The 144179-nt window shown below is 43.1% G+C and overlaps 3 protein-coding genes across 7 annotated transcripts; 1 reads left to right on the top strand and 2 right to left on the bottom strand.

Moving 5' to 3' along the window:
- Positions 1 to 28102: 28102 nt before the first annotated feature.
- On the bottom strand, positions 28103 to 67526 carry TGFBRAP1 (transforming growth factor beta receptor associated protein 1). Of its 2 annotated transcripts, XM_075425957.1 has the most exons (12): positions 67377 to 67526; positions 63818 to 64519; positions 55079 to 55273; positions 53960 to 54114; positions 48130 to 48212; positions 41495 to 41836; positions 40093 to 40150; positions 39256 to 39399; positions 38111 to 38254; positions 35714 to 35873; positions 33681 to 34114; positions 28103 to 32785 (listed from the first exon to the last, which is right to left on the bottom strand). In XM_075425957.1, exons 2-12 carry the CDS (start codon positions 64500 to 64502, stop codon positions 32597 to 32599), a joined length of 2589 nt encoding a protein of 862 aa, XP_075282072.1. In that variant the 5' UTR covers positions 64503 to 64519; positions 67377 to 67526; the 3' UTR covers positions 28103 to 32596. The 2 variants fall into 2 exon arrangements, with proteins under 2 accessions (XP_075282072.1, XP_075282079.1); XM_075425964.1 differs by lacking the exon at positions 38111 to 38254.
- A 405-nt stretch (positions 67527 to 67931) lies between these two features.
- Positions 67932 to 82767, top strand: C1H2orf49 (chromosome 1 C2orf49 homolog). Its single transcript, XM_075425945.1, has 4 exons — positions 67932 to 68081; positions 69739 to 69905; positions 75196 to 75568; positions 79562 to 82767. Exons 1-4 carry the CDS (start codon positions 67932 to 67934, stop codon positions 79616 to 79618), a joined length of 747 nt encoding a protein of 248 aa, XP_075282060.1. The 3' UTR covers positions 79619 to 82767.
- Positions 82768 to 82775: 8 nt separating this feature from the next.
- On the bottom strand, positions 82776 to 127557 carry FHL2 (four and a half LIM domains 2). Of its 4 annotated transcripts, none has more exons than XM_009941002.2 (6): positions 127487 to 127557; positions 98622 to 98801; positions 90365 to 90539; positions 87127 to 87296; positions 85145 to 85331; positions 82776 to 83629 (listed from the first exon to the last, which is right to left on the bottom strand). In XM_009941002.2, exons 2-6 carry the CDS (start codon positions 98775 to 98777, stop codon positions 83478 to 83480), a joined length of 840 nt encoding a protein of 279 aa, XP_009939304.1. In that variant the 5' UTR covers positions 98778 to 98801; positions 127487 to 127557; the 3' UTR covers positions 82776 to 83477. The 4 variants fall into 4 exon arrangements, with proteins under 4 accessions (XP_009939304.1, XP_075282049.1, XP_075282038.1 ...); XM_075425934.1 differs by having other exon boundaries at positions 98622 to 98796; positions 127487 to 127510; XM_075425923.1 differs by lacking the exon at positions 127487 to 127557 and adding an exon at positions 110960 to 111173 and having other exon boundaries at positions 98622 to 98796.
- Between the last annotated feature and the right edge of the window lie 16622 nt (positions 127558 to 144179).

Genomic DNA, 144179 nt, shown 5'->3' with positions numbered 1-144179 from the left:
CAGGCTTGGGCTGAGCACCATGTACCCGTCTCTGCAAGTGTGGGGTTATCCAGCCAGATCCCCACTGAGGGCTCTTACGCAGGGGCACCGATGCCCGAGCAGGCTGTGACACGTCTGCTGAGCATACTCTGTGGGGCAAAACATCTGTGCCATTTGCCTTCATTGTGAAAAGGGGAATGCAGGCACACTGTTACACCATATCCTCACAAACAAAATCACAGGGCAGCTGGGTTGTCGGGATCTTCCAGCCTTCTGCTGCATGGGGCCCTTCATGCTCAACCTGTGTTGGGCGTTCCCACCTCCGTAAGTGACTTTGGGGACAGCTGAGGACACTTTAATGTCTTTGTTGGGGACAATGACAGTGGGACTGCGTGCACCCTCAGCAAGTTTGGCGATGACACCGAGCTGTGTGGTGTCTTTGACACGCTGGAGGGAAGGGATGCCATTCAGAGGGACCTTGACAGGCTGGAGAGGTGGGCCTGCATGAGTCGCATGAAGTTCAATGAGGCCAAGTGCAAGGTCCTGCATGTGGGTCGGGGCAATCCCAAACACAAGTACAGGCTGGGCAGAGAGTGGCTCGAGAGCAGCCCTGAGGAGAAGGACTTGGGGGTACTGGTGGATGAGAAGCTCAACATGAGCCGACAATGTGCACTTGCAGCCCAGAAAGCCAAGCGTATCCTGGGCTGTGTCAAGAGAAGCGTGGCCAGCAGGTCTAAGGAAGGGATTCTGCCCCTTTACTCTGCTCTTGTGAGACCCCACCTGGAGTACTGCATCCGGCTCTGGAGCCCCCAACATAGGAAGGACATCGATGTGTTGGAGCGGGTCCAGAGGAGGGCCACAAAGATGATCAGAGGACTGGAGTACCTCTCCTACAAGGACAGGCTGAGGGAGTTGGGGCTGTTCAGCCTGGAGAAGAGAAGGCTCCAGGGAGAACTTAGAGTAGCCTTCCAGTACCTGAAGGGGCCTACAGGAAGGGTGGATAGGGACTTTTCCACCTTTTGTAGTGATAGGACAAGGGGGAATGGCTGTAAACTAAAAGACAGCAGATTTGGATTAGATATTGGGAAGAAATTCTTCACCATGAAGGTAGCCCAGAGAAGCTGTGGCTGCCCCCTCCCTGGCAGTGTTCAAGGCCAAGTTGGATGGAGCTCTGAGCAACCTGGTCTAGTGGAAGATGTCCCTGCCCACGGCAGGGGGGGTGGAACCAGATGGTCTTTGAGGTCCCTTCCAACCCTTACCATTCTATGATTCTAAACCCCTGTGAAATTATTGGTAAAATTAAGGTTTTACCTCTGAAAATTAAGGTTTATATGAAAAATGTAGCAGTGTTCACCCATTGAGGAAAAGCATGAAATCAAAAGGAGCTCTGAGGATGGGACACAGCTGCAGCAGGCATGCGAGGAATCCACTAACACAGCAACTGCCTGCAATGTACCATAGAGGATGGAATGGAGTGGAGACTCCGTGGCCCTGCTCCGTGATGATAAAGCGGGAAGAAATGGTTCTCTAGAACTGATAAGCAGCTCATCTGGCCCCCTGAGCCAACAGGTTTTCGAAACCTTGCCAAAGTGCTATCCTCTCGTGAACTTTGCTCATTTTAATATCATTTTAATACCAAAACACACCTCCATCACAAAGGCTACCCGCCTCCAAGGTGCAACCACCCCTCTTCGAGTCTGCGCTCTCGATTTTTCGTAAACTATACCTTTAAATGTGAAGCAAGAGAATTTTACACCAATCATGATAAAAAGTATGTATGACTACAGTCACTCAAACTCCACCTTAAAGGTAGAAAGGATATAAAAATAGCCAGGGAAATGGGGGATTTTCGGAGAAGAAGATCTTCGGAGGAAAAGAAGATAGCACCGTGAGCAAGTCAAGGGAAACTCCACCTCAGACTCCCTCCGACAACCGGGATTGGCCAACGGGCTGAGCCTTGCTTCTCCCCCCCTTGGGACGCCTTGGGTGAGACTCAAACTAAGCGCTTTTCTCGGGAATAGTTACTCCCTAATGTCTATAGCCAGGCGGTATTATTTATAACCTTTTCACGCGTTTTATATTTGCACGTGCTTTCTGGCAGACACTCACTATCACCGGCAATTCAAAAAACCTCTGTACCTGTTGCACAAATAAACTGCACTGTTTCAGTAGCCAGTTGTCACAGTTTCTCACTGAACGCGACCAAATGCGGCCGTGCCAGTTCATGAGCACGACTGGACTGAAGGTGCAGGCTGCTATTAGTGTATCCAGAATCATGGTAGTTTAATGTACATATTAAACGCGAATGGACTGGTAGTGGCAAACTGGACATCACTCAGAATTTAAACCTAGCCGCATCTAGCCTCTCACTTCGGTGAAGAGCGTTAGAAAGCAAGGGGGTTTATTTTCTGCCAAATTAACGCCACAACCCCCCACAACGGGTGTGCGTTGCAGTGCCCGGCTTGGTGCTGGCACGTCGCTGTCGGTGTTTACTGCAGGGGCGAAGTGGGGCATGGGAAGATCTCGCTGAGGCTGCCAAGTTCAGGTGGGGATGGACCTCAGCATTGCTAAAGCAGGGGCTGCCTCTGCTCAAATAGATGTAATAGACACCTAGGATCTGCTGTTTAGTAAAAGTTCACCTGTGGATTATATCCCCTGCAAGGCAGAGAGCTATTTGTTTTTCTCTGCACCCAGCTGTAATTAAATTCTTAAAAACTTGTTCTTTAGCGAGACCTTGACATGAGCGCTGACATCTCTTGGATGTTTTTGAGCCAAGGCCACAGGCTGCCTCTGTCTTTCAGCAGAGACAGCTCTTTGGAGGCTATTGCTTCTGCTAGGAGAACTGCTGGACATACGGGCTTTAGCGGTCAGTTTCCCTCACAGAGTTTCTTTCCCTGTGAAAAAGTCACTTTGAGGCGTATTCTAAATTCACCCCTCCCCCCCCAACACTGCCTCTGAACTCCATTTAATTTCAAAGGTTAAGCAATGAGGCAGATTATTTTCTCCTCCAAGTGCATGCTTCCAGGGCTGAAGGACTCATTTGTACTCAAGGTGCACTTAATGATTTTATTTGACTAAGGTAGAATGAGAAAGGAAAACGATGTTTAGAGGATTTCATTAGAAAAATATTTGCTTGTTTGTTCCTATAACAGAAAGATTACGGGGTAATCTCTGCCTTAACTCACCGGGGATAGTTGATTGCGTCAGAAATGCTGATAGAGCCAATATCGATGGGCTGAGTGTGCGGAGCACACACATCACCCTAGGAAGACTCCTAAGACAGCAAGGACCAGGCACATGCAAAATGGCTGCCCCATAAGGGTGTCCCAAGGCACAAACCAAAAACTCAGCTCGAGGCAGGAGGGACAGCCCAGAGCAGCAGCAGAGAGTCAAGGGTGACTGAACTTGCTGGAGCACCAAGCCAGCTATGGGGAGATCCCAGAGAGGAGCCAGCCATTCGGGATATCACCCTTCATCTGTGAGGGATGGGGTCCTGGGTCCCCGGCACCGACAGCTCTGCCAGCGGGCGAGCAGGAGGCCGGCCGCTGGGCTGCTCTCGGGTCAGTGGGACAGAGGTGGGGAAGGAGGAACCGCTGGCCAGGGCTCTCGCACCTCACACGGACAGAGGATCACAGAATCACAGAATGGTAGGGGTTGGAAGGGACCTCTGTGGGTCATCTAGTCCAATCCTCCTGCCGAAGCAGGGTCACCTACAGCAGGCTGCACAGGACCTTGTCCAGGCGGGTCTTGAATATCTCCAGAGAAGGAGACTCCACAGCCTCCCTGGGCAGCCTGTTCCAGGGCTCTGTCACCCTCAGAGGGAAGAAGTTCTTCCTCATGTTCAGACAGAACTCCCTCTGCTTCAGTTTGTGCCCATTGCCCCTTGTCCTGTCGCTGGGCACCACTGAAAAGAGTCTGGCCCCATCCTCCTGACACCCACCCTTAAGATATTTATAGGCATTTATAGGAAGTGCCCCTGCCCTGCAGCAACGCGGCCGACTCAAATTGTCATTTGCCAATAAAAAAGGGATGCTGGCTGTGCTTCATAATCCACTGTGAACTTGTTTTTACCCAAAGGAGCTTACAGTTTACAAATATAATGCTTTACTTCAGCATAAAGTTTATCGAACGTTTATCATCAGAAGTCAAGACTTCACCCAATGCCTGAATTTGGCATAAATCTGATTGGTTTCTTTTGTAGAAAGCCAGTTTAGGAATCAATTATATATTTTAATGGGCGTGAAAACAGCTCCTCTTTGGTCATTGTAGTAGATTACAGCTTGTACTCTGACATCACTTAACTGCGTAGCAGATTGTCTGAAAATGATAACTCCTATTAGGACACTTAAAAAATTTCTATTTCAAAATGACTACTTAAGAATCATTAAAGCGTCTTTATAGAAATGTCACTACCCTCGTTACATCTGTACCTTTGGTTAGTTTCTTTCCCCCTTTCCAATTTTCTCCCAGCGTCTTGCAGCTTGCCCATTATTTGGATGTATAATTAGAAATCCATTATTACGTTTCATGGAGATGCAAAGAGTGGGAAGAAAGCTGCGTAACTGCTTTTTACATGCAGCATGCAAATTATCCACCTTGTGTATTTTGGCTCTGAATGTTCCGCAGATGTAGTTTCATTTCCCTTGGATCTCTGTTTACCCATTTTTATTGCTAGTCATCAAGTATAGCAGCAGAAAAATCAAAGTAGGCGGGGGGAGGGACCTTCCCGCAGAAGCAGCTTAGCGTGGTCCCGTCGCAGGGCGGTATCGGCGTCCGTGCGCCTCACCCACGCAGCGCTGCGCACGGCCGTTGTTGATAACGGCCGGTCACGGAGATGGCGATGGGGTGATCAGCATCGCCTGAGGGAACGGTCACTGCCAAAGCTGGAGAGCTGGGAAGCTGCTTTGACGGGTACGATCTAACATGTTCGATGCAGATGCTACGCGTGCTGAAAAAGGATGCAGGATGGGGCTTCGACTGCGTCCCGCAGCTCAGAAGGAGCAAATGCCTCTTTCCTCAGCCCGGCTCTTCCAGCTGGCGTTTGTTCTGGTCTTGCTGAAGGGTAACACCTGGCTGTGCGGCACGCTCAGGACCTGACCCAAAGTCAGAGCAAATCTTAGGGACTTCATGGCCCCCTTTACATCAGGCCCTTTGCCCTCCGTGAAATCCCATCATCGCGTATGGCCCAGTGTGGTTTGGGGGTTGCGCTCCTGCTGTGGCTGCTTCAGATTTGCAAGCCCAGGGGAGAGCACACGGAGTGGAGCTTTGCCCCTGCTCCTGCTCCCTCCCGACGGGTGGAAGCGTCCCAAGCCGAGCGGCTCCTCCGCTCTCTGAGGTTTGTGACCAGGGCGAGGACCACAAACGTGGAAAAGCCTCCGGAGCTGCGCCTGCCCCATCCCGTGTGGCATTAAACACCGAACACACGCCTCGAGCACGTGGCAAGCTTCGCCGTGCCTTTGGAGGTCCCTTGCCACATCCCTGCTGGCGCTTCCCCAGGTGACACGACGCCTCGAAGCATGGAGAGCCCTCAGTGCAACGGCCTTAAGCAAAAATGACATTTAAACTAGCATTGGATGTTGGGTCTGACAAGGAGTGTATGAAAGCGGCTCTTGGAGAGATTATAAAAGCACATGATATTTCTCTTTTGGGGGGATAGGAGGAGGGTGCTGGCATCTGAGGAGGAGCTGGCTTTGCACGAAAGAAGGAGTCTCCTTCTTGGGGGTCTGGCAGAGCTGTGACATGGGAATTATGGTTGCACGTAGTGCATGGTGGTGTTCCATGGTTTAGTGGCTCACTGTAACTTTCTGAATACTGAATTATAAAAAGAAAAAAGGGAAAAGCACACCTAGTAGGTATGCATTAAAAAAATATGTGTTTTTTCCTGAATGCTATTTTATCTAATTCCTTTAGCCACTGACTGGGCAAAACAAGATAGGAATAACTCTACAATACACAGATTTTTCCCCATTCTGAGTTGCTGCTGGTTTTCCTTGGCTTTTAATTGCATATAACTGGGAAGATAATACATTGCCCAAAAGTATTAGTCTCTTTCAGTCATGGCAAAAGTAAGAAACCCATTCTGGTCAACCAGACATTACCACTTAATCATAAAGCAGCATTTGATCAATGTGTTATATGAAAATATATATATATATACACACAAACACACATGTGCATCCAGGCATTATACACAGGTATTTTATGTATTAGAAATAAGGAAGTTAGTTTCTTCTTTCTGATAAAAAAAATAAAAATATTTCTTGAGCTAATTTGATAACTATGCTATAGTTGTCACTTAGGGAAGTCATACAGCTATAAAGACTGGAACAACTCAAAATAATATTGCAGTTAAGAAGAAGTTCTTATGGTGCTGGCTAGGACATGGGAAATAGATCAGCTCCTGCTACTTTGCAGAGCTCGAGCGTGGCTACAGAGAAATTGCTTCCTGCCTGACCATGAGCTGCAGGAATTTGGTAACACTCAGACAGTGGGAATGGCACTGGATGTCTCTTCAGCTCTTGGTCTCTCTGACAGTGCCCAAGCTTTCAGCAAAGAATCCAAATAAGCAAGTGCTAATGCCTGGCACCCTGACCTAGCCTGTCCGTCCTTACTGCGGCTCGTGCTGCTGCCCCATACTGTGTCCTGAGCTGCGTCCTCACGGCCGATAACATGGGAGATGCTGCACTCGGAGAAGTGCAGAACTGTCTCCTTATCTGTTCTGAGTTGGCCACCAGCCCTCCAATGGCTCAGTTCAACAGGCTTTTGGGACATTTTGAACATAATATGGCTACACAAATTGTAGGTGGTGGTCAAAACTGGCCTCTGGCTTTTCGGAATTGTAGAAGAAAGAGAAATATGTTTCTAGGATGAGAGGCTGGACTGGGCTGGGCCATGGAAAGGAGAAAATGTTGGGCAAGACAGTAGGTCACATGTTTAGTTTCTGCTGCCATTAGCAATGCTGGAGAGGTATGGATGAATGAATGCTGCTTTGGAGCGGCAGCAGTCCTTCCTCAAAACTGACTGATGTTCTTTCTCTGCATCTTCACCTCCCCCTTGATGGCAGCAGTGGCAGTCACACTGGCTCTCCAGGAGCCTCGCGTGCCTGACAGAGGCAGCAACGCTGCAGTCAGCTTGGTACGCCCAGGAGTTTGCTCCCGCAGGCGATGCAAGTCCAGCGGAGGCCTACAAGGATGATGAGGGGACTGGAGCATCTCTCCTACAAGGAAAGGCTGAGGGAGCTCAGCTTGTTCAGCCTGAAGAAGAGAAGGCTGAAAGGGGACCTTATAAATGCCTATAAATATCTTAAGGGTGGGTGTCAGGAGGATGGGGCCAGACTCTTTTCAGTGGTGCCCAGCGACAGGACAAGGGGCAATGGGCACAAACTGAGGCACAGGAAGTTCCGTCTGAACATGAGGAAGAACTTCTTCCCTCTGAGGGTGACGGAGCACTGGAACAGGCTGCCCAGGGAGGTGGTGGAGTCTCCTTCTCTGGAGATATTCAAGACTCGCCTGGACAAGGTCCTGTGCAGCCTGCTGTAGGTGACCCTGCTTTGGCAGCGGAGTTGGACTAGATGACCCACAGAGGTCTCTTCCAACACCTAACATTCTGTGATTCTGTGATGCACTCGCAGTGCCCAAGCCAAGGCTGTCCTGCTCACCAGGTGGGAGCGGGAGGCTCTGTCCCAACTGAACATCTGCCATGGTCACACACAGACAGCGAGGTTTTGTCCCAGCTGAATGGTCATCATGGTCACACCCAGGCATGGCCGAAGAGTGACTAGGCTGCCTTTGTGCAAACCTACGTACACGTTTCATTCTAGACAAGGAGGGGTGCCGTAACGTTCTAGCCTTACTTGAGGAAGAGAGAGGGATTTGAAGCTGCCGGGGCTGTTGGTTACGTATCACCACGACTGGCAGCAGCTTTAAGCGAACCCGTGGCCGGGGACTCCGGCCAGCGCAAGGGTGCAGATTGGCCAGGTGTGGGCCAGAAAGACTCCAGCTCAATCCTGTCCCATTTACGGGTTGTGTCTTGCAGGTCCAACAGCTGTAGAAACTTTTTTTAATCACTAGTTTAAGAAGAGGTATCTCTGGATACATCCCAGGAGTAGATCTGTTGAGGAAGCAGGTGCCAGTTTTCCATAGTTACTTTTAAGAGCCAAATTGTGCTTTAGTGCTGATTTTTAGTTTTAAGGCAATATTGAGAATTTAAAAACCCTTCTTTTTATTTTTTTAAATATATTTTTTATTTGATCCAGCTGGAGCTTGCACTTCCTCTTTAACTTTTTCTTTTATTATTTAAAATCCTTAATTATCTGAGACAAAATTGGTAAGGAAATCTGCAGAATCTAGGGATTCCACAGAGCTCTCTCTATAAACACTCAGGCTATTCACTGTTGCCAAATAGACATGTGCCAACTCTGAAACACCCACCCACTCCCTCCTTCTGCTGCAGCAAACTAATAAGCACATTGATTACATTCATTTAAAGAAAAACACTGCTCTTTTAATCTTTACATTCCGCATGCTTTAGATTTCTGATTACGAGAGATATCCTGTTTATCACACATCATGTGGTGAAAAAGCTACTTGACACACCTCAACACATTAGATATTTTAAAAGAATATTTTACAGGGTACTAGCAAGTGGTAGTAGGAGATAATTATCATTTCCTGCAAGCTGTTGTTGTACTATTCGCAAGAGGAACGAGAGGTCTCTTAAATGTGATTTCTGTAAAGGTCCCTTAAATGCCTTCAATCCCCCCAAACAAAAATGTTCAAATGCAGTTTCTCTCTTCCTTCCCTCTCCTTCCACCACCAGCCCCCCCCCGTCTGGAAGAACTTTGCTATAATAATGAGACAAATATGTGATGCCTATTTCACTGCTCTATAGAAATTGGTCATTAAGAATGACAAATGTATGGGTTTATATGTAAGGAGATATATATATAAAAGCAAATACAAAACCATATGCACCTAATGTACGTGACTGATAAAATATGTCATGCGTATTTAAGCCAAACTTGAAACCCAAAGTTGAACAACTTTTTTGATTTGAAGAGTGGCCTGGGTGTCTGAGCCAGGTGCGAAAGCCTTTCCAAATGCCCCATGCAGCTATACGTATGTAAGCACATAGGCAGGCTTGCTTTCCTCCAGCAGGCTGCTGTGGAAGGCACCCACAGAACCCCACGGCCACGCGGCAGGCCAGCGGGGCTCCCCAGGGTCTGACCCCCGCCGGGTGTCCCATGCAGGGAGGGGAGGTGGGCAAGTCCTCACATGGGCAGCTGCTGCTGGACATCACCTCCATGCAGCTCAGAAAGGAGCCACAAACTCATACCGAAGCTGTGGAAAACCTGTCTCAGAATCCTCCTCCTTGGCCGTTTGAGTTTATTGCCGTGAATTCTGGGTGCCGGCATTCAGCACCCCTGACCTGCAGCGACGTGCTGGCCATGGCACTGCCTGTACCCCTAAAGGCAACCGGCAATGCCTGTCTTGATTTCTAAAGCTGCTGAAGCTACCAACCATGCAGAGAGGCTTCTACAACCTCTAGAAAAAGACCTCAAATCTAGTGTCTTGGACCAGTTCTTGAGATATTTGCTATTGAGTGAGTTCAGGTGTCCAAGGGCATGCAGTGATAGGACAGGGGGCAATGGCTTCAAGGTGAAGGAAGGTAGATTTAGATTAGATGTAAGGAAGAAATTCTTTATGATGAGGGTGGTGAGGCACTGGAAGAGGTTGCCCAGAGAAGCTGTGGATGTCCCCTCCCTGGCAGTGTTCAAGGCCAGGTTGGATGGGTCTTTGAGCAGTGTGGTCTAGCGGAAGATGTCCCTGCCCATGGCGGGGGGGTTGGAACTCAATGATCTGTAAGGTCCCTTCCAATCCAAACCATTCTGTGATTCTGTGACCCCTGTTTGGGATATAACATTTCACTTGTCCTTCTTAGGGCCACTCTCCCCCTCACACTCTGTGGGAGCAATGCCCCACGCTCTCAGCAGTCCCATCAGTCCCTGACTGAGACCATGCTGGGGAAAGAGCCACAGGAGCTAAAATTGACTGAAAATGAACACACAGCCGGTACTCTTTGCTTCTGAAGAGACAGGCTGGCGTTGCTCTCCTTGCCCAGCTCTCCTGGTTTCTTTGCAGTGTGCCATTCCCTCACTGCAACTGTGATGCGATTACAGCATCAACATTTAAAGCATCGGTTGATAATAATTGGCATAACCTAAGGCCAGCCTTCAGTTTTTAACAGGAATCTCAGGAGGGAGCCAGGAAGTGCTGGACAGAGAGTCCCAGCGGAAATTCAGCTCAGTGCCCCAACTGGTTCTCAGGAACAGTGCGTAGCGCAGCCCAGGTGAGAGGTACGGTGGGATGGGGAAACAGCACTGGGCTGTGGATCGGGTAACAGCAGACAAAGGGAGGCCTTTCTGCAAGTATTATACGTGAATATGGATTAATAACAGAAATGAATGCTCTGCAAGGTGGTGAGAAAAGTAGCTAACGATGTGGCTGCCAGTGGGCCGTAAGAACTGGATTTTGGAGCCTTGGAGGGAGCCTGGGAGGGAGGGTGCTGTGGGGTATGGCAGGGTCAGAAGGGAAGCACCCCGCAGTTACAGCCTGCTGCTTGCTCTTGCATTAAACCGACAACTGGGGATGGTGGTGGGAAGAGTGTTCATTTAATTAAGTGGGGAAAATACTCAGAATTTAAGTAATGAGCCAGAATCCCGATTAACTCCCCTTGCTTGAAGAAATGTGCTTCTGCAGAGGGCTGAGAGCAGGACGCCAGCAATGTCCCACAGCAGCGTTGGTCGCCATGCTTTGCTGTGACAGCTCCGCATTTAGCTTCCAAGCCCGAGTATTTCGCACCCCTGACCAGACCCTAACCCTTCGGCCGGCCGTGCCCCCTGAGAGCTCGCCAAGGGGTTAAACCGTTGGTGACGGTGGTGCAGAGGGACCCGGTCTGTAGACTCACTGGCACCAGCTGCTGCGGTGCGCCTGCGTGCAGCCACCATCCTGTGCTGGCTCTGACAGTTCAGCTTCGCTTGTCTTTTCTGCAGAAAGGAGAGGATATCTGCAGGCAGCAGAGAACGCTGTTGGGATCCGAGTTGTCTTCGCTACTGAACTCCAATATCTGGGATGCTGAACTTGATGCCGTGTGCTACAGTCGCAGGGTGCAGAGACTCGCGCACCTGCAAAACCGGTCGCCGTGACCCAAATAACTTCCAGGCACGAGGCAGCGTGAGTTCTGATAACCAGCCCAGCTCATTCCTCGCCTCCAGGTTGCACTCCAGTGCGACCTTTAGGATTCGAATTTGTCTGAGGTCGAAGTGCTGTCTCCACACCATGCAGCTGTACAGCTGCGGGTGAAGTAGGATCGATGTTTCCACAGTTGCTCATTCTGCAGGCTACTGCCTGTTCATGTTTCTCAGTATAAGCACGTACCCTCGGTTACCGATTCATTTTGCCAGTTACCTTTAACATAACCATTTATTATCAGCTAAAACCACAAATACTTCTAAAACATGTATCTTTTTACCCCTTTGCTCTGTTGGCCTACAAATTACCAAGGTAGATATTGAATTTTCCAGTTAAACCCAGCTAAAGACAGATACTAGAATAAAACTGTTTGTGTTTTTTTTTCCTTATTCCATATATGTGCCGTCTCCATAGCTATTCTGGCAGACTTTTAAAGGAGGCATTTACTAAGAATTCTTCCCAATATTTTGACTGCTAAGCAGGTTTTTTTCCCCTAAGAATAGCTTTTCTAATGGAACAATTCAGGAGAAGCACTATCATCTTATCATAATGTACTGTGACAAGGACTGTTCAGCTTTACGTTTTGGCATTTAATGTATTCTCAGCTCTTCACTGTGGCTGGCGAGGGTGACTTTAAGCAGCCAGTACTGTAGAGAAGTAGTTGAAAAAAATTTTTGTAGCACGGATTTCAGGACAGAATATAGCAAATCTTCTCTTGCTGTTTCTGAAATGTTTTTAACGCGGGTGTGTTTCTGTCTGATATCTTCCAGCAGCAGCAGCAGACATCTGCTGAAGGGTCCCGTGATTCACCTCTGCAAAGTTTTCCATAGACTTTCCAAGGTTTAGTAGAGACTGCTGCTGTCATTGCAAAGAAGGGAGCAACTAGCTCACATAGAAACCCAAAATATACACAAAACATGGCTCTCAGTAAAGGGATTTTGTTGGTAAAACCTAGTTTGCTTCTTCCAGAATTTTAATTGTGCTGTTGTCCAAATACGAACTACTTCATTATGGGCTTGGATTATATGTCACAAATAAGGAACCCATAAAGCTAAAGAACACCCTGAATTTGCAAGTGCTGATGAGAAGCCCTCGATAGGGCTCAGCAGGAGTTGTAAAAGTATTCCTCGGAGTCTAAAGGACTTGAAAACAGACATTTATGCTGGAGAAGCTTGTTCCTCTCCACCACATGTTTTCGTTGCTCTTCCTGTTGAGACTTTCTGCTGTAGTGATCCTTACAGGGAGGATACCCAGAAGGCCTGAAGCCTTTCAGATCTTATTGCTTATACGCTTTCTTTTCTTGACAGAGCGATATGAAATAGTTGACCTTGCCCAGGGCAATATTATTAAAGCTAAACAAGATGACACTTGTACTGTGTCTTGGTCTGGAGCTGTCTAAAGCACTTTCTGAATTCTTGTGGAACAAGAAGGAAAATTTCAGGCAGTTGAAATATATGTGATTCTAGCCAAATAATGTTTCTGTTTTAACAGAAATTTGTGGGTATATTAATATGCGTGTTTAAAATGAAGAAATGGAGTGGTTTACAGCTCAGAAGCTCATCTTGAAATATTAATTTATCATGCAGTAAATGAAATTCACACTTAGATTAGATATTTTGAAGAACCTTTATTTGAGGAGGTGCTAATGTGCTCTGGGCTAACATCTGCACTTGTTAGGTGACCGGCAGAGGTCTGTCAGGATGTTTTATCCCTCTTACCAAATGCTGGACTATAAACGGAGCCCCACTGACATTCGCTACTGTCAACTGCACTTCAGTCAATGCGAATGGGAGCCAGGGAGGGCCAACACAGGCCAGTGGGGAAGGTGAGTACACAGCAATTTTCTGGATTGAGCACAAGAAAACAAAAATGACTTTTTGATAGACAATAAATCTCATCTTCCCTTCTTTCCTTTACTCAGGAAGGAATTCAGCACACTTTACATATAAGTCCCAATCATGCAGCCTTTGTGTGCACAAGCTTAATTAAGAAAATGTTTTTAAAAAGTCATCGTTCTCTTCACCTCCTTCTCCCCAGCACCCCTGAGTCAATGCTTCAGGGGCTCATGCCAGCACTGCTTCTGTTACGGTGCTTGTGCCATCAAGTGACCTAGTGAATTGTGACTGGTTTAAGGAGTGAGATGCTGCAATCCATTCATGAAACCATGCACACAGCATGGGTGATACCCTACTTAGGACAGAACTTTCCTTGTCTGCCCACTAGCTAGGTGGAGCTCTTTTACTTTGGTTCTCCTCTGTGCTTGTACAGGTTGGGTAGCACTGAGGAGGGGGAATCACAGAATCATTTAGGTTGGAAAAGACGTTAAAGATCATTGAGTATAAGCGTAAACCTAACACTACCAAGTCTACCACTAAACCATGTCCCTAAGTGCCACATCTACATGTCCAGCTCTGGAGCCCTCAGCACAGGGAAGACACGGACCTGTTGGAGCAGGTCCAGAGGAGGGCCACAAAATGGTCAGAGGTCTGGAGCACCTCTCCTGTGAGGAAAGGCTGAGAGAGTTGGGGCTGTTCAGCCTGGAGAAGAGAAGGCTCCAGGGAGGCCCTATAGCGGCCTTTCAGTACCTGAAGAGAGTCTACAAGAAGGCTGGAAAGGGACTTTTTACAAGGGCATGGAGTGACAGGACAAGGACAAGGGGTAATGGCTTCAAGCTGAAGGAGGCTAGGTTTAGATTAGATATAAGGAAGAAATTCGTTATGATGAGGGTGGTGAGGCACTGGAAGAGGTTGCCCAGAGAAGTTGTGGATGCCCCCTCCCTGACAGCATTCAAGGCCAGGCTGGATGGGGCTTTGAGCAACCTGGTCTAGTGGAAGGTGTCCCTGCCCATGGCAGGGGGTTGGAACTCGATGATCTGCAAGGTCCCTTTCAACCCAAACCATCTGATGATTCTGTGATTTTAAATACCTCCAGGGATGGTGGCTCAACCACTGCCCTGGGCTGCCTGATAACCCTTTCAGTTATTTCTTCATAAACAGGTTTATTCTTCTTTCTGGATCACCTTTCCCCATGATGTACTGGCTGTTGTGTGTTTTTCCACATACACCAGAGCCATACTAGGCTGGAGTGCCATTCACAGCACACTTCCCATCCTGGAGATTGTAGTCAACACAGATGGCTCTTTGCCGCTAAGTGTACAGGAGTGCTAAATTGAATGTCCGCTCTTGTCTAATATTTAACAAAGCACATTGAGTTAATGACTAATATTTCATTACTGCAGGAAGCTTTTAGTACCAAAAGGTTAAGTGGTTCATCTGAATATTGCCCAAGCATCTTTGCCCTGTCAGTTTTGTTTTTTTTTTTTTCTAAAGTTAATTTTCTATTGTTGTGCTCAAGTCTGACAAGTGGTGGGTAAAAGCAAAGGCAGGTTATGGGGGTCTATTTTCATGACACAATTTTACTGGTATTTAGCAAGCTGGATTTTACTCAGCTGAGCATCTAATTTGCATAGACCCTTACTTGGGGATCAAAAGCCCATTCTGAGCATAGACCATCTTCCGCTGGGAATTATTTGCATCAGAGGTAAAGGAACTAGGGCAAAAGTGATTGAAAAGTGGGCAAAGTTAATGGAGCTAGAAGAGGTTACCAGAGCTAACAAAAGAGAATTGCCATGCATTCACACAGGTAGGGGAGTAGGCTTAGGAATTGTTGCTAAATATAAAATTACAGTGGCTGAGTACTAGTAAAGCACCATGGAAACAAGTTTCTGCTACAATGACATTAATGATACGAGCTGCTTGTGACATGTGGTGATAAAAATGAAGAAAAACGATCTGAGAAAAAAGCCTCATTACTACTTTGGTTACGCTGAACTCTCAGTTCTTTGAATGGTGTTTTTCAGTGACTTCAGCAGATTTCTAGCAAACTAGTTCACCGCATCTCTTTCAGTTTAGTCCGCTGAGAAGGGGAACACACATCAAACCCAGACAGTCCTGCTTTTCTGCTTTCCCACATGGAAGCAGTTTGTGAAGTTGGCTTCTGATCCTCGCAGGAAAAACATGGCAATGTTGCACATGGCAATTAATCAGCCTTTTTTTTCCCCATGGTCATTGTAGTGACTTTGCCACCCTGCAGCAGAGCGTAACGCTAAATGCTCACCTGTGGCTTTGCGGCACTGGCATTTTTAGTGTGACTGCTTCTCAGGTCTGTGTGCTCCAGTTGTCTTTTGAGTAGGTTTGGATACTTTTTATTTGGAATCTTCAATTCAAAAATCTTTATTGCTTCTGATTAATGATAACCACCCACAGCTTCACCTCTATGCAAAAGAGATCTAGCTTAGTATGCCAATGCTAACACCAAGAAAAAAGCAAGGGGAGAGGCTTCGCTTTTGAGATAGTGTGCGTGGAGTTTTTTTAATCTAGTTCATTATTACATTTCCTATATCAGGTCTTTAAATTGGGCATTAGATTTTTGTAAATGTGCTCTGATTTATCAAAAGGTATTACTCTCTAAGACTCAGCAAACAAGATCTTATGGGATTGACCTGATTACACTCCTTCAATATAATCTTTTTTTTTTTTTAAACTTTTTTTCTTCCTTACTACATCAGTACATCCCTGCTTCTGGTGGTATCTTGTCACCTCTGACACCGAAAAGCAAAACACGTGATTTAGCAAACCTTCCCAGAACTGGATATTCACAGTGGGTTAGGCTGCCAGGCAAAGCCCATGGACACAAATCGAACTGAGCATCATGGTGAGCGTGCACCTTGAGCCAAGACACTGCAACCTACCTAAATGACCAGGGAACAACCATTCCTTCACACCCTCAGGACTGCTTCAGGAGAGACACCAAGGAAAGGGTGTCCAAACGCTTCACCAACAGTGGAGCACACACCTCCTCTGCTATGGAACAACATCCCCATTCAATCAACACCTCAAATTTCAACAGAGTGCCTCAACAGACAGCTGACCCTGGTGGCCATCGCTCACGGGTGCAGCGATGACCACGCTGGGGCAGCAGCCATTTCTGCACACAGGCAGCGTCCCCGTCCCTCCCAGGGCCATGTGGGGCCAGGCTATGCTGCCCCAAAGCCTGAAGCTGCGATGGAGTCTGTTTGCTCCACGGATCTGAAAACCTTTGCTTCATTGGCACTTTTCAGTAGAAGTTGACAGGGAAGGAGTTGCTAAATTTGTGTCAAAAGCCAACACTTCCATGACTCTGCAGGTCCTTGCAATGCTTGACTCCAGGTACCCCGCAGGAAAAAAGTTTCTGTGTTGTATCTCATCCTCTAAAAAAGGTTTCCTCAGAAGATTAGCATTTTTTTAATCTTTTCCTGTCTTTTAAACTGTGAAAAGCCAAAAAGATTGAAGGAAACCTCAAAGCTGCTAATGCTTTGCTTGTGTGAAAATAGGCTCTCTAAGCCTTGCAATGTGATCCACTTCTTGACCTTAAACTCATTGAAAATAGGCAGCTTTGCAGTGGTGAGTAGCTATGTGCAGTTACTTACTAGAATCTATTTCCATAAGTTTACCTCTCTGGGATCAGAGTCCTTCTGGTTTGAAAGTTCCCTACTTATGGCTTGTTGCAGATGTTGTTTTCTGTCATTCCTGAGAGTATGTGAAGTTCACTAAATCTCTTTCAATTTTGGTTGTTGTCACACCTAGGACGTTGATATACTGAACTCAAATTTTTTGAAAGAAAATTAAAAGGACTAATGTGCCAGTGCAATTAGCTTTTAAAAATGAACTACATGGAGCACTTTGGCTGAATAGTTGTGACAGCAGAGGTTTCTGACAAAGACAGTGAAAAGTGTGAATGTCCAGGACAGACACAGCTTGTTTAATCCAGGCTGGGGACACGTATATCACCCGCTCCAAGACAGACAAAACATGCTCATCAGGAAACCCTTCAGCTTATAAGTAATTACTAAAGAACAGTGGGGAAAGTGCCCTGATTGAGTTATTATACGGGAAAACAATACTGGGAAACATAACAATAACTTCTGTGTGAATCAGAGTAGGCTTCAGTGGTAGCCCGTGAGAGATTTTGGCTTCTCCAGTGCTAAAATTGTGTGACTTCAACACTTCTTCCAGCGAAGTGCTACAGCTCCAGGTCCACTCACATTTTCTTTCTCAGCTATAATTACTGCAGAGATGCAGTAGCCGTTATGTGTGGTGGGTACTCTGCATTTTCAAGATATTAAAACTGTCCTGCTAGGACTGCTGCCCTGGTTTTGTTTTGCTCTGATGTGTGTTGGATTCATAAGGTTTTAACACTGTGAATACAGAAGCCTGGTCCTTACCTGCATAGAAGCTCACAGGAACTGCCGGTGTCCCCACCGCGGTCCCTAGGACAAACACAGCATGGGCAGCATCTCCCACAGCCAAGGGGCTCGCACACGGTGAACCCCCATTGCTCAGAGAGTCAGGATGATACACTGGCTGCATAAACCCACAAGCCCACAGCAGGTCAGGGCTCAGCCACGTTCTGAAGAAGTAAAAGCATTTTGGTCATTAATTGGCTGTACGGATCTAAAAACCAAACTTATCCCAAGCAAGTGCAGCAAGCTGCCTTAAACTGCCAAGCTCAGTGTAAAGGCAACATCCTTCTTTTTCATGCTTCAGGGCCCTGCCAATTATTTTTGCAAGAAGGAAATGGAAGAAGGTTGGTGATGAAGCGAAGCTGCCATGCCAGTGGCGACAAGGCTGGCTAACGCTGCTTTGCCTACAGTTCTCACCATTGCAGCCGTGCTGGATTTTCCACGGGCATATGCCCAGCCCGAACCTGCCGAGTTTCATCTGTTACCACTCGCCTCTCCCCTTTCGGCACAGCACTTCCTACAGGAGCTGTGTCTCGTGCCTATTTCCAGCACTCCGTTTCGGTGGCCTTTCCCGGTAGCAGGCGATGGCCTGGGCGGCTGCGGGCAGAGCTGCTCCCCGGTGCCCACGGGACCGGGGAGGGTGGCTACTGGGAGCCGCCTTCGCCGCTCTGCCGAGCAACCCGCTCGCTCGGTCGCTTCAGCAGATGTGCATGATTAATGGATTATTTACCTTTTGCTGCCTGATTATTATTTTTTCTGCCTCTAACCTTTTTACTTTCACAAATTTATTTTGACTTTGAAATTCTGGGGATTCCACTTATAACCTTTATGTTTATTGGTGAAGTAGCTATTATTAGACTGTTTTTTCCCCCCTCTTTCTAATTCTGGGGTTTAATTATATTTTTCTTTCTGCCTTTTGGTACAGGTGCAGTAATCAAATGGCATTAAGTCTGTTTCACGATCATTAAGTAGGCTCGTTATTGTCCTTTTTGTATATATTTGAAGTTGTAAATAAGTCACCTTTCTAATGAATCTGCCTGGTAAAACTTTGACATATCACTGAGATAGTGCCGCAGTGGTTGTAGGAAGAAATGTCTTGTTAGGCGTAGTCTCTGGCCCTTCCCAGGGATTTCAGCCTTCCAGGGCGCTTTCCAGCCATCCCAGAGAGGTCGGAGTGAAAAGAGACCGGCTGCATTTGTGAGTGCAGCGTAAGACTTACCGGCGGGATGAGCCAAGGGGAGGAGGGGAGGCAAGGAGAAGAGCAGCAGGACAGGGATTTCATTTAACTCTTAGCGGCAACATTCTCAAAGGCTCGGGGCCATGTGTAGGTGTCTCCAGGCAGAAAGGTTGTCTTAAAATCTGAGTGGGTGTTGGGGAATACTTGCATAATCTTGTTTTCCTTCTGCCTTTCTTTTTCTTGCGCCTTGGCATTTGTTCCTTTCCCCATTCAGCCAGCCCCCTTGTCCTGGTTTCTGCTGGGATAGAGTTAATTTTCTTCCCAGTAGCTGCTGTGTTTTGGGTTTAGTATGAGAAGAATGTTGACAATACAATGATGTTTTTAGTTGTTGCCAGGAAATCAAGGACTTTTTTCAGTTTCCAATGTCGGGTGTGTGAGCAGGTGTGCAGGAGCTGGGAGGGAGCATAGCCATGCAGCTAACCCAAGCTGGCCAGCAGAAATCTTCCACTCCATAGTGACAGAAGGGATCTCACGGCATCAGTAGACATCATGCTCAATTTATAAATTTGGTTGGGCCAAGGGGCAGGAATCTGTGAGTTCCACAAGTTCCATGAAGGCTGCTTGGGGACAGGCTGTGCAATGGGTCGTCAGCTTGTGAGAGAACTTGTATTGTGTATCACTTATTTTGCATATTCTTTATTATTATTATTCTTAATAATTATTCCTTCCTTGGTTGTCTTATTAAATTGCCTTTATGTGAACCCATGAGTTTTACCTTTTGTCCATTCTCCTCCCCATCCCACTGCTGTGGGGGGAGGGTGAGCGTGCGGCTGTCTAGTGCTTAGCTGCTAGCTTAAACCACAACACCCCTCCAGCCTCACCTCTGGATATTTTATGCGATTTCTACTATTTATCTGCTAAGGCACATGGTGCTGATTCCTTCCTTAGTTTTCCTTTGGCGTGTTTCCTCCTCTCCCTGCCTTTCTGATTGCTTGTGCACACTGACCAGGCACAGATGCCCCCGGGACTCTCGCTTTGTTGTATCTGGTCTCTTGCACTGACTTTGTAAAAGCAGATCCAAACTGTGCTGCACCTTAAATAACAAATATGAATACCGAAAACACTGAAATTATTCAGGGACGAGTTTGTTTTTAAACTCTGGCTTGTGAGCTCAGGCCGCTTGGATGAGATCCCTGACATTTTCTGTGGGCATGGAGTTTTTTCAGTGTTTCTAAAGTACTATTGACGGAAGAATGCAATGTGACCTTTTTTTAAACATTATTTAAGGGGTAAAACACTAGATATCATATTGATACAGTTCGCATAATTTCAGAAAGTGTGAATTAATCAGCTTTATGTGGTGGCTGTGCAGGAATGGAGCTGCATGAATATAGAACACACACTTCAAAAGACTGTAATGGGGACAGCACACAGAATAGAAATGTCCCAAAGGTGAACTAAGGCAAGGAGCAGGGAGGAAGAAGAGAGGCTTCTTGGCAGCATAACTCCGCAGCGTTAGTGCTCTTTTAAGCACTAGTGAAGGCTGGAAATTTATTCTCCATGTTTACAGTTGAGGAAAAAAACGTGTCCATCTTTTGGAAGGCACATAGACGGGTTTTAAATTTTTCTTGTAAGAATGCATGTAGAGTGACAAGCATGGACCCGAATAAAGGTTGCCTCCATGTGGTACGCACCTCTTCATGCTGCAGAAGATATAGCTGTCAGTCTTCCTCGGGTGGCGTGGATTTGTTCGGTGACCTTCAGCAGTGCCATCAGAACAAGAAGCAGCGTGTTGCTCCTGAGGCTGGGCTGGGCCATCTGACGGAGCAAACAGGCCAAGCATAAGAGCAGTTGTCTGGGGGCATCACTGAGTAGGCTGGATGCTGAGACTCAATCTTTTTTTTTTTTTAATCTACTATTGCTATTGCTCTGCTGTGGGGCGAATGAGACTAAAGTTTGGACTGGTCTCTGGTGCATCTCTTTGTCCGTGTGCTTCAAGAAGAGCAGCGTATTTGCTGTACAGGTCTCCCCTCGGGTGCCCTGCCTCCCACCTGCTGTTGGACTCGGCCGAAAGAAAACATCCGTCGGAAAAGGCCGGGTGACGGACAGCCCTGCACACGGCGCGCTTTGCTGCGCAGCTGAGGACGGAGTACGGCTGCCTCCAGCTCCCGTGCCCACCGCAGTGCCAGAGCTGGTTCTCTCTCTCTCCGCAGCACCGGGCACCTGGCGAGGACTCACACTTGCGCTGGCGCCGCCTGCTTTGGTGACAGTGTGGTTGTGTTACCTGCTGGAAGGTACAGTCAGCAAGGGCACAGTTTTAGTGCCACCACCGTCACTTCACCCGTAGAGCATGCCGATATTCAAGGAGAAATGAGGTCCTCTTCTACCTCAACTGCAGTTTTCTTCCTCTCAAATATTATGAAGAATTAAGAAGGAAAAAAAGCTCTTGGTATGCCAGAGCATTCCCAGCGCTCCAACAGCACAACAGTTCTGCAAAGCAACAGCAGGTAATGATGCATAAAATGAGCATATCAAAGTTGCTGGTTTTTTTATGATTTCTTTTGCTGGGACTACCTGAATGAGACATTTCGTAAGTTGTCTGTGATGGGTCTGACCCCATGCTGCAGGTAGCACACACCACTTCGGTACCACGTTATTCCACAACCAAAGCATCTAGGTAAGACATGATGACATGATGAAAAAACAGGCATGATGCTTCACTTTTCCTCCTCCTCCCTCAGCTTACCTCTGCCAGCGATGGAGGGCAGCCTCAATGGGCCGAGAAACGCAGAGCCCACAAAATTTGCTTCCCAAAACTGGCATGAACTTCAGCCTCAAAATATTAGGCTTGGAGAAAAAAAACAACGGTTTTCTTCTTTAGGAAAACACTGTGAAAGGAAGAGAAACAACCAGGCTGGGTGGCTTCAGCATTTCAGTGTTATGTTGGTGGCATGGAAGAAGTGAGAAAGTTCAGATGTAGTTGTCACCACTGTTACCAACCATTTCCGGCTACTCTGTCAGCCCGCTGCCAGGGTCTCAGGCTACAGCCAGAGGAACTTGGACATGAGAAATGAGGAACAGCCCAGCTCCTTGTGCATTTGCCAAATATCTGTCATGCTTTGGTGGGAAGGAGTCTTTTGTTTGGAGGTTTGGAGACGAAGAATGAAAATGAAGTGGAAGGTATCTCACAAACTATCCCTGTAAAAATAGTTGAACAATTAAGCACTGTCAGTCCTCATCCAGTTCCTCTCAGCCCAAATATTGCCAGTAGAGAGTAAAATGAAACAAAACTTACAGCACGTTCAACTCCATTTCCTTCGGTTCAGAAGACATGGATATCTTCAGGGTTCCCAATTTTCGATTCGGGAGATCTTGTCTGAGACTTTTATTTCACATGAAATCAGCACCTACTATTTATCGTATGATATAAGCCCACATGCAGCAGAGCTGTCCCCTCAGCTTCCTGACTTCTGCAGACAGACGTGGACAGAATTTGGCAGGACTACTTACGAATGCCTTCAGACTCCTTTTGGTATTAAAACAGTAAGTTGACTTAATAGCCGTCATTTCCCTAGTAAAACCATTCAAGATGACATTTCATCATAGATACTTATTAAAATAGCAGGTGTATGAAAACATTCTAACAGAAAAAGTGAAAGATATTGCTGCCAAGTTGAGAGACCTTGAATTCTTGTGTTAGAGCACAGCTTTTCTCTTTAGTTAATGCAGCACGGCTTAATAAAGTCAGGGACCTCTGTTCATTTTTACTTCATTTTTACTACCTAGCAATTTGCTACAGCTTAATATCAATCTGCACAAGATTTTGATACATATCTGGAGAGGAAAGTGGTCAAACCCAAAGCAAGCTCTGTATTTTGCCCTTTTCACTTGCTCCCAGCTGTAAAAGTTTTTGACAAAGTAACTGGTAAAATTGACCCTCTCCCAACAGCAAAAGGGGAAAAATTAACAAAATCATTCACCTTTTGTTAGTTCCTTTCTGCTCTCCCTCAGAGAGTCCATTAAAGCCTGTGCACACACCAATACACCAATGTATTTATTGCCAAAGAGTTGGACAGGTGAGAATTTTTTTTTTTTTTTTTTTTTTTTGAAAAGACCAGCAGAAGAAACAAAAACTCTTCTAATGCCAAGTGAAAAAGGCAAAGACATGAGAGGAAAAACGAACTACTTTTAACAGACCATGCTGGCAAAACGACAATGGGAGCTACCTTTTTTGGCCTTTCCCCACTCCCTGCTCCAGCGCCGCTCCTCCCCAGCCCATGGTCCGTCGCAGAGGGCCCAGCTGCCCAGCCCCAGCTGCAGCCGCCGGGCAAGGCGGTACCTGCGCTGCCCCGAGAGCCCCGCAGCTCTCCGGCCGGGGAAGGTGGCTGGAGAGCAAGGTGCAGCCAAGCAAGGGCAGCAAGCGAGCAAGCCGGAGGGGAACCGATGGGAGCCTGAGGACTCAGCGGAGACCAGCAGCCCCTGACAGCAGGAGCAGCGGGGTTTTTGCCAAGGGAGCAAGATGGGTCTGGGTGGAAGGAAGCCACCGAAGTCTGTTCTGAAGCCTAACAAGAAGTCAAAACCTGACCTTTGACACAAGACACAAGCTGGGGGATTTGCTTGAAAACCTTTAAAACTTTCTCCCTACCCAACTCATGAGCTTTGTCTATTGTAAAACTGTTCTAGCTCTCAATTTCCTGAAGCCTGGCTTTTGCATTCGTAGCCCTCTTGGTGCTTTTGGGGGTATTTGCTTTGAAAAAAGGCCCTGGCAGATCTTCTTCTTGGCTGCCTTCAAATACTGTCACGGCATGGCTTCAATCAAGAAAGCCTTTCCATTTTTGCTTTCACGGGGAGGAAAGTTATTAGCACAAGGCCAGTCATGTCCTGGGCTGCACCAGAAGCAGCGTGGCCAGCAGGGCGAGGAAGGGGATTCTGCCCCTCTGCTCCGCTCTGCTGAGACCCCACCTGAAGTCCTGCATCCAGCTCTGGAGCCCTCAGCACAAGAAGGACATGGACCTGTTGGAGCGGGTCCAGAGGAGGCCACAAAGATGATCCAAGGGCTGGAACCTCTCCTGTGAGGAAAGGCTGAGAGAGTTGGGGCTGTTCAGCCTGGGGAAGAGAAGGCTGTGGGGAGACCTTACTGCAGCCTTTCAGTAACTGAAGGGGGCCTTGTTACAGGTGCTTGTAGTGCTAGGACAAGGGGTAATGGCTTCAAGCTGAAAGAGGGCAAGTTTAGGTTAGACGCAAGGCTGAAATTCTTTCCTATGAGGGTGGTGAAACACTGGCACTGGTTGCCCAGAGAAGCTGTGGCTGCCCCCTCCCTGGAATTGTTCAAGGCCAGGCTGGATGGGGCTTTGAGCAACCTGGTCTAGTGGAAGGTGTCCCTGCCCATGGCAGGGGGGTTGGAACCAGATGATCTTTGAGGTCCCTTCCAACCCAAGCCACTCTCTGATTCCATGATTACTTGTGTACAAAATACCACACACTTGTAAGTGACTTTGTATCAGGCAGATGGGAAAGTCAAAAGCAGCTTAAAAAGAGAATTCCTCCCTCCTCCAGGACTGAGATTTCTTTACGTTGTAGTTTTTAGTTTTGACCACCACGTTTCTATGGCCACTCAGCATTGCCGAATGAGTGACTGCTGTCAGAAATACTCCTGGCGTGATGGCTGGGGTATTGGGGGTGTACTGAGTGGCTTCCATCCACAAGAAGAGCTTTCAGCAAAGTTTTGAAGAAGGAACTCTAAACTTTCTGGGTCACAATAGGCCACAGAGATGCTTTGAAGTAAGATATGACAAGTTAAAACCTAAAGATGGATCAAACAAGTACAGAAATTAAAACCTTTTTTTCCGATTTGCAAATGTAAATCCCCAGTGCATAACATTTTTTAAACTAGCAGATACAAATCCATCCTGTGCTCCTCCCTCCCCATCTTCAACTGCTTATAGTTCACATAGAAACACCCCTATTTCCGTCAAACTGGCAGCTTTCTGGCACGACACTGTGGAGTAACCGTGTGCGTTCCAGGGACTAAAGGGATTGAATCATATTTGCATGCAGTCTGTGACTTTCAAACAGATATAAAAACTATGCATTTTATTTGAATGTACTTCTCCAGGTCAGAGAAGCACCAAGCAGACACTCTTGAAGCTGTCATCAGTAGCTTACTATTTTCTGTAAATTTGCTCTTTATTCAGTCCTTCTGTAATATCTGGAAAAAACCCAAACAACTCCTCCAAGACAGATCCACCTTTTAGCCATTTACTCACCACAGAGTCTTGCAGATGTTTAAGCAATACATTCCTCCGGCAAAGAGCTGACCAGAAGATACCTGGGCCCTTCCCAGTGTGGTTTCAAGCTTGTCAGCACCGGTTTAAAACAACAACAACCAATCTAACACAGGTTAACCCCGCTTCGAGTTGGGCTTGGACAAGACCGTCTCTGGAGAACCCAGCCAGCCTAAATTTTCCTAGGATTTTAACAGACTTTGGTATGGTCAGGTCCCGCTCAATGCAAACACCACACTGACAAGGCAGTATCTGCAGGGGGTTGCTGGCGATTATAGGCAATAGAGTGTTGTTCATGACTGCTATTAGATATTTAGGCACTATTATTATCAGCCCAACTACCCACTGAAAACCACTGTCTGTTCAGCCATCAGCTTTCTGTTGGCAGCCCTGGCCTCTTTGACCCTGTGCTGTCCTGCAGCTATGGTTGTTGCAGTGAACTGGACCTCTGGGGCTCGTTTCTGCCGAAACTCAGCTATGCTCTATTGATTACTTGTCTTGGAAGGAGTTGCCATCTGGATGATTAGTGCGGAGCATTTTCCAACCTCTTTCTAGAGGCAAAACTAGCTGAAATACCACCGTGCCAAAGCCACAACCATTTTTTTTTTTAATGCTTTCTGCGTTGCCCTTCTTCCCCTGACTGGATGGATGATTGGGGAAATTCAAACCAGGACTGTCCTGCTGGCTGAGCTAACAAAGTGATGCTTGCTGCAGTAAAGTTCTTCGTTTCTTTCAGCATCATGCTGCACTCCAACCTTTGCATCCCAAATGTTCTGCGAGAGCATCCTGAACACCCACCAACATGCCCATAGCCTTTGCTTCAGCCAGAGGAACAAATCTGACCTGACAGTGCTGTAGAAACCTTGCCAAGTGAACACACACCTGAACTTCAGAACAAGAGCCCCTCGCTACGGTTCCCGCTCTGCCTGTTGGATTTTCACCCTGCCGGCTCCCCAGCTGCGTGGTGCACAACCTGCCTCCCGCACCCAGCAGATGCCTGCAGCGTTGCCAGCGCCTGCGTTGCCTGGCTGAGGGTTTACCTTGTCCTCTGCTGCCTGAGCACCAAGATGCTTCACAAGGGCTGAGCTGAGCTCAGGCACAACCATCCAGGATTCTCTCCAAAGTGCCCAAATGAGAAAAAGTAATACAACCGATGCTTCCGAGGAGAGCCAGTCAGCCATCTAAGAAGTGGTTTCAGAGAAGTAGCTGAAAATCAGGGAAGAATTAGCCAAATGGCAGAAATTTTGCTTCTGCGTCTTTCTTTCTGACCACCCCATGAGTTTTTAATGCACAAACCAAGCTGGAGAATGAGCACGCTCCCATTTGTTATTTGGTTTTGAGACATCAAATAAAAGCACAACAGCGCAATGCTGTCAAAGCCACACTTGCCACTGAAACCAGATTGACTGAATGGCACGTGGCTACTGCTCAGCAGTCTTTCTGGTATTATTTCTTTATATAAACTTCCTTTTGGCTAAACAATGCAGCAACAAAAAGACAGGTGAAAATATTATTTGCACAAACTTGAAACAAGGAGCAAGTGCTGATGACTAAACAGCATATGCAAAGAACCAAGTGATACTTAGCATAAGAGCAGTAAAATATCCAGGTGACAGAATCATCCATACCAAAGCCAAACCACGGCTTCAGTGAGGTCTGCCCATTTTATAGTTTGCTGGGACAATCACCACATCCACAAACTGCACGGGCGAGGGGCGTAGCAGGCAAAGGACACATCACCCCTTCATGATGCACAGGCCCATACCGATACACAAACCTAGCAGCGACCACCTCTCCCCCTGCCTGGTTACTGCCACATTCTCTTAAACTCCTTCCAGTGATGTCTTTTCAGGGCTGAGAGACACTTTATCCAGTTTTCCCATTCCTCATTACCTAAAGGCCACTGCTTGCCTACACTTTCTAGCCAGCATCCGCAGTGCATTTTGGTCACGTACAGGATTCCCCCTATATTGTGGGCAGGGAAGATGCAGGGAGAAAAGACCCACGCACACGCAGAGCGGGGCTGGAGACCAGCCGAATTAGGTCACACCTGCACGTCCTAAAGACAGTTTCCTCTCTTTCCTGTACTGTACTGTCCTCTGTGTTTCTGCCTCACTGCCTCCCCTTGGAGACATCACTGGTTTCCCTGGTTCACCGCAGCCCCGTTACCAGCCCTTACCACCCTCCCTTTCCGGGGGTTTCCTCATCAGTCGGTCCCGTAGTGCCACTGCAGCAGCCCTGGCCCCTTCTGCGGGAAGTGGGAAGAGGAGGACACCCGGCCCTCCAGCCTCGAAGCCTGCTCTGAGCTAGGGCCATTTCTCCTGAGCAGCAAGGAGGAGGATGAGGAACGCCGGCTCCCTGCTGCAGAGCACTTAAGTGCCAGCCTCATTTGCCCACTGCAGGGATGTAAGAATCCCCTTTTCCTGGGGACGTGGGCTAGGCTCTGGCAGTAACTTTGCTTTTGGCTTCCTAAGCTTGAATTGGGGATCTCTAGTAATAAACACCATCCAACTTTGGTAGCACTTGCATGTTTTGTTTTTACTAAAGAGTGCTCCAGTGGAGAAGCTGCAGATTAAGCTCACTTTCCACCCGCTCCCCAAGCAAACTCTGCAAACAGAATCGCTTTTACTGCTCTCAACTACCGGCCTATGCTCCCGGATCAACACTGGCCCTGTTCCGAGGTCCTCCCCTCAAAACATCTTTGTCCTCCTGTTGGTGTTGATCTGGGATGCCTGACCGTCACTGACCAGACCCCCGTCACTGACCAGACCCCATGTAACTGCTGGCTTTAATCACGGAAGCGATTGCTTCAGCTACATAGGGGCTGACCAAGATCTTCCAAACCTGTCATGGCAGTAACCACTTTCACCTGAACCTGTAAAACCCCACATTCAGTCAAGGAAGCGGTAAATACAAGGCAAAACTTCTTCCCAAAACTAAAATTCACTCCTGTTCAAAAACACCTGTTTACCTCCTTTAACACCCTGCGCTTGCTTAATTCAGCCTTTTCATCTGACCACCTCTGTCAGTCACCCAGACAAATCCGCTATTTACCACTGAAAAATCTTTCTCCTTCTCTTGGCCATTCACATCCCACAGTCTACATACCTAGGAATGAATGACAGAAACATAATTAAAAGATTTTTTTTAATTAAAAATCAACATATTTATACATTTGTACATTCCACATACTGCTGTATATGTTCACCAACATAACCATGAAGTCAGAAAGCACTGACAGTACAGATTTCCATCTGAACAAATTCATTGCAGGGGAACTTCTGTTTTGTAATCAATCAGATATCAAGAACATCATCAAGTTCTTTTCCCTTTAAAAGCAGCAGCACATTTAATTATCAGTGCTCACAAGGCATAAGCCCCAAACTGTTGTACAGCAAGAGAAAAAATAATTAGTAAATATAGGCAATAGGGGGAGTGCTCACAATGAAAATGTGTTGGTTGCTGCCTATTATGAACAGCAGGATGTTAATAAAACACTTAGAGCTACGCTGAAGAAAGACTGCAGCAAATTGGGAAGAGTAATAAAAGTTACTTCTTGATACAACTGCATAAAATATTTTTTTAGTATCATTCAGGATAGCGAGTCCAGGAAGGAATAGACATTGTCATAAAGATTCAGTGGAGTCAGGATAATGCTTCTGTGTTCAAACATGTGCTACAGGTCTTGGAAAACATATGCATACTCCATCCCTACCACCACCTTTCCACAGCTGACATTACTAGGGTTTCATGTGGCTGATGTAATTAAGTGACATGTTCTTGAACAAAGACAGATGTGCTCAGCACTCCACCCAGAACTCCAGATTTACACCCATGGCAATGAAGTGCTGGAAGAGTGACATTACTCAGGTAACAAAGGGCAGAAAGTTTCTGGAGCTTGAGGAGCAGAGCAAGCAGCTCTCAACGTAACCCAGACTCCCGTGCACATCTGAGCCACCACAGAGTGGGCTGCCTGAGGAAGCCAGTTCACAGGCACCTGCGGTGTGCTCTGTGCAACAAAAAACAATCGCTTATTTTCTCCAGATGTAGAGAATACTGTAGATCAGTACTCTTGTCATATTATCAATCTGCTAACTTCTTGCTTTAAAGCATAGAAATGAAGATCTAACTGAATTCTCTCTCATAATTGTACAGTTATTAATCTTATTTCGAGCAGAGTGCCAGATTCTGGGCAGTTTCTTCTCACTAGTGTTTTTCCTCTTTTTGACTTGGGGGATAAATTGCGTGTGATGACAGATACACATCATAGGTTATTTTTATGTGAGGAAGCGTGGAGATACGAAAGAGCAGAAAAGGGTTTAACCAGTGCTTTTTGTATGTATAAGTGACTGCAACAGAAGATGGCTAAAAACAAAGTCAGAGCTGCAGTTTTTCTGTAATTAGACACTACATGTCAAGGAAACATGCCCCAATACCTGCAAAAGCATCTGTGTGAGAGACTCATCTCATTTATTGTGTCCGGAATCACAGACACACTCTCACATTAAAAGTCTGCACTGTTTCGGCTTTCACACATACAAAATTGGAAGAGTCTTATTGCAAACACAAATAATTTAGCAAGAGCTAAATTAAGGAGAAGTATTCTAACAATCTCTTCTCTCCAAGGGCAGGTCTAAGACACCACATTCCCTAACAGGAGAGAAAAAGATTGCATCAAGCTTAAACTCCCAGAACCCATTTAATTTCCAAACCAGGACAGTCAAAGAAATATTCCTCATTCCTGTCTCTCCTTCTTCACGTATCCAGTCACCAACCAACAACCGGATTACCGTTCGTCCCCTCCCTGCTGCTGCAGCCGCACCAGCAGAACTCACCACAGTAGCAATGCTGTCCCAGGACTTCAGGCACACAAAACAAGAACAAGCAAACTGACAGTGCCACAACAAAAGGAGCAATGAACTCAGGATCTCCAACATGAAGTTCTCTGACCCAAGGGGTGTTGCAGTTGTCCTACCAAAGGGAATCTGAATGCAGACCTCTCAAAGTTCCTGGCGATAACATACAGAATACCACGTGCCATTCCGACACAGGCTGTCATCTCCTCTTGTTGGGTATTGTCCCAACTGCTCAAGCGCTGCATGTATACTGGAAGAGCGTCCTCCACCCGCCACCTCTCCACTGAGCTCCTGCTCTACCTCAGCCTCACGTTGTTTTTTTTTTTGCTTTTTCTTTTTGTTACCATGGGGCTTCCACATTAATTCATCCAAATAAGTTCTAGTATAAAATTTAACAAAGAAACAGGTAACAATGTATAAATCCAACGTCAACGTTTTTTCCAGTCCACATTTCTGGGGGGCTAAAAATTAGATTCCCTGATATAAATATTAATCATCCTTCTGGTTCCCTATGATTCCAAATATCCTGCCTTGCATTACTCTGGTTTCTGTGTTTGTTCTGTATGTACAGTTACTGTTACTGCTGCATTTTAGCCAAAGTACAAATCTGAAAAAATATTGAATATTAATAAAGAATTGTTTGATCTTCTACAGCCATACCTTTTCCAGTTAAGAACGTTGTGGTCTGGAATGACATGATCTCTATTGCACTGCAATGCTAATTGACAAGACTAAGTTCATCACTACCAAGTGGCTAGAATCAGCCTTCATCATGGAAAGTGATTATTTGTCCTAGTACCTCATTACACAGGAACAAAGTATACTGAGGATGCTTGCAGCAAAAGAAAGTATTTCTTACAGAGTGCAAGCTACTGTACGCAAAAGACTTACCAGATGTTTGTAAAATCACTTCCTCTCTATCAGCAAGTATTTTGAGGACAGGGGACTACAAATTTGTTTATGTCATCACTGCCAGTTGTGTACACAGTGTCTGAAAACCGTGAACACAAGATACAGAAGAATCTGCTCATACCAGTGCAACACAAAAGAATCGCTCCTGTGAAGCCAAAACTAAGTCAAAAATGCACACATTTGTCTTTTTTGAAGCTGCCTTTACCTAGACATGACTTACATGCCTTTGTAGAAAGCACTACAAAATTCCTTTCTCGGATTTTGTTTTTTAAAAGCCAACAGCTACAATTCTCTAATTTCAAACTCAGGAAAGAGCCAAATGTCTTTTGCTTCAAAGAAATGGCTATTTTTTTCACCTGGATGTAGTCTGGTTGCCCTGTCCTGGAGGCAGCGCTATGCTTACGAGGTTGTTTCACAAGCCGTCCTTTCCTCTACAGGAGGCCTCTGAGAGAAGGAGACCACATCTAGAAGCTACCATGCAGATACCCCAGTTTTGCTGAAAGTCTCCACTCCGATTTGGAACACTGAAACAGCGAGCAGCCATACTAACTCAACTGCATGCTGGTCAGTAGGCTTGGTATTTATTAGAGCTTTACAGAATTAAAATAAATGCTTTGACTTTGAAATACTTAACTTTTATTTAAAGTCATCATTTTTTAACATCTCTTGTAAGAAGCTACTTTTAAATTGATTGCTTTAGGATAGTTAAATATCAATGTGAATACTTAGCAGGGCAGTTAAGTAAAGGGTTCTTCTTGTTATTTGTAAAATCTTAGTTCACAGAATGTTTTGTAGAACGTAACAAATCCAGTACCCCTGCAGCACACCTTTGTAGATTTCTTCCCAGTTGTACCTTCTCTCCATGATTCTGATCACACAAACTCATCCACAAGTACTAAAACCTATTCTTGTGGAGTTTCAGCATCCCTAAGTTATGTTATAGCAAACATTTAGCACATAACCTGTACACTTATGTATCAGCTACATCTTTAGCCTCCAAAGAAACTCTAGAATGATATAAGATCGATTTATTCAGCTGTATGTACAGTATATTTGCATATTAATAAATAAATTAGTATTAAAGTTAAGGTCTCTTCCTCCACATAAAAGTGACTATGGTCTGACCAGATAATCTGACTTCGTATTTTTTTTTTCTTCCAAGCACAGCTGTGTGACTGAGGCTATCAGTTTCCACTTGCTTTATTACAGTAACTGTAGGAGTAGAAACCTAACAGACCAGTGCTTACATTTAAATTCTAAGTAGCAGAGGAGGGGTGGGAGGGGGGAGTACTAAAAAGTGCATTGAAAGCCAACAATTTGTAGAGCAAAAATAAAGTTCATGTGATCCTGGGGAAGAGAATCCATCCCAAAAGAAGACATGCTGCAGCAAACGTTATAACCAATGCACATTTTTGTCTTGATAGTAAGTTGCACGATGCCAGTCTTGTTACATAATGTTCCAAGAATTCCAGCTCCATCAGATGCCATCTCCACCTCTACAAATTTATCAACACTACGTTCAGTGCAAAGTGACATTTCTTAAAATAACTGTTCGCCTTGTTTCCATAACATTCATCCTTACTGTGAAGAAAAGGCTCATTTTCTTTAACTGCTCATTACTATATACAGAAAAGCCTATATTTGCACCTCTCCATTTCTGGTAGTGAGTTTTCTATCTACATTCATTAGAAATCAAAAAGATAAGTGGCAATAATTCATATTTACTGGAAGTCTTCCCATTCACCCAAAGACTAGCTGTTCATCTTGATTTATACCTAAAGTAGCTGCACTTTGTTCTTTTTTCCATCCCACTTTCAATGGAGTGTAAGTCATGGGAACCCGTGGGGCCAGAACATATTTCAAGTCTGATTGCTGGAGCTGGAAGAGTGATGAGTCATGGTTGAATTCAGATGTCTATTTGCAGCACAGTGTGTGTGGACCATACCCCCATTTGGGTATCTTACAAATACAGGCTCGCAGAAAGGATTTTGGCACACCTGACAGACGTTTTTGTCCGAAAGAAGAATTGGGGTTCCTTTTTGTTTAACCTAAAGAGAGGGGAAAAAAATCCAAACATGAATCTAGCAAGAAAGGAAGGGAAATTACAAGGCACATAATTTCAGCTGTACCAAACAGACAAACCCAGGCAATGACAGAGGCAGTAGGAAAAGACAGCTTGAACTCTAACTTGAATTCAATATCCACATTCATACTCACTTCATTTTCATGCTTCCTCTTAAGTATTGCTTATTTTTTTCACTTTCATATTATTTCTTCTTTGTTTGTTTCATAAAGAATAGCACTTACACATTAATGCAACTGAAAACCCGATGCAGCTTCCTAACCAAAGTCACAGGACAGCTACACAGCAAACTGAGCACAGACATGTTTTTATTCCAGATAAGATTCTGCTGGATATACCATTGTTAGAACTAAAAAGGTATAAGAATCTGCTGGGAGCTTTAAGCAACACACCTCTAGCTAGGAATAGAAGAAAGCTTCACAAGTGAATTTACCACTAACAAAAGCTACTAACAAGCTTCAATTAATACTAAGCACTGGGTAAATTTTTTTTGCAAATTCCGATAGGTCTCAACCCAAGTGAAAAAGAAACGCTAACTCACATTTGCTAAAGTTGCTTCAAGAACTCCATTAATCTGAAAATCCCAGATTCACTTTCACTCAGCCCAGAAGTTCACCATAGTTGTTCCTATTTCAAGGCCCCCACCTTCCCTTTTGTTTTATAGAGAAAGCATAAAATTAAGTTTGAATCTAGTAGTCATGACAAAAAAACTAACAAATGTAGTAAGCAAAATTGCCAAGGACACGAAGAAAACTTTGTCCTAATTCTTCAAACTTCCTCCAACTATTATATATCAAAGGACTTAATAGCAAAGCTTTGATGTGCCTCTATTTAAAAAAAAAAAACACCAAACAACCTACCTTCTCGTATTTGTAGATTAAGTTTTCAGCTTGTGCTAACCCAAGGGCAGCCTGAGTCATTCTTTTTGTATGAATGCTCTGCCTCACTGCTCCAGCCAGGAACGGCGAGAGGAGCTGCACTGACCAGCTGTCAGGCACCAGCTGCAAAACTAGAGCCGTGTCAAATTCAGCAGCGTGGTTATTCAAGAGATCCACAGCAGCCATGACTAGTGCACAATCCGAAGCGCCTGGATTTAGATACACTGACAGCAGCATGTGGAAAAGCCTCCGTCTGTACTGCGTGTCTCTGTTCTCAGAGTTCCATACACAGTACTCTTCCGCAGCACGGAAGTCCTTTAACTCGTGGACTAGAATATGCAAAGCCTTCTCATGTTCTTCTAGTTTTCCATACAAAATCGCATTTTCCATATGAAGGTCTGTGCCCTGGATTTTTTCTGTTAAATGAGAAATAAAGCAATATTTGCTCAGTGGAGAAGATGACTACTGCCTCTGCCAGAGTCAATGCAAACAAACCCACAGAACTCAACTCCTGCTATTTTTGCAGGGGTGCTGGCAGCTATAGACAGGACAGATGTTTATAAGTACAGGAACACCCAGATGTATGGAAAAACATCTCTAACAAAAGAGCACCACAAAATATGAGAGAAAGAAACTACTACATAAGAGATGATAAAAACAGTGTCACTGCTATCTTTTAAATTCGAGCAGTCAGTCTTGCCCATTTCTGTGCACGCTGCTACCATGTATGATAAACTAAGATGAAGACACAATATTTTCAACTTCTGCTTCTCCAATATTATAAACAATTACAAATTAAAGTCCATAAAAGACAATAAAGATCGAACAGTACTTCCTTTTAAGAAAAGGACACTACAAACCCTAATTCCCATCTGACAGTTTAAAGTGTTAAGAGACTGGCAGGGGGAATGGCAAGTTCATCTAGCATTTCAAGATAAAGTAGAAAATCTTCTACTTAAAGGTGATAAAGATTTGACATAGGCCTCTGTACAAGGTATGGAAATACAATGTTTTTTCCCCCCAAACAGTTTGGTTATCAAGGAGGAACACACTAGCATTCAGTGATCTCACCTTCATGTAAGATATTAATTGCCATGAAAGAAATCCTGTGTTTTGGAGTACATGGATTTCAAGAGAATAATCCATCTTGTAACTTGTGCCTTTCAAAATTTGGTTAGAAATTAAAGGATGAAGAGCAAGTGTTTCAATGACTGTTATACTCGTACATTATCTGTCATATAATGTTTTGCTAACTGGAAAGGCAAGGGGACATCAAACGTTAGTAAATTACTTTAGTTGCCACTCAGCTATTTTTATGTCCACACTCACTGGATTTTTCCACTGAATTTCAGAAAAACATTTCACATCTTTCAGTACAGTAACTAGTAATTTCCGTTTCATCCACTGGGACAGTGGATGAAACGTTAAAGATCAGCCGTTATAAGCACTAGCCAAGATAAAAATTTAGTGCAACTGTCACATGCCTTATACCAACAAAGACGTATGTTGCACTTTTCACTCAAAGATGCTCAAATTATTGTTTAGCATGAATCTCAGCTTTTGAGGCAAGAATGTGTTACAGACAACAAACAAGTCCTTGGTGATCAGGTTCCTCAAAGCTTCACTTCAGTTCACTGAGAAACAGACTGCTTAATAAACAAACTTGTAAGTCTTCCATTTGCAAAAGACTGTCACAAGTTACACTCTCATCATTAAAAAGAAACTGACTATAAATTAAGACAACAATTCTATGAAGGTATTTTTCTAGCTAGTTACGGTACTCTGATGCAGTGGCAAACATTCCATTATACCTCACAAGCTATGGGAGATCAAGGACAACACTAACAGATTTGCTTTCTAAATTAACTTGTGTCTGTTAAATACAGATGGTAAGCCTATCAACCAAATACACCTAGAAACCTCAGATCTTTTAGTTTTCCACCCTTTCAAGCACTTTATTTTGTTTCCTGCTGGAACCGATATATAGCATTTATAACAGACAATGCGTATCTTACCCAAAATAAAATTAATTCTATAAAGATCAGATTTCTGAAGAAGACTGCGTAGTTTAACCAGCAGTTCAGTTGTTTCTGTACAATTATCTGTGGTTACAGATTTTAGCTGAAGTATTTCCTCCAAGTACAAGACAGCTAGATGAGTATGGTACTTCTCTTTCTACAGATGAAAAGAACAATGTTAGCTCAGTTTACAAAGCCAACCCCTTCTCCCCACCAATAACAGTGATGAATACTTACATAATTACACAGAAACATGTTTTAATTCATTCACTTCTAATTAATCAGAAAGTCTTTTGTTCGTGCAGACAGACAACTTACTCAGACCAGCTTCACCAAATACACTGTATTTATAGTACGGGATTCTCCATTTCATTAACATAGATATTTCCAAAATGTAGATATGAAACATCGTAGTCCTAAACACCTATTCACCTTAAATAACCAAGCTCTATAAATCACTTTTCTTCTGCAAAAATTATTTCCTTTCAAAAGTTCACTTAGTGAAAGTCAATGCAGTAAAGCAGTTCTCTCTCCTTTGAGTAAAAGTATAATCTCCACTGTGTCCTCTCCTTTTGTTTTGGTCATAGAGTGAGTCATTTTGATTTAATTCATTCTTCCTCATATTCAGATGCGTTCTTTGACCTTCTCTCTTTCTGCAGTAAAATGTGAGAAAGCCAGCACAGATAGACAAGCACTCTGAAGGCCCAGTGCTTTTGTTACCCACTACCCAATATTCATCAAAACAAGCTGATGATTTGACTGTTTCAGTCAGCAGTGTTCCCAGGTGGCCAAGAAGGCAAATGGTGTCCTGGCTTGTATCAGCGAGGCCAGCAGGAGCAGGGAGGTGATCGTGCCCCTGTACTCAGCACTGGTGAGGCCGCACCTCGAGTGCTGTGTTCAGTTTTGGGCCCCTCACTACAAGAAGGACATTGAGGGGCTGGAGCCTGTCCAGAGAAGGGCAACGAGGCTGGTGAGGGGTCTGGAGAACAAGTCTTATGAAGAGCGGCTGAGGGAACTGGGGCTGTTTAGTCTGGAGGAGAGGAGGCTGAGGGGGGGCCTTATTGCTCTCTACAGCTACCTGAAAGGAGGTTGTAGTGAGGCAGGTGCTGGTCTCTTCTCCCACGTAACTAGCAATAGGAGAAGAAGTGATGGCCTCAAGTTGTGTCAGGGGAGGTTTAGATGAGATATTAGGAAAAATTTCTTTACTGCAAGAGTGGTCAGGCACTGGAACAGGCTGCCCAGGGAGGTGGTTGAGTCACCATCCCTGGAGGTGTTTAAAAAAATGTATAGATATGGCACTTCAGGATATGGTTTAGTAGGCATAGCAGTGTTGGGTGGATGGTTGGACTTGATGATTTTAGAGGTCTTTTCCAACCTATGATTCTATGATTCTTACTAAGGCATTCACAATAATCGAGTACTTTCAAAAGACCAAATCAATTTATAAATCGAGTACTTTCAAGAGACCAAATCAATTTATAATGCAGCCTTTACTAGCAGGCAGAGTAGATTTAATTATAATTTATTTTTGTTATAAATCTTCTACAATGCACTATGTTTAACTCAAAGTTTGTTTGAAAATATTCATGACACCAGAAACTAGTATATTCATCCATCACGCTGCCACGTACCTTGATGTATTTGCAATAGCGACAGAAGGAAACCATTGATCTAGCATGTGTATCTGACGAATGCAAATTAGTGAACTGGTCATCAGTTCTGCTGTGTTCCTTCATGTTCACTTCCTTGTTTTATTTGCAGGTTAAAGTTACTTCTCCTGTGCTTAAAATGTCTCACATCCAAGTACCATAATGTTTGGCTGCTTCTGCATTGTGCTTAAAAAGCCAAAGGCAGAATACACTGCCACCTCCTGTGAACACATCTTTTGGACATTCACCATCTACAGTGGTTTAGAATTCTACAGTGAGATGTGCCTGGTTTAATTCTATCATTAATTGCTCAAATCTCTCCAGAAGGACAGAATAAGACACATCCACCTGTAAAATACTGAATCAACAATTTTTAGTATATTCCTGCCACGGTGCAATAGGATTAGCAGTTGCTCAACTGTTTTTCTATGATCTTACCAGATGGAGGTTTGAGCCTCACCGGTGAAACAGAAAAGCGTACAATAATCACATGTAAAAACCCCCAAACCTCTGAGGGGAGGCAAGCAACTGTCTTGCCATCATGACAGTTGAAAAATTAAAAATAATGCAGCTCTCTGCTCCTCATCTTCTACTTTAATCTTAAAACCACTCCTTGCCTACTCTGAGCACATCTGAAAGCCTTCAAATTATGCTTATTTCTCTGGACTTCTCTTTTTTCGAAGTTGTTCATCACAGTCTGCATTCTGAATCCTATGCTTATGTTTAGTATTCTTGTAGGACTCACCTCTATTTTCCTTTCCAATACTAGATGTTCTAGATATTTAACACGTGCTTTAGGGTATTTGTTAAGACAACTGATGATATCATCTGGATTAATGTTTTTCTCCTGTTCTTCCAAAGGCCTTTTAGTGAAAATCTGTATGCCAACCTAGAAAAAGTTAATTGCATTTAGGAACTCAAAGGCAACCCCTTCATTACCTTTTTATCTTAAATACCTATTTCATAGCACTATCAGATTAGTTAGTACATTGTTCAGCAAGATAAACAACACAAAACCCTGCTCAACACCACCAAGATTACACTACTGGGTGCTTACTCACTCCTACCTCCACTACATCAATTCGTAGTCTATACATTGTCCAGCCTGTAAACCAGGCGTTGGGCACAACCTCCACCAGCCACCAAAAGTACTGAACAGGTCCGCGTAACAGCCTGTGCAGCAAGGAAGTGTTAAGTCAGACCAGAATGTTTGCATCCTTATCAAATGTGATGATAAACACAGAGCAAGAGACTTCTGTAATGACCAAAACAAAACTTCAGAAATCTGTCATTGCATGTAATAACTGAGCTTCAAACCAATACAAGTTAGACAGTGACAAGTTCCAACAGCACAGACTGATACAGCATCAAGCATGCCATTTAGCAGCACACCACACTAATGGATGGTACAATTTTTTTTTTTTTATTTTGGTGGATTAAGTTAATCCTTGTAGCAATGAGATTGTGTCTTAAATTACGGCTATTTATTCCACTTCCTAGTGTACGCAGGTATCACCCGTCCCTGGAATCCTGTCAAAAAAGAAATAGCAGCAACGGTTAACCTGTTAGGTGATTTTTTTATGTATTTATTTTTTTAAGATCTGAAAATCACCTTGCTTCATATGATAAAAAGACATACTGTATGTTTCATTATACAGAATGACCTAAACTTTGCTCTCAGAAGAAAAAGAGGTAATTATCACTAGCACTTATTAACAGAGGGACTTAGAAGAACTGAGAAACCTGGAGCTTTTCTTCTGTTGATCACTAATCACTGATCTGCAAAAATGGTCCAATTAGCTATCAAGATGGAACAACGTTAATAAACACCCAAACAACACTGCAGGGAAATACTTTAGACGTTCTGTGAAAAGTACACCAATCACAAACCTCTTCATTTTTTTGTAAAACCCATTCAGAGTATTTCCACACTAGATCTTGGTCTGAGCAGAATGTAAGGAAGTCTACTATGTATTCATAGAGATCTGAACGTGTAGAATCTTCAATGTGTCCATCAACTATTTTCACCCATAACTGCAACAAAAACACACAGATTAAAGTGCTTAAAACATATATTAGCTCTTCCAACTCAAAATTTATGTCACCTAGAGCGATTGCCTGAATACTTCAGGAGGAGGTACACTAATCACAAAGCAAGCTTTTGATAAAAGTCCTTATCTCCAATGCATGGTATACTTTTCATGTGTTCTGCGTGTGCAAGATAAAAAGCAAACGATACAGACAAATTAGAATGAAAACTGATTTTTTGCTCCTCTTTCATGTTGACTGAAGAACTTTAAGTACTATGTGTGATTATTTTTATATACATAATTGTATCTAAAAGGTGCCATATCTAGCAGACCAGTTTAGCAATAAACTTTGTTAGCATAAGATATGTTCCTGAAGTCCCTCAAACAACTTTTTAAGCAATCCCTTGATTATTTTAGCGCTTCTGCCCACTTTTAAGAACACAAACATTTTTTCTTGTATGCACAGTTTTGCTTAAAAAATAGCATACAAGCATCTTAATAGCTGTCATCTTCAGTAAGCTCTTGAAGTTTTTCACATCCAGCATACTAATTTATTCAAGAAAGTCTTAGCATAAGTTTCTCCTATATACACATCACTACTTCTCAAACAGATAAATCAGCACCTCAGATTTTTACCTAAGAGGTAAACTGGTATTTTGGCATGGTTTACAGACGACACTAAAAGCTTTGTTCTAACCTGAAGCGCTGCAGCATCCTGACCATTGTAGTGATACAGGAGACCAAGGGCAAAATACCTGTATAGAAAGACAAAATATTTTAAAATCGCTAGATCTTTCCTACCAATTTCATTATGGGTTGATTAGCGCAGAATCTAACAAATAATTACTTAGTGACATGTACATGGCTATGCCTACACTTGAACAAGTGTCTCTAGGCTCTTTTCCAGAATCCAAGGAGAGAAGTTACTTCCTAGAAATATGTTTGTCTCTCTCCTGTCTCTAAGGCAGTTTCTAGTTACTAGCTCAAACTTAAAGTATGTGTCAGGTTAGAGATGGTTCCTATATCATTCTCCTAATTTTATATACAGACTTAACATACAGCTCCAAATAACAAATATTGCTCCAATAGTTAATCAGGTATCATTAAATCCGATTTTTAAGACGCTTTTACTTAAAATTCTGTTTTACTAGCAGAAACATTTTTTCTTTACTGCAGCATGAAATCAAGTCAGGCAAGGAAGAGTTTTGTACAGTGCCATTAGAGAGTTTTTTGGTGTACTGTAACAAAAATACAGCTAAAGTTCTGTAACAGCTGTTCTCATGGAACAATGTTCTACCATGCACATTTGTGAAAGTTTGCCATGCAAACTATGCTTACCCAAGAGGATTTAACAAACCACCTGAAATACATGAAACTACCCTAAATCTAACCTCAATTAAAGACTCCTCCTCACCATTGTAGTTGCTACTACTGCACCACACATTTTAAGATTAAAGAAATTAAATCCAAGAAATAGACACTACCTATGAATGGAGTTTGCATTTTACACGTTTACTATCTAGTGTTTCCTGCTTAATGACAGTCATTTCTCCACCTGCTGGCATGTCCAATTAGAAGTCATTTGCAGTCATCTTAAGCAACCTCCTTTTGGTGAAGCAGTGGGAGCACAGAAAGTAGGCAATTGAAAAGGAAGATCTCTTTCCCTGAATAAGCAATTACAATTTTAAAGCTGGTTAACAGCTTCTACCTAAGGTAGCACACGCTTTAAGGCATCTTCTCATTCTCTCCAAGTACCACTACTGCATCCATTCAGTTCTCACATTGTCACAAAGGCAAACAAATCACTTTCGCCCCCTTCCCCCAGATTTGTACCAATCCTTTATTTTTGTGTTGGACATAGAAACTTTCAGGGAGAACTCTGTATTTACCAGCAGAAGACAGAATGCATTTCCTTTACCTCAGACTGTCAATTAATATCTTTTCACCAACAATTCTAAGTGCTGACCAGACCATGTTGTCTTTTGGACCCAAAAGCACAGAAACTACAGCTATTTGAACACATTGCTCTGGAAGCCGACAGCATTTAAGACAATTTTCCCTCTGGTCTCAAAGGTGCGATACTCAAGAATTCCACTCACTTTTTGTGTTTTTCCAGCCAGGCAGCACTATCTGTTAAAAGACAGAAGTTCTCTGAAACTAGCAGATCCAGAAGGCTTTCATGATTTGCCTCTGCATACAGCTTGAGTAAAGCTGTGTCAATATCTTCCTTGTAGCCATTGGCAACCTCAGTGCTGCGGACTTCGTTCAAGTAACTCATGAGGAATCGTTTGCATTTTGTCATCTTCTCCTGGTCCCCTTGGGTCAGCTGGTTTAGGTCCGCGTACTCATGCAGAGGGGGATGAGACCGTATAAATGAAGAAGAAGTAGGCAACAGGAAGGGGTAGAGAGAGATCAGCTCCCGGACATCAAGCTGGCCGCTTCTGCAATTACAGTGTCAAACTAGATGAAGCAAAAAGAAAGAAAAAGTATACATAGGCACAAAAAAATAACATACTGAGAACGTGTGCTCACGTATGCTTAGAGTCAGGACACTAACAGGTTATCAGGTTCTGAATGTTATTGTCTTCTATGCTAAAAGAAAATACATACACAACAAATTTGGAAATTTTTTTTTTTTTCTTCTATTTCTTTCCAAACTTGTTTCTCATTCTTCTTCCTCCTCCAGACATAGAAAGCTCTGAGAATTTGGAGACTGGCCAGCCTTTTGCTTTTGACATCCCAGAGCTGTGCTGGGGCATATACAAATATCAGCTGAATAGCCTTTATGCAGTTCCTAGGCCTGTCCTAGACTTCATCCACACATTGTGGGAGCTAGTCTTCCGACGGCAGCAAAAAAAAAACCCACAAACAAACAAACAAAAAAAAAAAAAGAGAGAGCAAACCCCTTCAGGCAAGCCACATAGCCTGTGCAAGACTGTAGAAAATTGCAACTTTCTGTAGAAAACTAAAGATTTCAGAACACATGTTGTGATGGTGAAAATGTTTTCCCCAACCCTGAAATGCACCAGATTCCTCCTTCGGCTCACTTTTTAAGGAAATTCTGAAAAAGAACTGTGGATACTGATTATGAATCCACCTAACCAATAAGTAGTAGCCTATTGTACAGGCACAGATCTTGGCTGTACTTCTATGTCAGATACTATGGAGTGGCTTCACTTCACATGTGAAGGGCATCTATACTTTATCCAGGAGCAAGTTGTAACATAGATATACTACACAAAACATTTTTCTTTCAGCCTAGATCAAAGAAATTGCTCAAGCATTTGAAGAATTCATGTTGTGACAGAAGAATAATTTTCACACATGCAAACAACTCCCCAATTTTCACAGCTAGAATGACTCCTCCTCCCAGACTTTGCTTTAGAAGAACAGCAAGAAATCAAAATTTGTATTTTATTTCACTGTCAAAGTCATTATTTAGAATCCACCTTTAAAAATGAGCAAAAATGATGATAAACTGAGCTGAAAAAAACTAAAATGAGCTGACAATTCTCTAAAATTAGAGACCCTATAGTCACTACTTTGTTGCAAGTAAAACTTTTAAAAAATTCTTCTTATCTCTCCAGTGATCAGCAACCTCAATAAGACTTCACCACCTTCACTGGAAAGAATTCCAAAACGAAACAAGTTATAACCATGGAAGCAGACGAAGCAGATTTCTGCAGGCAATAAAGCGTGAAAAATGCTCACAAGCAGGCTCATCCCTTCTCTCCTGTTCCAAAGGAACTAAAGCAGTGGGGCACGCCCCAAGTTGTCCACTTCTTGCCAGAGACACAGTCCCAAAACCATCCAGGAAACATGAACCACTAGGAAGCACCACCACAGCAACACAGATTTAGAACTTTTAAAAAAGTAAATACTGTCCTTTGGCTACAAAAATCTATACCAGCAGAATTAAATTCTGGGAGATGGCAGCAAAAGCAAATTCAAAAGCAGCAAGTATCCTGTTCCAGAAGCTAGTGACTGCAAAGCGCAAGAACAGCAACATGAACAACAGAGGACCACAACAGAGAAAGAGCTGAACGTGGGAAGTCTTCCCATGAGAAGAGGTTTGAACGGCAAGTTTTTCTGATTCGTACACAGAGCTCCTACTGCTTGAAAACCACCTCTACACAAAAAAGCCAGCCTCTAATCAAATTAGAGTCAGAACACTTTAACCAGTGGTCATGCCTACTTTGCACATTTCTGCAGCTGAAATTTCTTTTTAATCCCTCTTTTCAGACTTGATATTTGGTTTTGAAATTCTTAGATCTACATTATGATGGAGCTCACAAATAGACGAGGACCTTTTCTTTTTTTTTTTTCTAAGAGGCAGAATAACCATGAATCACAGAATCACAGAATCACAGAATAGTAGGGGTTGGAAGGGACCTCTGTGGGTCATCTAGTCCAACCCCCCTGCCGAAGCAGGGTCACCTACAGCAGGCTGCACAGGACCTTGTCCAGGCGGGTCTTGAATATCTCCAGAGAAGGAGACTAAAGATTTCAGAACACATGAAGCAGTAAGTTCTGTCAGTCGTGTGACCTCATGGTTCAAACAGCATTTAGGCTTCCAGTATGAGCTCATAACAGTAATCTAACTGCAGCTTTGGCTAGTCCAACTACTCATGAAAGTTTAAGACCTGAGGACCACCAGGTAAGATATGCTACATGAGATGTATGACACTAGAAAATTAACCCTATTTAAGCAAAGAAGAGATTTTTTTTTCCCTCCAAGGTTCTTCACTGATTTGTTTTAGAAAAGCTAAGCCATAACTTTAATAACATCAACATGTGACTCAAAATTAGTGCAGAAGCAAGGAGTCTTAAATTCACAGAAATTCAAGTGTAAACATTGGGTCCCTTGCTGGCTACGCTGCCACATATCTGGAGATGGTCTAAGCTTGAGATTAAGACAATGACCTTGGAGATGGATGAAGAAGTTAAAAATGCTGTATTTAACTTGCCCCTTCTGGCCTTAATGACCATCTGTTTCCAAAAGGAGAATCAAAACCAGCTTCCAACTCGGGCTAGTCCAAACCCTGGGCTGTGAATCAGCAGGGGTTCTCTCAGCAGGTCTGACTCAAGCTCATGTTGTGTGGTTTTGCTCTCCTCACAGCAACGGTAATCAGCAATTAAGCAACCTCCTTAAAAGCACATCCAGAACAAACTACTCCAGAAAAATACCAAATACTGAAAAAAGACCCCACCTGCATGAATAGTTAACATTCATCTCAAGGCTTACAGCTCCTGGGATCTGTGGATGTCTTGTGGCTCTTTGCACCACGTTTGGAGGAAACGGTTTAGGAGAAGCTACAAAGGACCTCATCTCTCTTGAAAAACACATTTGATTCTTCAGCTTGCAGCATCTCAGGTTTAGCAAAATATAGCTAGCAACTCACCACAAAGTAGAAAGCAGGCTCTTAAGCTTCAGACAAGTCAAGCTGTCAATGTTAAAACGCAACTTCCCTTTGAGTAATTCTGCATTAGGTCTTCTCGGGCTTCATATATACAAACAATGCAACTGGCAGAACCCACAAGTTTTCAGGAAACTTAGGTCTAAATTCAGACCCTTAAATTTACAGATATCTGAGATGTCAAAGAAGCCTACATGATTTAGCTGTTTTGCCTAGATCCCGCTGGCTGTAATAGAAGCTTATACTCTTGAATCACATTTAAGATGCAAGTCTCACACTGAGTCCTACTTCTTATGTCTCCAGGTATAAGTACCAGCTATTTTTTAACCTTCCCAGTGTAGGAGAGACTATAGCTATAAATCTCTCTCTCTAGCCTTCCTCAGCTGAGACAACACTGTAAAAAAGAGTTAATATTTGATTTAAGAAGAGCAACAAGGTTTAGAAAGTTCCAGTATCTGGTGTGTCAGATTGTAAGCAACATCTAACCAGTGAAAGGACATAACCAAACACACTGGAGAGAAATGGTTTCACTGTGACAGCTACCGATATCTCGGCAAGACATCTAGAATTCAGCAAATGGCCTGCTAAACACAGCTGTTTGGTCTAACAGCATGCCAGCCTCCAATGACAGCAATATGAAATAGCAAAAATATATAAATCACAACTATATAACACAATCACAATGCTGTTATTGCTTCTAACAGAATTTGTCAGATCAAAGAAGCCCCACTGTGACAGTTCACCCAGTTTAAGGTTAATGGATCCAGCTGAAGAAAGTTCTCCTCCCTTTGTTGAACTATTTGAGTTTCAATAAAGCACCCACTTCTTTCCTTTTTGTCAATCTTCTTCAGTACTCAGAAGTATCAGCGTAACCAAAAGGAGCTTAGCAGCAAAGTATTCCTCTTAAAAGTTTCCATATTTAAGAACTATGAAGTTAAGCATATGATATAACCATATCTTGACAAGGTTATGCAAGAAGATTATTGATGCAAGTAAACAAGACCTTTAGTTCAATATAATCATTTCCCCTGCTAGCCTGTAACTGACAGATATTTTCTGAGGAGTGAGACAATCTCACTTCATATTTAGCCAGAAATAGGTCCACATCACACGAAGTTCTTGGAGGTACTGCTGCCACTGTTTCACTGCTACATCCATTTTTTCTCACATAAGTACCAAGTTTCCCTTTGGTATTTTAAGACTGAAGTTACTTTTAACACTAGCTTGAAACACCTGCAGAGCAACACATGGAGATGGGAGGAAGTGTTTGCATAGATTGCCTTTATCTTTCCCGTTTCTACTCTGAGCATCAGCAGGTCTAAAATGAACAAGTTGTTTGAGTGTGTATCAGGGCATAACCAGGTATTACTCAAACTGGGTGTGTTCACCAGGGCTGAAAACAAGGGAACCCAATTCCATCAGAAGTTTTTCAGAGTCACCAAAATAGTCTGCATAGCTCATGTATGGCTGGCCAGAAGAAAAGCACACAAAACTTTGCTTTCTCCCCCGCAGCAGAATTCAGCAATTCATGGACAGTTGTTCTGCTTTGTTGCAGCTTTTAAAGCAAGGGAACACCCTGAGATGCCGACTCAGCACCAAATTCACGCCTGGACAGCATGTTTTCTCATGAGGCATGTTTCTTTCTACGGAGGAGCTCCCCACAATCCTGTTTGTTAAAGCTCATTTGTCAGATGGACTGCCAGCTGGATGGAGGCTGCATAACTGGATCTTGGCTCCTTCCACAGGTGCTGGAGCTCCCTGTAGGAGATGCATTTCCCACTTCTCACTGCCTTTAAAAGATCCCCGGGCCCCTACCAGCAAGGTGGGGCACCCAGATTAAACCCCATTGCGAATTATTGCCAGGCAGGGTGGAATAAAGTAATAGGAAAAAAAAGTTAAAGCGTCAGCCATAGTCAAGGCAGCTGCAGAGCTACACAGCTCTGGCCACCTAATCACACCCAGGCAATGAACACACTTCCACAGACAGTACAACCTCAACAAACTATTTTACCAAAGCTGGCCACACTGACAACAAAAAAAAAAAAAAAAAAAAAAAATCATGAAAAAAGTTCATTGGAAAGCCATATGGAATTGTGGGAACTTTGTAAAGGATTCCTAACTATGTCCAGCTCGTACTTCTACTTCAGATACACAACGCACCAGCGATTCAGTCTACCGTTTGGAACATTACAGGGAGGAAGAAGATTGCAAGTTGCTTGCTAATGCCAAAAATTACAAGGTGATACAGAAAGTGCTTGTGGCCAAAACAAATTGTGATTATATGTTGTGACTATATTATATTTTTGCCTTTCCTGTCATTCCCTAATCTTTACTCAGTGTACACTGCCTGTTCAAGCTCAGTGTCTACCATTATCCTGTTAAGCAACAGGCAAAATGGGATAAGTTCCTCAACAGCAGTAACATTTCCCAAAGCTTTACCTTCCCTGACACCTTTCCAGAAAGCCAAGGACAACTTTCTTCCTGTACTGTACACACCTACAATATACAGCAAATTGTCTAACCTTAATCCTATTCCATAGACTGCAAACTGATTTAAAATGAATTTCAGCAGGTAACAAGGAGAGTTATTTTATGTGGTCAGCATGGATTACACTAACTCTGGACAGCACCCCAGCACAGAATGAGGCATGGCTGGCAGAAATGAAATTATCAGGTAAAATAAAAAGATAACAAGCAGCATTTTTTGAATGAAGGTGGAGTACCAAAGTCAATTTGTAAACAAGTGACTGCTGGAACAGCTAAATTATGAAGGTTAGTACAGACTTCAGGAACAAATGATCTGTTTTCTGGAAAACGACTAGCAAAACAGGTGTTAGAACAAATTCAGTATCAGCATCCTCAAAAAAAATAGTACAGTTGTGTCAATATATAAATTGTAACTAATATTTAAATTGTAACTTTTTGTTAAAAGTTTTTTTCTTAAAAAAGAAAAAAAAAAAAAGAAAAAAGAACCAAGCAATATCCATGCTGTAAATCACAGCACAGGCTCAATAATAAAGCCTTGACCTTCATGGGCACAAAGTAAAAAAATCTCCACAATTACAACACTCAGATTACAGGATTACAGCCTTAACACTACTGTATGATGTTAGCACACCAAAAAAATCAGTTGCATTAACTCTTCAGTTATAAAGTTGTTTCTATGTTACTCTGTTTTTACCCCCAACACAACCATTTTATCACAGTGAACTCACATCTGCATCAAAAAACACTCGAGAGACTAAGTTTTTAAAACCAGGAACATTAACTTCTTATTTAAAGAAGATAAATTAATAAATTTTTTGTCACACAATTACCTGAAGAGTTCTTTTGCTTCAAGGAACTGAAGCTGTGCAAACTGTATAAAACCTGCTTGCTGCAGGATTCGTTTGTACATCACCTATGAAAAAGAAAGGGGGAAAAAAGGTTTATTATATTTGTAAGGAGTTATTTACACAGTGTTAGTCACTACTGCAAGAACTACCTGCCAAAAACACTGAACACATGATCTTCAATCAGACTTGTCAAGTTACATGCAAAGTAAAGCCTTGATCCTCTACATTTTAAATTGTATGCATCTGAATATGCTGAATCTGCTGCCCAGACTCAGTTTCTTGCACAAGTGTGCGAACCCAACACTGTTCACGAGTACTTATTAAAAGCAAAGTCAACAAATAGCAAGTTTAAGTGTTCTTATTCAAATAATGACTTATCTGACATCAGTCTGACTTGCCTCAAGTTTTTGCTCGTGGTATTCGCAAATGTAAAAGCCAATGGTTATACTTGAAGTTTCCTATGATTCAGCAAGCACAAAACCAGATTTAAACTCAAGGGTGGTCCCACTGGACCACACACAGCCAACTTTCCCCCTGTCTCACCTCACTTCTGCAGCAACCTTGCTGGTCATTCTCATGGTCTCATCCCCAGCTGATGACCATATTTCTGACTTTCTGCCAATTTGGGGTTTTGTTGTTTTTGGTGGTTTTATTGGGTTTTTTTTGTAAATAAAAATACTTCCAACACAGTTCATCTTATCCAATATCCAATACATTATGGAATGTACACAAAAATATAATTAAAGAGAGGAGCACAAGTAAACCATACGAAAAGTTGTGTGTTATGAAGTTTCACTGTTAAGGTCATGCCTAGACAGAAGAAGGTTTATAAGGAATTCACTAGAAAAAGAACACTAAACTACTTTAAATGCTAGGACTGATTTAATCTTAATGATCAGTAAGCTACCACCAGATTAAATGAAACCTTCGTGCCCAGCCTATTTGCAACAGCAAAAGAGAATTATTAAAAGGTGGAACCTAAACTGTGGTCCGCAAAGCATCCACCATTCGTGACAACACTGCTGTTTTGCAAATGTACCTAGCTACTTCCACATGCCCTGTCTTTCACCTTAAACTTTCCCATCAATATACAGCTTTGTCATGTTTACCAGCATACACGAATGTGGTTCTTAATAACAGACTCCCATTTTCAACGAAAATAACCAGAGAAACTGCAATACATTCAGCAACGTCTTCCAGGCAGGAACTGCTAGAGAGTGTCAGGCCTCAAGCAGGGTAGACTGATATTCTAATTCGTGATTTTTCACCTTGATTAAAGACTGGACTTACCAAGAGAAAAGCTTGGTTTAAGTCCATTTAGCCTGTGCCTGCTTTACTAATGGATTATCTTCAGGAAACAGTTAATCTTGATCATTAGCAAGCCATTAAAACCTATTGATTTGTAAGGTTGTGGGACTTTCCTTGCCTCCCCAGTGTGGGGTAGAGAAGGGGAAACAGAGGGAAATTTTATCTATCACACTTTTTCAGACAAACGTAACAATATGAAAATAAAAGAACAATACTACTTCACATCTTTATGTTAATTAATGTTACTACGCTTTACGTCCAAATGTACTAACTCAAAATACAGTTAACTAAAGCTTAAAAGGAATTTAATTACAGTAATAAAGTAAAACTATCACCGCTGATTAATTTACAAAAGATGCAAAATATTTTGGATTTATGACTGTGTCATTACATCAATAAACATTAGTCTGTGAACTGATGAATATCCATCTGGTCACACCCTTAAGGATGCTGGTAAAGGATTTCCATCTGCAACTATATGCATCTTGTAGCACCAGAAAAGCCTCAAAGTCTGGCCTCAGACTTTCCAGGGAGAGTTGAAGGAGAAGTATTTCTCACCCTGCTAGAGAAACTAGTATCAAAAGTAGGACTTGGGCTATTTTTTTTTTTTTAAAGTCTCTTTTCAATCTTTGTAATGGAGTGACCATTAATATTTACATACTGAGTGAATCAGGATATTGGAATTAAGTTTTAATTGATCTAGGACACTGAAAATACTGCTTAAATTGTAGAGCTTAGTCTGTCCAGCCACGTTTTCAACAAGAAAGTGAAAACAGCTTGTTGATAATGTAAGCATAGGCCAAAGGAATCAATTTTAAATTTGAACTGATTAAGTGGTATTTTCTTTCATTTAACTGCTGACATATCTTCACTTGTCCCTTAAAGTCATAAACAAAAAAGCTGTAGAATGTCTACAGACAGATACTTTCAAGATGCAGTGATGGCATAGGGAGTATTCAGGTTGATTTTTAGCTGACAAGATAAACACTAGACATTAAGATGTTCCGTGGTAAAGATTACGGAAACAAAAGACCAGACTGACTGTGGAAAATTCAATATTCTCTCTTTCTCACAGGGTTTTAAAAGAAGGCTAGATCTATATGCCAAATAATCATACTGTTAACTTTTGCTTATGATAGAAAAAAACATCTTGATTTCTTCCAGACCTGTTTGCCAGAATACCACAATAGTCTTCTTTTAAAAAGGTACTAAGTTACACTCAGTCAAAATTCAACCCATTGTTTATTCCCTTATCATTTCTGAAGAGCCATCATAGGACTTGTGCTTTAGACAAATTCTATATTGTTGACTGAATTGACATAAAAAACCTAGCTCTAAAAAACACAAAATAAGATTTGTATTAATTCATACCTGAAAAAGTGACAGAAAACAGAATGATGACTGCTGAAGCTGCAATAGCTATAATGAAGCCTTTATTCTCTCAAGTGCTAGAAAAACCCTTTCTAAAATGGTCAGAATTACCAACTAGATTGCCAAAAAGATTTCTTCTAGAAAGTCAATTCAGCTTTTGGTCAGGTTTGGGTGCAGTTAGTATGTTCTTTGAAACTAAAAAGAAATGAGAAGAAAAAAAGAAAAAAGAGAGGTACCTATGCAAGATGTGTGTCAATCTAATCAAGGTCTTCACTACCATCAACCATGATTTCTGCAAACTTCAGCTGTCCTGAAAAATTAATAAGTAGTATTCAGTCATTTCATGGTAGCATGGTAGAAAGGCCTTTGTATTCTTCTACCAAAAATGATATCCAGCAAAGCCATCTCCTAGCAACACTTTTGTTTAGCTTTTATTGCCTAGCAGCAATTCTCATTGCTCAAAGACCAAGGATTTTTCACCTAATATGGCACAGAGACATTTTCAGTCTGCAGGGACCATGAGCTAAATAACAGGTTAGAGCTACTAATGCATGACCTGCTTCTTTCCAGTAACTAAATGCTGGCTGTACAAATAATTCTGAGAGTACAGTACAGTGTTTCAATCTCACTATCCCTCTGCATTAGTAGCATATATATTGAGAGAGATTCATGCTGATACAATACTGCTGATATAGAGAGAGCATGCATCTGTGTATGCATGCAATGACAATGCAGTATTGAACCAGAGGAAAAAAAAACCATGTCCTCAAGAACTGTCCTACAATGCCATGACTGAGTTCAAGTCACAGGTAAGATAGCAACAGCCATTGCAAACTGCAGAAATTAAAGCAGCATGTGGAAAAAGGAGGCACTATGCTACATGTACCAGACAATCACTATCACACTTCTGTATGGATAAATTATAGTGGCTGGATCAAGTGCGTTAATGCCAAACCTCTGTATTCCTGCCTCTGCTCATATAAAATGGTAAAATAAGGCCTTGAAAGTGTCAGCTACTCAGAAATCAGTAAAGCTTGCAAAACAGGTATCCGAAGATATCTATTAGAAGATACCTATTATCTGTCTAATATCTATTATCTAAAGATATCTCTTAGACAGGAGTTAGAAAGGAGTGGCTATGTGACCAGTTGAAGTAAGCCAAAGAAATATCGCAAGGCATGTAAGGCATGTAATTTGGTTGAACTCCATCAGATTTACATTATGTGAGCCTACAGTAAAAGAAAGTCTGATGTGCTTGTAACAAACTTGTAATGACAGCATTAAGTATCAGAGGCACATTAGAAAGCCAGCTCAACATGTTGTATTTCCAACTACAGATAAGCTCTGAAAAATTGGACTGATGTCTCAACAACTAAGCCAGATTGAGTTATTTTAATACGAGTCACTTGGAGACTCCATCAATTTAAGCTGGTTAATATCAGTTTGCAAATACAGCCCAGAACTAGAATAATCTATTTTGCTTACAAGTAATACATTTTCTGTTCTTCAGCTGCAGCATTGCCTCAGAGTAACTGAACACCCTTAAAAGCACGTTAAGTTTGAAAGAACTTAGAATATTCTTGGAAACAGTAATTCAGGAAGACAGACATTGTGCACATAAGATACACGTGAACAGAAAGTAACTTATCCTAAAGACAGAAAAATCCTAAATGCAAGAAAACTTGGGAGGAATGAGATTCTACCTCAGGTATTTTAGATAATGAATTGCAGTTCATACTGTGGCAAAGCACAGACAGACATCTCCCATGCTAAATCCACATTAATTGGAAAGTAATAATTGGAGAACTAGAGGTCATCATACACAGAATACATTGATTAGATCACGCACCCGGTCCTCACAGCAGGATTTTAGTTTGCTGCTTTGAATAGATTGCAAAGGAAAAGTTGGAAATGAAGGTGCAAAGCAAAACATGCTGGGAACCGAACTCCATATTTGCCTAAATACTTATCAGCTTAAGCACTTCCAGATAGTTTTACCTTAGCAAAAGGATGGAAACCTTTTACTTCCAGCAGCCTCCCAGCTGTTCATTCAACTGAGGAGTTACGGATCAAAATGAAAGCTGATACAAATTTCATTTACTTTAATGCCACTTCTCCAGGGCCTTGACCAAAATTTAAATGACAAGGAATTTGAAACTTCTTGAAAACAATAAAAAAAAAATTAGTAAAAACCCTGACAGACTGAGTAATTTTGGACCACTGCAACTCCGTATTTCCACAGTCATGTTCCAAACTTCACATCTTCCTAAACAAATCAGAAGTCATGCAACAGATACTATTTTAATGGCAACAAAATGCTCCAAAGTATATTAAAACAACCAAACCAGCTTTTCTGCAGGTTACAGATCAAATTTTGTTTTTACAAAAGGAAAGAAACCAAATCAAATATCCATTCACCTACTTGGTGAGTAGAGATTTCATGCTACTTTTTCCAAGTTTCAGTCTCTAAATGACAAATAGGAACAAACACAGTAGAATATGTATCGTAATATAAACCAGAGGTAGAAGGATATGAGTACAAATCTCTAATCAACAATCTAATCAAAGAGTTACTAAGACACTTTGCCACACAAAGATCTTAAATATTCAGTTACACACTAGTACAATTACTACTTGTATGAGTTTGGAAGTAGAATGTATTTGCTTTAGATTTCTCATCACTTAACTTTGAATTTGTACTACTATGGAGTTTAGGATACAGTAAGAATCTGCGATAAAACAAGTAAAACCTAAAAATTCTGATTTGAAATAAAGTATACTTTTTTAAACAGCAATAGGAAATAATAACTAGTACTAAGGAAGCATTGCAGTGTATTTTCTATCACTAGTTTTTCGGTTGTGTTTTGGTTTACATTTTTTCAAGTCACACACTTGAAAAAAAAATTCAAAAAAACCAGCAGAACAACAGCATTTGACACTGCCAATGTCATAGCCTTTACAAGCAGAAGCCAATTTGGCAGCATGTCTATTTCCTCAGGATGAAACCATACAAGATATTAAATTTCTCTTCAGTGTAAATTTCTCCCCCCCGCTTCCCTAGTCACTTGACCATTGGTATACACAGACCCACTGTGAAATTTATATTTGCATCAAAATTAAAGGAAGGACAGACCTGAAATTTCTCTTTTGGAATATTCCTTCGAGCTCCTTTTGCAAGAAGAAGGGCTTCTTCCACTCTGTGGCTAGCCAGAAGGTCCTGAATCTGTTTTTCCAAAGGCAGCGGCACCAAGATATACACACCCTTATTGGTAGCAACAATCACCTTTCCTGTACAGAACAAATAAGACATATTCACTTCACATTCTCTACAAAAAAAACACATTTCAGAAATAAGCTTTAAGATTTACTGTTTAAGACACAAGAACCCAAACGGTGTTAAAGTTCTAAAGCTCATCTTTGTTGTTAACATAGTCACTAGATAGGATAGTTTACCTGTAAATTGCACCTCAGATATGCAGAAATAACAGTAAATTTATTTACAGCAATTCTGTTCCACTCTGAGTAAACGAAACTGGCTATAATCTCTCATGATGAACTAAGCTGTAAAGGCCACCACTGAAACTATTGCCCAGTTTCCAGAGAATATGAATTTCTAACTGCCAGATATTTCCACAGGCTTACATTAGAAAACTGAGCTGTACATCAGAGGTAGCAAGTAACATACAGTTCACAGTGCTAGACTTTGTAGCTCTCCTGGGAAACAAACAGCAACGTAATGTATTCCACACTTAGAACTCAAGAATAAATCAAAAGAATTTTTGGGGTTTTTTTTTTGTATTTTTTGTATTTTTTGTTGAATAATTCTTTATGAAATATCCTCTCTTAAACCTCTGACACAATTTTAAGATGCTAGAACTTCATCAGGACAGCCAATGGACAAATACCTGTAGCTCACAATTACCGAGTTGCAGCAATAAATTAACACTGCTGCTACGAGAGAAATAATCAAGTTACAAGAAAAAGCTCTGACCCCACAGGCTCCTACCCAACAATTAACTTGACAATTAGAGCACATTTAATGAGCATACATTTTGTTAGAAGTAGGGAGTTTTGGATGACTAAAGTTCTCCTAGGATAGTCTGCAGGAATCTATTCAGGAAAGCACTTGCAATAGAAGTTTCAACAGTTAATGTGCTTGATAGATATTTTGTTTAAAAAAACACACTGAAGTGACTGTGACCAGTGGCAGTTGTTCCAGAATTACTGATACAAAAAGCATCCTTTCTAATACCTTCAAAGTCCTGTAGAATGTGACCTTCTTTAAAAGGCAGGGTTTGCTTTTGCTGCTGGTCCAGCATGCTGTGCACTGTAATGAACTCATCATCGAGAGCAACCACGTAAGGAAAGCACAAAGCTGCTCCAACCACGTTCTCTGACCAGTGCACAGGGGCATGCTGCGAAATGCCGTCTACAGTTGCAAACATGCCTACAAAAGGGAAAAAACAAAGCCTGAAGGTCGTGCTGGTTGAAGACTGTTTAGTTTTCCCAATATGAAGCATGGGTACCAAGGTACAGAAATAAAGAACAGATGCAGTGTCAGGCAGCATGACAACAGCACATCATACCTCCCCGGACCTTACAGACCTGTTGGTTAATTCAGTTCAAAATTTTTTTCCTTCTCCTTCACCACAGAAACAGACAACACCAAAGACTGAAAAGAGAGGAACGCTGAAAAAAAAACTACAAAGAATTATTCAAGTTTCGTAAGTTTCAGATTTTTTCAGTAAAAATTATGCCATGTTGTTTGAATCCATTTCAAAACACAAATATTTAGTGAGATCCAGCATTCAAGCTGTACTGCCTTAAGGCGAGTTGCAGACCTGCACTGCCCGACCTATCTGGCAATGCAGGCATATTAGTTCCTTGTAGTGTCAAATGTGTGAAGAGCATTTTGGTTGACAGACAGTTACTTCTTCACTTTCGCTAGAGCAAAATTTTTGCAGAATGAGAGTCCGGCTCCTTGGGACAAGTCACTTCCTGTGAGGCATCTGAGTTTTCAATCATGTGAAAAAAATGCAGAGGTTGCATATAAAGCATATTTTCTCAAAAGCCAAGCAGAGTAAAGACTTCTTTAATAACCTGATGCTACCTCCTATGCTATCTTCAAAATAACCATATTAAATCTTCACTTAATTTGTGTCTGTCTTTGCCACTAATTTTCCTCCCATCTATTCCGCCCTCCTTCCGTCTCCCAGCTTAATGGAAGTTTGACTTTCTTTTGGACCACGCACCACTGGTTCTATTTATGCTGCTTGGTATTCTTCAGTTCTTCCCGAGACACAAATTGAAGAAAATCTCCAAAGCTTTCAGACCTAGTTCAGTAACCCTTTGCCAGCTGAGCCATGCTGAAGCACAGTGTAAACTTCTGTTCTAAATATGAATGCATACCCCTTAAAGCCAGTATTCTCATGTTATTAAAAAGATATGCCCATGAAAATTGTTCTTCAGCAAGCATGAGCCACTTGACAGCTGGCAGAGTAAGTCTGAGCTCTACAGGACAGAGGAGACTAAAAGATTATGTCCTTCAATTTACAAAATCTCTTTCAAACAGAGGTAAGGGTAGCTGGGTAGGAGGACTATCTGGGCAGGGAGGGGGGAGGAAAATGTAAGGTTGTAGATTTTTATGGAATCACAGTGCAGTGACTAAGCTTCGGGATCCTTTATAGCAGCTTTGAAATGATCAGCCCTTTCCTTTGACTAAGAGTGCAACACAAAAATAAAATTTCACATCCAACTACTAGCAAGTAATGCTATTTGCTTTTTCACTATAATGATCAGCGCGCCTCACAGAAAATACTTCTTTTTTCCTTAATATATAATTCCCAATTTCCTCTGTAGATCTTGATACTATTACAGATCAGAAGTAGAATTTTATGCCAGGCAAACAGCACTATCCATTTTTAATGCCTTCCAGTCCTTACTCTGTGCTATAATACCATTCCAAAAAGTGGGAGAAAACTCAAGTTACATACATACTAACCAGTAGTTAAACTCAGGGCTAACTATATTTGAACCATTAATTTTTAGAATTTTCTACTTCTCTGACATTCTCGAAAAAATACTCCAAAAACATGATTTTAAAAACTTTTTTCTTTTTTAAACAGAGCTCTTTTTTAGGTAATTTAAAAAAAATCCTTTATGGAAGTGAAAGGGTATGCAGAGCATAGTACTTTTCCAAGCCAATGTCTCTCTACATCCCTTAGCCCTCAATGGCTAAGGCTTCTGTGGTAGAACGATGCATTTTGTGCCTTCATCCAGCTCTCACTCAAGGATAACAACAAACATGACAACTACAGTCAGAAACCACGGCCTTTTTATAGTACAGGAATGCATTTGATGAAACCGAGATGAAGCTACTAATCAATTCCGCATTAAAAATACATACGCTATGTAAACGTTACAAGAGCTACCCAAAACACAGCTACATTGTTTTCAGCACTAAGAGAACCAGAAATTTATAGGATGATAGAATAACTGAAGTCAGAAGGGGTTTCTGAAGGACATCCAGTCCAGCCCCCCACACTCAAAGTGGGACCAACTTAGGCCAGGTTACTCAGGACTTTGTGCAACAGACTGTACATTTTGTTTACTCGTTTGTTTCAAAACAAAAAGCTTCTCAGTGAAAGTATCTGTAAAAACCGAAAGAGAACTTCTTTATTATTATTACTTTTTTAAAAAGGAATATGTAAACTTTCAGTTATCATAAAAGTTGACAGCATCAGGAACACTACAAATGGTTGAAAACAAGAAGGGAACATGCTGGTTACTGTCGATTACCCTGCTTTATGCAGTGTCATCAGCTATGAGAAAAGGCACTGCATAACCTTCTATGAATCATTCTGCTCAGTACCTGCGTGCTTGTTATAAGGCTCAGCTCTCCAACTCCATTTGGAGTCTAACTCAACCACTATACATGCACCACTGAGAACAGCTTATTCTGGAAAAGCAAAAGCAATAAACTAAAATTAGGTATTTAAAATTTGTATTTTTTACTCCTTAAAGTAATGGAATAGTTGAAGCACAAAGGGATCTCTGGACGCTGTCTAGTCCAACCTCCCTGCTCAAATCAGAGTCAATGAGAACAGGATGCTCAAGACCTCGCCCAGTCAGGTTTTGAGTATCTCCCAAGAACAGAGACCCCACATCCTCTCCAAGACCTGTTTCCTGGTTTGACCAGCATCACAATGAGGACACTTTTTCCTTACATTTAGGTAGAACTTCCTGTATTTTAGTTTGTACTGACTGCTTCTCATTCTTTCACTGGATACAATACCACTGAGCAGCCTGGCTCAGCCTTCTTTAATCACCCCTACCTGCCCCCATGTTGATAAGATGTCTGGAAGCCTTTTCTTCGTCAGACCCAGCTTTCTCAGCCTCTCCACATGAGATGCTACAATCACTTAGTCATCTTTCTGGTCCTTCAGTGGATTTACTCCAGTATGCCCATGTCATTTCAGGGAGCCCTGAACTGGACCCAGCGCTCCATACGTGGTCTCACGAGGACTGAGAGGAAGAACTGCCTCTCAACCTGCTGGCAACACTTTTCCTAACGCAGCCCAGTAGGCTGTTGGGCTTCTTTGCCACAAGGGCACATCATTGGCTCATGGTCACTTTCCCCCTCTGCAATGCTGCTTTCCAGCTGACTAGCCCCCAGTCTGTACTGGTGCATGGAACTTTCCCTCCTTAGGTGCAGGACTTCACATTGCCTTTCGCTGAACTTCACGAGGTTCCTGTCAGCCCATTTCTCCAGCCTGTCAAAGTCCCTCTAAATGGCAACACAACCCCCTGGCATATCAGCCACATCTCCTACTTTTGTATCTTCTGCAAACTTGCTGAACGTGTACTCTGACCCACTGTCCCTGTTGTTAATGAAGATGTTAGTACTGATCTCACTATCAGTCCCCTGGGGTACATGACTAGTGACCGGCCTTCAGATGGACTTTGTGCTGCTGACTACAAAACTCTGAGCCAGGCGTTTAATCCACCTCACTGTTTCTCTGGTGTAGTCTTCATCTGTTTGTTACAAAATTGTTATGGGAGATCAAAAGCCTTGCTTAAGTTCACAACATCACTGCTCTCCATCTACCGATCTATGTATCTAATCATACAAGGTTATCAGGCTGGTCAGGCAATTTCCCTTTTGTAAATCACGTTGATTACACCAAATCACTTTCTTGTCCTTTGTATATTTGGAAACAGCTCCAAGAGGATTTTTCTCCATCGTCTTTCTGGGGACTGAGGTAAGGCTGGCCTGTCTGCAGCTCCCTGTGTCCTCTCTCTTGCTCACCTAAGACAGAAGTGAAGACATATGCTTTCTTCCAGTTCTGAGGAACATCCCCCAATCATCGTGACCTTTCAAAGATAATCAAGAATGGCCAACCAATCACCATACTCAAGCATCATGGGTGCATCCCATCAGGTCCCAGGGATTTGCCTGTCCAGTTTATTTGAGTGTGCCATAACCTGATGCTTCTCTACAGAGCACAGGTTTTTGTTTTCCCACTGGTGCTAGAGGCTGAGGATTCTTGAAGGTAGGTCATACCAGCGACAGTCAAAGTAAAGGCATTAAGCACCTCAGGCTTTCCCATGTCCTTTGGCAGTCCCTTGCCCATTCAGCAGTGGGCATCCATTTTCCTTGACCTTCCTTTGCTGCTGATATGCTTGTAGAAGCTCTTTTTGTTGCCCTTCATAGTGCTCACCAGATTCAATACCAGATGGACTTTGGCCTCCCTAACCCCATCCCACATGCTTGCACAGTGTCTCTATATTGCTGGCAGGCCACTCGTCCCTTGTTTCACCTTGTTTGCTTCCTTTTATTTGAGTTTTGTCAAGAGCTGCTTCTTCATTAATGCAGGTCTCCCGCCACCTTTGCTTGTTTTCCTGCTCATTAGGATGGACATTCTTGAACTTGGAGGAAGCAGTCCTTCTCTCCAGGATATCCCATGGGATTCTTTTAAGCAGGTCCCTGAACAAACCAAAGTCTGCTGTCCTGAAGTCCAGGCTTGTAGTCTTTCTGCCTTGTTCCCTTCTCTCAGGATCCTGAGCTTCAACATTTCATGGACGCTGTAGCAAGGCTGCTCCCCTGACCTTCACATGCCTAGCCAAGTTCAACACAGCACATCCCCTCATCAGTTCCTCAGTCACCACCAACGCACTCCAGAAAGCTCCTGGACTGCTTGTGCCCTGCTGTGCTGCCACTCCAGCAGGTACTGGAGTAGTTCAGGTGCCTCCTAAGAACCAGGGCCTACAAATGTAGGTTTCTTCCTGCTATCTGAAGAAGGCCTTACCCACGTCTTCTTCTTGATGAGGTGGTCTGTAGCAGACACTCATCACAGTGTCACCTGTGTTAGTCTGTCCTCCAACCCTAATCCATAAACTCTCAGCTGCCGCCTCCTCCTCTAGTCCCAAGGCACAACACCACAGCTTCCTGCTGCTCTCATGTAACAAGTAACCCCCAACTCAGCTGATTTTGCATAAAAAGTGAGGGAGCTTTCACCATCAGGTTGTTTTGTACACACTGCTTTGTGTGCATATGCCCAAAGCAGGGTTTCTTCTGTCCTGCTTGTTGATGACAAAGTCTCTCATCCACACAATCCCACACTCTTTGTTTGCCAACTCAGCCTACCACCACCACTCCTAGTTTAAATCCAGCCTCCTTACCAGACTGGTCAGCTTGTTGTCAAAAATGCCTTTGCCTCACTTGGCCTAGTGGATCCCATTCTCTTCCTTAAATAGGGATACATGGTCATAAAAGCCAAATCCCTCATGACCACAAGCTGTGCAATCAGCTGGTGACCTGCATGATCCACCCACTCCTCCTCAGGCTGTCCTTCCTCACCAGCAGGACTGATAAGAAAACCTCCATCTCCAACACGAGGGACTCTCCCATTACTATTACTTGCTAATTTCTCCTGGTGGTACTGCATTGTGCAAGCTCAGATGATTTGTTGGACAGAGCTTCCTGCTTCTCATCTGCTACTGCTGAGCACTGAACATAGTGTATAAATGCAGATCTGCAGGCAGAGGAGAGTTCTTCCTTTTAGGAGAAGTCACAAGTTTCCAGCCTTTGCCATCACAGAACAAGCAGAGACTCAGTCTGCCCTTCCCTCAGTACAGCTGGGGTTCAGGCTCCTGTCTGGGTCCTGGAGAAGACTCATATTCTTTTTTGTCATCTCTGATGCCGTACACTCTGCTGACCTCCTCCTGCATTTCCTTTATTTGGCCACAGAAGTCCCCAACCAAATACACATCTCCTGCAGACAAGGACATTTCCCCCTGCCCTGGTCTCGGCAAGATGCACCAGGCTCTCCCTTCAGCTCAAGACCTCAAGAGCTGCACCCTCCCTTGGGAGCTTGGTCTGAGTTGAGGTCTCTGATGTTTGGGGGCAGCTGTTCCAGCTGGCGCTAGAAAGTGTGCCCTGTGCCAATATGCAAGAACTTTTTGCTGAAACTTTTAAAATTTGAAACCTAAAAAAAAAAATTTTTTTAAATGTAATACTTTAAAAACTTAAAGCCTCTGTATGGCAGGAAATCTGATTAGAAACATGCAACCAGAGCTTCACGAAATGAAAAACTGAATTATGGTAAGCACAGTTTTACACATAAACAGAAAGAATTGGTTTTCAGTTCTGAATGAACTAATTACTGGACAGAATGAAGATGCATCAAGAATGAAGTTCCTCCTCCCTTTGAAAAAATGAGCTATACACTAACTGCAAGCAGAGCCAACAACATACCGAATGGCTAAGTCTATGGATCAGCTAAGAACAATTCTAACAATTGGTTTTAAATACAAAGAGTCCAGGTAAGGAAAAAGGTTACGTACCCAAGAAACTCAAAGATATTTTACTTTATGATTACCATTTTAAGCAGTTGCTTTCTGTCATTCTGAATTTCAGTCTTAATTCAAAAGCAAATTAATCTAAATGTGACTTCAAACACTATAAAAACACATATACTAATGCAGAATACATCCACCTCAGTAAAAGAGGTTGAATTTAGCACAGATGCTCTACCAAGAGCCAGATGAATATCTTAACCAGTAAAATGTACAAAAGCAAACCAAAATTAAAACTGAAGATTTACATAAAATCTTTTCAATTCCATTTACTTTACAGTAGAGGTCTACCTCAAATGCCAAGATACACAATGCTGATATATTACAAAGGTGCTCAACCATCTTCACACCTTCAAAAGGACAACTGTTAATGACACTAAGAATTTTACCAAGGGAGAACAGCAAGATGGATGATACTAGTCAAAACAACAGTAAGGAGGAAATAGAGAACAGATGATTAAAAAAAAAACCCCAAGCTGAATTAGGCAAGGAAAAACTACACAGTCCATAGCAAACAGTCTTTGAAAAGTTTCTGAGCTAGTACAAGATAGACTTTGTCTTTATTATGAGGAAAAGGGGAGTTCCTAGTATGTTTAGAGCTGCAGAAGTGCACTTGCTTAAGATACTGCATACCTGATATTCTAACCCCAGGACAATCCACTTACACAAGGATGTTGGATTTTATAAGTAAAGGTCTTACTGTACAGCACTCCTCCAGGACACCAGATAAAAGCAAAAGTCAGACTAAAATTCTGCTTTCTAACTAAGTACAATTATGCTTTTGAAAGTATAACTGTTCTTCTTAAATCAAAAAAGAAATTAACCACTTCAACAGAATGTTGTTTGACATTCCTAAAAACATAAATAAAGATTAAAGTAAGAATGATATCTCCTTAGAAACATGTCAAAAGGGAATATTTTCAGACAGTCAATTCACCAATTTTAACTTTCACAACACTACTAAAATTATTAATGTCCACGAATACATGTCCACTTTAAAGCAATTAACCGTTTTAATAAGAAGCAGGCAACCAAGACGACTTAGGAAAGTCCTACATCTGAAAAAAAAGTTCATCTTGGAACATCTTTAATTTGCATAAACTGATATTCTAATGAGTCTCTACTTCTCTCAAGAAAACAGGAGAGTTGATGTACACCTCACATTCTGGTCACAAGACAAAACTTCAATAAACAACTGTCGCACTCTTGCTTTTCTTTGGAATTTATATAAAAAAGGCAAACCCCATTCAGATCCCTGATTTAGGGCCTAAATAGTTGTGACCTTTGTGTTATGCTATTCCTAATGTGTCAGGGAAGATACATAAACCGCAGCTCCTAACTGGAGAGTCATATGGCAAACAGCATGAAAGCATTCTGCCTGTGGTCTGTCAGCTCTGGGATACTGCAGCTTTTCCAAAAAAAGCTCAAGATTACCGACCTCGCAGCATATTGTTGATTTAGACAGATTACAGCAGCAGCAGTCCTCACTATCATCTGTGTATTAGACAAGAGCATTATCTCACATGATCTAACTTTGGTTCTGCAATGCTCAAGCTATCATTTTCTGCAATATAAAGCTGAAAAATAGTTCACTTTACAAACATTTCTTACTAACACTGTAGTACAACATACCTATTTGTGAATTTGTTACAATCTATAAAACTGACTTTGTGTGAACTCCTCTGCATAGCAATTGAGGAAAAAACGAACTCTTCCACACCAATTTAACAATTTTATAGCAACATGAGGCTCCTCAAACCCCACCCAGCTAGTCACTACAGAAAGGCTATCAGCCTCTGAAGTTTCACTTGGTATTAACCAATTTTTTTTACTCTGGGCTGCAAGATACTAGTACTGTTAGCTGCCTATACAGAAATGAAGCTTTCTATAGACACAATTAAAATACCAAAAATCATACTTCTGTGCATTAAAAAAAAGCAGGAGAGTTCTAATAATACTTTGTACCAAAAATTTGCCATCTACCATTGTATCTCAACATTTCAGTATAGCTGTGAAGAAAATTATCATTACTGTGCACAACACTTAATTAGATAAGCTTTGCTTCCCAAATTGAGAGAAAATAAGAGAGAGAAGTTAAAAAAATTGCAAAAAAAGTTACAATCCTTAGTCTCACCTAGGCCTCCGGGGCCAGCCAACAGAAACTCTTGTCTGCCTATCCTTTTCACAATTGGTCGTTTCTCATCACTGCAATAAGGAAACAGATCCTGGGAGACGCCAGTATTATAATTCAAAATTATATACTGTGTAGTAAGTGCAAGACATAAGTAATAACCATCTACAGCCACAGCACAGGGTTGCTCTGGAGTAAACACTTCCTTCACTATCTGGACTCTGTCTTCAAACACCATGAACATTTGAATGGTCCGCCGCTTCACCGAGATAATGCAGACTTCGACACAGAAAGGATCCCCACTCACAGGGTTTTCATTTAATGCAAACGTCACAGCTCCCTTGATTCTAGCGCCAGTGGGGACAGGTTCCAAGTTCATCATGTTAACTAGTGTTATTGTGTTGTCGCAAAGCACAAGAAGCCTGGTGAGGGCAGAGGCTGCTTTCAACTCATTCACGGGCTTCTTCAAGCCCAGGTACTTATGCAGTTGTTTGGTGGCAGCAAAAGTTATTTTTCCAGCTGTTGATATCTTTTCGTCCAACAGAAAGTGATAGATAAAGCAGTCGTTGGTTCCAATATAGAGGTTCTTTCCGCAGCACTCAATGCATTCGATGTTGATGTAATTTTTGTCTCCCATTAACATCTCCCGCTCAACAGCAGAAACGAGTTTGAAAGCTTTAACACTCATTGTGTCTTCTGGGTGATCTGATTAAAGAGGAAAAAAAAAAAAAGAAATCACTATTTACCTCCACATACATAGTCAAGTATCAGAGGTAGAAATTTAACATTTACCAATACAAAAACTTCATTGTCACATTTTTTAATAACCTATACTCTATTCCAGCCTGATTAAACAAGTCAGAACGAGCACACCAATAACCACAGAAATTAATCGAATTATGTGCTTACAGCTTCAGATCTATTCTGAAGCAGATACACAACAGCACCCAGCTATTTTGAAGTGATGCTTTCTCCACAAGTAACCAGCATATTATTGTCTTGCTCAGACACTTTGACACTACAAGTGGTTCCTGCCAGTACTCAGCCATTTATAAGCCTGTCACGCACAGGCTTCTGTCACCTGCACATGAAAATATACAAGCTTCAGCTCTCAGACTTCCACAGAAGCCACACAGCATTCAGTGCTACAAGTTAACATCTCATGTTGCTTTACACTCAATCTAGGCCTGCTAGTACACAGTCTCTTCATGGCTTATCATAAGTATATTCCATTTTAACACATACTTTACATTCCTTACTCTCCAGCAATCAGAAATATGTACCTTCCAAGCCACTTAGTAATTTAAGCCAGGTATCATCCAAACCATAAAAGTTGTTGTCTTTTTTTTTTTTAGTATCTGTAGAGCATCTGTTTTATTCAGTGCTACTTCACACATTCTCTGTATCTGACTAGATGCACCAACAACTATAAAGCACATTCACACAGCAAATTTGGAATCATGGTCCATAAAGCATTCCTTAAACTCAAGATACAGTATCACAGAAATTAAAACAGCTTCTGTTCTCTACTATCACAACCATTCCAAAAGTCTGTCTTTTAAGTGCTAAGCAGCACTTCTAATATTCATTTTACGAATTATACCCACCCTTTTTCAATCAAGCACTGTCAAGGGACAGATGCAGTTTATGAAGCAATTAATAGTGTTTTAAAAACAGTTTGTGTAATTTTATTATACTCCAGACTTGTGCTATATTTACAAGAAACCAGCAGACAGCTGTGCTCAACACTCCAAAGAAGAGCAGATGAGAAAATGCTGACCTTGTTTAATCACCTTTTAATTTGTTATGACTGGTCTGTAACAACCTCTTAGCCAACACAAGGGAAGTCACAACACTAAACATCTTGAATGGATTTAAGAGCCAACACATACAATTACTTCTAGTCCACGTGTACAATGGAGATACAAAACATCAAATGACATTTCTGTGGACCAACAGAGACATCAACATCAACAAAATGCTCTCATGAACAATCCTGAAACTAAACACAGTCAAAATTAACTTAGTTTCAAATTATTACATCTAAAAAATCCCTTCCTTTTGCAAGGGAACAATGAAAACCATGGTAAAAATTTCCAAAATGGAGTGAGAAAAGGTGAGTTGCAACTCACAAGTAACCACTAAATAAAATCAGATCAAACTAAGAATATAGCCAGAAGCAAACCATGTTACCAAGAGACAGTAGTGATCTTTTATGCTAAGAACTTCCTATTTTCTTTTTAAAGTTAAAAAGATTTTAAGTTTGGGCTTCCACGACATTTTCAAACTGCATCCTCACCTAGGGTGCACATTAGTGTTCTGACCTTCAACAAAGAAAACAAACAAACAAACCCAGGAAGTACTCAGAGAAACAGCCTAGGGTAAAATGATAATGCAAGTCTCTGGCAACACAGCTACAGTTATCCCTCGAATGTTATCAAAAGAAACACATTGTATTTAACTTAAAGGGGACTGCCCAAAGGTTGACTGCCAGAAAACCCCCAACGATTTTTAAGAGCCTGTGTGTAGTCAGAAGTGATAAACTGTTGTCTGGAGGTGTCAAGCAGCTTTTGTACCTGAAGCTGTCAAGAACTTCACACTGCTGTAGCCCGCAATAAAAATGTTAACCTATACCATTGGGAGAACTACAGAATTTTGGTCTTGACCAAGATGTACTAAAACCCTCCAGGAAAACTTAGAGAATGAAAGTAGATGAAAAGTAAAAATATAAAATAAATAAAAATAAACATCCAATCCCTGAGCAGAAAAAAATTAACATAGTACTACATAAGTCTGGTAGCAAAGAAATTAAAACATTCACACGAGACAAAAGCTGTGAAAAAAGCTATTAAGAACAACAAATGTCAGCACACATCATCTCCATGTGTTGTTTTTTTTTTTTATATGTATTTTGCTCTCACTTGTAAGAGCTCAGGGGCCTACGCGTGCTGCAAAGCAGCGGGTTCTGCACAACACATTGTTCCTTTAAAGTGCAAGAGGCCATCCCAGAATCGCAAATGGAAGTCAGCCCGTTACTTTGTGGATGTCCAGAAGTCCGCAAAACAAGATAATGGGGATGTTTGCTGTCAAAAACCAATCACCAGGCAAGCAAATTACCCACTTACTAAATGTTATTTTTTGAGGCACTGACCACCCTGCGCGCCCTGATTCCCGGTGAGCAGGGGAAAGCGGCTCTCCCTCGCTTCTGGGAAGCAACTCGCCTTGCATCTGCGTTTGGCTTGCGACTGCTGCCCCGCAAATCCACAGCCTCCCCCCCACCTCCGCACCGCTCCCTCGCGTAGCCACACTCCCGCACCCCGCACAATTAACCGCGGGCGAGCTCTAATTGAGCCGCGGGTGCGACTCCACGGAGGACGGGGACGCGCTGCGCCCGGGCCGGGCCGCAGGGCGGCAGAAGCGGCCCCATTCACTGCACCCCGTCCCCTCACAGGCCGGCAGCCCGGCCGGGCGGCCCACGCACGGCGTCGCGAACCCGGGCCGCCCGCCTCCGCCCCACCGGGCGACGGAGCCTCTCCTCCCCCTCGCCCTCCTCCCCCAGCACCTGCCAGCTCCAGGCGCCGCCGCACCGGGAGCCAGGCCCGCCGCTTCCGAGGTCTTGCGGTGCGGTGCCGGCGGCCGGGGCCGATCCGGCGCCGCCTCAGGCCGCGCTGTCAGCCCCAAGTAATCGCGGCGCGCGGGGGTCCGCTTCCGGTGTGGCGCAGGCCCCGCCCCGCGCCGGCGTCACCGCTTCCCGGCGGGGAGGGGTGAGCGAGGCAGAGGGGCCGCCTCACCTAGAGGGGCCGGGGCTCTTCCGGTCACGTGGGAGAGAGGCACCCGGCCCTGAGGGCGGGGGGTGGTGCCTCAGCGAGCCCCGCCCATGGGGGCGTGGCCGCGGGCGGGGGAGCGCGTCTTGTCCCACGCGCGCGCGTTGTCGCTGCGTTACTCGCCTGACGTCAGCGGCCGCCCGTGCCTCGAGCGCTGCACGTTACAGTTTTGCGTCGCCGGGAAAGCAGCTCCCCCCCCTCCCCCTTCTCCGCGCCGTCCTGACGTCACGCGGCTCGCGCCGCTCCCCGCGCGGCATTGTGGGAGACCGGAAAGGGCCCGCCGGGGGAGAAAGATGGCGGCGCAGGGCAGGGGCCGGGGAAGGGGCCGGGGCCGGGCGGGAGGCGGCGCGGAGGAGCGGCGCTCGGGGCGGCCGGACTCGGAGGAGCTGCTGCTGCACCCGGAGCTGCTCTCGGAGGAGTTCCTGCAGCTCACCCTGGAGCAGGTGCGCCCGGGCCCCGCCGGGGAGCGGAGCCGGCGCCGACGCCTGGGGCGGGGGGGTCGCGGCGGCTGCCCCGCCCGGCGGGAGGGGAGGCCTCCGGGCCTGCGGCCGTGCCGGCTGCCGTGTCCCCCCTCCGCCCTACCCCCTCCCTGCTGGCGTCTCCGCTGCGCTCCGCAGGGCAGCCCTGCCCGCCATCGCCTGCGCGGGAGGTTTTCTCTCTCCCGGCAGTTTGCAGCCGTTGTGCCGCCCGTAAGGGGCGCGCAGGAAGCGCTCGGGGGAAAAGAACCAAACCAAACCCCCAGTCCGCGCTCTGTAGGCTGGGGCCTTGCGGTGCGAGGGGTGTCTCCGTGTCTGCGGGCTCTGACAGCGCCTGGGCGCTGATGCTGTCGATGCTGAGGAGGAATAGACCCAAGGCAACTTGCCTGTGAGGCAGCGTCTGCAGGCACGGAAATGATCTGTGGGAGGGTGGTCTGTACTCTCTTAAAGCTGCCACGCTCGTACCCAGTGAATTAAGGAGATGGATCCTACGTAACATCAAGCTAACGCTTAAATATGCAGAATTGAAAAAATCTGGGTTTGAAAGTGAACAATTTTTTGTTTGAATCTTCAGATAATGTGATTTGGAACATTGGTTGCTGCTTTGCCTGAAAATTCTATGTGCATGAATAACAGTAATCGAAGTTTTAGGTCTTTGTATGAGCTTGCTGAATTTTTGTGTGCTCTTGTCCACGTAGTTGATGTGGACATAAACGTTTTAGGCCCACATCAGAAGTCGAAGTGTTGCCAAAACCAGTAGTGGCGGAGACTTGACCCGCTTTCATTGACCTCTAGTTTGTAGGAAGTTTGTGGGGTTTTTTTATCTTTTAATAGGTTTGACAGGAGGTACCAGGAAGTTTCTTTTCACAACTCTATACACAATTAGAAAGAGAACTGGTGTTCTGAGTGGCAGCTATTAGAAATCTCATTTCACAACTGATTATTTGGGAACTGGGGAAGGAAGCGTGGCTCTGCGTCTGTAAGTTTGAACTGCGATATGTTCTAGTTGCCCACTTTTCGGAAGCGTGAACAAGAGCTCTGGTATTGTAGTTGGATTCAGGGAAATGTGTTTCAGAGTGCAGGGAAACAACAGTTATTAACAGTATGTCTACCATAACTTTTTTTTCCCCCCCTACTATTTTTATCAGAAAATTTGCAGGGTTTTGGATAGGGAGGGGCTGCAGGGTTCACCTGTGTGGGCAAAGCTGTTGAACTGCCCAGAACAGGTCACAGCTGGATCCAGCTGTCTGTGGCACTGATGAAAACAACTGATCATACACCAAAATTTAAAACGGAGGAGTTCATGATACCTGTGCTCAAATACAGTTAACAAAGAGCTGCTGCCACCTGGGGTAGGAGATGCTGAAGGGGGGGCCTGAGTCCAATCCACATGGAAAAGGAGGGAAGCTGACAGCAGGAAGGCAGGAGACCACGCTGACATTGGCACAGGACGGTTCATGGCCTCTCCAAACTGCTCACCCCTTCAGCCCCCTCAATTCTTAAACCCTTTGTGCCCAATATGCTACCTTAAGGTGGCTTTTGAAGAAAGAAATTATGCCACTAAGATGCTTGTGCTTTGAATTTGTCGTAATAATAACAATTGTTTTTTTTCTGTTCCCCACAGAAGAATATAGTAGTCAAAAATGATGTAAAGATGGACAAAGACGGTCTCACTGATCTTTATATTCAGCATGCCATTCCCCTGCCTCAGCGTGACTTACCGAAAAGTAGATGGGGGAAAATGATGGAAAAGAAAAGGCAGCAAAATGAGTTGAAAAGTGAGAATAAGAGGTAATTTAGCTTTTATTGGGCTAGACTTGGAGAATTTAGGACAATGCATTTAGTTTAATCTTTGTTTGCCTGATTAATGAAACTTGTACGTTGGACATTGCTACAGTTTACAGAGAATGCCCCCCAGGGATGAGGCCTCCACAGCTTCTCTGGGCAACCTGTTCCAGTGTTTCACCACCTTCCTTATATCTAGTCTGAGTCTACCCTTTTTTAGTTTAAAACCATTACCCCTCATCCTATGGCTACAGCCCTACTGAAGACTATGTCCCCATCTTTCTTATAAGCCACCTTCAGGTACTGGAAGGCTGCAATAAGGTCTCCCCACAGCCTTCTCTTCCCCAGGCTGAACAGCCCCAGCTCTCTCAGCCTTTCCTCACAGGAGAGGTGCTCCAGCCCTCGGATCATTTTTGTGGCCTGCTCTGGACCCACTCCAACAGCTCCATGTCCTTCTTGTGCTGAGGGCTCCAGAGCTGAATGCAGGACTCCAGGTGGGGGTCTCACCAGAGCAGAGCAGAGGGGCAGAATCCCCTCTCTTGCCCTGCTGGCCACGCTTGTCTTGATGCAGCCCAGGGTATGGTTGGCCTTCTGGGCTGCGAGCGTACATTGCCAGCTCATGTTTTGCTTCTCATCAACCAATGCCCCCAAGTCCTTCCCAGAGCTGCTCTTGATCTCTTCATCCCCTAGCCTTTTTTGATACCAGATTGTTGGTACATTTTGAAATACTTTATAGTGAAGAAAAATTAGTTATTTTTTGTTTCACCATAGAATTGTTAAATAATAATATTTACAGTGTTTAAGAAAAGTATCAAAAGCACGTTTAATTATGCTTTGCTTCCTGAACAGGGTTGGTCTACTCTAAAGTCAGGGGTGTATGCTGGAGCTGTTTTGCGTGCCCAGTTCGAAACTAACACCTGCTTTTGGGAAGAAACATTCTGCCTTGTTTATAAAACCTTTCTGTTTGTATTTGATCATAAAGCAAAATCTTCCTCAGTAGATAATATTACTGAATCTCTTCTCCTGCTGACCTTCCCCCTGCCTAAGACTTTGATATGTTCTGATTTAGCTTCAGCAGTAAATGCTAAAGGAAAGGTGGATGGAATTTCTCATAATAGTTTTGCAGTGTTACAGCTTGTTGATGTCGTGTGTCTGTATTAGCTTTACTGAAGTTTCTAACTAGGAAGAGGTAAACCAATTCTGTGATTTGTTTTTTTTTTTTTTTTCCTAGTGTAAAAAATATTTGGCAGTGGCTAGGATGCCGAGTTGTCTTGTTAAGTCAAGTTAGGGGTTTTTTTTCCCCCATATGCATAAAAGGTTATAGTACCTTCCTTTGTTTACAACTGGCAACTTGAGGATGAAAGCATGAGGTTAGTGTTTCAATAATAATAAACTGTTGGTGTGCTGAAACAAGTGCAAAATAGTTTTTTTTCAAATAAAGATAGCAGGCTGGATGTTTTTGAGAGAAGGAGGCAATGTTAATTTTTAGATGGTAGCATGGCTTCATGTGGAGTTTATATGTAGGATAAGTTTAGGTGCTCTTGTTTTGGTACACTAAAATTCAATAATGGTTAAACCTGTGTAGTATTTGCTGGGAAATAGTAGGTAAAAGGATATATGTTTAATCTGCCGGTCTGCTTTTCTTTACTAGTTGCTCTTAGCGCTTAACATCTAGCATTCTAGGCGTAGTGTTTTACTCTGTTGTTAGACAGTTCTAAGATTTTCCAGCAGTTACTGGTTTGCTTGTATTACATCTTTCATACTTAACAAATATGCTGGCAAAATACTGTCTAGAAAAGTTAATCTTTTACTGCGAGTATTACTAGCCCCATAGAAATGGGAGAAAGGGACTTTCAACACTTTCAGTAAGTAAAAGTTGCCCAGAGAGAACTTCAGTTTTAGTGCATTGACAGAAAGAATCAAGGAAGTGCAATCATCTTTTTGGATGTTAAAATATTACACTTTCCCTCATAGTTGTGTGCACCACTGAAGCAGACCTGGCACAGTGCCTCTGCACGAGGGGGAAGTAGAACTTGGCATTGTTTTTTTTAAAAACAAATCAAAATTCCTAAGTATTGTGTGTCTGTAAGTTACGTGCAAGTCAGAGATGGGAACTAAGTGTGCTGTTAGTTCAGTTTGGAAGTCGGATAAACTGACTGATTGTGTCAACAGCAGGAGCTTTCTGATGGGTTCCTCTGTGGAAAGCGCAGCTTCATAACGTGTGCTGGAACTAATTGGAGACTTGATCAGCACAGCTCAGTAAGTGTTTGCATGCCTCTAGTAGTTACAGATAGAAGGTAAAAACACATTGAAACTTAAAAGTCAGTGTTGAAGATAGTGTTTAGCTTTACTGCTGGTGATTGATGGCGTGTCCTAAAAGACTTGCTGTATGTCAGCTGAGCTGCAGTGAAGTGTTATACCTAATAATGCAATCAAATATCTGAGGACACAGATGATGGTTTGTGTATCTTATTACTGAAAATTTGAGCTTGCAGATAATCATATCAAATAAAACCAAATACAGTCTATCCAACTTCAAATATTTCAGAAAGTATTTGCGTTCAGGGACAGTTAATTTTGTAGATCTGTAAGACAATCTTGCCTGCTGGAAGAAAGAGGATGGTATGAATCTCAAAATGTATATGTAGTTTCTGAAGTGCCATCGAGTCTGAAGACTCACCTGCAAACTGTCTTGTCTCCAGGAGCACTGTGGCTATGCATGCTCAGAGCTGTGGCCTTGGCAGAGCTCATCATTTCTCCTTAATCACCCAAGAGGCCGCTTTGGCATCCTCTGAGAACTGCTAATGCACCAATAATACTGAGCTCAGTGTAAAAAATGGCGCTTCTGACCAGTTTCAGACAGAGAGGTGATCACCTGCCTGTTTTGGTAACGTGAATGTTTAGGATAATCGGGGTGGGAGCTAAAACCTACGCTTCTGTTTTTAGGGTGCTACCTGAAGTACCAGGCTAAGCTGGACAAGAGTAGGAGCATTTTTCATTAAATTGTCCTCATAAACAAGAGCTGCTCAGAGGACATCCTGACTAAACGGGTAGTCATGTGGAACAGTGGAAACCCAGATTGCTCATGTAGAGAAGCTTTTGCTTCCTGTAGTAAATCTTATATTCTTTGCCTGTAAACAGCAGGATTAGAGCATGCCCTCTGTCCACCCTGGCCCAAAGTGTGGCTAGAATGTTCCTCTAAGATTGTAAGAGATGTGCATTGAATTCTAAGTTTCACAGAGAGTGTCCTGCAGGAGGGGTCATGATCCCAAAATGGTTCTTTTCAGCTGTTAGCTAGCATCAGTGTCCTCACTCAGAAGACTGCTGGCTAACATGAGTCCTGCTCTGAAGCTTTTAAGCTGCCTGTACTTTATATAAGGAAAGTGAATGTCACACCCAAGGTTCTGTGTTCTTCTGTGAGCCATGTATCTAAAAATTAGATGTGACGGTTCTCGGTGGTACAGCATCCAAGTTTCTTTTGGAGCTTTCCGAAAGTGTTTCTCTGGGAAAGTTATCTGTATTATAGGATGTGGTCATTTGTACAAGTGCTATGGTTCTAAAATACAGTTTAGAATAAATAAACTCCTAGAACTGCAGTTATTTCCTGACTTACCAGTCCTCACCAAGCTGAATTAAAAAACAAAAAATCTTCATTGGAAAAGCGGACTCCTTATGTTGAGGAAGGTGACTGAAAAAAGGTATAAATTTTTTTCTTTTGCATAGCTTGTAAACTAGCTTTCTAAAAAGGCTTCTGGGGAATGTGTTCTGTGTCGGGAGTGCTGAATAAAATCTTGGACAAAGCCAAAGTGAGCAAAAAGTACCGTGTTTTATTTTTGAAGCGTGTCAGCTTTTTAGACTTTTCAAGTGAAATTATACTCCTTAATTTAATGGATGTGTTAAGTACTGCCATTATGTCAGTGGTATTTAAGTGAAACAACATGCCTGGCTGAGCACTCGTGGTCTTGGAAGCCAATCTCGTTTTGTAGAAGCTCTGCTAGAAACAGCATCTGCTGTAGATACAAGCAAAAGAGTTGTGTGTGATCTCTTGACAAACAAGTCCCAATTGAATTGAAGGTCTCTCTTTGTCTCTATCGATTCTGAGAACCTGATGAATAGAAAAAGAGGAGGACTATGTGACATAAATTGTTGTGATCAGGTAGTAATGTAGAAGCAGATCTGGATAAGAGCTGAAACCACTGGTCTGGGCAGAAATTGTGTAAACAATGTGTAATTTCTTAATACGTGAGGCTTAGCAGCAGCTACTAATCTAGTGTTATTCCAAGTCAAACAAATGGACTCTCTGCTTGCAGCTATTTTAAAGTCTGTTGAGATACCTAACAGCATTATTGTCAAATTAATTAATTACAAGTTAATGAATATATTTAATTGTTGAAAACACTATAGTTCAACTTTTATTCCTCTGTTTAATATGAGATGATGAAACAGTAAGTGTGTACTGAAAACTGAAGTATCTTAACAGGAATATTATATAACTTACTGGTGGTTTGGTGTTTTTATTTGTTAAATCTGCGCTTTCCAAACATTTTGTCATTCTTGAGCAATGCTTTTTTTAAAACTCTAAATTCATGTAGAGTGAGCTATACTAGCTTTGTGCTTTATTTTTTGGCAGTCAGGATGTTTCCTGATACTAGTGTTTTAATATTAGCTTGATGGTATTCCTTTTTCATGAATCAGTTGTTAGTAAATTGGCCATCTCTGACTACACATAGGCTTAAAGGCACAAAATATTAAAAAAAGTGATAAAATCAGCTTAGGGTTCCTATTCAAAGACAGCTTATTTTGAAAACAGGTATGCTTTTTTTGTTCAACGTTTTCATTCCCTTGTCTAACAGTCCTTTAGACTATCAATAAGAGTGGAAGCAGGGAGATCTAGAAGCATGAGAACATTAGATGCTGTTCTTGTAGGTAAGGTGGCACATGTTTTCTCAAATACACACGTTTTGAAATATTTAACAGGTGTTATCTCTTTAGTTACTCTGGAATAGCTACAGTGGTATAAGGGTCTTTGGTCGTGCAACTGTATTTGTCTGCCTAGAAAGTTCCTCGCATAACCCTCTTCGCTGGGGAATACAACCCTCTGCCCCACTCCCCCTAATATTTTGTAGTCAATTTCTGTTGCCCAAGTTTGGAGCAGCTAAGAGCTTAGAGTTCGTATTTTGGGATATATTTTTACTTTTGGCAAGGTTAAATTCGTTTTCGCTACTCATGTCTTGGATATGCTATTTTTGGACCATCTGGCTTGTGTTTCTGAGAATTTCACGATTTGTATTTTCAGTGTTGCAATGGTGGAAGGTTTAAGGAAACGACCATTAATTGTATTTGATGGCAGTTCAACAAGTACAAGCATAAAGGTGAAGAAGACGGAGAACGGAGCTGCTGATCGCCTAAAACCTCCTCCAGCTGGAAGCACCACCAACACTGTTAGAAGATTATCAGTACCTTCAAATGCCTCAACATACATTTCAGCCTCCAGTTTATCAGAGGACACTAAGCTGGGATTGAGGGATAAGGAGGCTAAGCAGAACAATGTTTCAAAGACTAACAGCAGTGTGTTGGCTGGTCTGAAGACGTACCCTTTGTCTCCAGTAGCAGGAACTACTGTTGTGAAGTTAAAGAGAGCTGTTCCAAAAGAAGAATCTGATTTGCCGGTATGTACATTCAATGTCTTGTTTTGCAGCTTTTTCTTTAATTGAAACTTGTGGGAGCCAAAACTAGACCCTTGTAAGAGTTTTCAGGATTATTTCATTTTGGAGTAATAGTAGAGTCTTTTTTTAGAAACGGGTGAAAGAGTAGCTGGTTTGGGAAAGATGAGAAGGAAAGAAATGAAGTACTTTGTACTTGTCCATAGGAAACCTCTGTGTGAGAGAGGCAGCTTTGTAGAAAACATGCATGTAATTTTGAAGTGAGTAAGTAGGTAATACTTAAGGTAGCAGTCAAATAAAACACAAACAAAATGATCCTACTGGTAGGTCTGAGAGAGAGAACAGGTATTATAGAACAACATGAACAGCCTTAAAGGGAGAACGAGTGGTCTGTTTTCTGTAGTGGGGAAGAAAAAAATGGAATGATAACATTTGTAACAATCACACTTGAATGGTTGAGTAGGACAAGCTTTCATTTGTCAAAGTGAAGGAAGAGATGTTACGGGAACTGAAGTGAGATGCTGAGAGCTGTAGAGTATGTCCTTAGAGGAAGAACACCATCTGTTTTAAATCTCACTTAGGAAATGGCAAGCTGGAGGAACTGGATGTGAAAATCTGGAGAGCTGCCTAGATCATGGGTCTGAATGAGAAGCCGTAACAACAAACCGGGCTAGCTGAAGTGAGAGGCCAAAGTTTGAGTGCTCATTTTGAGCCATGGTAATCTTTATCAGGTACCTGCGCTTCTAAAAGACAATGAGAAAGACATGCTGAGATCTTGAATGGAAGGGTGCTGTTCTCAAGTAGAAGACTGATGGCTGAGCTGTTAACTGTCAAGGGAAATAGTTATCTTCTTTCTGCAAGTTAGATTCAGCTGCAAGCAAATTTTCTGCAGAGAAGCAAACTACACTAGAGATGGGGACAGAAAGAGGGTGATGAGCTGAAGTGAGGAGAGAAGAGCTAAGGCAGGATATGTTGAGTTCAGGAGGGTATATCTGTGAAAGTGTAGGTAATGGTGCTGAACGTGGCTGCCAGTTGCGGAGAAACATAGAACAGTGGGTATTTTTGACAAAGATGTGATTAGTCTTTAAGGGCTTGACAGTAAGCAAGGAGCAACGGGTCATCTCCTCTTTGAAATGCTGCGAGGTAGGGGTAAGTCATATATTTGTGTTGCATTCCTTCATGATACAAATGAAGAAATTTTCACATTTCCACTGGAATACGGGAGTATCTGGAATCAGTCTGGGCTTCAAAGGAAGAAGCAGGAATATCTGTTCTCAGTTGAACTGCAGGGGGAGCTTTAGATGTGCAATGTGCAGTTACATTGATTAAAATTTTCCCAGGACACCAGACCTAACTTCTGTTTTCTCAGTATTTGCCTCATGAAATGCTTTCTATTAATCTCTTTTTTTAAAAATCCTTTCATGAAAGAATGGAGGTGATAACCTGGCTATGTGGATTGGTAGGTTTCGTCAGACTTCTGTTAAACCTGAATACCTAAACACGTGGCTGTTCTGAAAGACAGCTTTAGCAACTTTTTCAAGCATCATGACTGAAGCCCTGAATCAAATTTATGCTGGAAAGATGTGTTTCCTACTACTGGTGTCACCAACTTATTTTAGTATTTAGAACTCTGCCAAGCGTTGGCCAGATCTGAACCTACAGAGCTTTTGACACTTGTTTAGTATGTACCTCACAGCTTCCTCATATTTAATTTAAATGTTTTATAGACACAGTGATGAACAATTTAAGTCACACTGTAGAACTGACACTCAGAAGCTGTGCCCTCTGACACTTGGCTTTCTATCTTAGCCACATTTTATGTTTTTCAGGTTAATACAGGTAAGTTCAGTCGTGTCTTGGTTAATGTCGGTCAGACACATTTGAAGTTATGTGTGTGTGTTGTATGAATGTTGCTTTCCTGTCTGAGATTAGAGAACATGGTATTGAATAATAAGTGATATAGCCAGGAAGAATCAGTATACTTGGCAGATGAGCCCTGTAGAGTGTAAATCCTGGTGTATTTTTAGTATAATGACAGTAATGACAATTGCCTTTTCAAGCAAGTGACGGTTCTTTGACTTTCAAGAAAAACTAAAGTTCTTGTGCTGGATAGCACAGAAGTATCCCTCTGATCCTTGGGTCTAATGCCCTTAAACCTCTCAGTGGTTGCAATCCAGGATTGCTGTAAATAAATTAACACTGAAACTGTCATGAGAGATCTCTAGATTGTGCTCCCCTAACTAGTGTGTTGCAGAATGTTCTTGAAAACTCATATACCTGTCTTTACTCTGCTTGTGTGAACTATTAAACCTCTAATTTTCCAGATTATTTTCCTTATCTTAAATGGTGAAAGGTAGTTATTTCACCACTTCAATCTCCCATTGTTTTACTTTGGGCTTGCTTGATTTTTTTCGGGTTTCTTGGGGCGGGACTTGACAGATGAGTTCATCTGTGGCTTTGGCAATTATTTCACTGTTTTATACGGGTCATGACAAAGGAAAGCCAACTTCTAATTCTTTTTCTAACGTTTTTACTATTTGACAAAAGTAAGTTGGTTTCTTAGTTGTATGTTAGTTTTTTTATAGAATCATAGAATCATAGAAAGTTTTGGATCGGAAGGGATCCCTAGAGGTCATCTAGTCCAGCCCCCCCGCAGCGAGCAGGGACACCGCTAACTAGATCAGGTTGCTCAGAGCCCTGTCCAACCTGGTCTTGAATGTTTCCAGGGATGGGGCCTCCACTACCTCTCTGGGCAACAGGTTCCAGTGTTTCACCACCCTCATTGTAAAGAATTTCTTCCTTATATCCAGCCTAAACCTACCCTGTCGTAGTTTAAAACCATTACCCCTCGTCCTGTCACTGCTGTCTCTACTAAAAAGATTGTCACCATCTTTCCTATAGGCTCCCTTTAAGTACTGAAAGGCTGCAATCAGGTCTCCCCACAGCCTTCTCTTCTCCAGGCTGAACAAGCCCAACTCTCTCAGCCTGTCCTCATGGGAGAGGTGCTCCAGCCCTCGGATCATTTTTGTACCCCTCCTTTGGGCCCACTCCAACAGGTCCATGTCCTTCTTGTGCTGAGGGCTCCAGAGCTTGAATGCAGTACTCCAGGTGAGGTCTCACCAGAGCAGAGTAGAGGGGCAGAATCACCTCTCTCGAGCTGCTGGCCACGCTTCTCTTGATGCAGCCCAGGACACGGCTGGCCCTCTGGGCTGCCAGCGCACATTGCCGGCTCATGTCCAGCCTTTGGTCTATCAGTACCCCCAAGTCCCTCTCAGCAGGGCTGCTCTCGATCCTTTCATCCCCCAGCCTGTATTGATAGCGGGGATTACCCCGACCCAGGTGTAGGACCTTGCACTTGGCCTTGTTGAACCTCATGAGGTTCACACAGGCCCACCTCTCCAGCTTGTCCAGGTCCCTCTGGATGGCATCCCATCCTTCTGGTGTCTCGACCGTACCACTCAGCTTGGTGTCATCTGCAAACTTGCTGAGGGTACACTCGATGTCGCTGTCCATGTCATTGATAAATATATTGAACAGCACCGGTCCCAGTACGGACCCCTGAGGGACTCCACTCGTCACTGGTCTCCATCTGGACATTGAGCCATTGACCACTACCCTTTTCTTGTACAATCCCATTTCAGCAAGTGTTTTAAGAAGGCAATCTGAAATAACTTTAAAAGTATGTTTTGAAATGCCAATATGTACCTGTTTCTAAGCTGCATAATTGAAAGATATTCTTGCATAAGTAGCTGTAGGATGAAGAAAAACTGAAAGACATATGATTTGCAGGTAGTTGAATTCACTGGCTTTGTTTTTGTCTTCTCTAGAGAAGTTCTGTGATATTTAACTTTCTCCACAAGATGGCAATAGAAAGCTGTTGTAGTAGCATATGACTGCGTACAGCAATAGTCAGTACTGTATTTGAATATGGCAGGTTAATTACTAACTTCTACTTGTGCAGTATATTTAAGAATATTTATGTATTTTCTTGTATTGCAGAATGATCTAAAGCCTACGGAAGCAAAGAAGAAAATCCAGCATGTTACCTGGCCATGAAGTAGCTAATGGTGTTTGAAATATAAATGTTACTTCCATATTTTCAAACAGATAAGTCATATTTAAACAGGTTAAGTACAATTCTTTTTAAACCTTACAGGGATTCAGATTGCTGTGAAGTTTTAACAAGGTTAAAAGTTCCCTGTTGTAAAGCTGGAGTCATTATCACCAGTCACCTTAAGAGTGTCTGCTCTCGTACACCAAGTAGTTCATTACTTCTTTAAAAGGTAGCAATGTTACAATATACTAAAGCCCCCACTTTTGGTTTTCAAGATTATTATAGTTCATCTTCTGCATGTCCCTACGATTCACACGTATAAAATACACGTGGTTTTTTGTTTCAGTAAGATTCAATTTTGTTCCACTTCTGCTTAAATAGTTAAAATAGCTATTGAGATTCAGAGTGATCCCAAGAGCCTTCATAGCTTCAAAAAGATAATTCATTTAGATGAGTAAACTGACCATTCTGCTGATAAGATAGTCTGAGACAAAATTTTTGTTCCTTTTTGTTGCACAGGAGTGTAGAATTTACAGTGCAAGTTAGGTTGGTGATAAGAGATGAACTATTTAACAGCATTACTTCAAATTGAAGTTTCTCTTACTGACATATGAAATAAGTACACAGATGGAAGTATGTTATTGGACTGTTTGATATGAATCTTTGAGAGGAAGTAGTGAATGGATTAGTGCTATGTTCTCTTAAATACACGGGCGTGTTTTATACATGCATAAGTGTAAAAATGTGCCGATGTAGCAAATTTGCTTGTTTTCCTGGTTACAATCATACTTATAGAATATGGGGAAAATCTGTGGAATGTGGGGTAGTGCTTTCTCAACTTATTAACAATTGGAGAGGGGCAGGGATAGGAAGACAAAGAAGTACCTTGAGAGCATTAGTGTATGTAGTTGCACTCTTTAAAAACAACAAAACCAAAACCAAACCAACGTGTTTTCTCTTCCTTTCATAATTTAACATGGATGTTGTTTTTTTGTGAAACCTGGTGTTTCGTCTGGGTTATTGGTAGTGCCTTATAAGGCAGAAATCCATTTAGGTTGATGGAAACATTTTTATTAGATCTCGGTGGCTTGAGGTGAAGCCAATTTAGCTCCATTTTAGATATGGATGGTAAATAATAATGCTCGCAGACTTAGTGAAACAAAACCAAAAAAAGAATGAGCTTCTCAACCCACTTAGTTAACTCACTAAAAGAAGCTGTCAGTAGTGATCCAAAAGCTTGTTTACATTTTTAACATTGGTTAATATTGAAACCAAGAACTGTAGCTTCATTTATTGCTGACAGAAGTTCTCCATTCACTGTTAGAACATAAAAGGCACTTCTGGAATGCTGTGAAATGGTAAGAATGTGTGTGTTTTGAAATATCATGTGCTGTTTCCCTTTTACTAAACACTTGTGCAGTTTTTGTACTTGAATATAGCAAACTTTAACGTAATGTACATTTTGTATGTAAAGAGTTGTCTTTTAAGTAGCCTTATCCTATTTAAATAAATTCAATTAAAAGGAAACAAAGTAGTGCTGACTTCTTTTTGTGATGTACTTAAGCTTGTTCATTTTGTATGGTTATATTTCAGTGGACTTGAAATGATTAGAACTTAAGAAAAAGCTTCCAGGGTAAAAGGCTCAGTAGCGATTTTGGAGTTTTAGCAGCAGTTAGTATCATGTGAACTGCTGGTCCTTGCACTAGTGTAACAGTCTGGCACGAGTTCTGTTTTGTGGGTGGCTTCTTGGCAGTGGTTTAGAGTCTAGGCTGTATTTTGTTGTAGATTCAGTTGCTAGGAGGATGTGTGTGTTAAGAGTGATATGTAGAAGTGTACTGGAATAATAGCATGATGCTGCTATTGCACAGTCACAGTCTTGTTTTCAGACTGGTGTGCTTTCCAGCCTTGTCATGTTTCACCTACCTTTCCCCAAAGCTGGGACTATTGTGCCATCTGTTGTAGCATTTGGGGGGCAAGGTGCAAGCCATGCTGTTCTTACAGCCTTCCACTACCCCTTTAGCTAACAGCGATCCTTCTTCTCTCAGCGAAGTATTGCCAGAGCTGCAGTGTACTGGGGGATTGCCAGACCCCAGGAGAGAGTAAGTGAGGTGCTTGCCTGCCTTTGGGAGGCATGTATATAAGGGTGGTTTTTACAGCTATTCTTTACTAGAGCCTTAGTCACAGAACGAAGTCACCAAAGGATAGAATTCAGTCATTCAGTGAGATCAGATTAGCACAGTGTGCACTTCAAAAATGTCAGCCAACCCAGTTCTTCAGATGGTGTACAGTAAACCAAATCTGATCTGTTGCATCTATTTAGCTTGTTGAATTAGTGAGAGGAATGACGTGTGAGCACTTCACACCTGGTACAAAAAGAGACAGATTCAGGAGTGATGTCAGGAACTAGGAGCAAACTTTCCCTACCCAGTTACACAGAGTATGTTCCTAATTCTTATTTCTACATCTGAAGATTCCTGTTGGAAGTCTGACGTGTTACTTTCCTCCATTTGCTGGATACAAATGAATTCCATCTGGAAGGTGTGTCAAGATCATACATTGCATAATATGGCCATATTTCTTGAAGTTTGCTTTGGGAAGAGAGTTATCTTCCTTTGGATTGTTACCTCTTGATTTTATTGTCCTGCCAGCATCGTGTTGCCAACAGTTGCCTTTGCAGCAAACAAGTAGCAGAAATGATGCTAGAGCAAAGGGTATTATGTATTGTAATACAGAACAAAATTAAAGTGTGCCCTGGTATAGAAGTTAAACTTCTGACTTGCACAAAGATTAAGTGTCTTCTGAGTTGTCTTGACCTGCTTGCTTGCTGAGAACAACAATATTTTGGCTTTGAGTTTAGAGCCTATGAATACATTTTTACCAGCTGCGGTCAATTCGGTGTTTTCATACAGTTTTTCAGTTTTGCTGATAATTTTCTTGGTGATTTCAGTTAGTCGAAGACTATGTTGTAGCAGCAGGGCCCGTATGAGGATTGTTTAAACTCCAGTTTCATCATGACTGGGTGCAAAAAGGTTTGTGTTTGTATGGCTCCTATGTTATGTTTCTTCAGGCTGTGAAAACTTTTTTTTTTTTTAATATCTAATATGTAAATACAATTAAAGCACAATCATAATTTTGTTTTAAATGCTTTTATTTTGAAAAATACAATGTGCAGTGTAATGTCGACTAACTGTAATACTGACACTGTCAATCAGAACTTGTACTTCACACAATGATCAGCTAGTCATGCAATAAAATATGTACCTGTTATGAAGCACTCCACTCCAACTGTTTTATCATTATCTCTTTATGGCATGGCACAAATCCTTGTACATTGAAACACCCTCTACGTGTGCAGTCTTGCTGCACACTGGACAGCACACACTGGTCACATAGCTTGAGAACACTGAGGCGAGACCACAGGCTTATTGAAACCGAGTGGTGTTTGCCATTGATTTCAGTGGGCTGAGAGTTTCAGCCTGAATATCATCTATGAATGTATTGTGCGTGGCCATCGTAATCCTTAACTATATCAGTTGCTTGTAACTGGAATATTTGGTGGAAGGCAGAAAAAAAAAACCAAACCCAAAGGAGTATGCTATGTCAGTAACACCCAAATAGTTTTACATCTCAGGTTTTGCATTAGTTTTGGTTAGCTGTAGAAATCTTAAACACCAACACTGCTACTAGAGACTTTGAAGTTGTTTTCCCTCCAGATTTGGAGAGTTTGAACAAAAAGGTTAAGTGATGTTAATAGTACAGCAAAACACAGAGTGGCAAAGCTAGTTCCGAACATCCATGTATTTCAGACTATATGTTGCAAGCACGGCTTTCCTCCCCTCTCCCCACCTCTTATTCTGAGCTTCAAATATCCTTCCCACATTCAGGGCAAAGGATGTCATCCCTTTCCGTGAGGAAGCCGCGACCCACTAATGAGAGAGAGCACTTCTTACAGTTAAAGCAATCATTATGCCACTGCCGTTCTTCAAAGGAGATGTACTTGGTTCCTCCGAGCCCTGTTTGAAAACCAAAAGCATTCTGTTACAAGAAAAGAATAGCACGTCAGCCAGCAAATGATGCTGTTTCAGACTCCCCTCGTGGATTGCTGTGGAGATCTGACGTACAGTAGTGAAAAAAGGCCATTGTGACAAATTTATTTGTTGCTGTGCTAATTTTGCTACTCGTATTCTGTAGCAAGTAATATTTTCATCCTTGAATATTTCTGTTGCTTTCAGCTAAGTTAGTGAACTAGACTGTTACCACTGGTGATAATGGCAGAAATGAACTTTCAAGGGATGGCACTACGTTGTATAGCAGAAGGAAAGGAAAGCAATTGCCCCTGAACAGAAGTCTTGATAGTTTTTTACAGAATGTTTCATGGCATCCGAGTAAGTTAATTTTGTTTTGTAAAAATGCATTTAGATCATTTAAAAAGAAGTCTGACAGGTTTATGTCATGACTTGATTCATAGATTTGAAGCAGGAGTGCCTCAAGAAAAGCCGGTTAGCAACCTGCAGAAAACATTGAAGGGTTTGAGGCTATGTAGGTTATCATAAGGGGTACTGAACTTGTACAAGAAAAAAGGGAAAAGGGACAAATGGCTTACTAGTAATTATCTCTTGCTTAACCTCAGAAATGACAAGTAATTTGAATATGATGCATTGGCATGACTAGCTGGAAGTCAGTGAAAAGATTTAGTTGGGCATATCTCTTACCTGCTGAGAAGGGGGTTTGTTTTGCCTTTAATAGTATCATTTTGAAAAAACAGCATATGATGGAAAGGACTGCAGTATCCAAAAGAGGAAAGCCTCTTTCACATGAACAGAAAACTGTAGCAGTGGTGTTACGCACAGACTTTTCTAGGAGCTGTGCAATCAAGCACATGTTAGTGAGGCACAGGCACAAAGGCAGAGCAATAAGAGAGAAAATGGTCCGGATATTCAGATTCGTGGTTTTGGGCTGTATGGATCATGCTGTTAAATGCTGATTACTTCATAGCAGAGGTTATATTTTTATGCCAAGTGTTTCATAGTAAAGCTCTAAGCAGTTGCTTCTTTAAGTACTTTTGCACTGGGAAACAGTATCTAAAGGCCTTGTGCTTTCTCAGTTGCTGTCTTGAAAAGGCAGGGAAGAAATGCGCTGTGCTACAGCACGAGGTGTAAGCCAGTCAGACACTGTCTGCTGGTGGAGGGACTGTGGCCGTTGACGTCAGTGATCCCTCTAATGAATGCAAGTGGAATGACATACAGAGCACGCATAGCCCGCTACATGCGTAGCTCTGTTACTCTGTGTCCACTGTGTACCATGAAAATCAGGTGAAAAAGAAGAAACTTCAGTTTAAGGACCTCTTCCATTTCTTTTTGTTAGGCACTGGAAAGGCATCATAAGTATTTAATTTCACACTTCTTGAATTGTATAGTGTCTTGAGTATCTCAAGTTATTCAGAATGAATTACTGAAGCATTTTTAATATTAGAAGCAGTTCATTGAAAAAAACCCGGAATTTAAAGGCACTGGCCATGGGAAACCTACCACTGATTGGGTTTGTGCACCCAGCACACTTTTTGGCGTAGAGGTTGCAGAAGCAGCTCAGGCAATAAGCGAACTCATCCCTGGAGGTAAAGCGTTGTCCAGACAACTGCTTCTTGCATCCGGTACAAACGAAGCACTCCTTATGCCACGGCTGCTCCCGGTAGGTAACGCCTCCTGTGGTGATAGCCTGTTTTATGGAAGGTAAGACAGAAAGGGGTTTCTTTAGGGTGGCAGGTTTGTGTGTTGACTCGGTAGAGAGGAAGGATAATGAGGTTTTTGTGGGTGGGAGTAGGGAAAGAAGGCTTAACAGCAGCAAAATCATTGTTTTGACTGGAGCTGACCTTCAGATAAGTGTGCCAGTGATTTTTTTATAGTTATCTAATCTATACAAAAAAGCCTCATACTAAAAGTACTTTATTCTCCATATATTGTATAATCACTCTCAGTTGTCCTCTTTGTTTGCTAGTCTTTATATGTCACTTTTCATATGCATGTGCTAGGATTCGTCTCATCTTTGTTCCTTCACCTGTCCCATTCTTCATGGTGAAGGAAGTACCATATGTGTTACAACTTCCCTGTTACTTTCCTTGGCAAAGACTTCTATTTAAAATTTTAGCTGAAGTCTTTGCTTTCTGCTGCTCTGGACTTTGGCTGGGGTTTTTCTCTTATAATAGGCTGTTGCCTACAAAAACAGCTCCCCTGATGTTAGACAAACTGAACTTCTTTGCTCCTTTGAGTGTTCCTGAGAAGGCTATAAAATTGGTCACTTTCATTTTTCTTCCTATCTTTGCTAAAGGGAGATTCCCTGGGAATCAGGCTTGTATGTGATCATGCTACCCAATATTTGTATTCATCTGCGTGTTTGCCTCTTTCCCAAGTATTTTGCAGCCTGCTCTTAAATGTGGTTAAAATTGGACACTAGACAGAGTTTTTAAGATACAAAACTCCTAGAAGCTTCAGAAAACTGATGGGTGGGTAGGGTAGTAAAGGTAATTAGGTATACTAAGAAAAACTTAGCCTTTCTTAGAACCGTAGAATACCTCAAGTTGGAAGGGACTCATAAGGGTCATTGAGTCCAACTCCCTGCTGCTTGCAGGCCTACCTGAAACTAAACCGTACGACTAAGAGCATCATCCAGATGCTCCTTGAACTCAGACAGGCTTGGTGCTGTGACTGCTGCCCTGTGACCACTTCACCTGTTTCGTTTTGTCTCTGCAGCAGGAAAGATGCAATCGTTTCTGACCAGCTAATATGTCTGAGCAGACTGTAGCATGCTTGACTGGAAGGAAAGACGAGCAGGTAACACCTTGTGGGAGAAGGTCTGGGTAGTGTGGGCCCAGTTGGTGGCTGGAAGCACGCAGACAGTAAAGGGAGACAAAGAGGAAACAGTGGCAATGGGAAAGAGAATTTACTGCGGATACAGCCATAGTTTTGATTGTCTTTGCCTATGCATATATCCATAGGAAACTAGGATTTCTTAGTTCTGTAAGTGATGAGACAATTCTTTTTAGGAAAGAATTCTAAAGTTCTTATCAGTGTCAGTGTATAGAATTTAGGAAATTCATAAATAAAAGATCCTTAGCCTAGAAAGTCGTACTCCTGAGCATATTGCATTTACTAGTGTTTACTTCAGGAACATCATTTTCTCTGTGCAAAATTTATCTCTCTGGGTTATATTGGAATGAGGTTATTGCAATGCAGAGTTGTTCTTTTGGTTGGTTGGTTTTGTTTTGTTTTTTTCGAAAATGAGTTCTCTGTATACTTTCAATACAAAGGGATTTTTAACCCTGAGTAATAGAATTTTAACTGTAGTAAATGCGGTGCCTGGTGCAGGATGGGAACTGAAATTATATAATCTCTTAACATCGGTTGATTCTGAATCTTTTATCACACAGAAAAAAAACGATACTCTACCTACTTGGACGTAAAATGGGATGGACTACAATCCCTTAGATTTTAGGTAAGTAAAAGAAGAGCACTACCTTCTTGCACTGGACGCACTGCATGGCAAACTGCTTTTCATAGCAGGGTACGCAAAAGTTCTGATTGTCCTTAGGGATGAAACTCTTTGTCCCGATAGGCTGTTGGCAGCGGTAGCAGATAAAGCAGGTCTCGTGCCAGCTGTTGCCCTTGTATTCCATCTTCCGAGTACCTGTAACGAGACCAGAGCATCAAGTGAGCTGCTTCTGGCTGGGATGGATGCAACTTGCAGCTCTTGTGTGCCTGGCAGCTGGCTGTCAGTCAGTAAGTAGTGCAGCTATGAGTTAGAGGCTATTTCATGTTCCCACCAGCTTTGCGTGGTAGTGGGTAGAGTTTTATGTTTTTAGAGAGTGGGTGGTTCTTCTCCTCCTATAAAGAAGAGAAACATTTACTGCTAATAGTGAAGGCTTAGGACACTTTTTTGTGGTATTATTAGAGTTAATAATCAATTCTAAGGAGCGGAAAGATTCTGGGCAATTGGGGAGACACCAGTAAAAGGTGCTGCTAGTGCTGAGTGAAGGTAAGGCTACTCCTCGTTGAAGTTTGACTTTGTTCATTCCAAGTCCGTTTTGCTTCTTTTCTAGACAGCTGTAAGCTACCTGGTTAATTCCTGGCAAGCCTCTTGCCTCCCTTTCCCGATAGAGTATAGTCACTGGCTCAGAAAAAGGTTGATTTTGTATCTGCTCTGTGGCCTTGTTCCTGTCCTCGTTGAAGTCCACTACAGATTTGCAATGGTTTCCAGCTCTGCAACACCTGTCCTAAATGTTTTTCTGTCTCTTGAAACTTTCAGTGGGAGAGAAGCTTTCTCTCTGTCTTCAGTTGTATTTAAACCATGGTTGCAATGTGAAAGGAAGAAAAATATTTCAACAATCCTTTACTGAAAAGCAGAAAGGTGGTAGGGTGTTAGGAGCTAAAGGTACTTCTCCAGAATGATGTTTTAGGGTACGATACTGTACTTTACCGATTCAGTGCACTGCGTGACAGGTGGACTCTGAGCCCTTCCAGGAGATTGGAGGTGCCCTATTATATGGACGAAATTCTTTGCACACTGTATAATTTCCAATGTACCGGTTTGAGTCAGAATATTTGATACTGGCCAGAGGGGAAAACAAACAAATGATGCTCCTACAGTTCTGCATTACTCTTGAAGCCTGTAGCAACAAACACGATGTCAAGTGCTTGGCAGACTGACAGGTCGATCATGTGTTGGCTAATGAAGGAGAACCACTCTAACTCCTTTGATGCCAACTCTCCCCACCCTCATTACTGCAGGGTGAAGTTTTACCAATTTTTCGCTTCTCAAGTGTTAATTCCTCTTTGTTTACTAGTTGCATATTCTTCTTTTTCGGTCTCATTAAACTCTGCCCAGAGGCATACTTCAGGATTTTGGTTTTTTTTAAAGAATTGACTTGCAGCAGTGTAGTAAATGAACTGTTAATTATCTTTCTGCCTGATTCTTACACGCTTAAATATTTCTGATCCTTTTTTTTTTAATGGACTCTTTTTAAGAATTATGCCCTCTCTGTGCTGGTAACTTTCTATACCATACTAAGGAGCAAATCAATCAGTCCTTGAAGGAATGGTGTTCTGGAAAAAGGAGATGTGAATAACTTCTTTTGAATAGTCTAGAATTTTATTTTTACATTTTTAGCTGTCTTTGGGATTATGTTGTCACTGAAAATCAAGGCGGGGGAGCCCTGTTAGCTGCTGTACTGAAGTCACTGGGAGTTTAGTTTGCTGAAGGACTGAAAGTTCAATCTTGTAATTACTTTAGTATTTAATGGGCATGTCATGATAATGCTTTATTAAATCTAAGTTTTATGTTTAGTGGAGCAAAGCAAAGGGCAAGTGTAGCATTAACAGTCACCATAAAGGGTATCCAACCACTTGCTGGTTCTTTCAAAATGAATTACGCTTCAGTTGGTGATCGTAGTGCTCTGGTGTAGCTCCTGTACTGAAATGGGGTGCTGTGTAAGTAGAAAATACATGCTGGGTGTACTCCTGTCCTGAGTGAGCAGCTAAAGACCAGTTGGTGGCTGTAAAGCTCCGTAACAATTGACTTTGTTTCAGATTCTGAGAAGAAGGGATTCTCTGGGTCGCTGAATCCAGCCTCCATTACTGCTTATCAATCTACAGCTGGTGTAATAGGCAAAAAGAGATCCATTCAGTAAATAAGCTCACTGATCATGGGGGTGAATTTGATGAACAATCTTAAAAATATGTACATGTATGTAGTTCCAGCTTTATAAGTAGCACTGGCTATTCCCAAACATGTCAGTTGTTAGTGCTGTATCGGTAAAAACAGGTGCATGTGGAACAGTAGAAGGAGATACCCAAACACAATCATGAATGGATAGGGCCATCTGCTTTTAAATATCATTGGTGTTTCTATTTATACATCCTATTTCATCATTAAACCCTAATTTTTACAACTTACATGCACAACATTGTGGTTTTCAGCTTTTGTCTAAGATGACCAATGTCAGAACCAGCCAAGGAAAAATTTTACTGGAAAAAGTAACTAGTAGTCATGGAGCATGTATGTGGATTCTTCAAATTGCCTTTGAATATTTTATTTCTGGACCAATATTCCTTCCACTTTAAGCCCTCAAATCATCACAGAATGCTGTAGTATTGTCATGAACAGATGAGGTTTTAGCAATCTATTACTATAAACTCCTGTTTCGTGTTGAAAAAGAAAATAGCTCTTTCTTGTTTCTTCATATCTTTGCCCTCAGGAAAGACCTTAGAGGCACTTTGACCAATTCTTCATTTTTATGGGAGAAGCTAAATTTAGAGTAATTACATAAAAAGCTATATGGTGAATTAAATAAGCTTAAATTTGCAAGCTGCTTCTGATCTTCAAGCAGTGGAAGCCAATCAAGACAGAATACAAAGTTGGACTGGACAGAAAGACCAATTTTAGTTGTCCAGCTGTCAAAATCCTTTTAATGAATACAGCTGTAGAAAATTATAAATCCCATTAATAAAAACGCTGAACAAAATAAATACTAATTTTCAAGAGTAATCCGCTTCATGTGAATAACAGTTCTATCATGGTCCATTATGAAAATTAGGTGTTCTGGTCATGGAAATTATTTAGAATGCACCATCAACTGTGTTTTACAAAGTTCACCATGGCTTAGCAGAGATAGCCTTGGAAAAACATTTGTCATAAATGTTGCTGAGTTTGGGCTTGATATTTAGCCTAATCTTAGTCCAGAAAGTGAGCATCCCAACCTGGCATAATAGTCTTCTTGCACTCATTACATTTGGAAGAGTATTCATTGGAGTAGCAATCAGTACAAAGTAGATGTTCCTCTTTTGCAGCAAAAGGTTTGTCCACCAGTGAATTCTTGCACTGGAAGCAGTGGAAGCAGGTTTCATGCCAGTGGCGGTCCTTGTAAGACAGATCCTGTAGAAATCCAAAACCACAGAGTAAGCAGAATGAATAGTTTGCACAATGGGAAGCTCAGGGAATGCAAACACATCCAAATCTGAACCACAGCCAGGAGCTGAGGCTAATTTGCACATCTCAAGAAAACAAAATGTTCTGATGAAGGTGAACTTATTTTGTTATGATAACCAGGAACAGCTCATGACAGCTACGGACCCTGTGTGTTAATTACAAGCACTGGATTAATCTGGTTAACTGAAGAAAAAGAATGAGTTGTAGAATATCAGATTTTTTTAACTGTGTGAACGGAAGCGTCACAAAGTGTTCAGATATAATCTGGCCCAAACTGCACTGTGTCAGCCAGCGCAGTCACAGGTGACTCCAAATGTGCAGTCTTAGCACAGAGCAAACAAAAGATACTGAGTATTTAGGTTAAGCTAAAATCACCACACATTATGTCTGCAGGAGCCTTGTTCTTCTAAATGGCTAACAGGAAACACTGAAATACTTTTGCCTAACTCAGCTGATATGTGGTAACTTGTTAAACTACGGTAACTTCAGTCAGAATTTGACCCTGCAATAAAGAATTTTTGTTTGGACATCTGCGCTACTCGCCTAAATCTCTTAAATCAGTGTCAGTAACAACTGGTACCCAATGTGCCTTTCATCTTGGAGGCTGCACTCTGCAATAGAGTATCTAAGCTCCCTACTTTACAGCTTTCAGACATGTTTATTCAGCTTGTCGATTCATTTCAGCTGGCGACTTCTGGAACAACCCAAATTTCTGACTGTAAAATTTTAATTTTTTCTAATAGAAAAATGAAAAAAATGTTCTTTCGAAGTTATTTACATTTTATTATCTTTAAATGAAGCTGAACAGCCTAAATCTGATCTCAGAGGGCAATAATATTTTCAACAGAAAAATACAACATACAGCCAACAGAGTTTTCCGAAATGTGAAATTTGCCTGCTGGAAAATAGCATGACAACAGATCTGGTTTTCTTTCTCTTGTAACAGGATGTAATCAATTTTTGTCCCCCACTTGATGCCTTTCTCCTCTTTTTGTGATATTCTGCAAGCTATTTTTTATCTCCAAAATTCATATACTGACACCTGCTTTTGTTTTGCCTTGTTTTATCAATAAAATTATACCCTGGAGAAGGTGTGTGTGTTTTAGAAGAGGAGTAATGAAGACAATGATTAGGTGTCAATGATGAAAGGTTTGATCCTCGAGTCAGTTATGATGGCAGCTTCTATAGACACTCGCTGGGCAGGTGAAAACAGCAGATATTTCATCATGGCAAAGCCATGAAGTGCAACTAAGACCCAAAGTACCCAAGATACAGACTGGCTTGTATAATCTCTGGCTACCTTGGATGATTATAACAGATGTTGACATGGAATGTAGAGGGAGTCTACGATGTCTGGCTTTGACATGCCTGCAGAAGAGTATTAAACTGATGAAATAAATATTGCTTTCTCTCTCTGCATCTATCACATCTGAAGCAAGGCAGTCCAAGGTACTGATGAAACCATTTCTGCACCATGATTGTTCTTATGTCAGTGTAATAAGGTCACTGGAGATCAGATTTGGTCTACTTCAGTGTGTTGTGTATCTAACCAGAGCCTTTGGCTTGTACATAGAATGATAGAATGGATTGGGTTGGAAGGGACCTTAAAGATCATCTGGTTCCAACACCCCTGCCAAGGGCAGGGACACCTTCCACTAGACCGGGTTGCTCAGACCCCTGTCCAGCCTGGCCTGGAACACTTCCAAGGAAGGGGCATCCACAGCTTCTCTGGGCAACTTGTTCCAGGGCCTCACCACCCTCATCGTAACGAATTTCTTTCTTATATCTAATCTGAATCTCCCCTCTTTCAGTCTAAAGTCATTGCCCCTTGTCCTGTCCCTACAAGCACCTGTAACAAGGCCCTCTCCAGCTTTCTTGTAGGCCCCTTCAGGTACTGGAAGGCTGCTCTAAGATCTCCCTGGAGCCTTCTCTTCTGCAGACTGAACAGCCCCAACTCTCTCAGGCTTTCCTTATATCAGAGGTGTTCCAGCCTTTGGATCATTTTTGGCCTCCTCTGGATGCACTCCAACAGGTCCATGTCTCTCCTGTGCTGGGGCCTCCAGAGCTGGACACAGGACTCCAGGTGGAGTCTCACCAGAGCAGAGGGGCAGAATCCCCTTCCCCGACCTGCTGGCCACGCTGCTTTTGATGCAGCCCAGGGTATGGTCGGCCTTCTGGGTTGCGAGTGCACATTGCCGGGTCACACTGAGCTTCTGGTCAACCAACACCCCCAAGTCCTTCTCCTCAGGGCTGCTCTCAATCCATTCTCCGCCCAACCTGTATTTGGGCTTGGGATTGCCCCGATTCATGTGCAGGACCTTGAACCTGGCCTTGTTGAACTTCATGAGGTTCGCATGCATAAGCTGTAGATCTACTGGTCTAGAACAGGTTCTACACTGGAGAAGCTGCATATGCAAAGCTGACTTCAAGCTTGTCTGACTGCTAGCTTGTCCTCAGTTAAGCTGTAAGAGCATTAGGTTTACTCTAGGCACGTAGCTGATTGCAACCCAAATAAATCTGTTCCAGCAGAAGGTACAAGTGATATACATCTAAATCCTGTCTATTCCATGGATTTCCAGGAAGAACTAACAAAGAAAATTACTATTCTGGACTCATAACTGGAGTGTATCCTTAAAATACTGATGAGCATGACTTCTCAGCCAGTTTATGCAGCTCCAGGGAAATGAGTCCCTGGTGCTACAAATTGTAACTGTAGCTTTTAATGCAGCCTCCTCTGTTGCCTAAAAGCAATACAGAGAATGACTTTTTACTATCGATCTGTGTACCTGTCTTTGAAAACTGACAGCCACATGCTCTTGTTAGATAAAGCACACACAGGCACAGATAGGATACTTGTTAGAGAAAGCACAGACAAGAGACTGAAGAGTTACCGTAGACTGCCATTTGAGAAGTGGGACGGTGTTTACGTGTACAGAGGTGCATGCACACAGCTGCTCAGGAACGTGGTCTGTCCTGTAAGCAGCACAGAGAGCTCCAGAGAAATTCCAGATGTGCTACTGGTGAAAAGAAAAGGGGAGGCGGGCAATGCTGGTCTCTGCAGAGCTGCGATAAATTCTGCAGCAGAATTTGCATGGAGGAATATTTAACACTTCATTCAGTTGCATTTCTTCTGAGTGTGGAGAATAATCCTTCCCTTACCTGTTTTCATTTGAAGATAAAAAATAACCAGATCAGCAGTACCTGAAATGACTCAGATTTGAATGGGTGCTTTTCTCAGCCTGATCTGAGAATCAACCTCAGCTGAAAAGTTCTGCTCAGCGTTCTTCGGGACAACCTAGTGAAAGGTGAATCCTGGGATGCTGCTCAAACAGGGGCCAAGGGCAGGTCCTTTGTGCACATGCAGAAAACTGACTGTAAGAATATGGTGCAAGCAAAACTTAGTGCAGGTCCCATTTGTATCCAAAATTTTTTAGAGTCATCCCTTGCAAAATGGTTTTGAAACTTGTGGCTTTGAAAAGCCATTATGTGCTTTTAAGCAATTTTATCTTCACTTATTTTCATTATATCATCCCCAAAGAAAACCTTGTCAAGATAACTCTTTTCAACATTGGCAAAATCACATGTGATAGTTCCTCCATAGTTCTGTGTAGTTTTGATCCAGCACGGTTTGGTGGGCCTCTAGGTTGGGACTGTCGGTGACTTGTTTTTTTAAACTAGAAAAGCCCCAAGACTAGAGTTACCAGGGAACTGGGTTAAGCACAGACTCCTCATATCCTGCAGCTGTATTGTCTTCTACTCTGGCTTTATAAGTTTAAGTAAACTTAAGCCATTTTGTATTACTTTTTCTCCTGAGCTGCCTTTCAACAGGGACCCAACAGGAAGAAGGAGATTAGACACATTATTACCAGAAGAGTAACTGTGTATGTTTTTTCATGAATGAAGACTACATCAGACTATTTTGCTTGCCGCAATGCTCTTTTCAGAAGGTTGAGCAGAGGAAATGATCATAGAATCATAGAATCATTAACGTTGGAAAAGACCTCTAAGATCATCAAGGCCAACCATCACCCCAACACCACCATGCCTGCTAAACCATGTCCTGAGGTGCTATATCTACACGCCTGAACACCTCCAGGGATGGAGATTCCACCACTTCCCTGGGCAGCCTGTTCCAGTGCCTGACCACTCTTTCATGATGTATAACAATAAAATACCGTACAGATTTAGCCACACACACCCTGTAGCAAAACACTTCATGTTAGACTGCTACTTTCCTATCAAAAGTATGTTTAGAAAAGGTAAAAATAAGCGATATCATGCTGAAATCAGCCCCTTAGGGATATGAGAAGAGGTGAAGGTGCCTGTCTCTTTTACCATTCCACTTCACAATAACTAGTCTGGTGTTCAGTAATGCACTGAAAAAGTGTTGCAACTCAGCACAAAGTTTAAACATTAAAAATTCAAAACCCAAATATTTTTTCCCTTTCCTGATCCATGTTACTAGAGGCTTTATTTTTTCGTTTAGATTGAGTGTAATATTGACCTTTTGATTAATTTTTGGCTTGCATGCTGATACAGTAGATTTATCTCACAATCCACTTTTAATTTCATTCTCACGTTCTGCAGAGAGAGTTTTCACCCCCTCCTGCCTGCCAAGGCCAGCTTGTGGACTGCATTAAACACTGGATTACTGTAGGTATTTCCTCTATTTATGATGGGTTTTGTGCCATAGGGCCTGCAAGGAAACTATTAAAAAAGCCAAAATCAACCAAAAGTCACACTTCAGCAGTTAAGCAAACATAACAGATCGATTTCCAGAAAGAAACATGAAACCATGGGCATGGTGAGCATTCTCCAGAGATGCAGGCAACGAAATGCCAACTCTTTTTGAAGGAGTAAATTTCTACTAGAACCTGCTGGCATACGGCTAGTGCATAATAGCTGTGCGAGAAAAGGCATCATGTTTTCCTGCTGCCTGCCAGCACCTCCTACCACTCAGTATATGAAGCTTTCAATCTCTCTCTGAAAGTTTCATAAACATCGGATAGAATTGTTTACAGTTAATGAAATGGCCTCAGTCTAAAGGTGTCATTCAGACATACATTGTGACTCAGGGTTTTTCTCACGAAAAAAAACCACATTTAAAATAAAGAACAAATTAGTTATTACTCTTTTACATTCACAGTTACGCATAGATTACCATAGGAAGATTGAAAGATAGTGAAGCAAATTCTCCCCTGACTTGAATTCAACTAAATCATGTCTTCAGAACAGTTGTTTTATGGGCTCACTGTGCTGTAGCTAAAACACAAGTCAAAAATCTGGCATCAGTTTGACCCTCTCAGAGCCCAGTGCTGCCAAAGCTGGAGTATTACCAGTGTCTGAGCCGGCTTAAGTTCAGCTCCAGCGAGGTGCTGCTACGGTGCTCATACGCTACGGTAGTGACAGAGACGGAGAGCTGGCTGTCCTCTTGTCAATGCCTGGTCTATTTTGGTGTAACCCTTTCTACTAGAGGAAGGTTGCTTTTAATTGGGATGGCTGGTAGGAGGGAAATTAAGAGCATCTGAGCTGCAGCTGGTTTCTCAGTTCGGCTCTTCTCTGTGTAGAGAAACAGCAGTGGCCAAGCAGGGACTTGAAAAAGAGGATCTGAGGTGAGAGCTATATGGAGCTTTTCAGGTTGTAATGTTGATGGGAGGGTGAGTGCCCCTGCCAGATGCGGAGGCCTGGATGTGACCCTGTCTGATAATGCTGTCAGTCTGTTACGTTTCAGTTCCAAATTTCACAGCTGTATAAAGGCTATGTCAGAACGTATAAATAAGTATGGAGCCCACTTTGTACATGCAGTAAACATACTGGTTTTATTTCCAAGCACAGTACACTTTGTCTTCTTCACTCAGGGGAAAATGCAAATGCAATGTGTAAAAATATATATACAGAAATGCCTACGTATATGTGTGTGTATGCGTACATGTGTGTATTTCTTAGGTGTTTATATAACTCTATATATACAGTTTAATGAGGAGCAGAAGCAAGTTTTTTTTCTGACTTTGTGTTTCATGACTGAATTATGCTCAGTCATACAGTGCACAAGCTTTGACTGAAACTTATCTTGTGGCTGAGGCACTTACAAGGGCTCTCTCAAATGTATTCTCTAGCATCTATTACTATCATTCAAAAACTGCTCTAGTTTTCCTCTCAGTGGGAAGATGAATAGGATCACTTTTTCTTCCCAATCACAAGTTTTTTTCAGAAAACTTGTAGGAATTTAAGCTTGTAACTTTTATTCATCTGTCAGAATCTGGTTAATATTGGTCAACAGGTTCAAAAGCTGCAGCGTAAAGCGTGGACAGGCAGAAACAGTGGCCACAGAAACAAAAAAGGACACATTTGTTTCTGGTACACTTTACAGCTCTTTAAGAAATCTTTATTTACTGTCTTATAGTTATGTTTTCCACATACAGTTCTGGTTCTTTACATGTATAATATATTCTTACATTGCAGACAATTAGCGGCTTTTTTTCCTATCCGCTATTAGAGCGTGTCTTGCTTAAAAGTACAGAAGAGCAGTATATCGGGTAACACCCACACTCCCTAAATCCATAAATCTGGGTTGAAAAGTTCAGCCTGATTAATTCCTGAATACTTTGTCCGAGATTTGTTGAAGCCGGTCCAAGTTTTTAAATTCTTGAATATCAACACATGGAAATATCTTCTCAGGGGATTAGAAAGAGACCTTAAAACAAAAGCACATTCTGGAATGGGGCAGAAATGTTTTGCTTTTTCAGGTCAGGCCAGCTGTATCTCTTCTCTAATCTGAATATTTATGAGCTGTAAGAAAGCTGGCAGTTTTATACCCTTGTAAAGATTACTGCCAGTTCCCTGTCATGATGGTGAAACATTCTCACCTTTTTAAGGTTTCTGAAAGGGGCTTTCCTACTGATTTGCCAATAGGGTGCGATAGATCAGTTTGGAAGAGATGAGACATATATTTTTCCCAAACTGAGTGCGCATATATTTTTGTATCTCTGAACTAGTGGTAGAGTGGTAGTATCAGTAGTAGGGACTAAATATTGCTTTTAGAGGTGTGGATCAGCAACGTAGGACATCAAATGCCAGACCTGCTCACACCAGTCAAAAATCCTCTGGCCATGCAATGCAAATTGCTGTTCTAGCACAAACTCACTCTTGGCCAACTTTGGACAGGTTGATTTGGTGCAAGGAGGATGTGTATTGGATAAAGTCTATCCATAGCAGTCCAACAGACACTTCACTGGATGGCTCAGATATCATCTGTCTTCATTCAGTCAGAGTAAAACTGTCATAAACTCAAGTTGTTTTGGTTAGTTTTAAAGAAATGCAGGAGTTTGCACCTTATTTGGATTAGGTGGGTGTTTCCATGTGATGCAGCAGTGCATAGCTCAAACAAGCAAGGCCTCTGCTCTTTCCTTTGCAATCTATAGTCAGACTCCACTTTGCAATCTATAGTCAGATTCCTTTGCAATCTATAGTCAGTCCATCATTCTGATGACTAGAGAATGTCATCATTCTGTATTTAAAGGGTAATTACTCTAACTGTGTTCTAACTGACGTAATGCCTGGGTCAGCATTAGCCAGATTTTTGTGGTCCATGAGTTGGCACCTTTTCTGGAGCGTGTCTTGTCTCCTCATGACAACTGAATTCTGGTCACTGCAAAGCCAGCAGCGGCTTACCTCCCTCTGGTAAAATTATCTTCTGCCACCTTTCCAGATCCCAGCTGGCCCCAAGGATAGTTGGGCTCTCCTAATGAAAGGGAGATACTTTCTAACATCAGGTCATCCCATGCCTTACAGGAAGAGGCAGATGCTCTTCCATTTCTATCCACGTGCTTGGTAAAGAAGGGTTTGCCAAGGGAAGTGGTGAAAAGCAGGTGAAGTTGTCCAGAAAGCATGCTCTCGCACTAAAGGAAGTCCCTAGGTAGCCGTTAAGCTGGACTCATGGATCCTTCCAGGTGATAGCACCATGTCTTAGAGCTATGTATCCAGGCTACCCTGTGAAGATTTCTGTAACAGGACACAAATCTGGCATACCTTGCAGTCAGCGCCAATAGGTTTTTTGCATTCCTCACAGGTGTTGGAATAAAGGTTTTCGTAGCATTTCACGCAGTAGGGGCTGTCCTCCCTCAGGATGTACTTCTTACCAAACAGGGACTCCTTGCAGTAGAAGCAGTCAAAGCGTTCAGTCATGTTGGTGTCTGGAGCCCAGCTATCCTGCCACCAAGACAGAAGCAGACACGTGTCAGACTGAGCTACACCAGATCAAATCCCCCAAGAAGCATTTATTATCAGTTCTGGTTCATCACATTGTACTTTAATTTAAATTCAACTTTCAGTCAGATAAATCAACACAATAGTAAGAAACTGGACCATAAATTTTGCAGTCCTGGGTAAAGACAGTAGCCTATCTATTTTAGCCATCCATTGTCTTGTCTTTGACAAGAGCTAGTGTTAGAGACCAGAGAGAGGAATATGAGCAAATCTTGTGCGTGAAGAATTCACATGGGATGCTTAAGGAATATAAAGTAAGTTTGACCAAAAGGTCCAAAGCAAGAAGCTGTCTCTGTAGGAGATGGAGGGAGCTAAGTACATTAGGAAGATGAGCCAGCTAATCTTCAGAAGGAGGAAGATCTCCTCCATAAGGCAAGACAAAGGTTTTCATTGCTGGTAGACTTTAGTCATGCACAGACTGTTGAACACCACTGTTATGTGCTTCTGCTCCTTGCTTCTCTACATTCTCAGTGAGCCAATGTCCAGCAGTCATCGCCCTGCGGTGAGCCACTAACCCTCTGTCTCTGCTCCTGCATGGAACTATGGGCACTAACAGCAGGAGATGTGGGGTCAGGGATTGTATATCTTACTCTTCTCCGATGCAGCTGAATGAGTTATCCAACAGCTGTGACAGACTGGGACACAAATCGGAGGTAGCTGAGCTGGTTCGGGCAAATGTCAGACAATGATTACGGAAGGGGAAAAGCAAGTAGAAGAAATGGCAAGCGATGTATCAGCTTGTCTGAATTAGGGACAACTGCTCAGATCTTGTTATGTGTCCAGCATTTTCTGTATACACACACAAGTAATGATGACACAAATGCCTTTGATTACTTGCGTGAATGTTCATTATTGCCTGGGACAATTTATTTTTGGGTCATCAGCTTCTTTCTTAACCTGAGCCTTGCAGGGTGTGTCGCACCTGAAATCTGTTTGGACATTACAGCTGGAGCAGGGCGTAGCTGCCTGCTTAGGAAGGAGAATTTCCCAGACGGAAAGCACATTCTACCTGGACTGCCCAGTCTTCACTGGCTACCAGGCCTGATGTCCTCTTTAAGCCACATTTGAGCTATAAAGTCTTAAATGCTTTGGGTACTAATGGCTTAAGTGATTACCTCTGTCTTTCACACACAAGTGACATTTACAGCAGCTGTAGTACTTTTGCCAACTTCAGCTCCCAGTTTTAAACAAAAAATTTTTACTTGCTTAGTGTTCTTGGCACAGGTTGCTCGACTCTGGAGTTTGTCCTCCTGGCATTGGGAGTGACTGTTAGGGCATTCTGAAATCCTGAGTTCTTCTGCAGGATTTCAGTTTTTATCATTACATTGTATCCCACATAGCTTGGGTTTGGTTAAGGTTTTAGGGCAGCCTGAATAAGCAAAGTTTGTTTTGATGGCTAGAGAGCTTTTTTAAAATTTATTTTATTTTTAATGTTCTGCCAGCTGCTGAGTTGTGTGATGACTAGCAGACTAAGGGGTAAATGGCGGCTCAGCTGCTGAGAAGTCTTTCGAATGCCAAGTAACTACTAAAGAAGAAAGAGAGACAAACTACCAAACCCCAAAATGTGCTTGGAAGAAAAATGCTATCATCTGTGCCATGGCCAGCCTAAGAGGAGTAGCGGTCCAGCTGTTTTGACCCTACAGATGATGTAGGGATGAACTAACTAATTTTCTTATCCCAAAGGGGAGCTAGGAGCATGTCAGGTGCTTTTGATCTTTAAGGAGCAGAGAAGATCATAGGGACTGATAACAAGAAGATGGAAAGTAAGAAGAATTATGCTGGAGAGAGAAGTGCAATGACTATCCAAAATTCTCCTCTAGCTTGTTTCCAACAGCAGTGGACAGCCATGAAAGCGTAAAGGAAGAGAGCCAGAAACAGGGCTGGTACAGAGCGACCTTTGCTTAATATCTGCTTCATATCAGCAAGTTGGTCTCCTCTTGAAGCAGAGGTGCAGTCTCCACAGCATTTGAAAGGTGATGGTAGATTTATTTTGCCCTCTGATTTGAGCCCATTTACACCCCCAACCTACATAAAATATTTGTACTTTCCAAGAAAGAACTGCAGAGGACTTAATTTCCTTCAAGAAGTAATTTCAGCAAAAGGAGTGGAGTCAGACCAGTAGAAACTGGTGTACATATGTCTGAGTCTGAGAGGAGTGACAGCTTTGCCCAAATAGTCTGTGTTTAGGACAGAAATCTGTACTTTTTACCACACCTTATTAGATATCTTTTCCAAATTATAGGATTTGGTTGCACAGTTAATTTGCATTATTACTAAGTTAGAGTGTGAGCAGGAACCATTTATGAACTTGCATTTTCCACCTTTCTTCAGAATTAGTTCTTTCTAGCCCTGAATTAGATGTGTGATACTGATGAGTGAAAAATTTCTCTGCAGTCAAGATGTGTAACAGCAAAAAACATAAAGTGTGTTTCCTTTACAGGTTTATACTATTTCTGTCCTTCATCCAGAGCTGCTAAATGTAAAATATAGACGTGGTTTGTGACTGGAAGAAGGGCTGTTCCCTTAGAAGTGAATGTTCCAGTCTCTTAGTCACAGCAGCTTTCTTCTTGAGTGCTATATTATATTCTGGGTGCTTTTCACAGGAGCAGAGGCAAGCAATTTTTTATAAATGTATTTAATAATTTAATTTTTAAAAATAATTTATTTAATAACAATGTATTTAATAATTATTTAATAGTTACTGCCACTATTTTAGAAAATACCCATGCACTTGCCTCCCTATCCTCAAATGGGTCTAGTTTTGTTAAAGGTGTTCTAAGATTGTCACAGTGGGTTGTCCCCCTCACCCCAAGCAGGGAGACGCAGACCTGATTTCTATGTCCCACACAGGTTCAAGGGGGAGCTTCACTCTGTGAAGACACTTAAGGAGCAGCTCTGGATGGGGTGCAAGGCACAACTCCAGAGATCTGGGAAATCAAAAGACAAGAGAGGAAAGTTTCCAAGATCTGCATTTTGCTTTTAGTTGTGTGAATCTTTTATTGGATCTGGGGCCAATTTCAGATCCAGTATCTCTTAAAGTTAAGAATTCAGGTTCATGAAGTTTCATTCAGAAAGCTGGAACTGAGGGTGAAGCATTCCAGATTGTACACTGTTTAGATCTGGGCGTTGGATTGGACCTCATGATATCCTGTGTGATATTTTGAGGATATTTGACGGTTTTTTTCTTCTCTGGAGAGAATTAAATGTAAAGTAATCACGAGGCCTATCTACTGAAATATTAGCAGGAATGTAAACCAAATAATTTTGCTGTTATCTTACAATAAAGAAATGTGAAATCATACAGAGAAATGTTTTTGCCTGTCACTTTGTACATTTGGTCCTCTACATCACCATTCTAGTGGTTCCTGTCATATAAAAAAAATCGTGCTTAGCTTAGTGCAGGCTTTATGAACTGCTTTGGGCTTTAAGAAAAAAACCCAAGACTTTCATCATTGTGGATGGACACAAACTGCAGTTCAACCTCCTTGCCACTGATCTATTTCTCCCTCTTGTGTTTGATAGTTATTGACTGCCAAGTTTTGTGGGCCAGAGGCTCAACTTTATTACACCTTTTTGTGGTACAAGGTCTTTAGATTATATTGCAGTAGTCATTTTATACTTCGGCTTTTTCAGGTTGGTCTCAACATTATCATGAAGGAAAAACCGATTTTTCTGCCATACAGTCTCCCTCCTACAACATTAGACAGAACAAGTACATCTCTAAAAGGAACAGAGCTTTCCATTGCATGCCCAGTAAAGAAGTTACAGCTTATGCCAAATGTTAGCACTACCCACACTGTGTCTTCCAGGAAGTAAGAATTGGCATGAAAATGACAAAAAAGTTAGTAGACCGACTTCAAAACTGTGCTTCTTTCTTCTTCTTCCCCTGTTTGCTCAAACAGTCTCATTTTACTAGCAGTAGTTGTTAAAGTTATCATATTACCTCATAAAAATTAGGGCTCATAATGTCGTGAGGATACAATCCAGGGTGTTCTCCCATCCCATGACACTATTGACTACTGGAAAAGAGGGCTAGCTGCCCCACACCTTGCCTGCTTTTTCAGCTATGTCTGCAAGCCTAACGAGAGGTGTTCTGTGGGTCTCTCGTTTCAGCCCCTCTTAGGGGGTGTTGAACACCGACAGGTACAGACGCCCACGCACAAGAGAGAGAAAGGAACCAAGGGAAACTGTCTAAAAAACATAAGAGTCGTTCAGTTTATTCAGTGAAATGAAGCTCTGCTCTTTTGTTGTAACACCACCTGGAGACACAGAATGAAGCCCCTGTAGATGCCAAAGGGGGACTAGCTGCTGGCCTCGGTTAGGCTCTACCTGTGCCCTTGGAGCAGGATGTTCTGTTTGCCACCTGCGCAGGAAATCAAAGGTCTTCGAAGACACCCGTCTTCCTCCAAGATGTACACACATTTCTCCCACCTGACTTTTTTCCAGAAGAGCTGTGCACATGGAGAATTTTCTATCTGTTTATTTTCCTTCCCCTGAGAAAGGAAGATTTGTGTCTGGCAATGCCAATGACATAAGCCATGCAGGTCTAGAGCATTCAGAAACAATTTGTGTTAATGTTCCAAAGGCTAAAATGCAAAGATTTATGATACCCTTTGCAACTGTGAACTAGTAGTTCAAACTATGCTGGTCTTTCTGCCAAGAGGTGATTATTTTCCTGTAACTTAGCAGCTATTGCCACATTCATTATCTATCATCTTGTTGCAGCAACTGCAAGACATTCTTCTAAGGGCTAATCATTCTTCCAAACCAGGACATCATGCCATGCAAGGGGACATGGAAGAAAGCTAATTTTATTTCTTTTTAATTTACTTTAGGAAAAGAAGAAACGACCATTTGCCAGTAGCACCGACAGGAGGAAAAAAGAAGCAACATACAGTCAGTCAGCTGAACTTCAGAGTTTTGCTGGAGTAGATGCGCACCACAAACACCAAAGCACACACCCTGTGTATTTTAGATTTCCTAAAACATGTCAGGAGGCAGTAGCCCTCTTTCTTTGTTTGGGCCGGTATAGCTTATGCTTTTCCTCATGGGATGAGTGCCTGCAGACACCGTGATGACAAAGGGAGGGAAAGCAAAGGCAACCTGAGTGCTTGGAGGTCTAGCTGGACATAGGGCAGGTGTTGCTTGGACCCCTGACCTTCCAGCAGCAGGCTTCTGGCCATGCTGACACAGAAGAGCCATCTTCCTCCACGGGCCACAGAGGGACGTTTGCTTCCTTGTGCTAAAGATGGCCAATGCAAAAGCTAACCGGGTGCTGAGAGGCAAGTGATGCACAGCTCATCCTGCAGGAACTCCAGCCAGCCACTCTCCTCCTTCCACTGGCCCTCTGTCCTTGCCAGTGGCTACCAGGTTACAGCTGCTTGAAGGTGCATTTCTTGGTTAAAGAGAAGAAAACGAAAATACTTTTGCAAGGTTATTGAGACGCTGAAGCTTGTTGCTACGACTGTGGTTCATACCATCACCTTTGTGAAGGTCCTTAAGAAGAGGAGTCATGATTACTGTAGGGAACAAGCTGTTGAGTATCCCTGTATCCTATGATCTGGGTTTATGCTAAGTTTGTAAATAAGACAAGGATGCTTAGACAGATGTGGCTGCACACTTTAGTTTTTTAAGTTAGGAAGAAAGGAGAAGCCTGTTTCCCTTGCTGCTGCTATGGAAGAACAATCCTGTAGTAAGCCCATCAAAAGAATTTGGCACCCTGTCTTTGAGAAATCAAGGCCTTATAAAGTAATATCACAGAATCACAGAATCACAGAATGGTAGGGGTTGGAAGGGACCTCTATGGGTCATCTAGTCCAACCCTCCTGCCGAAGCAGGGTCACCTACAGTAGGCTGTAGAGGACCTTGTCCAGGCGGGTCTTGAATATCTCCAGAGAAGGAGACTCCACAACCTCCCTGGGCAGCCTGTTCCAGTGCTCCGTCACCCTCAGAGGGAAGAAATTCTTCCTCACGTTCAGATGGAACTTCCTATGCTTCAGTTTGTGTCCGTTGCTCCTTGTCCTGTCGCTGGGCACTACTGAAAAGAGCTTGGCCTCATCCTCCTGACACCCACCCTTCAGATATTTGTAAGTATATAAGAGGTCCCCTCGCAGCCTTCTCTTCTTCACGCTGAACAAGCCCAGCTCCCTCAGCCTCTCCTCGTAGGAGAGATGCTCCAGTCCCCTCATCATCCTTGTAGCCCTCCGCTGGACTTTCTCCAGTAGCTCTTCATCTTTCTTGAAGTGGGGAGCCCAGAACTGGACAGAGTACTCCAGGTGAGGCCTCACCAGGGCAGTGTAGAGGGGAAGGAGAACCTCCCTCATCCTGCTGGCCACCCTCTTGATGCACCCCAGGATCCCATTGGCTTTCTTGGCAGCCAGGGCACACTGCTGGCTCATGGTTAACCTGTCGTCCACCAGGACACCCAGGTCCCTCTCTGCAGAGCTGCTCTGCAGCAGGTCCACCCCAAGCCTGTACTGATGCATGGTGTTCATCAATCTCTCAGAACAGCCCTGTTAACAAGCCCAGATTGCTTTACAAGTGTCCACATCCAGGTTAGGATATTGGAAGGATTTAACTACAGATGTGTTCATTGCTGCTGCTGAAGATTTTAAACTCAAAGTAGATATTCACAGATCTCCTAGAAGCTCCCTGGCAAAAGCCAGGAAAACTTGTTTTGATATTTGAACATAATAGTAATAATAAAAAACAACAAAAATCAAACCCAAGTAAAGAAACTTCTTCCTAAATATCCCTATACATGCTAAATATTAAAAGCTATTTAAAAAAATGTTCAGTTTTTAACAGACTTTTAAAAACTATTGTGAATCATTCTTCATAGTCACAGTTAGGTTATTCTAGCTACTCAGCTTCCTTGTACATGGCTGACTTATTTTGCCTATGGTATGACATTCCCATGTGTCTTTTTAAGTACTTCAGAGCAATTTTCTCAGCAGACAGACTGCATTAACATGTGCAGATAACCAAAGCATACCTGGTTCCTGTCTGGATTGCACAGTCAGCCTATCATAAATTGGAAAATGGATAGTCTGCTGTTTAAGATTTTTTTCCTTAACATAATATTAATAATTAAAAAAAACAACCAGAAAGTGTTTCTGGTGTGGTAAGGTTCCTCATGCGCCTGGCTAAAGTAATCCCAGTTATAGCAGCGGAGAGGGAACACTCCAGTTGTGGTTTCTGTGTGGTTTGTTGTGTTTGGCAGTCATTAAGGGTCTGCTCCAGTTTAGAGCCACTCCAGCAGTGGCAGAGTACCAGTAGTAGTAACTACAGAGGCCGCAGAAGAGCTGTGCACTGATGCTTTGAAAGTGTAGCCCACACAATTTACACTATGATTATCTAAGCCTGATATTGAAATGACTGGAGGATGTATGGTCTTACCGACATTCCTGCATACATTTCAGTTACAAAAGGAGCCTATTGAAATAGCATGGAACATGACTTTTAAATCTACCATAGCAAGGAACAGCACAGCTCAAGCGGAAAGGCTTGCTCTTATTTTTGCTTATAGCCTTTTGAAACTGCTGTCTTCCTTCTTGCTCTTGCAGAATAGGCAAAGGCTTACTCGAAGAGAAGGAGCAAATACTTGATATTACTTAAGCACAGAAATTCATTTTTCTTGTAAGAGCATTTAAGCAGATAATAGAAACTGTCAGAGGAGAAAAACAGCATAAGATTAATAAAACCAATTGTTATCTCTGGCCCTACACTACAGAAATAATGTATAAGCTAAAGGACTGCAGAGGCTAAACTCCAATGGAGCTTTGTTTTTCCAGAAAAGGATTGCTTTCTCTTATTGACAGGAACACTGCTAATCCCAGAGAAATTAGACCCTAATAAAATATCCAGAAAATGCCACGTGCTACCATGCAGTGACATTTCCAAATTCTCTTGTGTTTTGAAATCCTGCATAATACAATCCAGGGCACAAAATGAGAACAGTGTCCCAAATATTCTATTTTTCCTTCTTTCTAGAAAGAATAGAAGCAAAACTGGGAGGACCCTATGGAGGAAGAAGGCTTTGTTATTTGTTCTGGCCTCTAGCAGACGAGCTCTGGGTCTCTCTGTCTGGTTCTGTTTACAGAGGCAAGACCACAAAGCCCCCTTCTGTCTAAGATAACTGGCACGCGTGGCGATTTGGAGGATCAGTTAACGTAAATCTCTCAGCTGCCGTATAAAACTACAGTAGCAGTGCGTGCCTCAGGGCTGTGAGGCATCCGTACGTCTCTGCTCAGCTGCCGTGCTGTCGGCTTTCCAAAGAGCGGCAAAGGAGGCTGCGTAAACCTCGGAGGTACCCGTTCAGCTGGGCACACCTTAGCAAAACAGATTGATTACACCTGGGTGAAACCAGTTTGGTCCAATTTGTTCGCTGTGGTTTAAGGGTGGAGACTGGACACAGAGAGCAAAGAGATCAGCTGTTAACATGGAGTCAAAGTACCTATGGTGCATGAGAGACGCAGGAGTGAGCCCAGAAATACACAGGGAGCCTGGGGACAAGGACGAAGGCAAGCTTTTCATTAGTGAGATCCCTTCTGACTGAAGAAGGAAGATGTCGGGTCCACCGTGGAGAGATGCACTGCTTGGTGTGGCGAGGGGGAATTCATCAGAGATGGGGTCCTGGACTCTGAATATACTTTTGGTCTAAATCTCAAGAGTGCTTGAGAGCAATGACAGAACAGGGCTGGGGAAATGCTTACAGGTATTTTATGGTTTTATGCAACTCACTACTTTTATTACACAAGATGAAGTAAAGATGGGTGGGGTTTGAGCCCTTGTGCCTGTGCTCGCCAAGGGTCTAGAACTACCTCCCGCCACCAAAAGTGCAACCTGAGGGCTTACTCTGCTGTGGTTGATAGATTTGCAACTTTAAAGTTGAAAATTTGCTGTGGAAGGGAGAGATGAATATTGTTATGTCAGTGTTATATTCTCTTACATTCCTTTTACAGTGTATTGCTGTATGTGCAGTAGCCATTTAGAATCCTAGTTAATATTAGCCAATTTAATATAGAAGGATATGTGAAGAAAAATAAAATGAGGACTAACTTTTTCACCTGGCATGAGTGTTATGGTGTTCAGACTTAAAAGAAGCCTCTAGTGGTTTTTAATCCAACACTCTCTCTCTATATATAGCTAATTAGTATTGTTGAAATGTTAATGCTTCAGTGGCTGTCAGTGTATCCCAGATTTATTTCCGTGAAACCTGTCATTATCCTGCCATTTCACACCCTCACTTGGGGTGAATCTGCATCACAAATAACTGTGCATATGTAAATGAAACATTAAACTTACACAATTAGAATTAATCAGTCTAAAAATGCAAATTATGAGATCCTCAATCTCTGAAGCAGTACCCAAGTGAGGGAAGGTGACTGCCTACAACAATACAGCATCCAGAGTTTCTCTGAAGATGCCTGGGACATTTATCCGTAAGAGTTACACGAAGGAGCCTCAGGCCTGTGGGTAACTAGTCCGTGGGGACCTAGAGAGAGTGGCAGCGTGCTGGCCAGGAGCAACAGGCACCACTTCAGTTTTCAGCCTGACTTTCATGGAGAAGAAGCCATTTGCTCTGGCTGATGGTGTTAATATTTATCTCACCCTCCCTTGATTCTGAATGTCCTGACCTCTGGAGGCGAGGCAAGGAGGCAAGGGCAACAGCGGGTACGACTTGGCTCTCTGGCTTAGGGCTCAGTGCCGTGGAGAACAGAGCCAGGAGTCACTCGTGTGAATACAGGTCTTTACAGCCTTTCTCATCCCTTTCTTTTGGGTTGAAAGCTTGATTTTGCAGTGCAATACAGCAGAAAATGTCACCAACCCTACAACTGCAGGAGCTGTACTTTGTCACCAACTTTTCTGGTTTTTTTTGGCTCCTGATGATTAAAGCATTGTGAGATCCTGGAGGACTGTGTTGTGTGTGATTAAAGGAGTTGTCCTGATTTTTTTCTAATGCAAAATGTGCCATCTGGGAGTGCTGGTGTCTGTATGGATGGGAAAAAGTCATTTCAAGGAAAGAGCTTCCCTAGAGTTTCTTAAGAAACTGTATAGTCGTAGGTAGGAAATGGGGCCTTACTGTACCCAAGGACTTTCGTCAGGAATCACGATTACGTGCTCTTCATGGCAGAAGCTTCACATATACAAACAGTATCTGACACAGTATAGCATCTGCTGTGTGATAACAGTGATTTCACAAAAATTAGTAATATTTGGCTTTAAAACTCAACCACCTGGAAGTGACTACTTGGTGGTTGCATGTGTGATACTGCTGATTCCTGCGGGAGAGCATTTGGCAGAACTATGAGAACCAAAAAGAAATATATTCTACCACAGCACTTCTGCCATCTTGGGATCTTCTAAGCTTTCTCAAAAGACATTGAGAACTGGTCCATCCCTCAGCCTCAGTCCTGCTAGTCAGATGGAGTTCTGAGGTGGGAACCCCAGGTAACTTTCATAAATATAATTTCTGAGCAATAGTGGTTTGTGTCCTTTCAGCTGTTCCGCTCACCCCAACCACATGTTGGCTCGGAAGCCAAAGATCATTATCTATGTTATGGCTAGGGTAAAAAATAGTTTTGTCGGTGCTTTGGTCAGATTTTGGATACAGTAGTGCCACTATGGTGGTGTTTGGAACTGAGGTTTCAATAAACGTAGTACCTCACATCCTTTTTTAAAATTTTCTCTGAACGTGGTTAAGAATATACACAGGTTCTATTGACAGAGCAACCTTTAGAGTGCATCCTTTCCCAGTTATATGTACAGGGCCAGAAAGCAAACATGAATTTTTATAAAATTAAAAAAGAGAAATCAAACCAACTGTTTTTCTGCCTTCCAAATACAAATGCCCAAAGAAATAATTTTCAAAGTTTACCATCTGGCTGATAAAAGGCACAGAAGATTTTAGCCAGAAATCAGGGAGTCCCATAAATGTATGAACTGATAAGAACAGGGTTCATAACAGAAACAGAATGGCAACCTTAGTTATAGCATTCCTTCACATTCGGATGTTTGTGAATATCTAAGAACACACCCCGTTCTGTTGATCCCTTCTAGGACAAATCCTATTTAAGACAGCACACAAATATGTGTAGCCAGCAATAAATGTTATAGCTATTGACTGTAGCAATCTCAGTGTCAATCTGCAATCTTAGTTAACATACCTCTTGATAGGAGTCAGGGGAGTAACAAGAACAGGAGGATTGACTGCTGCTGGTATATAGATTTTGTAAGGTTTGCTTTCTTGTGACTATGTGTGTGTCTTTGTACACAGCAAAGCTGAAATATGCAGGTATCTGGTGTACTAGACAAAAGCTGTATCGCTTTAGGGAAGTAGAAAGTTGAGAACAGCCATTGATGCAGACAAAGGCAGTTAGTATTTCCTTTATTATATACACAGAGAAATCCACATTAGATGGCATACATTAAGGACCTGGGTTATTGTGGCTGCACACACACACACGCAGAGAGAAGCATGGAAGGAAGGAAGGAATTCAGTGCTATTAATTGAGATTTGTGTTCTGATTTACACTCTCCACGTAAAGAAAAGAAAGAAAAAGCTGATTGCTCCCTGTTTTTCCTGTACACAATCTGTCCACAGTGTTTGTCTGCAAAGAGGAAAGGCTACTTTTGTTTCGTGTGCATCTGTCCTTGCTACAGTGCAAAAATCCTCCTTTGTTGAGCTCAGCAGCAGGAGTGTGCACAGCAGTGTAAGGAATCCAAGACACCAGCTTCTACTTTTTCTCACCTCCCCGGTGGATTACACACACAGCACAACACAGTCATTAAAAATAGTTACACATGAAGTGACCCAGCACCTCATCAGCTTGCTGATGCGTCACTTTAGGGACAGACATGCAGCAGTAATTGCTCTGATAAGAAGAAATTTGTCTTTGTCTGCTCTTCGCACCCCTCCCTGTGTGCTCAGGAGAAAGGGGAACCGGCAGTCTCTCTGCTCGCATCCTTGCCTAACAGCCCACCGGGGCATGAAACAACCCTCTCCTCCACTCTGCACCCTTTGTTTAAAGCGACGCCTTCAAAGAGATATTTCCGTGGGTAGTGGGGAGGGAGGGGGAAAAAAAGGGATATTTACTTACAGAGCAGTAGCGGGCAGTGAATGTCACCTTCTGGACCAGGGGCAGGGGGTCACGTCCATTAACAAGGGTGTAAAGAGGACACCGGCCTGCTTGCGGAGGAGAGCTGTACAGCTAGCCGGGGCTTTCTACCGCCTGCAAAGAGCGGCTCTTCCGATTTCAGCTCTGCAGTCGGTGCTGTGTGGAAAGAGGCTGCTGCCTTCCCCAGCCCAGTGAAACCCCTTTCTATCATTTTACCATATAAGGAGACAAAAGCATCGGAGACACTCATTCTTTTAGGCGCTCTGCAGCTGGCATTTGACACTTTCTCTGTTCCAAGGGTGTCGATACTTCCCCCTTCTGAACATCTTTGTCTTTCTTGGCCCCCTTCCTAAAATAAGGCTTCACCTGGCCCTCCTCCAGCCTTTGTTTCTCTAAACCCCTGATGCTTATTAGTAATGTAGCTTTGCTCAACCCGAGGGGTCGCGCTTTATGGAAGGAAAGGTTTTACAGCAACTCAAACCCGAACATCTATAAGGCTCTTCACCTGGCTGAGAGAATGAAGTGTTTGGCTAAAATTGGTATGAGGCTTTATTAGCTTTGGTTGTTTTGCCTGCTGTGGCTTAGTGCCTTGCCTAGAGAAGAGTGAAATAAGCTGTCTCCCCTCTCCTTCATCGAGAGGTGCACATTTTTCTGAGGAGCAAGTGTGCAGGCATCTCTTTACGAGTGCTCAGAGCCCATTCTTGTTTCTATCCACCCTTCTTGCTTTCCAAGTTCCCCCATAGTGAGGAGGAAAAAGAAGAAAAACAAGGGAAATTAATGAAACCAAAAAACCCCCTTGCATAAGAGGAAGCCAAAGGAACAGATTGTCTCAGCACATGCTCAGGACCCAGTGGAGAGCCCTGCCAGTGGGCACGTGTTAAAGAGAAGGGGAACCATTAATCCTTCTATAACCAGGAACTAATTTTTCTGCTACAAAATCCAATTTCATCTATCAACTATTCTAGCAGAAACACATTCTGTTAATCAAAACAGTGAGGGTCCTGGGAAACCTCCCAGAGGGAAGCATTTGGATCAGAAGCACGCGGGAGATGTCTGCTCTCTGCCATTTGAGGGGCAGGGTGGGGAGGCGATTCAGGGTCATGCTTCACTAATGTCTGGTGCTTGCCAAAGGGAGGTGCTTTAATTTCAGTGCTTTCAGCCTTAAGAGAAACCTGGAGGATGAAAATGTAAAGCCCATTAGCCCGAGGCAGTGTTGCTGTTGTTTCGCACCCAGATGATGCAAGGTAGTCCAATGTCCTTCTGCGTTGGACACAGGGTCCTGGGACATGTCTGGGTGCTTGTGCAGGTGTCCATATGGGTCGGCTAAGGGTTTCTTCTGCAAAACAAACTCCTCCCAGAACCCTGACCTATACTTACTGCCCTCTCATGCACCCAAACAGCAATCAGATTGGGAATGGGGATGAAATTTGTTAGTCAATCTCAGCACTACTCCAAATCAACAAAAGCACAGACAGAACAAAATGGTGGGGAAGGGCCGTTCCTAGTTCTTCAATCAGAAGCAAGCCTCCTTTACAGATGTGAGTTATTTCGATGGCCAGCAATGCCCATGGGTCAGTCTGTGTGTTGCTGCAGCCTTTGCGGTTGCATTTTCAAAACACAGGCATTGTGCCCTGGAGGACCAACCGTGGACATACGGGATTGAGGAGTTTGATTCTGTGGCAATTAAAGCTTATGTAAATCAAAGCTGCTGCACTCCCCAGCCACATGTCCCTGGCTCCTCCCTTGCATTTGCACTGGCACTTGGAAGATGAGTTAAACCAGACAGTGAGCAATTTTCAGTGAGCCCTTGAGCTACCATGGAGCTGCACCTGTGTCTTGGGAGAGCTGCTGGTTGGGTTTCCAGCCCCACCACTGCCTTGCTGGGTGCCCTTGGACAAGACGTTACATCTTCCTGTTCTTTACTTTCAGTGTCTGTAAATAGAGAGCTCAGGACAGTCAAACTCTTGTGTGAGTTGTCAGCAAATTTACAAAGCACTATTTAGTGCAGAATAATAATAATAATAATGATGATATGATGATGATGGTGATGATGTTTCTTTCTTTTAGAGTGAACAGTTGCACAGTGACAACAATAATCATTAATTTCCATCTTAGTTACAGTTCTTACCTCAGCTGTGATTTAGAAGTGCATATAAAGAAGAAAAATGGGCCCTGAAGGTGATCAGATTTGGGCTATTTGAGTCAGTTTATTTACAAACCTTTCTTAAGCAAATTGAATGTTCCAAACATATTATTTGATTTTTTTCAATTCCCATTATATTTTTGTTTCCCTGTCTGTCCATTGACAGCCACTGCAGCAACTCTGCTAGAGATTTTTTGATGTGGTCTGCAGGAATACAATACAAGTGCTTTCTACAATTACAAGTTAAAATATATACTGTCTCCACCTGAAATGGTTTAGTTTAACTGTTGCAGGTCACGGGTTGATTTTAGGAAGATAAGATAATTTTGTCTGATTTAATCTAACATTTCTGACTCCTTGAAGGCAGAAGAGCCTCTGACAATTTAAAACTAGATGATCTGTGGGCTCACTATGGGATTTATCGCTCTGCAGCCACATCAAGACTGTATGAAGCTACAAAAGGGACGAGGGAGAGTTACCGGGCAGCTCCTTCTCTCATCCCATGATGTGGTGTCTGCATTCCATCAAACACTACTAGGGAAGGCAGAGGGAAGCTCCGGCCGCTTCAGTCGGTCCACCACTGCTCACTTTACATTTATATTGTACAAATAAATATTTATCAGTGATTGGCAAATCCCCCCACACTGTCCCACCAGCATCAAATCGACTTGGGGTGGGTGGATGGAAGAAACCAAATTTCCTTCATTGTCAGGGAGATGGGGAGGAAAGTGCTTTTTTCACTGGCAAATTGAATGTTTAAGTGACCTGCTTTTTTTTCTAACAGGGTGCCTGTTATTAAAGTTGAAAATACAAGTACCATTTGGTGCCATTCTGTGATTTAGAAACATACCCTACGGCTTATATATTTCTCATCTATGTAGCATTTATGTCGCACATATTGCTTGTTCTTCAGTTGCCTGTTTGCTTTAAGAGGCTTAATTCTAATGTGGCAAAGGCCATACCTCAGATATGGGAAACAAGATGGAAAACGTATCATTTTCATAGCAGGACCTCTCAATGATTTTACTAATCCTTCAGAAATCTCACTTCAGCTACTGGGTTGATGCTGGAATAGCTACCGTTTCAGCACTTATCTCTATTTCTGTCTGAAAAGAATGAACAAAGAAAAGTAGTGGAAAGAGGTGGCTGGAAGTGGAATATTTCTATCTCCCCCAGTTTGAGTCACGGAGAAATCTGATGTCTCTGAGAGGCAAGGGAGGTGGAAAGATACACTTTAAGGTTTGAAAATGGGTAAGCTACTGACTGATTCCTTCCACCAGCATTTTATCCTGGAAACTGTTAAGTTACTTTATCAGAATTCAGCAAATCCCTGTCTGATGCTGGAACCTGTATAATACAAACTTCCATTGAATATGAGAGGATGCATTTAGGAGACCTGCTATTTTTGGCACTGCTGCTTAGGAAGTAATATAAACTCATGCATAAGTTGCATTTTAGTTCATTAAACCTAAAATAACAGCCAGTCAATATTATTTTTTTCTGAAATCTCATTCTCATAAGAGATTCTCAGATATGTAGCTTTCCCCAAGCATACAAGGAAAATACAAAGGGTAAACAGATTTTTTTTATGTATGTATTTTCTCTCCCCATTCCATTTCTCAGGCACAAGGCTTTTTGCGACATTCTGATCTTCCTGTCTGCCTCTAGGTGACTCAGTCCTCAAGTAGAAATACTCAGCAAGTAAGGAGTAGAAGTTTCACACACTCTGATGAAGAAGTGCTGGATACCTTCAGACAATCCATTAAACCCACTGCAGCCAAGGCAGATAGGGAACTTTACACGACATGTAAGTCTGTCTGCTTTGGGTTGATGCAAGACTTCTTTTGTTTTGGGGAAGATATTTAGCCTAAGTCAATGTGAAAAGCTCAGTGTTTTAGAAACTCCAATCTAATATGGAAAAAAATGTTTCCATGTTTGTTTTCTTAATGTGTTTGAATAGTTTTCACATACAGTCTTAAACAATTTCCTTCAATGAATTTAGAGAAAGGTTCCATGGCTCAGTAGCACCAAAGAACTTGTGGTTTTGTATAGGAAAAGTTATCCTCAGAAGGATAATGTATTGCTATGTGATAAGAGAGATGATACTGACTCAAATTCAAGGATGTTTCTGTGATACCATGGTCTGGGATGGGGCTGAAAGCAGTTTAGACCATTATGGTCAGTTTGGACAAAGATTTTATTCAGTTTTTAAAGTCAGTCAGGACCTCCTTTTATACCCAGTTAGCTCCTGTTTCATTCAGAGAAATCTATCTCCTGAAAAAGAGGTCTCAAAATGAATGTAGCAGTGACACACTCGTCAACATGTGGCCTGCCACTGCCTATGTAATTGCTCCTATGCCCCTTTCTCCATGGACAATTGAGATGTAGAGATCATTTGCAATGCAAGACGGAGGCAGAAAAACAGCTATGTCCCTGCTGCTGCTGCTGCTGCTGCTTTCCTCTGTCACAGCTGGACATACAAACAGCTCTTGACACTGATGAGTGGTGGAGTATAAATTGAAGGGATCACAGGGGAGAAAAGAAATGGTGTTTGACAAAGGAGCAGACAGCACACTAGGCGAAGCTGCAAGGAGCAAGCCAGGGTTTTAAAGAACTGCTATGGAAAATCCCTCTTGGTGGTAGCTGAGTTTTCAATATCTTGGAAAGCTGAGGCACCAAGTTATAGGACTGACCGATCCTTCACTGGACAAGCAGAGTCCTCAGAAAAGCCATCCCAGGTTCTCATGGATTAAAAGAAGCCATAAAAGCCATTGCAGGATAAAGGCAGCCCATCAAACAACTCCCCAAGCATCAGGTGTCCCGGACATTCTGGAGATATGGAGATCTCCAGATCTCCCCTGGAGAGCCCTCACCAGGCTGGTAACCAAGTGAAGGATAAATCATGAAAAGTTGTAACGAAGCAAGTGGAAAGCAACAATTCTTGTCGAGTATAAATCTTCTCCTTCCTTACTTTCCCTATCATTGTTTCTCCTTCTTTCCCCTCACTAGGGAACAGATGGTGCCTCTACTTTTAAGGAAACCAAAGTGAAACTTTTTGATCTTTTCTGTCCTCAACCTCTTTGGACTCTAAGCATTCCCTAAACTTCTCAGCTCCACAGTTTGTTCATCTGCAACCACGATAGAGAGCTTAGTGGCATGTCTTTGGAAGGGCTTTGGGATCCAGAGACAGCCTGTGACAAGAGGTGAGCGGTCTTTAGAAATGATGAGTCTAAATGACGACAGTGCAGAGACCTATGCAGAGGAGCTGTTGCTCCTTTCCTTTCCTCTGGATTCAGCTTGATTGCTACATGGGGCCCTGAGTATGACAGATGGGACGAGGCTTTTGGGTTTCCTACCTCTGCGGGTGGAACTTGGGGTGTCAAATTACTACAGAGTTTGCAGTAATTGCTGGTCTTCCAAACTAGCAAATACTACCCCTTAATTTAGGATTTATTCCTTTTAGTATAATCATGATTTATGGTTCCCTGTTTCAGACACTTGAAACAAGCACAGTGTGATTGTTCCAAAGAACTAATCGTTCTGCGCTTCTGATAATACAAGAGACATGCAATTCTGTACAAAATAGCTCACATACCTAGTATTTCCCACAGTGTTCCCAGCATGCTCCAGTGTTTTTAAGCAAAGTCCCCTTTCCAGATTCTTCCCCCTCCCGCTGCCCCACTGCTCATGGCTTCTTCTTCAATACCTTACTTCTGTGTGAATAATTCCCTTCTGCTCCCCTTAGTGCTTTTTCTGCCTGAATCCCTGACATCTTTTATGGCCCTCTACAAATAGCCAGCAGCAACGTTTTCAACTGCCATTTCCCCTTATCAGCCAGCCAGAGGCCCAAGGAGCTACTGAAAAAAGAGAGGTTTGTAGAACTGAGCAGTTGGCAGACGCCTCAAGAACTTATCGAATTCATTCCGAAGGCAGGAGTGACAACATCTATCTCATTCCTGGCAGATCTTTGTCTAATTTGCCCTTAAGGATTAATGTTAGGACTCCATAACCTCCAAAGTCAAATAAGAGTAAGTTTTGTCAGTAGAACACAGACAACAAAAAACAGAAAGAAAGAAAAAGACATTCGGACTAGAGTTTTCAGTCCAACATTCATGCCTGTAAAGGATGATTATTGTCAGGCAGAACCTGTAATTTGTAGGTGTTTGGATCTTGCCACAGAAATATGAGAATCATTGAACAGAAGGGTTCCTCCAACTCATTATCCTGTTCCTGGGGCCTAAGAAGTGTCTTGGGAAGAAAGTGAGAGTAGCCTGTAGTGGTATCTCCTCCTCATTGTCTCCCAGCATCCAACAACTATTGGCTCAGGGATTTCTCAGCCTGGAGGGAGCATTCATGTTGAATATCCCTTCCATGAACTTGCACAGTTCCCTCCTGATTCCCTGAAAGGAAATTCACAGTTTCCTGTAACCGGTAGTTCTACTCTATGTTGTTGAAGAACCATCTCCTTGTGTTCATCTTGAACATATTACCCACTAGCTCCATCTGATGCCTTCTAAGTCTTACATTTGGAGAGATAATAAGCAACTGATCTTTATTCACATGCTACAGGCTGTTAATGTCTTTGTCAACCTTTATCATATCTCCCCTCAGCCATCTTTCTCCTAGGCTGGAGACTCTCAGATTAATTAGTCACTCTGTATGAAAGCTATTCTCTGTGTTTCATCACCCTTCCCCAAGCTTTTTCCAATATGACAATTTAATTTTTCATTTGAAGTGGCCAGAACTTTAACATTCAATTTGATTTTTGGCTGATTTTGACCACTGAGCAGTTTTTTTTGTAAACTTCTATAACCCACAAATTTCACACCCAGGTGGTCAGCTCAGAATCATTACTCTATAACTAAAGTTACATTTTTCCCCATGCGCACTGCCTTTTGCTTATCTAGATTCAGTTTAAGATACTGTTCCAATGACCACTTGTCCTGTTGCCTAAGGTGCTTCTGTTTCTCAGTCTTAGTAGAATTTAGGTTAATAAACTCATATTAATCTCCCTTTACTGTAAGAACTGCTTGTTTATCTTACAACCAATTTTATGCAATACATGCAAAGGTCTTCCCTCTTATCCTGTGGCTGCTTATGTGTTTTTAAGGGTGCTTGGTGAGGGTCCTTGTTGAATACGTGGAAAAGTACAAGTAAGCAGATGCTGCCCAACAAAGATCTCCCGTATCTGCATGCTTCTTATCATCTTACAGGAAGCCAATGGGTTTGTAGAGCATGATTTCCCTTTACAAAGCTGTATTGAATTTCTCCCAGTGTATCATATTTATCCATCTTCTCCACCCTGTGTAGTAATTTCTACTAAATTTATCGAATTTACCAGGCTCTAATTCCTCCATTTTCTCTTGTAACCATTTAAACAGTCTGGCACCATATTGGCTACTTTCAGGTGCTCAATTCTAAGCCTGTTTTAAATAAGAGGCCATACACTATTATCATTTCAGCTAATTCTTCCTTGAATCCTTTTAGATCTCTTGGGTGAACACCATCTGGTTCTAACATTTTCTTCCTATTCAATTTGTTTATTTGTTCCATACCTCTTCTGTAGACACTTCAGCTTGAAATAGATCCTCTGACAATCCCCATAAGGAAGAGTTCTGCTGCGGGAAGCTTTCCAAGCTTCTCAGAGTGAACACAGGAGCAAAAAGAATTTCATTTAGCTTTTTGTGTTATAGTCATCTCTTTCCTGAGGACTCTTATTTGCACCCTGGTTATCTATTGGCCCTATCATTCCCCAAACCATTCAACTTGCCTAGTATTCAAGAGAAGCATACAGTTACAAATCACTTCCCAGATTACTTCAGACTCCTCATAGTTTGATGTGAGTAGAAACAGTCGCCTCCTCCAATCTGAACACAGTTGGGGACCTCCTGTTTTGCAGAGAGATCCTTCTGTATGGCAACAGTTATTTTTATGCTCAGCCACTGTTTTTATATACTACAGATAAACTGAGAGGGTCTGAGATGTAGGCTTAGACATATATTATGACTGAAAATATGCGCTTAGATTGTGCACTTTGAAGTAGAGTCCTTGCTGTTGATCCTCTTAGACCTGTGCTTACTTTGAACTGTGTAAGTGCTCAGGCCCTTAAATAATAGGATTAAAGCAATCATTTAGTTGTTGATGTGAATTTCATGTCTAACACTTCACATAGAGCTGAAAAAATATACCATCCATTGTCAGCCTGATAGACGTATGAATTGTGTTTGTCCCTGCCAAGATTATACTCACATGGCTGTCTAGTGGAGTTACTGTCTTAATGTGAATGAAATTCAAATGTTGTGAGTAAAACAAAACAAAGGTTTTTAACAATGGCTTGTCTTGAAGATAATGTGTCTCATGCTGGAAGATCAGTAATTTTTTTTTAATCATTAGAGAGGAGTCAGAAAACACATTATAAAGCAGCACTAGTACTTTAATTTATCCCTAATGGCTAACCATAAAGTCTAGCAAGTTCTTGCTGGGTTGCTACAATACAAATGCCTTACACGACTGAGCACTGTCCGTCTGGCTGGCTGCTCCCAGGAGAGCACCCGGTCTGCAGTGATGCTGGCTCTTCCTTATATCCAGAAGGATTTTCAGGAATCCAGACCCCTCATTTGCAAGGAATAGTTCCTAACATTTGGATGTCCAGAAAAACACTGTGAGGAAGGGGCTGGCTTATCTGGCAGCAGATACAGCATTGACAGACAACAGAAACTTCACTTGCAGGAGAGGGCAGAGGAAGACCTGGGAGGAAGGCAGGCTGCTCTGCTTGGGAGCCCACAGCAGTTCTACAGCCATGCCCATGATCCTTCTCCTGCCAGCTTTCTGTGTGACCATGCCTCGGACCCAGGGCTGTTTGCGCTTCCCTTTGGCAAGCTGCACAGCCACCCGGCATTGCATTTGCACAGACAGGGGGAAAGGCAGAGAGGTGGCATGGCTGTAGGTACTTGGGCAGGAATCCAGGCCGAGGGTCTGGTCGCAAATTGTCTCCCAGCAGCCGGCACAACCACCTGCGTAACCGAACCCTAACCCGTTCCAGGCACGAAGATCTGGATGTGCCCATGCCCTTGGCGTGCTAGATCTCTGCTAACTCAACTGCTCTCATTCAATAAATGAGGAAACCATTACCAAAAGCAGGCAGCTGGGAGGAGTGACAGATTCCAGTAGGAAGCGATGATAACAGGAGTAAGGTATGGCTGGGACAAAGGGAAGACCATGCATGGACCCAGACGATCCCCAGCATGCAAGCTGGGTGCTCCTGCTCATTGTAGTGGGAGAAGATGGCCCAACCACACCACCCCTGTGTGTGTGCTTTGCCAACAGAAGCAAAGTGAGGGCTGCTGAGAAGAAAAGGATGGATGAGCAAACTGCCTTCACATACTGCAACCTCCTTGTGCCAATGACAGGGAGATCTTCTCAGAGTGACCGCATTGCCTATTCCTCTGGCCCCTCTGCCTTCCCTGCCTGCATCTATACCAGTAGCTTGTGGCTGGTGCTGGCCCAAACACAGTAGGGGATGGTCCACGCTGTCGAACTGTAAGTGCAGCCCCTGGCCTGGTTGAGCCCAAAGCCGCCATCACTCTCCCAAGAGATGTCTAGCATGGCCTGAGGCATGGCCTGTTCACAGGATGGCTCCTAACAGGATGGTGGGTGTGCCCATCTCGTTTGGCCTGGGAAGACAACTGTGCTGATGCTAATTGCCCTCAGGGCCAGTATTTTGTTATATAACAAACTGTTTCTAACTGAAGACAAGACTAGCTAACAGAGAAACATGACAGTAAATCAGATCTACCTATTTTCCACAAGGATTTCATTAGAAAACCTGTTTCTGAGATTTCTGTGCTTTGGTTGATGTAATCTGTTCCTCTACCTCATGCATGGTTTGTTCCTCAGGGTCAGGAGAAAGCCGTTTTGGCCCATTCTAGTCCCTCTTTGAATCCTTTTCTGCCTGTTCTGTGGTCCCTTCATCTTCAGACCTGCTGGAGTGTGGATGTAAGATCCTTGAAACCATTTTGCTGCTTGTTTTTCAGGCGTGTGCTGGAGTGCCACCATCTAGAACCACTGTCTTCCTCACTTCTGTCTTCCTAAAGATCTTCTTAAGCAGAACAACATGTCTTTTTACTGTGGACATCATATATTATGTTCATGTAATTAGGTCCATATAATTATACCCTCTGCTTATCCACCAGTACTCCACAGCAACAAATAATGTATCCTAAGACACTAATTGCACAAATAAATTTGGATCCTCTTTAGGTTATGAATCTGCAAGTTATTGAACTGCGAGACTTAAATAAGGTGACATTACAAATAACACCATGGATTTTTTTAAGGCTGTGGTCTACAAAGATATGTGAATATTATTTCCATGAAACTCAGAAATGCTTCTGCAGCCAATCTTGGAGGCCTCAGAGCAAAACTCTTACTGAATTTTGTGAGACGGGGGGTGAAACAGTTTACAAATGCATGACCTTGATATCAGTCCTGGTACGAAGTTCCAATTGTCTTTTACAATAGTTTTTTTATAATAATTGACTATTTTCCCATTGATTGCCTAGCTAACAAACTTACATAGGCACCTTCCATTATTAGAGAAAGTTCTGTTCTTTTTCTTACTTTAAATGGTTAGTCTAAAATGAGAGACACCAGTGTCCTAGCTGGCTGATTTTCATTGTTACCACAGTCACACTGACCTCTTTCAGAAGAAGTCCAGTAAAATTATCGGGAATGCAAGTCTAACTCATAGCATCAAATCAGGAAAGTATGAATCTCATGCAAAACTTCTGCTTTCCATTAAAGACTTCTACAAAAAACTGTTAATGTTTCCATTGCAATCTCCAGTTTTTCAGAGACCTTCAACTTTGCACAAAAAGGTGCACTGCATTGAAACTTTTTCGAGTACTGTTGGCTGAAAGGACTATTGTCATTACAAATTTTCAAATAGGTTTGTGTCATTTTCTCCCTGCAGATGAGAATGGGTGGTCTAGAGAGCCATCATTGTTCGGTCCCTCCTCCAAACTGTCTATGCTTTTTGATAACTTAATTCCTGAACAAACTTTCACATCCTTTTGTTTTGAGACAGAAAGTAATTTCTGCAGATTATTGCTCTCTGTTACAGGCCCACCAAGTGAGGAAAAATTCTGAACAAAATATTTCCACTTTCTACACTCATTCTTGTTTCCACCAGAAGCACTTCCCATTCATATGACGTGCTCCTTCTGTGCTCTGGGTCCCACTTTGCACCTGGAAGCAGACTTTCAAGAGTTCCTACAGCTCCAGGAGAGCCTTGGTTCACCTCTTGAACCTCCAGAGAATGCCCCAGAATACATCAATATACAGGAAAACCAATACAAGAATTAAAAAGGACCGAGAAGTTTGAGAAGTAAGTACAACTCAGTTCTTGTTACAGAGAGTCTATATTACTAAAGCACCCCAGTTCATAAAAGTAGAAAGGAGGGGGGAGTTTGCAGATAGCAGTCAGGAACTTGTGATAACAAAGTCTGTTCTTCGATCAACAAAATGCTTTATGTAATCTTTGCAAATAACCTATAGTAGCATCAATGTCACCTCATTTTAACTGACCATGTTAGCTGACTCAAAGAAGCCATCCATGACCCCACTACAGCGGATGGAGAAAGAGAGGTACCTGCAAGGGGTGATTTGTTAGACACCTACTGAGGATGAAATGAATTGTCCTGTAGATGTGCTTTTCTTCCCATGTTGAATCCAGCTGGCTAGTTCAGACAGACACCTGACCCCAGATAGCTAAAGAGGGGCAAATATGTCCAGGCAGAATTCACACGCCTGAATTCAGCTGCTGTATTCCCCCCTGCTGAATTGAACAGACCTGGACACAATAACGCTCGTGTTGGTTGGAGCATTTTTAAGGCAGATGAAAGGAAGAGAGTGGAAAGTCTCTCTCAAGGATTTTTTTGGAGCCCTGGCTCACTGTAGCCCCGAGCTGGGTCTCACAGCCTGCCAGTCCTCACCAAACTGCAGTACTTGAGTCTGCCCTCAGATCTGGCCCTTACTTCTCCTTCCTGAATTAGAAAAAGTGCTACTTTTCTCCCTTAAAAGGATGTTGAGAGACAAAATACTCGACGATATGAAGTGTCGGCCATACAAGTACGTAGCACACAATGTGTTTAACCTGTGCTCATCCAAATTCCCAAGCCAGGGCTTACATCCAGAAGTCGAAAACTACAGCAAATAGAGTTATTCTGATAGCTTCCTCCCTCTGACTGTTCTGTACCAGGAGTGCCATGCTATACAGCGTTGGCACATCTCTCTCTTTGTATTATAAGCTGTGTCCTAACCCCTTGAGTGTCCTGCTGCCTTCTGCACCCAGTGCCGAAGTATGTGGGGCGTGTTGCCGTCGCTGGACTTCACGCATAGGAAATCACGACACTCAGCATTTAAGAAATGGGATAAATGACAGAATAATGGGCTTCTGTGTGCTGGTATCTGTGGATTGTAGGTATTCCTCTTTTCTTATGGTAATCTCTAGGCATGCCGGGCTTTGTTCCCCTAGCTGCAGACTACCAAAAAGGAGCACCAGTCAATGTCACCTACTTCCCTCCAACAGTAAGAATGCAAATTTCTAGCGAGACTTTAGTGAAAATCTGTTAAGCTTGACAGGGAATATGCTGATCTGAAAGCCCACTGGCTTTGTTTATGAAGTGTGTGAAACAATTTCTGTCCCCATGTCTGTGCCCATTCTACTCCCATGACAACATGGTTTGATAGTGTACTTATTTTCCTTTTTTAAAAGAGAGTTTTCCTCTCATTTGTTGTGATATGGAAGTTTCACAGAGACAGCAGGAAAAAAATATTATAAAAGAGAACCGTGGCTTCACACAAAATGTTACTGAAAATATAAAGTGAAATAGGGGGAAAATATTTTTTCTTCTAGCTCTTCGAGTTTCACTACTTCTTGGTGACATGTGTTAATGGTAGCTGGTAAATCAACCTGCAGCAGAAACATTTTGAGTTTTATGAAGTTGATAGATCCCTTTAAAATGCGTATGGTAGTGCTCCTTCCATGTTTGTGTCAGAGCAAGCTGAGCAAAACCAGGCAGAATTGCCCCAACTACTTTCAAAAAAACTAGGACTCTGTGTAATATGAGCTATGCTTCTCAAAGCTAATCAGTGTTAGATGATGAACATTGTTGAAATAGCCTGAGATTTATCAGCATGAAACTGTACTCACTGTGACATAAAGCCAAAGATAAAATATTGCAGCCAGTAATAATTCATCTCGCTGAAAAACAACTGTGTCAGAGTGCCTGTGCTCTGGTTAGACAATACACAGCTACAAAAAAGGAAAACTCGTAAGGAAAAATGTGAAAACGTGCTTTGGTGGTGCAAATCTACACCAGTTTGATGCTATTAAAATTAGAAGGAAAGGGAGGAAGTCTGAGCTTTGCTAAAATCAGTGGACATTTCTCAGAAAACTCCCATTGATTTCAGTGGGGCCAGGACTTCACCCCCAAGTCAGTCTTCACATCCCCTTCCTTCTCTGGTTTTCTTCCTCGGAAAAAAGGCCTTTTACATTTTCTGTATTAAAGAAGTGTTTGAATGAGTCTGCTCCCTCCCAGCCTCTTGCCAGCTGTAATCAAAGGTCTGCCTTGTTCTGATGGTTTGCTGTTTGGAAGGGAAAAAGTAAAGTTATTCATCCATTAATCATATTTTCAAATGCTAGGTAGAACAAAGTATTATTGTTGGAAAGACTGCCTTTAGAATGGGTTCACTCTGGGAACAGGCATTTGGTCTTTTTGTATTATTTCACTTTTAAATTCAAATCCAGTGAAAAATCACTGCATTAGTATGTATGTTCCTGCATTTTCTCAAGCCAAAGATCTTTAGCCAACATACTTTTTAAAAAAAACCCTAATGTTTTGCTGCATGTGGTTGGAATGCTGCTTCTGCTTCTTGTTTTTAAGAGTGAATATTGTCAATACACCAGTGGCCATACTTTAACACTAAGTACTCAACCAGAATGATTTTGTTATTTTTATTGTTTTAGCCTGAGGCTTGGATGGTAGACAAGGAATTTGAGGACATGAGAAAATTTCTAGTATGGGAGAAGTGAGACTACTCTATAAAAAAATATTAGTTTTGTACATGATTTCTTTATTGCACAGTTTACCACGGAGGCACATCAATTTAGCTTAATAGCAAGATCTTGGAAAAAAAAGACCAAGTGAAGCAGCAGGTCCGACTAAGGCGGCTGCCAGCTTCTGCTAGTGGCCTGCTAACAGTCAACACTGTCCTCTCTGGTGGGACGTGCTACCTTTGGGTTCCAGCCAACTTACAAAACTCATCTCACCAGTGCTGGGGAGCAGGAGATTGGAGCTCTGTGCAGATCTGAACAGAGCAGACCATGGCCTAGCAGCGAGACTGTTACTGCTGGAGAAGAGAGGCATGTCCAGAGGTGCCGGCTGTGGTGTCTGAAGACGTTAAGCCTTCCAAGCCATCCGTGCAGGGACAGTAAGCCTCGAGATAAGATGTGCATGTGTGCGGACAATGTGGTATTTTACATTCCTTTTTTCTTCTGCTTAAGGTCTGTGCTGTTCTTCACATAAAAGGCGGAGCAAGCTTGTTCCTAAGCATGTTGTTTCAATGCTGTCTACACTGACAGTCATGGGCTCATGCTGGCTTAAGTCTGGAGAGCTCAGCAGGATGAGACATGCTAACTGAGGACTTCCACTGTGGGAGTGGGTCACCATCCCAGGTGAGGCTCAACATGTGGGGGCACCTACAGAGGCTGCGTCTGGGCTCGCAAATCGAACAGGACCTCAGGATGCTCCCAGGCATTGAGACTTCGTCAACCATGCTGGTCGGCTGCATAGATGCCAGGTAGGGCTCTCCCACCTGGGCATGGCTTTGGAGCAAGCCCTGTCCCTAGGACATGTTTTGGATGTGGCTGCTTGGTTTCAGAGGCCAGGGGCGTGTAATGGCCCTGGCACGAACGCAGGGCTCTGTCTCCCGTGGGATCATTGCCGGGCATAATACATGCACTGCTGTGGCAGCCTGAGAGACAGCCCAGGAACCGGACCCAGCTGCTCCACGTCCACCAGCCCGATCAGCACCCGATGTAACCACCCACTTCGCAGCTACAACTGGTGGATCTCCAACAGCTTTGGACTGACTAAGGACCTGCCCTTTTGCCTGTGAAATCCCCTCTTAGGAATTGAGCCCAATCCCAAATGCTTTGAAGTGAGCTGACCATTCCTAGAGTTTGAGTCTTGAGGTTGGGTCAGGTCTAAGGAGTCCTGCTCCCCAGAGGGTGCCAGGGACCCATGACCTCATCAAAGCCTGTGGAGCAATGCTCAGCATTTTGAAATAAACCCTTTCATTTAATTTTCTAAATAATGGAATAGTAAATAAACTCTAGTGCCAGATGCGATAGCTTTAGTTGTTGGGCTAAAAGTAAATTAATATTTCTTACCTTCATGTCATAATTCATGATCCTTGGATGAAAGAACCTTTTGTTATAAGAATGTTTATATTAAAAATGCATGTGTACATGCATCCAAACAAATGTACACATATGCACAAACAATCTTATTTTTCCAAAGAGGTCTTCTTTTATTGGCTTCATTTGAAAATTAATGCTCTCATAAGATGAGGTTAAAAGTAATTTAATGCAACAATGGCCTGATAATTGGCATTTGGCAGTTATTGTTAATGCTATTTTACAGGCTGGTTCTGACGAATTCCTGCTTTGACATCCAGTTACGTTTCAGTGCTTCGCTTTCTTTTCCCTTTCCCCACAGCTGCTGTAATCCATAACAAGTAATTGTTTAAACACGAAATCAGCAAGCATCGCCTGTAATTTGCCTTTCTTTCTTTCACGGCCATTAGGAAATGGCCTGAAAGAGGGGGGAAACGTAAAATGTTCCTTTTGTCCCCTTTTCTTTCACTATCTATTCATTTTGCAAATATTCATCATAAAGAAGAAAATGCTGATAGAGGGAAGAAAAAAAAAATCACCTAATCAAAAGCTTTCTGCCTGAAGTCATTCAGTTTGCTATTCAAACCAGAGAAGTGTCTATAGTTAGACATGGTTGTGTTCGTCGAGAACATGAAAACATGACAGCGTATTATTAGTGCAGAAACTAAAGAGCAGCTGTTAGTTAGCACCTGGTTCCCAACAGCAGACTGCAAATACAAAGACAGACGCTCTGTGTGTGCCCTGGCAGCAAGAAGGGAACAAACATCTTAAAATACACTTTTCCCGTAAGAAAGCAGCGCTCCCCTCATGATGTCTACACAGTGCTTAGAAATTGTTGCAAAGGGAAGGTGAAAAGGAGAAAAAGGCCCAAAAGGACAGGGAAAACTAAAATAAGTCACTGTCTTACCTTGCTGCAGCTTGGTGCTGCCTCTGCTTGTGAGTCTGCGAACGAGAGAGGACGGGGACGGGCAAGCTGCTTTATTGGATCGCCCAAACTATGTGTTTAGTAATTAGACTGTTAGGCATTCATGCTTCGGAGGAGCTATAAATATAATATCTCCGAGGTACCAGCCATCCGCAGGAGATAAGGACTGCAGCACCTCTGTGCTGCCAGCCTTTTAAGGCATCAGAGCCAGAGTGGCACGAGGCCCCCGATGGAAAGGGCTGCTGAGCTCCTGAGCAGCCCTGGCCCTCCGCTCTGCTCCTTTGGGGAGAGCCAGCGCTTAAAACATGCTCACCTGCTGTACAAGAGGTCCTGTGAGGGACCCCAAGGGGCCGGTGATCTTTCAGGACCTGATATTTTGGCTGAGCTACGAGCAACTCTAACGTTTCAATCAGATTGTCTGTCGGGGGTCCGAGATTGACAGAAACACCCCAGAAAATGCTGACTGCTCTGTGGGTGTAACAAATTCCAACTCCCCTTTGTCTGTCTGTCTGTCTGCCCATCCCCGGTGTGCAGCCTTGTTGCAGGGGAGTCCGTGCCTCCTGTCCTGCCTAGTTTTACCCCTGCACTGCCTAGTGTGGGGAGCGGTAGTGCCACTGCTACCATTTCACAGCAAAAAAGACAGCAACTTTAGAAACTATCCTGAGGTCACAAATTAAAGCTGCGTGGGCAGCTGGGCTGTAGCTCAGGAGCGAGCTCTCTAACCCTAACCCTTCCCGCTGCAATGCAGGTGTGATGCTGGGTGAAGGGAACACTTGTACATGTAAGGAGCAACAGATTAGGGGTGGAAAAAAGCTCTTCTGGTGGCTCACGTGGGCAGCACCTCTCTTGCTCCGGAGGAAAACCTGTCCAAGCAAGGCTCAGTGCAGAGGTGGGGTTACAACCTGCCTACCTCCTTGCCAATATTGGGTCCATCTCTGCATTTCAATGTACTTCTGCAGAGAAAGTTGCAGCAGAGATACGGTCCTAGATGTGAAATTGAACTATTTTAAGGTGGTTTTTTTTAAGAGGAGGAAAAGGAAAACCTTTCTTGAAGACAGCAAGGTGAAGAAATAGCATCGGGCTGCCTCCACGTGCAGGCAAATGACTCTTCGTTACACAGCAGCATACTTCTCTGAAGAAGTACTGTGCTGTTGAACTGAGATTGCTGTAGTTCCTCCTCCCAGCTGAAAGCGGGAGTATTTGCCAAGGCCTTCGATTTTTTAGCTAGATTTATTACTTCCATAGTCCTGAAGAACCTCTCATTCCCTTCATCTCCCTCTTCTTCTCTTCTCTTCTCTTCTCTTCTCTTCTCTTCTCTTCTCTTCTCTTCTCTTCTCTTCTCTTCTCTTCTCTTCTCTTCTCTTCTCTTCTCTTCTCTTCTCTTCTCTTCTCTTCTCTTCTCTTCTCTTCTCTTCTCTTCTCTTCTCTTCTCTTCTCTTCTCTTCTCTTCTCTTCTCTTCTCTTCTCTTCTCTTCTCTCTTCTCTTCTCTTCTCTTCTCTTCTCTTCTCTTCTCTTCTCTTCTCTTCTCTTCTCTTCTCTTCTCTGAGTGCTGGTTGAGCAATAGTCTGTAGGAGATAGTGTCACCTCCCAGCTTGTCTTTAAGCAGTTTGCATAACAAGCGTGGGTCCAACCGTGGGGACTGGATACTAACATGAACTGTGTGCCAGGCTTTCTGACATGACAAACTGATATATGGCTTGACATGGAGCCCAGTTAGGTTTTATGGTTTTAACTCCAAACCAATGAGAGGTTGGCATTTGAAGGGTTCATCCTAACACAAAAAAGCTCATAACAGCACGTCCTCAGTCCCTGCCAAGCAACATGATTTGACAGCCGGAGTCAAGTCTCTTGAAGCAAATCACTTTCACTCATCTCCTTCTGCCGATGCAGAAATGCCCTGCTTCCAAGCACACTGGACGAGGACCATAGCCTAGAGACTTCGATTAGGGGGATAAGAGAAATGTCCCACAGATTCCTGATGAAAATATTGTTCATCCTAGAGCTAATAGCCTTTTGCCACAAGTTCCTTTGGCTACCATGTAAACAGCTCTTTGTCACTTCCCAGAACAATAAACAGTTATGAAAAGCTGTATAGGCAGCAAAAATGTGATAGTTAGGACATATGTTTGGACAGCTCTGGAAAGCCTCAACCTTTTCATGTTAGCGATTTTTTTTTGTCTGCATGATTCAAAGGTCTGGGTGATGTTGCAGAAACAACCTGGATAAAAGATGGTTGTCCCCAGCCCCAGTCCAGGTTCTTCTGGGCACTAAGGATATGTTTAATCCCAGGTGTCAGCCCAATTATAGAGCACATTTCGATCTGGTGTAAACATCGAGCAACCGGGGACCAGCCTGGGGTAAACATGGCCTTCCAGCATGCTTCGTCTAACTATTTGAGAAGCTGGATTACAGATCTGTTAGTGCGAACATTACTGCCCTTCTCTCTGAAAAAAGCAAATGTCCTGTAAAGCTGGTTGCCCCCCAACTGTCCCTTTAATTAAACTATCCCAGTGTCATTTTGGATATTGCTTTATTCTTTGGTGAGGCTCATCGGGGAAAGGAGGGCTTCTTGGAAAAGGATGCCAAAGGATGCTAAAGCAACAGCGACAAGTCAGGCTGCTGGGCCTGATCCTGTGCTCCCCGCAGCAGGCAGCAGCTGAGCAGCTCCTCTGAGATGGGCAGGGAAATGCCCCCACGCTCCGGGCACCAGCACCCCTGAGATACAGAGGGGTGGCAGGCTAACGATGGAGGAGAGCGATTCCTGTGGATGTCATCAGGCTTCTGAGCACAATTGGAGCATTGGAATTTAACTCTTTAAAAAGAGGGTCAGGGGCTGAAGCTCTGTGGCCCGAAGCAATGGTGGCACAGTGGGCCCCTTTGCCATCTCCATGGGGCTGCAGCACTGGATTCAGCCTTGCTGCTCCCACAGCTAAAACATGGGGAGGAAGGAAAGCAAGAACCTCAGCCAATTCTCTGCTCCGAGTTAACGGGAGGTGCGAGTGCTAGAAGAGACACTTTAGAATCATAGAATCATTTAGGTTTGAAGAGACCTTGAAGTTCATCGAGTCCAGATATGCTTTAGAAATGCAAAGGAAATTCTGCAGGCTTTAAAGTACAGCCCCTTGTGGAAACCATATCAAGGTCCATTCATTACACCGAGGTTAGAAGCTTTACCATCGATCCCTCACAATTAGGACTCAGCCCGCCGTTCTCTACAAGTCGCAGAAGATGCCAGTGCAGGCATCCAAGAAGGATGTAAATCTTCAGGATAGCTTTAACAAACAAGAGCTCACCAGCTTGCACTGGTACTGCCTTCTCTCAAGGAAGAGCTCTACTGACAGGTATTCATGGGAATCTGACCTTGCTGTCCTGACATTTGTGGTCATGGTAGGTAGCACAGGGATTAACATTGTGTTATGATGCTGTTGAGCCTTTAATCTAATTTGGGGGATTTAAAGGTAGGTTCTGTACTTCTGATATTGACTGCCAGAGACTTACCAGCAGTGCCAGAGAGGAAGAGGGAGCCTGTGGAGATTTTGCTGGTAGTCAATATTTTGCAAACGCTTTACGCCCCGGCCCTCGCAGTGAGGAAGATGGAATTAGCACTTGCTGCTGTGAACTGGAGATTCAGCTGTGCTAGCAAGCCATCAGTCTGCCTGCTTCTCGCCCTTCGCAGCCACAGGTCACACCAGTACTCCCCTTCCAAATAAGACATTTGCACATAAAAACCCAAAAAGAGCTGTCCTGTGCCTGAAGATAAATCATGGGCAGACACTCACTCCCATGCAAACCCAGGGGTACACAGCCTTTTGCCAGGAGACACACGGGGCGTCAGGAGCATTGCACATCTTCAGACCTTCCCACGCCTGTAAGAAGGCTTGCAGTGGGCAGCGTTTAGGCTCCGGCAGTGGTGGCCTTAGGGGCACAAGTGACCTCCAGGCCCTGGGGGATGGAGGTGCACCTGGAGGACCTCGACCCCAGCTCCCTCCTGGTGGGCAGCTCTCCTCACTGCCACCACCGTGCCCAGGAGCACAGATGAGGTGGAGGCACCTTCATATGAAGCAGTGAAGCATCTGTGATTTTCAAGGGCCTCCTCTCTGCCTGTCTTCACCTCTTGCCCTGTATTTTGAGCCGAGGCTCCACAAAGATGTCATCGCTGCAAAGCTACGCATAGCCTTGGGAGCAGGCTGAAACACTTGGGCTCCCTGTGACCTCTGTGTTTTCCATGGGTGCTGCCATCAGCAGTTCACATTACCTACTTTTTGCCATCAAAAGCTGGCATCTAGTATAAGCCAGTTATCTGCGTGCTCTCTTTGGTGGGTGGAGGTGCCTATCTCTGGCTGCTGACTCCGGAGGGAGAGGAGATGACTCACACCAGGCAGCTAACTTCTGGTGACTGAAGCTATGTGAAGTGTGCCTCGCTCAGCTGAGATGCCCTTGCTGTGTGTAGTGTGCCACAAAAATGCCCATCCTGGGCCAGATATACGTTAGCCTAACCTGTTTTCTTGCCTCCAGCAATAGCCAGTAGTTCATGCTTGAGAATGTATATTCTCCAGAACAATTTCCTGAATTCCCACAGATCTTGGTCTGGGGACTCTCTGACACAGAAGCAAACTATACTTAATGACCTTGATGGATTTATTTTTGTTTCCGTGCATTTCTCCAGTTGTTTCTTAACCCAGAACTGAAGCATAGGAAGTTCCATCTGAACACGAGGAAGAACTTCTTTACTTTGAGGGTGACAGAGCACTGGAACAGGCTGCCTGGAAAGGTTGTGGAGTCTTCTTCTCTGGAGGTATTCGAAACCTGCCTGGACAAGGTCCTGTGCAGCCTGCTCTAGGTGACCCTGCTGTGGCAGGTCAGTTGGACTAGATGATCCCCAGAGGTCCCTTCCAACCCCTAAGATTCTGTGATTCTGTGATTCTGGGAACCCAAGTGCTCAGGCTGTTCGGTGTGTCCCACGCCTGGTCTCTGCTGCTTGGAGCCCCAAGCCTGAGAGCTAGCAGAGGCTCAGGGCATACGCAGGAGCTCCCCCTCCAGCACAAACACCACCACATTTGGGTAAATTATGCAGATGAGCTTTAGTTTGAAAATTCAGACACCCAGCTCACCAAAAACTCTAAAACCAAACTTTGCATGGAAAACCTAGAGAGCTTTCCCCATTTTCCCCCTCTCCATCCCCTGTCCCGCTCACAGGGAGGGAGATGAATCCGGTCCCCAGTCTGCACTGCTGCCTTTCTGCCCCTACTTCATAGCCCCATCTCTCAGGGTTCACTTTGCAAATCTAGTGACACAGCACTGACAAATACCCTGAGTGAAGAGAGGACTGGATGGTGCCTCTTTAGCCGGACGGAGCTCTGGGTATATTTTCAGAGTGCAGACAAGTTTGGAAAAGCAGGAATAATTTCTTCTTCACTCCTCCATTTATCTGCCCAGCAAATGTTACAGCTCACAAAAGGCCACTGCTCTTGGCAGCTGTTTCGTGGCCGCACCTCTGCCCTTTCCCATTTTGGCTTAAATACTTGTTCACTCGACCGTAGCTGCTGTTTTTGGATCATGCTAAGACTTCTTCGGTCCAAAACCAAATCTACCCTCATAATCCACCAAACTAAGTCCTGATAAAGCTAAGCAGGCTTCACTTAACAACAAGCTGAGATATAAATATTGGTGGGTTGCAGTGACAAAGGGATCCAAGTAATCACCTGAGTTCAAAGCGGATGGGAGAAGCAACCCCAGTAACACCGAATTTCAGCACCCCATTTGCACACTTACCTGCCTGTTTGAATTAATGTCCTTACCACACTGTACTTAACTCTGCCAGTGAGCATGGATACATGTGCAAAAAACCTTTCAGGCATCCTTTTGGGAGAGAGGTATTTTCTCATGAGATAACAGTTATCTGAGAGAAGTATAGTGCTGTGAACCCAGCAGTGAGAGTCGGGAATTGCCGCCAGCAAAATTAAGCAAGCAAGAACCCAATCTGCTTCGCCTGCCCTCAAGTACAAGGTTGCTTGTGTGAATAAGGAATTTCAGCCTAAGCAGTTTTATTTTGGCAAGTATGAGGGACTAAAGCAAACTTTTGTAATAGAAGCTGTAGATTGCCTTAAGCATAGGTGTAATCGCCAGGCCACCCATAATAGGTAATAATATTCCCAGCTCTGGCATTAATTCGTTGTGTGACCTTGGACACGACACTCACATCCACATTATCAAACCTGGCAAGCGCATGCAAGTCCCACTGACGGACAGAGGAGCTGCAAGTGCCAAGCACTTAAAAAAAATCAGATTAAGCTCCCGGGGCCTCAGGTTTCCCACTAGTAGGGGAAAATACGAGAGAGATCATTGCTGAGAATGCGATCTGAAACATACACTGAGATCATAAAAAAACTTCAATCCTTAGTGGACTAAGAATTTCCCAGAGCTCCACAGCTGTTAGCAGAGTCCTTGTGGCAAGAGCACATTTCCCACCAAAAGTCCCCAAGACAGGTCGTGATATCTTTTTCCCTACATCTGGGTTCATGCTGGGTGGGGGACACATGGTCTCAAGTGAAGCTAGTCTGGCACCCCAATCTCACCCTGTCTGCATACACTCATCGCAATCAATAGGCTATTCATATTAAGTAGGACTTCAGCTGTAAAACTAGCAGGACATTGTACTACCTTCAAAGGCACTTCCTCAAACAGCGCAGAAATAGAAACTGGGATAATGCACCTGGCAGTGGTGATAAATCTAAAATCTTCCACAGGATGTTTAAGCCTTGTATCGTCTCTGCACACCGTGGAACAGCGCAGTGGCCCCCCCTTTTTGTCGCTGCCTTGGTGTAAGCCTGCTGGCTCAGGTTAGCCTGCTGAAGACCATCATGTGCAATTTGAAACAAGCCCAGCAATATTAAAAAATGATGTTTAGAAAGAGCAGCTGTTGGCGTTACGGTGTTTATCCTTCCCCTGGAGACATAATCAACTGCATAACTGGTAACTCAATCTTTGCTAGCGGTTTGTTGCATTGCTGGTGAAAGTGCAGCCCAGGGCTACCATGTACCTTGTAGGCCATTTAGCACAATGCGAAAAATTCGACTGGACGCAAGTGCAAAAGTTCATGTCAAACCTGACACCTACCCTTTCCCCTTACCCAGATCCTGTGCGTGACTAAGATGATCCTCAAATCCTTATTTTCTCTCTTTGTTGACCCACTGATGTGCCTCTTTTCTCTTGCATAACATAAAAAGTCTTCACCTGATTATATTAATACTTTATCTGTTTCAGTGATGCCTTTTGTGAGAGCTCAGAGTGATTTTGCTGGTGGCTGAAAAAAGCTATGTGTATTAAAATTGGCATCCTAATTTTACATCTGAGTTCGACAGAGAACATGACATTTATGAGTAGGACAGCTCTTTATAGTACCTCACTTAAACAACAGAGCTACTTCTATCATTAACAGAGCTGCTCAGATTTTTCAAAAACGATTCAAAGACAAATAATCAGTTCCATGGCCGTGCATTAATTTAAAAGTCTTGACAGACATGTTTAGCCATTAAGTTGTCGGAGCGTAGAAAGCAAAACCAAAGCGTGATGAACAAGGAAGCGACAGGTCTTTGCTGTGTGTGTCTCATCAGCTGAGACTAGCTAAATTGTTAGGTACACACTGTTCAAAATACACAAAGAGTTCTCTGATTTTCAGATTGCTAGGCAAAAAAAAACCATAGTGCTTTTTTCATGCTTTAATAAGACACATACAATATCACTGGAGGATAGTGAGATTAGAGTCTTTATCATGCAAAATCTGCTTTCTGTTTTCACATATATCCTGACTATGAATTTGCTGATCTTTTCCAAATTGCCACCTGCATGCCTCAGAAAGCCGTCATCCACTTCAACACCAGACCACCTTAGCATTACCACCATTTTCTTTGCATTTTTTCCATGTTCCACCACCTCTTCTCCTCTTGGCTGTCACAGTTGGCACACCACATCTCTCCCCTGCTTTCTTTCTGCCCTGAGCATCTGTGGTGTCAGCGCGTGGTCTGCCTACCTTCCTTCTCCACTCCAGCCATGAAACCCACAGGCTAATCCTCTCAGTCTCTGCCTCCTTAGCATCCTTGCCACGAGTTCTTTCCCCCCCAAGGACGATCAGGTGTTTCCTCCAGACACCCGCGGTTTTCCCCCTTCACCTCATTCCCCACCATGCATAAAGCAGCTCCAATCCATTAATTGCCCAGGCATGCAAGGTGTGCCCAGCACCGGCAATAAGGGCAGCTGCCGAGCATTGCCTCAGCATCTCCTGGAAAATGCTTCTGTAAAATAATCTGCCATTTAATTTTCAGGCACCAGCATTAAATATTCCGGAGAGAGCCCTGCCAAGATGGAGACGAGAGGATCACACCTCTCTTTGATCAGTGATTGCACTAAACTTGGCTCTTGCTCGGCAGACAGCAGCGCTTCTGTCTGTCTTTTAGGAAGAATATGCCTCTCTGCAAAAGCGTATCGAGAAAGCGGCGTTTTTCTGAGTCCCTGTGTGAGCCATGGGCATCACCGATGGTTTGCCATTGAACTTGGACCCAAAGAGGTTTGATAGCTGCCAAACCTAAAGGAATACAAAAAGTAAGGCCTCCTGGCATTGAAAAGTCTAGAAGAAAGGGAGATGAACAAGTCGAAAGAAAGAGAAGTTGTCTCTGCCTTGCACACTGAAATCCTTTTAGGGCATTCAGCTCTGTACATCATCACAACAAATCCTAAAACAACACCAGATCCCAGACCTGTGGGCTCTCTGGCTCTGATCCTGCTTTAGTCCTGATCTGTCCTTGTGTACAGGAAGGGCTCCGGAGACAACTTTGCCATCTGGAGATCAAATTTTTAGAAAAACAAATGCTGAATTGTATAGAAATACAATAATTTCATTAATAGAATCTAGTAGGTTGGGGGAGGTTACAGCTTAAAAAAAAAAAAGAGAAATCTGAATGCTGCAGAAGAGTTGTGAATCTCCTTTTATTCTACAGCTGGCTACCAGAACAGCACAGAGGGTGCCTGCTCCTCTGCAAAGCTGCGGGACATTTGCAGGGTGGCTTGTGCAGAGACATTTGAGGGCGTTGGTAGGAGCTCACCTGGGCACTTAACCAGCTCAGCTGCTCTTCGCATTCCTTTGTGGCACTCAGACCTGACCTGAAAAGATTAAAGATCAAAAGCTAAGATAGCTCTGTGATAGCTCCCCCTAAAAGCCCTTCCCATGTGGCCTCCCACTGCCCCAGCCCCAGCAGGAGAAACCCCTCTACTCCTCAGTCACTGCTGCAGCTTCACCGCAGGGCCAGATCCAGCACCCCTGGGACTGCTGCCAGCCCAGGAGGAGCTACGGTGCAGTCATAGCCATCTGCCACCAAATGGGAAGTAAAGTCACTTTCCTGTCTATAAAAGAGTGTTACACCACCTCCATTACACATACTGTGGGGCACTGTGTCTTGAGGGAGGAGGAGGAGGAGGAAGGTGTGGTAGGGGAGGCCTAGAGGATCCCAGAAACACAGCTTCCAAAGTCCCCTTTCTGGCACAGTTGTGTTAAAGGACTTTAATAGAGAAGCCTTTCAAATGTATGACATATTGCTGCTATGGTGGAACATGATTTGCATCATCTCTCAATGTGATTGTGAGTAAGAGAGCATTTCTGCTCCTTTTCAAACATGGTATCATGCTAGTGGCTCAAATTGCTCAGCTTTTTCTTGGTAGCTCAGTGGATTTGAATGCCAGAACCTTATCAAGGAGAACCCTCCTGCGTAACACCGGCCAGCCAGCAGTGCTTGTGCAAAGCAAAACAACCCGTAGGTCAAAATCATTCTTCACAGGGGTGCCAGGAGGTTAATGCCAAACAACCCAAGATCATTCCTCCTGATGTTAATGTGACAGTGGCAGGTAGGACTATAGTCCTTACAAAAGAAGTAAAAACTTTCATACGCTTGCCGTCAGTGGCCAGCTTTGAAATTTCGCAGTTGAGGATGGACACTAGTGTCACATACAAGATCTAAACACAGGGACTGATTGATGCAAAGCACTGGCTAACAGGGACCCTGGATTTGGTGGAAAATAAAGCTGTGTTAGCAGAATATGGACTATGATAAATGACTTCTGGTTTTAATATTTTCCAAAAATCTCTAGTTCAGTACATCCATAGCTTCAAATGAAGAAAATGCACCTCTTGGGGTGTTGTAGGGCCATTGCTCATGCCAGGCATGTTCATGCCATTGTCATCCTGAAAAAATTTGGTTATTATTAATTCTTGTCTCTATGCAGACAAGATTTAATTAACTACATGCTTTATCACTGTTTATATTTTTATATCTACTATGATTGTTAGCTTATGCATATATATGAACTGGTCTTCTGAGTGTGAAAGGAATTAATGCAAGGAGGCTTGAATCCTGCTCTGCCTTTGAGAGGATTACCTTCACAGTCAGCATACATTAAGGTAAGTACCGAGATGGTGATATGTTTTCCCTGTCTGGTCAGGAGAAGATCCCACCTATCCATCAGGCACCAACACTTCTCATCTCCGGGGATGGCATGAATAGGAGAGGTGTGATGGGGACCTGAAACATCCCAGGGGAGAACAGAGATGTGCAAGGCGATACATATCCCTGAATCAAGATCCCTTCAATAAGGTCTTGCTTAGAGTCGAGTTTCCAGCTGAAAGGTATGTAAGCATGCCGACAGCTTTTTAACTGGATAAACAGAGAACAGACTTAGAATGATCTGTCTGCAGCTGTAAGTTTTCTTTTATTTCTGCACAGCTGCCTCTAAATAAGGAGATCGTACTGCTGATCTTTGGATTCCTGAATAAATTCATTCCTTACTTTATCTTCAAGCCTGTCTGGTGGTAGGAGTGATTTAAGGATAACTGGCAAACCACTGTCATTCCATTCCCAAAGAAGCAACAATGCAGTAACTGAGGGTCTTGGACTGTTCTCCTAGAAAAACACACAAAGCCAGAGGTAGTCAGATGTTCCTCCCCGAGCTGCATGGGACATTTTGAAAGCTGATAATGAGGCTTGGAAAGGAAGTCTTTTTGGGACAGAGTCTATCTCTGGAAATCTAGGAGAGTGCCTCAACACGGAGTCTCTAGCAAGTCCATGGCAATAGGGGTGGTCGAATCTGGTGAGCTTCTGAGTGTAGGTGAGGCTGCTGCAGCTCCTCGTTCATGGGTCCAGCCTGTAGCGAGGCTGAGCATGTGTTCCTGACAGAGAAATGCAAACAGGCACACACACACACACTGCACAACACCAGTCACACGGATCAGCACAAAGAGCAGTCAGTGCCTTTCTCGGCACAGCCGGTGCTCACGCAAACATGAAAGGCACAGACAGCCCCATCCTTCTCCCCCTCGCTGGGGAGGTCAAGATTGAAGTGCACTGCTGGGATCTACACACAATGTATGGGTCATCCCCCTGGGCTGGTCATAGACACTCCGTCCTCTAGTTGGCACCTTGCTCCTGGTCTCCTCCAGCTGCTGGTGCTTGGACCTAGGAGCCCCAGAGGTTCGTGGCCCCCCTCTGAGTGCTGGTACTCTCTAATCCTACTAGTCTGGTCTGGGGCTTGGTAGCACTCACCCAAAATGACACAGGACAGAGAGTGCAGCCTCATAGAAGCCAGTCAGAAATAGGATTTAGTGAGAATACAGGGTAGATGGTGGTGATGAAGCGCAGGAGTCTGTCAGGAAAGTGTACACCCAACTGGACTCTTTTATCTCCTTTTCCCCTCTGTTTACTCATGTTTGTTATCCCGCAATTCACCTTGATGGCTCCATTTTTCCACTTCTGGTCCTTTGCATAAGCATCTCTTATTGAGACCCACACAGTCCTCTGAAAACCTCCGGTAAAAAATTTTATGCTATCCTCAAATTGTCCTTCCTGTGCAAACCCTGGGAAGTCCTGCATCCTGGTAGGCTGGGTCTCCTTTTCCTGTGCATGGCTGTTTGTCCCATTTGGCTGTCCCATCATGGGGTGTTTCACACTGGTGATGGTCTAATCCTTCTCCTTTGGTGGTCGTAGGGGGTTGCCAGTTCAGTGGGTCCTGTTTTCACTGCTCAGGTCACTAGGCTGCCTCCATCTGCCATTGACACTTTCTGGTCTTACTGCTTGCTGTGGTTGTCCTTTAGTCACACTACTTAACATGTAGAAACCGAACATTGCTCTTTGGGTGGCTAGTAAAAGTAGAGTCCGAGCAGAGTTTGCCATACGGAGCCATGCTGTCTTGGCACGCCTGGCTGCACGGAGGATGTCTAAACCACCTAAAAATACTTCTTTAGCACAGAAGAATAACGGGATCTCCAGCTCTCCTTGCAGGTGCAAGACAAAGTTTCCACCACTGAGCTGTATGGCTTCCATCTTGGAGCGTCCGACCTCAAATGTGTGAAAGGAGCATGATTTCTGGAGGATTCAGATGCTAACGAAATTCAGTCCTCTGAAAGCTTTGTCTTCACACAGAACAGAGTCTATCCCCTTCCCTGAAAGCACAAGTGCCATATTTACCCTCAGCATCTCTGCCTCAGATACTCCTGGAACTGAAATAACCCCAGTTGCCATAATTTAATTAAACTATCAATTTGAAATGTCTGAGTGTTTTCTTGAGACTGTGTGCTAAATATGAGCACAGGTAATTGCATTAACTTGGAATAATGAGACAGCTTGCGGTGTAAGAATAGGAAGGCAAATGCTAGATGCGATCCAAGCTGACAAATCCTGAGATTACGGCATTAGGCTGGTCCTGTTGTGGACTGCCGAAGAATTGAGACTCTAGGTGTTTATTTTAAAATTGGCATCCAGAGGTGTATTCTGGCACGTTTGTTACATCCCTTGATGCTGCTTGAGCAAAGCCATTTGTAAGAGGGAGAGTGCAAGAGCTGGACTTACTGTTGGCGACATCTAGATGACAGAGATGCCTAGAGACTGACCACAGCTAAGGAGGTTTTGGCCCCTTTAGTTTATACTCAGACGGCTTTTTTCTTTGCTGATGTTTATTGGCACATTGCTCAGACTGAAGAGGTCTTCTGTGAAAAAGAACATGCGAGGGAACATCACAGCAGCTGTACAGTGCTCTCTGCCTCTGAAAAAGCCACCGGGTTTATCAATCCCCTGTATCCCGTGTGGGGGGCTACGCTGCGTGGCTTCCTCTGGGCTCTGTGCTTTCCTTTAGCAGCAGAGAAGCCCATGACAGGGCTGTAGCGATAGCCTTCTGCTCCATCTTCCTGGCCACTTGAGGCCTACAGAGGGGTCTCCCCACCCTCAGCCTCTCCTGGCAGCTCCTGCCCTGGCAGGTGGGTGACACACCAAGTCTGATGTCTGGAATAACGCAGTCTGGAGGTGGCCATTAGTGGGGAGAGAACAGCATCGTTTATGCTTGCTTATCTGTTATTGACATACTTAGAATGAAAGACCGTAACGCTTGGTGGTTTTATTGACATACATTAAAAAGAGCCTCTGCCAGGCGATGGGGAAGTCATGGCAGCTAATTAGTAGAAAAGCCATTAAAAGGCACTTTATCTTAAAAGTAGCAAGGTGTGAAAACTGGTTTTTTTTGTAAGGCTGATCGATTGTGCGATGTCAGTTCCAAGGCCAGATCATAACGCAGGGCTGCTTAGGGTAATCATTAAAAAGTAAAAATCTTGATTTTCGGAGTGTTCTGAAGATGTTATTTTTAGAGTGTGTCTTCCTGTTAAATGCATCTATGTGCTCTGAAACCAAAAGGATGTGAAAGGAAACAAATGTGAGACACTTGTTTGACATCAGCAGCCTGGCTGATAGGGCTTTCACACCGGGAGCCAGCTCTCTGGCCTCAAAAATGGAAGAGAAAAGCTGAGTTCAGCCAGAACACAAACCAGAGCGTTAAGACTGACTTTGGACCAGGCCCAGACTAAGCGAGAACATGGCTCCCGTTAGCCCAGATCAATCCCCTACCTATGCTGGAGCTCGCTCCCCAGCCCCTGGGATAGTCACAAGGACTGTGACGGTTTGTGAACGGTCAAATCTACGGGCTCAGGAGTCACCCCGTTACCTGGTGCTGCTGCACCGGCTGCCGGTCACCTTCTGTCCACCACGGCAGCGTCTGCCCAGCACGGCTCAGGGGAGAGGGCATCCGCGTGGCTTTGCAACCTCGCCCTGCCCCAGTGCCCCCCCCTTCCCCGTCCCTCCCAGCTGCCAGCTGGGTCGTGGACCGCGTTTCTCTGCAGGAGCTCCTGCTGCTCCATTTCAGCTGTCTGCTGAGTCCTGTGGCCAAAGGCCCTGGGGGCTGTTCTCCTTAGAAATCACAACAAGAAGAAGAATGTAACATTAAAAATAGTCGAGGCATTAGATTATGAGCTGCTGTAGAAAAGAAAAACCCCAACCAAACAACAACAAAAAAGACCCAACAGAAACCAAAATGCTACCATATTCTACTTCTCTCTGCCTCGACTATTTTCCTGGATCTTTCCAGGGGAAAAAGTCAATTTAGATTTTCCCCTTTCCAGGCTGTTGGGCAGCTTTCAGGCATGATTCAAACTCCACTGATGTAAATGGAAAGTTTTCAAGGTCTCTGAATCAGGCCCTGAATGCAGGGTGATAGAAAGTGTGAGCATCCTGCCTTACACTCAGGGTGAAAACACACACGTCCTACAAGTGTCACATGTTAGCACTCTGTAAGTAGTCCTCTCCCTTTCCCTGTTTCCCCAGTCACATGAACAGGTCTCCCCAGTGACATGGTGGTTGAACCTCTTCTCTTCCTTTTGAAGCAGGAATTGAGAAGCAGAAAGGATGACAGATCTGGCTCCGTTCTAGCAATGAAGTTGCCATTAGCAATGGAGTTGCATGTCACAGGAGTGGCCCTTCTCCTGCTCCTCCACTGCACAAATTCACACGAAGTCCTGTGGCTGTAACTCTGTAACTATATGGCACTTTATGCGGTAATACCGTAGGTCTCTAGATAACACACCGTCTGCTTTGGGTCAGACTGAAGAGCTCTGCATGATGTCTGTGAATAGTCACCAAACCGTCCATTTGGCTCAGGCCATCTGTGTTTTAAACTGTCGGCATCAAAATTTTGTTCTCTGATATGAAAACAACCTTAGATAGCAAAGGTTGACTTTTCAGTGTCAGCCTAATAGATGAGACATTGACGTGACTGATGCCAGAGATGGACAAACTTCTGCAGACTCGAGAGCCTACTGGTGTCAGCCCTTGCACCAAGGCTATTAAAGAGGCCAGGTGAGAAGGATTTGGCCATAAAAAAGTCCCACATGCAGACAGACAGAGCGGCAGAGACTCAGATGACGAGAACTGTTTTAAACCCTCTGATTCATTCAAACTACTGAGTTAGACCAGCTCTGCTTCCCAGAGCTTTCTTTGCAAATAGCTGAGGTGAAGGCTAAGGACTTACCAGTGACCACATAAGCTCTGTTTGGTACAGCTTTTGTCAGGCACAGCTGAGGACAAGGTTTAGCAAAGACTCTCACTAGGCCCTTTCACAAAGGCGCTGAATCTTGCAGCAAAACCCACACACTCCTGTCCTCAGCACCATTTTCTAGTGAAAATGAACACCTTGTAGCTATAAGGAAAACCCCACATCAGATGAGTACTTATCACGGTAGCTTGACTTTGCCAGAAATGATGCCTCAGGCAAGTTTTAAAATTTAAATCTCTGATACTCTTTGCATTTCCCCAAAGCTGTTTTTTCATTAACTTTTTTTCCTAAGCTGTTACAGCTTCCTGAGAAATTTGGGGACTCTGTGGCTTCCTGCAGCTTTCCTCCTCCTGATCATGGGACTCACTGAATATCACAGAGCTACAGAAAAACAAGGCTGAATCCTCTGCCCCTGGGCAAGATCAGCTGCAGACATACCATTTCTGACAGGTGTCCTGACAAAATGTTAGCTTGTTTTCAAACAACCAGCAGCCTTCCTGAAGTGCTTCAGCCTTCTTCACTCATGACTGACTCAAGCCTTTAGCTCAACCCATCAGTAAAAGCTCAACCCATTGATAAAAACTCCCGAGTCCTGCTGTGGTTGGTGGGGGCCCTGGATCCGGGGTGTGGACCAGAGGTGCCTCAGGTAGGGGGGGTTGTGCCCTGGACAGGTTGTGTTAGGTAGCCTGAATACCCTGCTATGTGCAGTTCTACATTGTACCATGCTGATTTGGAACAAAACTCTTCTAAGCAACTTCTCTCAACCCTCACAGTGTGGTAAACGCAAAAGGGGTGAAGCACATCAGGCCAGCTGTGCTGTGGGCACTCAGAGAAGGTGACCAGCAGGTACCGCAGGTGGAGGCATGCAAAGATAAGCAAGAAGTGATTTTTTTTTTTTTTACATGAAAGCTGTTTGCCAAAATTCCTCATCATAGTATCAGTTGTTATGAAAGCTGCCCATACACACACACCACAGCACACAAGAAAAGGAGAGTCTGAGCTAGGGCTAGTCCTCAGTCACCTTCCATCTTCCTTTCCCTGCTATCAGAGTCTGGGCTATTGTGATCATTGGCCTTTTCTCACTGTGGTGTTAATACAGGCAATTTCGGACAAAGAAATTGTGATTTCCTCGTGGAGGGGTTAACTGTACCTGCATCATTGTGAGAGAGGTAAAATAAAATAAAAATTCCTAAGCAAAGATTTTGCAACCTACTCACTGGCATACTATGACTTCCCAACAAGCTGGCAGCATCGTACAGGACC

This window comes from Opisthocomus hoazin, chromosome 1, assembly GCF_030867145.1.
Source record: "Opisthocomus hoazin isolate bOpiHoa1 chromosome 1, bOpiHoa1.hap1, whole genome shotgun sequence".
Taxonomy (NCBI): domain Eukaryota; kingdom Metazoa; phylum Chordata; class Aves; order Opisthocomiformes; family Opisthocomidae; genus Opisthocomus; species Opisthocomus hoazin.
The sequence above is the reverse complement of the archived record's forward strand: the minus strand, read 5'-3'. Positions and strand labels throughout refer to the sequence as shown.

Coding starts and splice junctions, on each gene's coding strand:
- FHL2 (XM_009941002.2), bottom strand. CDS start 98,777: ATGACTGAACGCTTTGACTGCTTCTACTGCAAGGAGTCCCTGTTTGGT. Junction 85,332..87,126: donor AGTGCGTCCAGTGCAAGAAG/GTAGTGCTCTTC, acceptor TCCATAAAACAG/GCTATCACCACAGGAGGCGT. Junction 83,630..85,144: donor GTGCACAAACCCAATCAGTG/GTAGGTTTCCCA, acceptor GTTTTCAAACAG/GGCTCGGAGGAACCAAGTAC.
- C1H2orf49 (XM_075425945.1), top strand. CDS start 67,932: ATGGCGGCGCAGGGCAGGGGCCGGGGAAGGGGCCGGGGCCGGGCGGGA. Junction 68,082..69,738: donor TGCAGCTCACCCTGGAGCAG/GTGCGCCCGGGC, acceptor TGTTCCCCACAG/AAGAATATAGTAGTCAAAAA. Junction 75,569..79,561: donor AAGAAGAATCTGATTTGCCG/GTATGTACATTC, acceptor CTTGTATTGCAG/AATGATCTAAAGCCTACGGA.
- TGFBRAP1 (XM_075425957.1), bottom strand. CDS start 64,502: ATGAGTGTTAAAGCTTTCAAACTCGTTTCTGCTGTTGAGCGGGAGATG. Junction 35,874..38,110: donor TATTGGAAAGGAAAATAGAG/GTGAGTCCTACA, acceptor TTTCATCTGTAG/AAAGAGAAGTACCATACTCA. Junction 34,115..35,713: donor TAGAATTAATTTTATTTTGG/GTAAGATACGCA, acceptor CTCATTTAACAG/AAAAAATCCAGGGCACAGAC.